General features: G+C 28.5%; 10 protein-coding genes across 13 annotated transcripts in view; 6 read left to right on the top strand and 4 right to left on the bottom strand.

Annotated features, from left to right (window-relative positions):
* LOC100202228 (aspartyl aminopeptidase) overlaps nucleotides 1-513 on the bottom strand; it is a 1,502-nt gene extending 989 nt beyond the window's left edge. Inside the window, exon 1 of the mRNA XM_065811501.1 lies at nucleotides 1-513. This exon is cut by the window's left edge and continues 989 nt beyond it. Coding sequence (XP_065667573.1) covers nucleotides 1-489 — 489 coding nt within the window. The 5' untranslated portion in view covers nucleotides 490-513.
* Nucleotides 1-1,170, bottom strand: part of LOC100214490 (COP9 signalosome complex subunit 5) — a 26,442-nt gene extending 25,272 nt beyond the window's left edge. The window contains exon 1 of the mRNA XM_065811521.1: nucleotides 1,119-1,170. The gene's annotated coding sequence lies outside the window, so the exon portion shown is untranslated. The remainder of the gene's footprint in view (nucleotides 1-1,118) is intronic.
* A 10,341-nt stretch (nucleotides 1,171-11,511) lies between these two features.
* On the top strand, nucleotides 11,512-14,546 carry LOC101241277 (basic helix-loop-helix transcription factor amos). Its single transcript, XM_065811492.1, has 2 exons — nucleotides 11,512-11,968; nucleotides 13,710-14,546. Exon 2 carries the CDS (start codon nucleotides 13,722-13,724, stop codon nucleotides 14,439-14,441), a length of 720 nt encoding a protein of 239 aa, XP_065667564.1. The 5' UTR covers nucleotides 11,512-11,968; nucleotides 13,710-13,721; the 3' UTR covers nucleotides 14,442-14,546.
* Nucleotides 14,547-26,901: 12,355 nt separating this feature from the next.
* LOC136087942 (uncharacterized) lies at nucleotides 26,902-30,792 on the top strand. Its single transcript, XM_065811572.1, has 3 exons — nucleotides 26,902-27,278; nucleotides 28,235-28,445; nucleotides 29,875-30,792. The coding sequence occupies exons 1-3, from the start codon at nucleotides 26,902-26,904 to the stop codon at nucleotides 30,790-30,792; spliced, it is 1,506 nt and encodes a 501-aa protein (XP_065667644.1).
* Nucleotides 30,793-34,370: 3,578 nt separating this feature from the next.
* LOC100197389 (amidophosphoribosyltransferase) lies at nucleotides 34,371-41,226 on the bottom strand. Its single transcript, XM_065811481.1, has 3 exons — nucleotides 40,932-41,226; nucleotides 35,236-36,340; nucleotides 34,371-35,022 (listed from the first exon to the last, which is right to left on the bottom strand). The coding sequence occupies exons 1-3, from the start codon at nucleotides 41,054-41,056 to the stop codon at nucleotides 34,771-34,773; spliced, it is 1,482 nt and encodes a 493-aa protein (XP_065667553.1). The 5' UTR covers nucleotides 41,057-41,226; the 3' UTR covers nucleotides 34,371-34,770.
* Nucleotides 41,227-54,665: 13,439 nt separating this feature from the next.
* On the top strand, nucleotides 54,666-55,610 carry LOC136087941 (uncharacterized). Its single transcript, XM_065811571.1, has one exon. It carries the CDS (start codon nucleotides 54,666-54,668, stop codon nucleotides 55,608-55,610), a length of 945 nt encoding a protein of 314 aa, XP_065667643.1.
* A 7,740-nt stretch (nucleotides 55,611-63,350) lies between these two features.
* LOC136089099 (uncharacterized) lies at nucleotides 63,351-64,362 on the top strand. Its single transcript, XM_065814825.1, has 2 exons — nucleotides 63,351-63,602; nucleotides 64,091-64,362. Exons 1-2 carry the CDS (start codon nucleotides 63,472-63,474, stop codon nucleotides 64,317-64,319), a joined length of 360 nt encoding a protein of 119 aa, XP_065670897.1. The 5' UTR covers nucleotides 63,351-63,471; the 3' UTR covers nucleotides 64,320-64,362.
* Nucleotides 64,363-78,941: 14,579 nt separating this feature from the next.
* On the bottom strand, nucleotides 78,942-109,147 carry LOC100208636 (acid-sensing ion channel 2). The gene is made up of 8 exons (XM_065811479.1): nucleotides 109,082-109,147; nucleotides 108,850-108,913; nucleotides 99,632-101,204; nucleotides 99,319-99,466; nucleotides 99,135-99,194; nucleotides 86,141-86,363; nucleotides 83,387-83,478; nucleotides 78,942-79,492 (listed from the first exon to the last, which is right to left on the bottom strand). Exons 3-8 carry the CDS (start codon nucleotides 101,195-101,197, stop codon nucleotides 79,302-79,304), a joined length of 2,280 nt encoding a protein of 759 aa, XP_065667551.1. The 5' UTR covers nucleotides 101,198-101,204; nucleotides 108,850-108,913; nucleotides 109,082-109,147; the 3' UTR covers nucleotides 78,942-79,301.
* A 19,896-nt stretch (nucleotides 109,148-129,043) lies between these two features.
* Nucleotides 129,044-129,730, top strand: LOC136087940 (V(D)J recombination-activating protein 1-like). The gene has a single exon (XM_065811570.1). It carries the CDS (start codon nucleotides 129,044-129,046, stop codon nucleotides 129,728-129,730), a length of 687 nt encoding a protein of 228 aa, XP_065667642.1.
* A 416-nt stretch (nucleotides 129,731-130,146) lies between these two features.
* Nucleotides 130,147-133,710, top strand: LOC136087865 (uncharacterized). Of its 4 annotated transcripts, none has more exons than XR_010642133.1 (9): nucleotides 130,147-130,455; nucleotides 130,548-131,126; nucleotides 131,220-131,457; nucleotides 131,563-131,638; nucleotides 131,764-131,969; nucleotides 132,435-132,538; nucleotides 132,652-132,769; nucleotides 132,999-133,194; nucleotides 133,302-133,710. XR_010642133.1 is itself a non-coding variant. In XM_065811476.1 (9 exons), the coding sequence occupies exons 7-9, from the start codon at nucleotides 132,761-132,763 to the stop codon at nucleotides 133,586-133,588; spliced, it is 498 nt and encodes a 165-aa protein (XP_065667548.1). In that variant the 5' UTR covers nucleotides 130,316-130,455; nucleotides 130,548-131,126; nucleotides 131,220-131,457; nucleotides 131,563-131,638; nucleotides 131,764-131,969; nucleotides 132,178-132,538; nucleotides 132,652-132,760; the 3' UTR covers nucleotides 133,589-133,710. The 4 variants fall into 4 exon arrangements, 3 of the variants coding, with proteins under 3 accessions (XP_065667548.1, XP_065667549.1, XP_065667550.1); XM_065811476.1 differs by having other exon boundaries at nucleotides 130,316-130,455; nucleotides 132,178-132,538; nucleotides 133,296-133,710; XM_065811477.1 differs by lacking the exons at nucleotides 130,147-130,455; nucleotides 130,548-131,126; nucleotides 131,220-131,457; nucleotides 131,563-131,638 and having other exon boundaries at nucleotides 131,829-131,969; nucleotides 133,296-133,710.
* Nucleotides 133,711-142,500: the final 8,790 nt, after the last annotated feature.

The raw sequence follows: 142,500 nt of genomic DNA, 5'->3' as shown, positions 1-142,500 counted from the left end.
AATACAAAGGTGAGGAATACGCAAAATAGGCTTTTTGATGTGAACAAGTTGATGATTGATACTTGCAGCTTTTGCTGAATCTTTAACCAAAACTCTCCCTGCTAATGTTAAATCTCGATCAAACCAAGTACTCCATATGCCACCCCCATAACACTGAACCCCAACTGATAAATAACCACTTTCTTCTTTCTTTGAATTTGGTTTAACAACAAAGCATGGGCTGTCAGTGTGAGCTCCAATAATAGAGAAACCATTGCCACCATTAAACTGATTTCCAACAGCAAATGCAATTACTGATGACTGATTGCGTGTTACAAAATATTTTCCACCTTTTTTAATCTTCCACTTATCTTTTTCAAAAATTTCTGAAAATCCAACTGATAAGAGTTTTTCCTTGCAGTTTTGGATTACATGATAAGGAGATGGTGAAGCATTTATAAAATCAATAAGAGCTTTTGCTGAAGCTAACACTTTATCTTGTTTTTGCATGTTTTGAACTAGAATCTCTAACGATGAAAATTTCATATATATATATATATATATATATATATATATATATATATATATATATATATATATATATATATATATATATATATATATTAGAATTACTATTATTAATTATCAATAATTATAATACTAATATAATTAGTAATATAATATACTATATAATATTAAAATAACATAAAGTATTTTATAACTTTATATCTTTTTACACCTTAAATTTTTTTAATATTTGATTTAAAAGTTATATAAATTCATACATACTGTTTATTATTTGTTTATATTAAAAACATAAAAATTTATACTATAACTATAACTTATTATATTACATTGTTTATTATTTTTTCTTAAGATTTAAATTCTTATTCTGAATTCTTAAGATTTAAAATTTTAATAAATTTATACGTATTGTTTATTATTTGTTTATAATACTAATATTATAATTACATTGAATATAATGATAATATTAGTATTATAAACAAATAATAAACAATACGTATAAATTTATCAAACTTTTATATTTCAGGAATCTATTAAAATTTTGAATTTTAAGAGTTAACAAACTAGAGGTATAAAAAAAGATAAAAGAATAGTAAAAAATTAATGTTAAATACATTATCGAAATGGATACTTGCAACGTTAATGCTTCTTAACGTTGTGCTATTTTCGTTAAGGCTAATTTCTCGCAAGTCCGCATATAATATAATGCGGGAGAAATATTTTTGTTTTATAAAATTTTTGTCCCGTATTGGGTTAGTTAAAGGTAGACGGGCAAAACCCGTCTACCTTTAACTAACCCAATGCGGGACAAAAACCGCATGATTTTTTCTTTTGTCATATCTTTTGTACAAAACAAACAATTTAACTTTTTTTGGCTCTTATAAATGCTCTATATGGTAAAAGTTCTTCCCAGAACTTAGAAGTATTTTGGTAGTTTTATTTTACTTTTTTTTTTTTAGTAAAGTTTCTCTCTATATTTTAGTATGGGACCTCAAAAACCACATGGCTCAAGTTGTTTACAACTTTTTTGAAACTAGTTTTAATTTTCACATAACTTTGATAAACTTGTTATATTAGATTTTACTTCATATAGTACTTTAATTACGAACTTATATTTTTGGGAAGTACCTAAGCTTAGGTATTTCTCTAAAATATAAGTTCCCTAAAATATAAGTTCCGAACCATGTGGTTTTTGTAGCGCCTTATAAGGCGCTACAAAAACCACATGGTTAGGACCCCAAAAACCACATGAGCTATTTTAGTTTTAAAAAAAGTCTAACTGAGGTTAAAAATCAAGATTTAGAGTAAGTTGTTAATATTTGTAACTAGCTTTTTGATTATAATGAATTTATAAAGAGGTTTTATTTTACACTTTTGCATCAGTGACACTTTTATTTTTCACTTTTGCATCAGCATTTTTTGGTGTTTGAGATTCCAGACATGAAGCAAATCGCTGTCTTGCTTAGTGGGTAGGGTTAGTTCAGTTTGTTGAATTTCGATAATATTTTATTTTAATGCATATAAATAAATATGAGTAACATTAACAAAGAATACGTAACACAAAACAAATGCATGACTAAATATTCCATGGTCCAATGCTGAAACACTTATAAAGAGAGAAGCAACATTAGAAAAAAACAAACAACTTGAAGTTGCTATTCAATAGTGAAAAGAAAATAATGCTTTAATTAAAACAAGAAAATTCCGACTAATTAAAGATTGTGAAACAATAAATCGTCGACTTTTAGGAAATATAGCTAGTGGTCTTGAAAGGCAGTATTGTACAATTATCTTGAAAAAACAAAAGATTTCAATTATTTCATAATAATTGGAATAAAAATCAGGCAATGCAAAGCATAAGCAAAGTAGAACTAACAAAACTTGTCTATGATGTTCTAAAAGTTGTACAATACACAAAAAAAGGTTGAAAGGTGGGAGAAAATTCACAGCATTATCAGCAAATTCAAAAATTGCTTTAACAAAAAACAAGTATTTTTGTTCCTTTTTTTTTAAAAAGGTAGTAAAAGACTTGGTAGTAAAAAAGATAAAATATGTTAAACTATAAAAAGATCGCCTGTAGTTAAAGAAGTTGTCGCTTTGTTAGAAAAGCTTTTTTGCTTTACTTTTTAATACTTGTTTTGTTTCGAACACAGATTAGGTAATTCGTTCTGGATGCGCTTTAAAGCAAATAATTCAAGCTTAACACTCAAGCAACAAGGAAATCAATAAATAGAACTCTCAATTGCACAAAAAAAGTGGCATGTTCCATCTTGGTATGAATAAATATTGTGTTTTTGATTACGTCATAATATGCACATGCCTCATCTAAAATTTAACACAGTGCCACACTTTATTATTAGTTTAGGTATTGTACTTTACACTCATTAAAAATAGTTCGAGAAAAACTATTTTTCATGGTTGTCTTTAGACGTTCTAGCAGAAGAATTAATTAAAGTCGGTATTATGACTGAAGCAGAACGAAAGGAGACAGGAGTTTGGTCCGAAAAAATTGATATATGGAGAATATCGAGTGAACACGGAAAAATCCGGTCAACTTTAAATTAAGATTTCTTTAAAACCATAAATGCTTTTTTTTTCAATTTTTTTATATGAAATGTGTTTACATCACAATTTGGGTTTCAACTTAATTTTAAGGGGCTTGATGGGCTGTTTGGCAAGAGATTGAATTTTATAGCGGGTTGATATCATCATTTTGCAGATTTTTTCTTTTTTCACCTTATTGGTGGCATTAATTCACTTTTTTTGGGAGTCCTTTTTTTTTTTTATTACTCAACCTGTCTTACAAAGAACTTCTTATACTATTGTCCAAAAATCTCCAATTTTGCGCTCTTTGGATAATTTAGAAGATTCGCATCTTTAGGAACAATTTCCACATTATTATCTTTTCACCACAGTAAAACTTTTTTAGAATAGTGAGAAGCAGCAAGATCTGGCTAAAAGAGACATCGGTATTTGTGTTTTTTTATAAATGGCAAAAGTCTTTATTAGAGGCATTCTTTGCTGTAGAGATTGGCACTCAAGGTCTTCTTAGTGATAAAACAAGAAGACTGAGTATCACAGCTAAAAATTGCTTGTCACACACAGTGGCGGGTTTTAGGTGGGGGGTGGGGGCATGGGGTAGCAGCCCCCCTCTTGGGACTTTTGTTCAGAAATATTCTTTTGTAAGTTGAATATTATACAGAAGTGTACTACTATACTGACAAATGAAATTGTCTATTATCCGTAATTATGCGTATATGAACTTGATTATTACACTAAAGTACACTAAAGTACAAAAAATTGAAAGAGAAAGTTACCTATAAATGAAAATACGCGGACCTTATTTTTTTTTAATACCGTTTTTATATTTTTTTAAAACCCACCCATGGCCACACAAGGAATTGGATGCAAATTTTTCTCGTCAAACATAATTAAATTGATCAACGACAGGTTTATTTTTGTTCTCCTTGTAAAACTGTTAACCATGAAGTTGTGAAAGGTCCCCCTTACAACCTGTTTTGCTGTCTTCAATTATGCACATACTTTTATCCGCTATTATTTTAATCAACTTCTTTGCGCGTCGAATTCCTAATATTTCACCATTTAAGCTTATCTGAGGTGTATTTTTCTTATGAAATGCTTTAATCTCAGCATTTTTAATTATTTCTTTTAATATAAGAACGCAAAGTCTTGAATTTTCTTGGTAGATCTTGCTGTGGCTGATTCGGATTTCTTGCTATTGAACTGAGAATCAACTTTAACTTTTTGGATTTATCGAAAGTTTTCTTTCTTCCACTTCCAGGTTTTCTTTTGAAAGCTTTGAGTAGTCTTAAACTTATTTAAAATATCTATGACTGTAGATTTTGGGATATTTGTACGTTTAGCAATCAAGCGATATGGTTTGTAATCAAAAGTTATCAACACAATTAGAGATAAGGAAGTAACACTTAATTAAAAAAAATAAAAAGCATTTGTGGGTTTAGAGATACCTCAATTTAAAGTTGACCGGATTTTTCCGTGTCCACCCGATATTCGATCACGACGAAACACCACAGTCCATCAATTTTAGTGTTGATGGTACTCGTTTTTGCTGCAAAAGGAGAAACATGCTGTAAAATGATAGGAGAGAAAAGTGAATGCGGCACCATACATCCTCAAGTATCATTTTCAGATAGCTAATTCCATATCACTTTTTTTTTCATAAACATTTATAATAGAGATTGAAAGGATGGCGTTGTATCATATTTTTTGTAATTATAGGAGACCTTTGAGCCTGTCAAGTTCTCTTTGGTGCTGTTGGAATAACTAATCAAATGGCTCCTCAGAAAACTGTGTCAGATATTCAGCTTCTTCTGATAACAACATGCAATCATGGTGTATCTGATCACAATTTGTTATTAGATATGTGTACAGAGTTTGATGAATATCTTACTGATAAAAAAATTAACGGCCAGTAGTTTAGCTTTCTGATGGGCATTGTTCACGCTTTAATTTCAATGCCTTACAGTTTTTACAATCAAAATCATACGTACGTACTTAACTTCGTCAGATACACTGGTGTGACACAGCTTTTATACCAACTCAACAAAAACTTTCATTATAAGTATTATGGTATGAAATAAAAGTTTTTTACTAATTTTAACTCACTTAATAAAGAAGCTTTTGGATGATCTTAGGACCTATTTGAAACAACCTAGCGCCAAAACAATCTATAGTCAAAGCTAATAGACATGTAGAAGTTACTTCCACATCATTAAACGTCAAAGATATATAACAGGACAAGTTTGCACGAGCTGCTTTATACTTTCAAAAGTGTTTCAACCAGTATAACAACCCTTGAGTTTATTTTTATTTATTTTACTTTACAAATTTTTTGAGCTTGTTTGAGGTTCTGACGACAATACATTGTCTAATGAAAGAATAAAGTTTTTTAGTTTTTTCTAAAAATGGTGAAAAGACATGGATAGAGCAAAATCAAAATTCGGCAAAATCAATTTATTCCGAAAGTGCCAAATAGGCAATACAAAATAATTGATATTCGTGTGACAAAAATGTTCTTTTAAATAATTAATATTTCATAAAAATGTATTCATTGATAGATTTTAGAGTAAAGAGATCTTTAAAGACGGAGCGGAGTAAGTTATTTTTTCATATATGATCAAAACATGAAACATTATATAAATTTTTCTAGTATATATTTAGAATTCTCATTTTAATAAAATAATGTTTTGAATGAAAGAAGCAGTCCACAAAGTTTATTAAACGGATTGCACGTTTCTAACGGTGTTAGAGCTGTTGCAACTAATTCTGTACTTTCCACAAGTGATGTTTTCATCAAGATAATCACCGGAAAATTTAGTTACAGAGTCTCTTTTCACTTCAATATAATCAATAAAGATTTGAGGTAATTTTTATGGCAAAAATCGCTTTTTAAAATACAAATGGAATAAGGTCCATTTTGTTTTACAATACCAATTGTCTCAGAACAAAACTAAAAAGATGGATACATTTGTAAAACGTTGTGAGTCTTTTTTAATGTTACTGAGGATATTTATTCTGGTGTGCTTTCGAATGCTTTACTGATAACCTGGTTTTTTGTGTGGGGTGTTAGCAATGAGAATTTCTTACGAATAGGTTAACAAATTGGAGATGCACCAGGTAATCCAACTGAGCGGTTTGTTTTATTTAGTTCTTTGAGCTATCCATGTGATACTTGGACCATGAACCTCATGAGTAGCATTTGATTGACCAATAACAATTAGTTCAGAATAACATTAGAAGGGTAAATACATTTGTAAAACTTTGTGTGACTTTTTTACTGTTGTAATTCATTTATAATCCAGTGTGCTCTCTGATCTTTTTCTGCTGATCTGGCCCTTGCTTGCAATAAGGACTTTTCACCAACAGGTCACAAATTGGAGATGTTCTAGTAATCCGACTGAACTACTAATGCCTATTAGATTAACCTGGGCAAATTATCTCAGATTAATACAAGAAGAACGGATACATATGTAAAACCTTCTTAGGCTTTTTACCCTTGCTGTGAATATTTTTTCCGCTATGTTCTCTAATGTTTTTCAGCTGATCTTGTAAATTAAAGTTCACCCAAATAAAGAACTCTTTCTAATTTACGTCGACCAATGAGACCAATGAGAGTTCCCGCTTCGTATATCTTTAATTTTGCAATACTCCCTTCCCCCCTCCTCCTCGATGATTATGTCGCATTATTTTCTTTTAAGGAAATAATTTTGGATTTTCTCTATCTTTTAAACTATATGCTCTTCAGACACCACATTGCTAATCAATCTGTTTACGCTTTTATTTTCAAATCAACTCATACTTTTTTTGACCAATAGCATATAATTAAGGCTAAACCTCAATAATATATTTTTATTGAGGTTTAACTTGAAGGGCAATTTTTTTTACATTGGTTAACCGTAACTTACTTCATGCAACACCTGTGTTCATTTATACGACTTACATGCGCTTATTTACTTTGCGCGAAATATCTTGTCTTCTTAGACTTATTCGTGTACAATATCAAATTATTGTAAGAATTTTACCTTAATTATCATTTAGTTTATGGTACTTTAGATATGCTTTGCATATTTGTTTTGCAGTATTATGCTTTGCATTAATGTTTGAATACTAAAAACTTAAATATAATGACAAATCTATAATTAACTTATATTCAAACCACATAACTGATTCGTGCAGATATGTTATAGTATTTAGATTAATGAAAAATTATTTATTTAAGATGGTTCTCTTAATATTACCTCTTGCGCAATATTCTTTGATAACTTTCTTAAGAGTTTCAATACAATATTCTTTGTTAACTTTCTTAAGAATGTTGAATCCTCGCAAGGGTCGATATTATATCCGTTTTTCAGACGAGTCTCTGATATATATATATATATATATATATATATATATATATATATATATATATATATATATATATATATATATATATATATGGCTGATAAATTTTTATACTCTGTTCTTTTAGTAGTTTAACACCTATTTTCCTTATTGTAATTTGTTTGATTGTTGTTTATTGATTTAATGGTATTTATTTTATCTAATAAACTTTGAAATTTTTTACTTATTTATTAGATTATTACATCACCCTACCAATAGACATGACAATGCTTTTTACATGTATGAAATTGTAAGTTATTTATTCCACTAGATATAGAACAATTACATCCAAAGATTATAAATTGATATAATTAAACGATTATAAACTTTCTAAAATTACTCCTGCAATTTATAAACTAAATTTCAGGGTTTAAATTGTCACTTTAAATATGACAAATAGTTGTTGAAACCTTATATATTTCATCAAAATTAAGTTTAAACTTAGTAAAAAACAAACATTATTACCAAGCAGTATTAATTAAATTAAATAAAAAACAAACTAAATTAAATATAAAACAAATAAAAACTGAAATGTAAAACCGAACTATATAGACTTAAACCAAGCTTAATAAAAACTAAATACAAAACTTGAGCTGCCGGAGCGCAATCGGAGCAGCCGTAGCGCAGTGGTTAGCACACTTGCCTCAGAAACTAAAGATCCACGGTTCAACGCCACCTCGGGGAAGCTAAGCAACATCGGTAAGGAAGGAGGCGTGAACTTCTTTTCAAATGCTCTTCCGCGGTGCTCTGTGATAAGACCGTAAGGACTTCTTCTTCGTAAGAACAAATAAACATCATCTCAAAACTAAAAAATAAAACTGAAAAAAGAATATACCAGTTAATGTTACCAATAAAAATTTTCAGTGTAATAAAGCTTTCAAAATCGTCAACTTTTAAAAAATATTGTAAATTTCGATTTATTTCTCACCTTAGTATAAAACTTATGTAGGCATATTAAATCCTCGTAAGCATATTAAATCCTCGTAAACATATTAAATCCTATTGAATAATATTAAACGCATTTAAACGCAAGCCACCCTAGAATTAAATTCTTTAATCGTGTTCCGTAAAAATTCCCAGCCACACTTTTATTACGACCCCCCCCCCCCCCTTCTCTTAAGTTTGTTAGGTTTGAAAAAATTCCCCCTCCCTTTCATCTACCCCATCCCCTCCTTCCCTTGTATTAAGCACTCAAGAGTAATTATCTTAATGTACCAATTTTTTCAAAAACTTATTACAAATAACTACATAATAAACATACATTAAATTACATCTGGTATTCAAAGTTGCTTAATTTATCTCAATTTTGATAAAGAATTTCACAGATTTTGCAGCAATTGTTAAAGACATAGTGGCACATATTTATATATATATTAGATAGAAAAAATTTTTTAATTACAGTTAACAGTACAATATCTGATTCATTAAATTCTATTCATTTAATGATGATTAAAACATTTCAATTTTTTTTTTATATTATTTTATAACTGTAAAATTGTAAAAATTGCAATAATATTTTTCAATATTATTAATGATATTACAATTAATGATAATTCTATTTCAATTAATGACAATTTTTAATAAATAAAAATAAATTTTATTACAATTAATAACAATTCTATTACAATTAATGATAGTTAAAACATTTCAATTCTTATGTTTATTGACAATTGACAAACTTTGTAAAAATTGCCAAATTTTGAAATACGTACATCTTGAGAATGATTTTTTGCATAATTTTTTTTTTTGCGACAACTAACTACAACAAGATACATCGTTGCTATTACCTTTAATGTTTAGAGTTTTTTTTTACTTAGCTTTTCAAACAGTTTCCAATTTATTTCAGAGAGAGAGGCGGTCTTTTTGGTAATCTCAATCGTAAATACTTCACTATAGACATCAATGATTGGAAGGTTTCTTTTTTACTGTAATCGCTTGATCATCTTAAATATATATTGCAATTCCTCCTCTCTTTTTTTTTCTTTCAGAAGACATTAGTTTAAAATTCAAAAGTTTAAACTTGTTTGAGATGATTTATTAGTGCGCCTTATTACTGGTAGAACACGGTGCTCTTGGTAGAACAACCTATTACTGGTAGAAAAATCATACTAAATAAGTAATTAAAATTTATATGATTGTCCTTTAGTTTTCCAAAAAAATTTACGTATGAAACACAAAAATACAAAAAAAAAAATTTATATTTTTGCGCTGTACAGTGAAAAAATTTTTTAAAGTTTCAAGTTCAGTTTTAGAAGTTGCATAATATTTTGAATCAAAACTCATTCCGTAAAACTTTTGCACTTTGTAAAAGTTATTAAAAAATGTTAGTAGTAGTTTTAAGGACATTAATTAGTTTTAAAATCTTTTGTTTCATCAGTCATTTTGTTCGTGTTCAATGGTTTTCAAAAAAATTAGGATTTAAAAGCCCCCACAATGGGAGAGTTGGTTTTAAACATTATTGCGGGTGATCCGTGAATAGTCGAGGCGGTGTGTTTTCACTTATCCGTTTTTCTACGGGGATGAGAAAGTACAAAATAAATACGTCAACACGCGTAACTGTTTATTTTATTTTAACGATGGGTATTTACAAAAAAAATTAATAACAAAAAAATACTTAACACGGATTAGTATTGCCGTATTAATATTCTTTTTTAATTTTTAAAAACGCACAAAGTTTAAAATTAAAAAATGGCAGCATAATAATTTTGTTTTGCTTAAATTTAATAACAGCTGTCAAAAAAACATTTTAAGAATATTGTTTTTTTCATTAATGAAAAATCGCCTAAATATGTTCCGGCTAAGGTACATTTTTTTTAGAAAACAGGTGTTAAAGATTATCTTTGCACATCTGCTTCCTTCTGGCAAAAAACAAAACAATTCCTTAATACATGGCAAAAATAAAAATAAACAGCAGGCCAGATTTTTATTTTGTCTATTTATGTTTTTTAATACGACCAAGTTGTAGCTAATAAATTATTCTAAACGTGAACGAAAGAGTATGCTGACATAATGTTTGGAAGAAGTCTTTAAAAACTTTTATCAGTATCTTTTTCTTTTATATTTTTCTTTTTAAATTTCAATTTATCATGTAGTTAAAAAACTTTTTTTAAAATTAATTATTATTCATAAAATTTACAATTTTCATTTAAACAGCTTAAAAAACATAACATATATTTATATATATATATATATATATATATATATATATATATATATATATATATATATATATATATATATATATATATATATATATATATATATATATATATATATATATATATATATATATATATCTGTGTGTGTGTTTTAAATATGAGTTGATCTTTTACCAGTAAAATCATATTAGTAAATTTTTGAGAATTGCTTAACATTCCAAAACTGTACTAAACTTATTTGTTTAAAGGTTTATATTATCAAAAGACAAAAATGTCGAGAAATTTACAACTTTAAATGTTAGCATTTTAGCTATTTATACTTTTATATTTTTCCTAATTAAGTATAAAAATAATTTTTACTGGTTTTATATTATATGCATACTGGTTTCATATTATATGCATACTAGTTTTATATTATATCCATAACAGTTTTTATTATATGCATGCAGTTTTATATTATATGCACATCGGTTTATACTATATGCATACCGGTTTATATTATATACATATGGTTTACATTATATGCATACTAGTTTTACCGATTTTATATTATATGCATTAAAACAGTTTTAATAAGTTTCTGAAGGCATTTTTATCTGGTAGATAATGTTAGAAGTTTACACCACAGCAGGTTAGAAAAACTTGGCATTAATTTATCTATAAGCTTTTAGTTTTATTTGTTGATAAATCAAAAGTAAATGAATCATAAAATAACTTAATTATACATACAATGGAATCAAAACTGATAACGAAAGTTTTATATAGATAAAAAAAACTGCAGCAGTTGTTTAAAAAAAGTGACCAAAATTTGCGATTAATAAAACGTCTTAAAGTTTCGCCTGCCTTAAAATTGTTAAGAGTTTAAGAATTAACCTAATTTTTTCAGAAACTTTATCTAAACTTATACTCAAATTATATTAGCAAAGACATATAAGAAAAAATATTTACACTTTAAAGTCAATAAAAAGGTTGAAAAAATTGTTTATATTTAAAAAGTTTTTCACATTGCAATTCGAAAGGTGGAACATGGTGATATAGTCTTAAAAAGATAGACTATTACATTTTTTTTTTAGTTATTAAGGTGCTCCAAGAAAACTTAATAATCTCATCACCGGAGCTTATTTAAACACACACGGAGCATATAATTAGGAAATTTACGCCTCCTTCCATATCGATGTCATTTAGTGGGTTTGAGCCGGCATCGAAACTTGAACCTCTTTGTTCTGAGCCAGAACTCTAACTACTGCAACATGGCTTAATAGTTGTCAACTTTGCAATAGAACTCAAAAAAATAGTTCCTGCCTCTGTGTATTTGCTTTTTTTTTCAAAACAAGGATGGTCTAAAAAAAGCATGGCACTAACTTGAGAAATATTTTAAAATTGTAAGTTGTTCATATTAATTAAAACTTTTTACAGAATTACAGCAAACGAAAGGTTTTACAAACCGTATGAAATTTACAAATTTTTAATAACTTGTGTTTTACTTTTAAATTGTTATAAAACTTCTAGCTGAAGTAATTAAACTCGTAATCATTGCAATAGAGTCAGGCAGAAGCAATTCTACAAATAAAATGAAGGGGGGGGGGGGGTGAATCTTAAAAAAGTACCGACTGGTTCCTTATATAAAAAAAAAGGTCCTCAAAACTAAAATTTATAACTGATAAGAAAAAAAACTTTCAGTGTAAACAGGTTTTAAAAATCGTCGACCTAGTAAATCTCGGTTTATTGAAAGTAAGATTTTGGTTTATTTCTCGCTAAAGTATAATCAGCATATTAAATCTTATTGAGATTATGATGAAACAACTGTTAGAAAATGCGCATTTGACCGCAAGCCACGCTAGAATTAAATAGTTTTATAAATGGTTTGTAAAGAATAGTAATTTGGATATATAAAGCATAAACTGTTAATAAAACCCCTTATTTACGACTTGAGAAAAATCCACCCCCCTTCCTTTTTATTAACCCCTCCCCACTCTTCCCCCCCCCCCCCCCCTTCCCTTCTCTATTATAGTTTGATTTCATATATATGCCTAAATTCCAACCGTTTTGAAAATAGATTTTTACGAATTGTTTTACTCTTTGTTCATCTAAATATGAATTCTAAATATTCTTTTAAACACGAATTTTGAACAAATATGATTTGAACACACAATACAAAGATAAAATCTGGAGTTAAATAACTTTTTGGCCTCGTACAGTTATTAATAGATATGCATCCTATGTGCGTGGTACAGGATACACATCCTACGTAAATGTTACAAGGTAAACATCTTGCGCATTTAATACAAAGTACATAGAATACGTTCATAGTTTAAACTATAAGATCTTCAAAACGTTTTTTAATATTGAAATCACTTTTTTATTTAAGAGGTTATTTCTTAAAAAAGGTTTGCGTAGCCGTTGTTTTCATTTTCTTTGAGTTCTTGTTAGGCATATATAAATATAATGAGGTGAAATTGTAAATGATCAAAGTATTTATATAATAAGTCAATATATTATTCCGTTTAATAATACTTTTACCATTATTTTAAATTTAATTTTAGACTTATTAGTGACTTTTAACCTAATAAGCACTCTTGTGTCCATATAACTTTGCATTGTTTCTTTGTTTCCAAGGCTCATTAGAATTCGTTATATTGTTTCTTTGTTGTCAAAGCTTGTTTTTTGTTTGTTACCAAAGCTTATTGGAACTTTGTATTGTTTCTTTGTTGTCAAAGCTTGTTTTTTTTTTGTTACCAAAGCTTATTGGAACTTTGTTTCTTTGTTACAAGAATTTATTGTTATACTTATTACTATACTGAATTATCTTTTTTTTATTATTATTATTTAATATTCACAAACTATTATATTTATTGTAAATATATAATGAAGCTAATTTTTTAACATTAAAATAAAATTACACCTACATTATAATCGAAGTCAGGCTTGAATTTGAGTACAATTAATATACAGATCCATAAATAAAGTTGGATTTCAACTAGCATAACGACTACCCGACAGCGACTTTACAATAGGTAACCTAACGACTAACTGACAGCAACTCACTAGAGTTAGTTTATACAATAGTAACAACTAAAAATAAAAAACTATGGGTTTTTTTTTGTCACTACAATTATTTTTTAGGTTAAATTATAAATGGGCTATAATTCAAATGACGAATGTGCTCCAAAAACTGTTTATAAAATTGAAACAGAGGAAATAGAAATTAAACAGGAGATAAGTAAAGAATACAAAAAGAGAAGAAAAGCAATAAACCGTGAAGATGCAGATTCAAATAACCGATCAAACGAAAATGTATCCCCTTTAGCGGACACTTCTATAAAAGAGAAAAAAATAACATTGAATGAAAAAAACGATTATCAGCGAAAACGTAGTAAACTTAATAATATTCTTTTTCGATTGGAAAAGAGAAAGAAAACAGAAAACACTCATGAAGAATTAAGAACAGAACTTAAGGAACTTGATGAAAAGCTTCATGACAAATCAAATCAAAATATATTTAAAAAAAGAAAGAATACAAATAAAAATAGTGAAAGTAAAGAGTATGAACAAAAGGTTTCACAAATACAACGCCGTCTTGTTGCAAACGCAAGGGAACGGTCACGCGTTCATGCTTTAAGTAATGCGTTTAATTTGCTAAGAACGTCCATACCTAGTTATTCACCGGAACAAAAACTTTCAAAACTAACGATTCTCAGAGTTGCTATAAACTATATTAGCGCACTTGAGGAAATTTTAAACGATAATCCTTCAATTCAAAATTTTGCTGGATTTGTTGATGAATGCACGTGTATATTGCAAACAGAGTATGGAAGGTCCAAGTTTTTAAACTATCAGGATAAATATAAGAATTAAAAATAATAATCATAAGTAAATTAAAAATAAAAATCATAAGTTTTGATCCAATAAGTAAAATCTTAAATAAATAACAAAATGTTTTAATGTATGAACTCGTAAAAATGTTTTTTTAACTTAATGAGTTTTCGCAAACAATAACTTTAGAATAACCGGAAATAATAACTTACGAGAATAACGCAGCGCAAAATTTTCAAAAACAGCACACGCATTTACTTGAAAAAATTGTTTTAAGCTTTGTGCGAATTTTTTAAAATTTATTTGACGTAAAATGTGCTGTTGATAATAAAGTACCTTTAATTTACTTTTGTTCGCACTTCCACCAGCAATATTATCATAATTAATATGACAAGAAAGAAATATGACGAAGACGCAAAGCTTAAGTAAAGTTAATGTTTAAAAAAAAAGCTTAAGTAACGTTAAAGTTTAAAAAAAAAACTTAAGTAAAGTTAAAGTTTAAAAAAAAAAGCTTAAGTAAAGTTAAAGTATGTTAATCGAAATTATCTTAATAAACTCTACTAATATTTTGTGTAAGTTTTCTAACGAGAGTTTTTCATTATAAATTTCTATTAAAATATATTTTACACGTTAAAAAGCTTGTAGAAATTACTTTTTGTATTTAAAAAAGGGAGTCCAGGAAACACGGGGTTAGTTTGAAACATTGAATTTTTGCACCATCTAACAACCTACAGCCGTATTCACTTCTCTCCGTTAAACCCTGCGATAAGCTATTGGCTGGTTAAAAGTAAAACGGCAGTTTTTAACGCCAGCGATAAAATGAACTAGTATTCTTATGTCTCCGTTTAGTTAATGGCAGGAGTAAATTTAGTCATTAGAAAGCTGGTAACGCCAAAATTTAATGCTGCTATACCCTACAGTTAAAACTGCAATCGGAGAAATTTTCTATAGTAAGTTCGAAAAATAAAAAATGATATCCAATCAAATCGAACGTATATATATATATATATATATATATATATATATATATATATATATATATATATATATATATATATATATATATATATATATATATATATATATATATATATATATATATATACGTGTCACATGATAGAGCCGAAAATATTCATCCTCGAAAATATCACCGAAATATTTCACAACCGAAAAATTTAGAACCGAAAAGTATACTTTCATTGCAGGATCGAATTACAAAATCCTTTCTTTTTTTATTTTAATCTAATTTAAATACTTTATTTCACGACTTTCGATCAAAAAGTCGATCGAAATTTTTTCGGTTCTAAAATTATTTATGACATTTCGATTGATAATTCGATCGAAATTTTTTCGGTTCTAAAAACAATTATGACGATCGAAAATTCGATTGAAATCAATTCGGTTCAAATTTTTTTCGTGATTATTTTCGGTTGTGTAATAAATTTCTCATATTCGGTTCTAAATTGAAACTTACGATTCGGTTGAATCATAGGACGCTATATATATATATATATATATATATATATATATATATATATATATATATATATATATATATATATATATATATATATATATATATATAATATATATATATATATATATATATATATATATATATATATATATATATATATATATATATATATATATATATATATATATATATATATATATATATATGTATATGGCTAAAATAGCAGCATGGTTTTTGCCTACCCACCTCTAATAATTATTTAAAAAAAGAGGGTCTTAAAAAGCTGAATTTTTTAGTGCTGCTTAAAAGAAACAATTTTGATATTTGGAATTTGTTTTTTGCACCCAAATCCATGTTTTCAAATTACATAACTAGACACTGTATACATAATTGCATCATATCATAATATAATACAATTATACATTGCAAAATTATGTAATTCAAAAATATGGGTTTGGATGGCAAAAGGCAAATTCGAAATATCAAAATTGTTTCTTTTGAGCAGCACTTGATTTAATTAACTAAAAAATTAATATTTTTAAGATCCTTTTTTTAAAAATAATTATTCATCTCATGCAATTATTCATACCATACAGAGACATCACTATATGATATATACCCAATCCTATATTACAGGAAAATACCCCGCCAACATTGACAGACGGATTCTTCTTAAACATATAACATAAAGTTGACCAACATAAAGTATATCTAAAAAAACTGTGTTTCTCAACACAGTTATTTTAGATATAGACTAACTTTATCAAATCTTTTACCATGACTTTTATTTTCATCGAACATGCCAATAAGACTGACAGGAAACTGACAATTTTTTAGAACAAAAATTACATTAGAATCTGATGGAACTACCTGAATTTAAGCAACAAATACTCGTTTATTTTGTTTATTATAATATTTCATTCTAGTGCTATGTCATAACCCAAGCTTGTGATCTAAATTTCTGAGTAACATAGTTACACAACCAATTTTCAATTTTAAACAATGAGGAGACATACCTGAAGAAGTTAAGCTGTTCAAAATCTGAATAGGTAAGTTATTCTTTCATTAAGGTCTTCAGTCGCAATTTGATCACCACTTAAATACGCTTTAACACTTTTTTGTTTCATTTCTTCATTGATTGATAATGGAGCTACATTAGTGGGTATTAAAATCAAAACTTAAAAAAATAATGGGGCAAATAAATGTTTTTTGAAGTTATTTTAAAATTTTTATCCACAGATAATATCAACTTTGTTTTGGGATTTTCACATATAAAATATTTTTTTTGTACTTCAATTTGGTTTTGCTTTTATTTTTAAATACTGTCTATCAATATTGTTTGTTATTTTATTTCTAACATTAACTAATTTTTTTAAATTATCCTTTAATAGGGTACAAACAATATAAATGTAATATGAAATTATTTCTGCATTATAAACAATTGACAAGCAAATGATTTTTTTTATTTTTCATAACTGTTTAAAGTTAAAAAATATATAATATTCATCATACTGTTGTTGTCTAATTTTACGCTTATACTTATGCCTAAAATTAGAAAGTCTATTGACTTTGTGAGTGAGACTTTGTGAGTGAGACCTTTTCACAAAGTCTATTGACTTTGTGAAGCCACAAGTAAATGATTAGATCTATTTACTTGTAGCAATTGACATAATAATATATTAATGCATAAAGAATATACGGAGAAAATAATGCAGAAAACAGTTATAAAAGTCAAAATATTTTTATAATAAATTACTTTTTGACATCTTTTCAATGTTTAATATAGGTTACAAACACGAATATTACAAAGTATGGCAATTTAAAACTTTTCCCTTGTTGAGTGAAATAGATAAGTATGAGCATTTTTAACAACATCTCGTGCAACTTGAAATATTCAAAAATTTCAAATTAACTTAAATTTTTACTAGCGCCATATAATTTAAGAGGAGCTAATTTATTTGGATTTGTTGAAAAATTTAAAGTATGTTCTTTGGAACCTGGCGAAATAAAAGTTTAACTTTTCGTATTTTTAAAGCTTTTTAAAATCGCGTATTTTACAATGATGTCCTTAACTACATCGAGAAGGAAACATTCCACTATTAATACTAGTACGTCAATGAGAAATATTTTAGAGAAAAAAAAAGTAAGAAGGAAGAAGTAAAAAATACGACTAATAAAATTAAAAAAAGAAAGAAGAACTTTAATCTATTATAGGCTGATCATGTACCATTATGTACAGAAAAAAAGAGAGTCAGAGGTAATACAGAACTTTTTTGTTTAACTTGTGAAGAAAAGTATAAAGATTCACCCTCAGAAGATTGGATCATGTGTCATAAATGCCGATCCTGGTTGCACAAAAGTGCACAATTAGTGAAAGCACGTCCCGGGGTTTTGTATGTGATTTTTTTTTCTATTAATTTTTTAAAATTTTAATAATTAAAAAATTAAATATTAATTTTAATTTGTGGGTTTCTGACTGAATAGTTAGACTAAATGATAAGCAATAAATATGATCAATTTTATATAACTGGTGTCTTTAATTCGCATTTATGCTTAGGTGTTCGCCAATACCCCACTCTCCCCTACAATCCCAATTAACTTGGAGGGAGGGGGGTAATATCAACTTTAAAAAACGCAAACTCTAACTAAAGAACTCTTTGAAATAAGAAATTAGCTCAAGAATCTATCTTCAAAACTTCGGCTTGCAAACTCTAATGATTGAAGTTTTTAAATCCCTTAACGGTTTAATTCCTGAATTTATGAAGGGCACATTTGTAAAGAAAAATTTACCATTTCAACTAAGATGTTGCAATAAATTGATGTTACCGCATAAAGGCTCATAAGGCTCTATATAAAACATTATTTAATCATAAAAGTTTAAAAATGTTTTATACAGAGCCACCTCGCTCAGGAATTCCCTTGATAATAAAACCATACACTCAAAAAGTCTCCAGGTGTTCAAAAATTTGTTTTATGATTAAATGGGGGAAAATGAAACAAAACTTGAATAAAAGTTGAAGGAAATGAACGAAAAACGAAAGTAAATAATCCGAACTTGCTTAACACACATTTAAAAAATAGGTTTTAGGTGAGAGTTCCCCAAATATTTTTATGGAAATATATTTATTTATCAGTGTCTCTTCAGGATGCTGTATCTAGAAGCTTAAAAATCAAAAGGTAGCCGTTTTTGAAAAAATTTCTTTTTTTCAAAAAAATTTCTAAGTGCTGTGAAATTTTTTTCTGAGGAGAGTAAAAAGATCAAACTCCTTTAAAAATACGTTCTAATACTTACCCAGCAAACATGGGGACGTACAAAATATGTACAATGAACGTTCAGACGCGTTCTAAACTGATTCTAGATTAGACGCTCAAAGACGTCCTTTCAGGACGTTCTAAAGACGTCGTAAAAAGACTTAAACAAGACTTTCCGTTTTAGTGCAGTTATACAAAATTGGTCTAGAAAATACGTCTTTTAAACATTCAAAAGACATTCTGAATGTCTTTTGAACGTTCAAAAGATATTTGTTATTTTAGGCGTATTTTAGCAATCGCAGAATTTGTAGGGTTTTGGGGACAAAAATTTAACATTCAGAAAACATAACAGAAACGGCAACCAGTGTGCCTTATTAATTAAAACAAATAAAACAAAAAAGTATAAGTAAAAAAAATTAAAAATTTTTTTTACTTATACTTTAAAAGTATACACAAGATTAAAACATATCTCAAATTACAGATCTAAAAAAATATCATAAAAACTGTTGTTGTGGCTTAGTTTTTCACGGTCACCGACGCTTTTTCTATCCAGAGCTCTTTTCAGGATATCTTCAACGCAATTTTCTGGTTCATTCTCGCCTTACATATGGGCATGATCTCTGCAAAATACAAAAAAATATATATATAAATAAAATTTATAGATTATAAAATAAAGAATATACCGTAAACTTTGAACGTTTTTGAGATATTTTTATATGCCCTTCCTTTATTATTGACAATAATCGAAATTTAATAAAATGCATATAGGGGCTACGGTTGGCGCTTACATAATTCAAATTCACAAAAATAATAAAATGAAAGGATTCGAAATAATTGAAATATAATATTTATTTAACTAGTCATTCAAAGTTACCCCGCAAATGGGGTAACTTTGAATATGTTTTGCTTTTACAGTAAAACTTACTCAAAAACATATTGTTTTGTTTTAAAATTCAATAAAAACAACAGCCTGGCTTAACATATATTTATTGTTATTAAAATAATATGATATTAATTTATAATGAAGACATAATTTGTTTTTTTCCTCTTAATGGATATATTTTAACTGGACCTGCATAAAAAGAGTCTTCATTGCAATGTCTTTTAAGTATAGGAGTATAAGACAACTCAGATGAAACGATAACAGTTTCACTTACAGAAGATGATGCATGCGGAACATCTTTAAATGTTGCCTGAAAATCCTCTAAAGAAATATTTTCCCAGGGTCAACAGTAATTTTTTTTTTCGCTTGGGCTTTTTTTCCACACCATCAACAAAACGCAATCTCTTAAGTACATTAACTACTGCTTCGCTAGTTTCGCTTCGTTAGTTTTAACAGTTTCAATATTTCTATCAGCATCTGGCAAACGATTGAAGACAATTTTCACATTTAATAGGTAAATACCACATTTTTTAAAACCAGCTACTAAATTGCTGCTTACCTCTTGACCTGATGAATATATATAAGTATATAAAGTTTTTAATAAAGAAGGAAATTGATCCTTTGTGATGGTCTGTGCTTTTTTGAAACCTGAGATTTTCCATTGATCCAGTATTTTCCTCCAATGAGGTAATGCACTTAATGTTGCATTTTAAGAGGTCCATAAAATGCAACATTAAGTGGTTTCAATAAATAGGTAGAGTTTGCTATTAAACAAACAAACACAATATTATTTTCTAAAGCTAACTTAAGTACCTTTTCACTAAAGCGACTGCTTAGGTTATCACCGATAAGAACTTTTGTATTTATTTTAGGTGCTCCCAGAAGTCCTTACGGTCTTATCACAGAGCACTGCGGGAGAGCATTTAACAGGAAGTTCACGCCTCCTTCCGTACCAATGTCGCTTGTTTGGCAAGAGCTGGCGTCGAACCTAGGACCTCTGGGTTCTGAGCCAGAACTCTAACCACTGCACCACGGCTGCTCAAGTTCCTGGAAAATCCTTTATAAATCTGACAAAAACGATCTCAAACCAATCAGAAAAGCAAACAAAATCAAACCATCCTGACTTACTTCGATTATATTGTACATTAGGTGGCCCACCTTCAGTTCATGTTGTCCATATATATTCAGCTTTATAAACAACATTATCAGGCACCATTTGACCAGTGGTTGAACCACAAAACATGATTAACGTAGCACTCTTACTACTGTTTTTAATATGTTCTAGATATTTCACCCATCTTTTGAAGATACACCGCTTAATTCCAGGACTATCTGATAAATTTGTTTCATCATAGTTAAAAACATTAAAAGAAGGAACTTCTATTAATGTTTTTAACTATGATGAAACTCTTCACCATACTTCATAGTTTTTAACTATCATGATAACTCTTCACCATACTTCAATGTAATTTTTAAATTATCAAAGAACTTTGTTATTTCAGAAGATGATAACGATGCACGACACTTTTTGATGTTCTGACTCATTCGCTGAGTGAGAGCAGCATTGTGACAATTTTCACAATGCTGCTCTCACACAACATTCTGAGCAAGGCCCCATTCTCTTCTAGAAAAGTTGTTGTAAAACTCAGGAACAATTCTGCCTTCAATATCCAAAATCGACTTTCCCAACACACAAAGATATGTTATATCAAAAGGAAAACCCCAAGCAGCAGCATGTTGTACAATTGCTAATTCTTGTATATTTGAAAAAACTGTGGGTTTTCCAGGTTTTTTTGGATTAAGTTTTTTAATCTTATTATACAAAGCGTGGCATTATACTATTATGTAATGCTAAATAAAAAGTTTAAAAATGAATAAATGCAGCACAATTTCAGAATGTTACACACAAATAATTACACACAAATAATATGACATATTTTTTATTTAACTTATATTATAAGATTGAAGATTTGTTAATATTAAAAAAAAAAAAACTACACACACATATAATATATATATATATATATATATATATATATATATATATATATATATATATATATATATATATATATATATATATATAATATATATATATATATATATATATATATATATATATATATATATATATATATATATATATATATATATATATATATATACTATAGCGTCATAAAGTAAATATACACCATTGAGTTTTGCATACATTTATTATTTTAAGCAATTAAAAACACTGTAAATTGTTGAAAACACAATTTTTATTTATCAGAATCATCAAAAACAACACTCTGTATCAAGAACATGCAGTTTGATCAATATTTAGTATGGTAACATCGCGCTTTAATAACATGTTTCATACGGTTTGGCATTGACTCAAACAGGCGAGTAATTGTAACATCATCAATATTGTTCCATGCATGTTGCAAAATTAACCAAAGACAATCCAAGTTAGATGGCCTCTTTCCTTCAATGTTCTTTGCCATAACGCTCCACAAATTTTCAATCGGATTCATGCCCGGGCTCTGAGCAGGCCAATCAAGTACTGCCACCTGATTACGCCGAAGAAAATCTGTGACAGTCTTGGCCTTGTGGCATGGTGCATTGTCATGCTGAAAGAAGAACGAGTTAAGTTGCCCAAACAGTGCACGAGCAGAAGGAAACATTGTGTTTTGTAGTACATCAATGTACTGGTGTTGGTTCATACTTCCAGTACATCGATAAAGGTGCCCAAGCCCATAGCCAGACATGCACCCCCAAATCATTAAAATCTTTCCTCCATGCTTGACAGTTGGCGCAATACAGTTTTTACGAATTTTTCACCAACTCTTCTTCGCACAATTACTCGTTTGGAACTAAGGAACAACTCGAAAGAACTTTCATCACTGAACAGGACATGTTTCCAATCATCTACTGTCAAGTCTTTGTGTGCTTTGGCAAATGCCAATCGTCGACGAACGTTTGTAGCTGAAAGCAGTGACTTCTTTGCAGCCACACATCCACGAAGACCTACTTTCAGAAGGCGCTGATGTACAGTTCGAGTTGCCAGAGTAACCCCATGTTCTTCAGAAATTTTTTGACCGAGTTGAGGGGCAGTGAGTCTACGATCCTGCAAGGACATTCGAACTAACACTCTGTCAGTGTGTGGAGTTGTTTTCTTTGGTCTTCCAGATCGCCTCTTATCAGCTGTTGAACCAGTTTCGATATGTTTATCTATTATTTTCTTAATACCCATTGGTGTTGCTTTAAGTTCTCTGGCTATTTTTCTTAAACTTGCACCTGTTTCTGCCAAGAACACTGCGCGAAGTCTTTCTTCTGTTGTCAGTCGACGATATTTGGGCATACCTTCAAATATAAAAATGAATAATTACACAAAATATATCAGACAAATGGCCAAATATGAATAATGAAAAACCAAAGACATTAATTAATCAGTATTAGCTTAAACTAACAAATTGTAACTAAAAATTCTCTAAAACCCAACATGCATCTCAACAATGGATAATAATAATTTATTAATGACTTGGCCTAAAGTCAAAACTGGTCAGAACCATTTTGAAAGTTTTTAGGACAATAAAAAAAAGTTATTTGTTAATTGTTATTAAAAATCTAATTATAATAACAATACTATAATATTGTAAAACAATTACTAACCTTGTCTTCAAAATTTGCACAATTAATAATACAAAGTTAACTCTTTAAAGTTTAATTTTTAGTACACAACATGAGTCACACTTGCTATTGTAAACAGGAAGTGCAAAGAATATTGATTAAGTAAATTCACAGAATGCAATAATTGCTTCTATTATGTTTCTAAAAATAAGAAATACCACATTAAACTATTATTTTTACGATTTGGGTAGGGTGTATACTTACTTTCTGCCGCAATAGTATATTGATAAATGTTGTATATTGCTGGAAATACAACTCTTGTCTGTTTAAGAGTGATCAATATCTTTTTGAAAAAAATAGATCAAATAATATTAAAATATTTTGAATGGGAAAATACATCTTTATAGACGGGTTGGAATTGTTTTGATTTGGTCCGTTAATCTACGTATGCGCAAATTCTTGGCAGTCAAAACAAATCATTTTTTGCTGGACTTCGTATGAAACTTCTGAAGATGTGGTCAAAATCTTTGTATTTTAGCATGTTAAACAGTAGTGATCAATTAGATTACAAGAAAAAATTAACATTAGCAAACAAGGAAACGTTACTGGACCCCTATTCAATCGATAAACCTTATTGGAGTTCAGATTTAACAAAAATCCCAGATATATCTTGGGGTGACGTTTATCAACTCTACAAGTGAATACACTCATGAAAAACTTAAAGCTTTTAAGTCTTTAAAGGCTTATAACTTTTTTGTGAGCGGACACGTTAATGATATTTATTACTATGAAGTTGCGAAGGATTGTGAATTCTGTTTTTTAAAAACAAAGGTACACAAATTTTATTTTTTTCAAATTTTTTTCATTAGAAATTTTTAAAAACGCTTTTTTTTTAACTAAATGTACAATAAATTATAAAAAAACAATGAGGATGTGTTGTTTAAATACATATTTCATCTTTTAAACTATTTTAGACTACACATAAAGGATTACTTTATTTATTTGTAGGTTCTTCCTAGCCAAAGACAAGGACAGAACCAAAATCTCTACAAAGTTTGGGTTGTTCTTCATAAAAAGAATGGATATGTTTTAACTGGCAATTGTAACTGCATGGCAGGGTAGGCATTGAATTAATTATTTAACACACACAGATATATATATATATATATATATATATATATATATATATATATATATATATATATATATATATATATATATATATATATATATATACATACATAAATATATATGCAAATATATATATTTATATTTTAAATATATAATTATATATAATATTTTATATATTTATAATATTTTATATGTATATATTATGTGCATATATGTATATGTATATATATGTGTAAATATATATACATATTAAAATAAAGAGAAAATAAAAGTGGATTTCCCACCGATCTCCAATATCATTCAAATCTAAACCCTTCTAATACTAATAAACGAAAAAGAAATATAATATGGTTTAATCCTCCTTTCAGTAAAAATGTGGTAACAAAAATTGGACACCTTTTCTTAAACTTAATTGACTTACATTTTCCATTACATCGTAAGCTCCACAAAATTTTCAACAGAAACACAATAAAAGTAAGTTACAGCTGCATGCCAAATATTCGATCTATTATTAATTCACACAACCAACAAATTTTGCGCAACAAACTCACCACTAATGATATAAATTGCAACTGCATTAAGAAAACAGCATGCCCGTTAAATAACGAATGTCTATCAAAAAACGTTGTATATAAAGCCACTTTATCATCACCTAACCCCAGTCTTACGGAAAAATCTTACATCGGTATCAGTGAAAACGCATTCAAGCTCAGATTTGCAAATCACTTTAAATCATTTAATGCAACCAGGTATAGAAATAATACAGAACTTTCCAAAGAAATCTGGAAACACAAAGACGCAGGTAACATGCCTATAATTAAGTGGAACATAATTAAAAAATGCCAATCTTGTAATTCATCTACAAAAAAGTGTAACCTTTGCATCAGTGAAAAATATTTTATTATGAATTTTGATAGTTGTTTACTACCTAATAAAAAAAGTGAATTGGTTTCTGCTTGTAGGCATAGGAAAAATTTTTTACTTTCTAACTTTGATTCTGGCGATAAGCAAATATCGGATCACGTACACTTGACGTCAGATGCCGTTGCAACGCTGAATTTGTATTTTTTATAACGGTTTTTATTTTATATTTGAATAATATGGCTGATGATTGCAGAATGGCATGAAACTTCAAGTTCCATTATAAAGTTGTACTTTCTCATTTAAAATATTTTAATATATATATATATATATATATATATATATATATATATATATATATATATATATATATATATATATATATATATATATATATATATATATATATATATACAGCGGTGGCCAAAAATTAAAGACCACTCATTTTTTAGTTGGTTTCCTAATCTTTAAATTAAAATTAAGAAGATTCTAATTGACATATTAAATATTTATTTTAATATCTTGTTAATTAAAACATAAGGATTAAAGTGGTATAATTTGTTTAATCTAATTCTAATTAAATAGCGTTTAAGTTATTAAAAAACTGATGAGTACTTATAAATCTTCCTTAAATAAATTGGACAAAATTTAACGACCACTTTCAAATCTTTAATTTGCATTTATTAAAAATAATAATCCATTATTTTTTTTAACTGTCCTAATTGCTTATTACCTTGGCTATAAAATAAAATATCGAAACCTGAGTTTCGATATTAAATAAGCATTTATTTTTTGAATTGCAATAAGGATATAAAAATATTGCAAAAATGCGTGCAAAGATCGAAGAAAAAGACAGATACGCGGCTCTTGTATTAAAAGAAGAAGGCTATAGCATCAGACAAATAGCAGAAAAGCTCTGAAGGTCTCACTCTTGTATTATTAACATAATTCAACGATACAAAGAGACCCGGTCAATTAATGATCGTCATAGGATTGGACGCAATAAAATTTCAAATGACCGTGATGTTCGCTCGTTAGTGAGATTAATGAAAGAAAACAGAAAAGCATCATCTACAGACTTGTCTACAAAATGGACACTGTCAAATGGTCTGAAAGCAAGCCCTAGAACTGTGCGAAGAGTCTTCCACAATTTAAATTATTTATGGCGTGCTGCTGCAAAAAAACCACGCTTAAATAAAAAACAAAAATTTGCCAGGAAAAAGTAGTGCAAACTACATAAAAATTGGTCAACAGATCAGTGGAGCCGTGTGGTCTTTAGTGATGAAATGAACGTTGAGGTAGACAACAGAAAAGGTCGCGTAATGTTGCGTAGACTTCCAAGCGAACGGTTCAATGAATCATGCATTTTGAAACGAACAAAACAAGGCAGTGGTTCAATAGGCATTTGGGCCTGTATGAGTGCCTGTGGAGTTGGCGTTTTTCATTTATTCGATGGTAGACTCAACAAAAAAAGGTACATCGAACTTTTGGAAAACTCGCTTATTCCTAGCATTGATTTATGGCAGTTGCAAGATGGACTTATTTTCCAGCAAGATAATGCGCCGTGTCATAAAGCGCATGTTGTTAGCGATTGGTTCAATTCTAATAAAATTCAAGTGCTTCAATGGCCTGCCAATAGTCCAGACTTGAATCCAATAGAGAAGTAATGGGCGTGGCTTGATCACAAGCTTGGTAAAGAACAACTTTACAATTTGGAAGATTTGAAATCTTCTATCTCTCATCATTTCAAAAATGTGCCTGATGAAGTAATCAAAACTTTAATGAATTCAATGCCAGAAAGAGTACAAGAGTGCTTGAAAACAAATGGAGGAACAACACGTTTCTAAATTATTTTTTTATTGCTTTTTGAAATATTTTTGAAACTGGTCTTAAAATTTTGACCAATTTTTTTTCCCATTTATATTTTTTACTAGTCAGTTTTTTATTTTTTTAACATTATTTTGTAAAAAAATTATAAATTCTTTTATAATAAATATAAAATACAATAAAAATTCTTTCTAAAAATGTTTTTCTTTTTTTGATACCTTTTTCCAAAATAAAATTATACTAAGGTTAAAAATAAATATTGAAAAAAAAAAGAGTGGTCTTTAATTTTTGGCCACCGCTGTATATATGTATATACATACATATGTGTACACTTACTTTATATATACATAAAATATCTATTTTTAAACTAAATATTATACTGTATACTAATTTATACATGATAAGAAGAATTTATACAAATGAGAATAAGTTTAAAATGGTTCCATGTTTCTGGCATTTTATGTTGTGGAGTTACTTTGAATGTTACTCATGTTATGCAAAAAAATGTATACAACATAATATTTTATACTATACCCATGGTTATTAAGTATAGCAGGCTAAGGAATTCATTTAGTTTTTACTTACCTAATAATTTTATAAACAAAAAATATTAAACTTAGACAACATGCTGCTACACGAGCTGAGGCAGTGTACAAAGTATTCTGGCTCAACTTTTTACGAAAAATTTCCGAAATATTTAAATGATTTTTAAAGCAACAATTTCAATTAATAAACAAAGTGAAACTTTAAATAATGAAAATATAAACTATTTTTGATATTTTTATGCTTCAGGTTTGAACAGTTTCATATAAATACTTGTCATAATTACAGCCAGAAAAAAAAAATTTATATTCAAAGTTACCCCGCTATTCAAAGTAACCGTAATAAGGTTTACGGCAACAAAGATTCATCCAAGTTTATCGTGAAATCGACAACAAATGTCTCGTTCACTATAACTTCTTCAAAAACCGCTCACCCATGGAACGCACTTCTCAGCGAAGTCGTCAGTGCTATCAGTGTTGACTGCTTCAATGAGTCAGTGTCGACTGATCAGCTACCATTATGAATACCACAGCGCATCATCTTCCGTGCGATCAAGCACGCTAACATTGCGCACTGTTCATGGGCTTACGGAATACGCCCGGTTCCGTCAAATTCAACTACAACTATTTTAAAAAAAAAAATAATAATTCTCACAGGAACAACGGTAAATATTCTGTTGTTATTTATGATAAATTAGTAGTTAAAGATTTTAAAAAATCACATAAGAATGCTTAAAGTATATTTATTTATTATATTTTTATGTCTTAAATAATATTCTTAGTTTTTATTGTTAAAATGACGGAAGCGATGTTAAACATGTTCTTAATTCTTCATCATCTTATTTTTCATTATTACATATAAACATCAGAAGCATAAATAAAAACTTAAAAATTTAAAATTGATGTTAAATAATATAAGTAACAAGTTTAGTATTATCTGTCTGACAGAAACTTGGTGTCATCGAGACGCGATAAATTCTAACTTTCAATTATCAGGGTATAAACCTATTCATCAACCGAGAGAAAACGGCAATGGCGGGGGCGTATCTATTTTCGTCCAAAACTCATTGGTTTTTAAACATGTTGAAAACCTCAAAGTAAATGACGCTGATTGTGAGTCATTAACTATTGAAATAATTAATAACACAAATAAAAATACATTTATAACTGCAATATATAGACCGCCAAACGGTAATTACAATCAATTTGAAAACCACTTAAACTATTTGCTACCAAAGCTTATTAAAAAAAATGTGTACTTATTAGGTGATTTTAATTTTAATTTATTGAATAATAAAGCTAATAACCAAGTCGTGAATTTTATAAATACACTTTTGCAATGCAGCGTTTTCCCCATGATTTTGCAATACAGCGTTTTTCCATGATAAGCCAACACGTGTGACTAAAACAACTGCATCTATTATCGATAATATTATTACTAATAATTACACAAGGACTAAAATCCAAAGTGGTATTTTTAAAACAGATTTAACTGATCACTTTCCAGTTTTTATGAAAATAAATTCTGCAACCCTTGAGAATAAAATAAAAACAAAAACGGTATACGTAAGGAAAATAAATAATGAATCAATCGCCACGTTTCGTGATCTCTTACATGAAGTAAACTGGGAACTTTTAACTGATTGCAATGACGTTAATGATGGCTACAATTTTTTTATTCACATGTTTACAAGACAATACGAAAAGGCCTTTCCAAAAATAAAAAAAGTTGTTAATTCTAAAAATTTGTTAAGTCCGTGGATGACGAGAGGACTCATTAAGTCGTCAAAAAGGAAACAAAAACTTTACCAAAAATTTTTAAAAAAAAAGAACTACAAAAATGAAATCAAATACAAAAAATATAAAAATTCTTTTGAAAAATTAAAAAAGCAATCCAAAAAAAATTACTACTCTTCGTTACTTAATAAAACATTTGGAAATGCAAGGAAAACATGGAATGTAATTAAAGAAATAACAGGAGTGGGAATTGTGAAAAGTGATAATCTTCCAAAAAGATTGCAAAGAGATGATAATAGAGGAGATGCTTTTGTTAATAAAGAAATTGCTGAAACATTTAATAGCTTTTTTATAAATATAGGAAAAAAGCTTGCCGGTGCAATTCCTGAGGGAAAAAAATCATTAAAATTTTTTTTGAAAAAATCTGATTCCTTCATGGAGGAGTCGGAGCTTTTAATTGATGAACTTCGACTAGCAATTAGTATGCTGAAAACAAATAAAAGTGCAGGTCTGGATGAAGTTAACCCTGATGTTGTAAACGCGGTCTCAGATATTATAGAGAAACCTCTTTTTAAAATTTTTAATCTTTCCCTAAAAAACGGCATTTTTCCTTACCAACTAAAATTAGCAAAAATAATTCCGATATACAAAGGCGGTGATGACTCAATAAAATCTAACTATAGACCAACTTCCATACTTTCTTGTTTTTCAAAAATACTAGAGCGTATTATGCACAACAGACTGTACAATTATCTTGAAAAAAACAACATTTTTTATCATAAACAGTTTGGATTTCGCAACAACCATTCCACGGAACATGCAGTAACTGATCTTGCCAACCAAATTTTAAATGATTTTGATAACGACGGTTACACACTCGGAATTTTTCTAGATCTATCAAAAGCATTTGATACTGTCAACCACAAGATTCTAATTTATAAACTACACAATTATGGAGTAGTTCACTCCAATTTAAAGTGGCTGCAATGTTATTTACAAAATCGTAAACAAGGAGTACCATATGACTTAACATGTTCCCCATTTGAATCAATAAATTGCGGAGTTCTCTAAGGATCAATACTTGGACCTCTGCTGTTTTTAATTTATATTAATGATATTTATTTGTCTTCAAAAATACTTAATTATATTGTTTTGCTGATGACACAAATGTTTTTTTTTCTGACTCAAATTTAAAAAATATTTTTTATATTGTAAATACAGAATTAATATATCTTAATGAGTGGTTTGAAGCAAATAAAAACTTTCATTAAATATTGAAAAAACGAAATATATTCTGTTTGCTAAGTCATCTAAATCCGAGAACCTTCCACTCAAATTACCTGAACTAACAATTAACAATATTAAAATAAAAAGAGTTTTTTCAATGAAAATACTAGGAATAATTTTCGATGAGAATTTAAATTGGAAAAGCCAAATAAAGCTAGTCGAGAACAAAGTTTCAAAGACCCTGGGGATTATGTATAAGACAAAACATCTTTTAAATAATTTATGTTTAAAAAATTTATACTTTTCATTTATACATAGTCATATTAACTATTGTAATATTGCCTGGGCAAACAATCATTTATCTTTCCTAAAAATTATTTATACAAAACAAAAGCAAGCAAGTAGATTAGTTTTGGGCGCAAGTAGATACGAAAGTGCTGAGCCGTTACTCAAGGAAATAAATGCTCTAAATGTATACAAACTAAATATATACCATAACTTGTTATTTATGTTTAAACTTCAAAATGAAATGATTCCAAAATATTTTTTTAAAAGTTTCACTCGAATGCATCATAAATATGAAACAAGACATTCAATGAGTAATTACTACATCCCACTAACATCACTCAAAAAATCTGAATTCTCGACTATATGCCGGGGACCACGCTTGTGGAATTCGGTTCTTGACGAAAATATGAAAAAAATAAAATCTATTGCTACATTTAAAAGAACTATAAAAAAACACTTTCTAAATTTAAACATTACGTATATTCTCTCATTTTTTAAAAAAAAAATCGAAATAATTTTGTATTTTTAATTTTTTATGTACTTTATTTAATTTTAATATTGTATTGAATATGTATATGCATATGAAGCGAATTAAATTTTTTTTTTTTGTTTATTGTCTTTAATATGTATACGAATATGTACATTTGTAATTTTTTATTTGTTATTTTATATTTTAACTTTATCTTAAATTTCTTCTTTTTTTAACTTTAAGTTCTTTTTTAACCTTCTAAAATTTCTAACCAATTTTTTTTTTTTTTTTTAAACTTATTAATTTCACTCTTTTATGTAATATTGGAAGATGTAAAATTTAATTGTATTTTTTTTTGTATTTCACAAAGGGGCTTGATGATAAGTCATTTTGACTTCTACTTGCCCCAGTCAGCTTGTAATTATATATATTTGTTTAAATTTATAGATAACATTGTAAAATGTGTAAAATGACGAAATAAATAAATAGAAGTAAAATAGTACAATACTTTTAATGATTTAATCAATTCGAAAACACTAATAAATCTAATAAGCAAATTACCAGTATTTAGATATGTCTAGATTTCATGCTCAAGTTTTTTTTTTACAAATTTTTTTTTTTACAAATTTTTTTTTTTACAAATTTTTTTTTTTACAAATTTTTTTTTTTTTTTTTTTTGTTATTTCACCTCCCCAAGGCCCAAAGGCCACTACAGATGAGGAGGCTACTTAATTGTGGTTATAACCCTCTCTCAACTCTATAACTCCGAAACACGAACCTTGACGAACAAGGCCGCTGCGCGGAGAAACAAGTTGAGCGCGGTACTACCAGGGACGTGGTGGGGATCGAACTCGGAACCTCTCGCTTATGAAGCGAGCGCACTACCACTACACCGCTACCGCATTTTAATTTATCTTAAAACTTATCTTAAAACATTCAAAGTGACTTTATCCTGAATTTTTTTTAAAAGCATTAAATACTTTAGTAGAAAGATTTGTACATGCATTCATTTCAGAACATTGATGTTGAATTCCTCTCCCAATTATATTTGCACATAAGCAAATATTACATATTCAAGTCGAACTTATTAATTTCTTTGTTTTCTTCATATACGGAAATCTGGATCTAGCCATTGAACAAACTATGCATGTTTCACAATTTCTAGAGCTTACATATCTAGATAATTGGGCAAATTAAAATTAATTTAGGATGAAAGGCCAAAAACCAGTGATTTTTATACGTAATTTATGAATGTCCTCTTGGAGAATCACAGTTGATTTGAATTACAAACGTTTAAAAAAAGTATTTTAGTAGATGTTTTGGTCACTAAAACTAATTGATTGCTTTTTGGGGGCTTGTCGCAGTTGTCTAAAACAACGCACCCTTCTATAAAGAAGCAAAATAGATCAAATGAGGGCAAGGTTTATGGCGATAAGGGTCAGATTTAATGTCACGGCTCGTCCGAATAGGATGTTAAAACAAAAAAAAAGTTGTTCTAACTTGATAATTAACCCGAAACCTTTATTTTATCTGCGAAATAGAGTACGTTGCATCAGACATACTTAGGAATCGTCCATAAAGTATGTACGCTAGGAGGGGAAGAGGGAGTTTGTGAATGGCGTATATAAGATGAGGGGCAGTGGATCAACTATAAATGTAAGGAGACATTGAATTAGAAATAATATCTTAAAATGTTCGGTAGGTAGGTTAAAAGCGTAGCTACTTTTCGGGAGGTGGAGGGTACTCAAAAAAGTGTTTGACAAAATGCGGGAAGGGTGGAAGTAAAAGGGAGGTCCAAATAAAAATGTACGCACTTTATGGACGACCCCATATTAGAGATGTATTAACTTATGTTCAGACCTAATAGTGATAAAAGCAAAAAAATAAATTATTTTACGCTACTTTGGCAACGGCCTTAAGTTTTTTATATTCATGAATTGACTACTTAAATGAAATACGCAACTAATTTTATTTTATTGATAATACAACTAAGGAGAGCATCGAGTTTGTATTTCCTGATTTCTAAGTGTGTATAGTTTGTTAAAGAAATGTTTCAAGCTTTATAAACATATTTTCTTGTACTCCGTGAGAACACGATAAAATTATTTGGGCCAAAACATATTTACTTAAATATTTCAGCTTTGCGATTCTTAAACTTTTACTAATCAATAAATATTTAGACGATTTTTTTTACTTTTTGAACATCTTGTCAGTTTGATTTTAATAAGCCTTTATATTCAACAAATCCTAATTCTTATTACATATTTCCATGATTTCAAAATACGTTGAGTTGGAATCATGAAATTATGATTTCTTGAATAACATATTTTCCCCCGCCATTATTCTTTTATTAAAAACTCATTTCAAGATTTCTCCGATATCAATTCAATTTCCCTGATTCCAACCGTGATGCATATCTTTTAGTATTAATGTTAGTATTAAAATAAATCAAATACTTTTTTTTTCTTTTTGGGTTTGTAGATTACGACCATTATAAAACACTAGGAACTGCCGGACATTAAAACTAAGAACTTGTGTAGGAATGTATTAAAAATTATATTACAATACGCAACGAACATTCAACCTGGAAAAGACTTAAAAAACGTCACTTTCGTCTGATTTGCAACTGGGAAGATGGCAAATTCTTTAAAATAAATTACGATTATTTATTCAAATAATCGTATAATAATATATAATAAATCTGTCAAATAATATACAATAAATCTATATGATCACACAAGCTTCGTTACTATAAAAATTTTTACATTATAAGATTTTAAGTAATACATATGAAATTAATGTTTCTAAATTTTGTTGTAAAAAATATATTATAGAATTAATCAGAAGTTAAAAAATCTGCGTATTTACAATTTTTGTTATTACCTAATTGTTGATACGTCAACTGCGAAATATATACATCAACTTCGTTGATATTATAATTTTGGTACTAATTGAAATGAGTTTCATAAAAATTCGTACCTAAAAATTTAACTAACAATTCTATTGAAGTTATTGGGAGACTTAATAAATTTCAACCAAATGACTTTCCTATTATAGTTAACTGTCTACCATTGCAGTTGGACTGGATACTTGCCTGTTAAACACGACATACAGTGACCATCCTGTTTAGAAGAACTATTTTTTTTTACAGCACGTGTCAGACCATCTAAAGAAAGATATACCAAACTATCTACACCCCAATACTTAGCCAATTCCAAGGAGTTATAATCGTTTGCAATCAATTCTTCTTTGGTAGGAATGTTAATACCCATAAAACAAGGATGCTTTAAAGGCGGAGATGCAATTCGTATATGTATCTAAAGAATCATTTTAAATAAGGTTATTTTTTTAATATATGTATTTTTTAGTATATATAATTATGTATTTAAAATGTAATGTAATAAATGTATAAAATGTAATAAAGATACGGTTAAACTATTTAAGATGTTTCTAAAAAAATCATAGTAAAATAACAATTTATAAACAAAAAATATAATTGAATATGAAATTAAAAAAGTTTAATTGATTACCTCTTTTGCGCCAGCATTTTTTAACATCTCGATAACGCGAGGCATTGTATTTCCACGAACTATAGAATCATCTATAAGTACAATACGATTTCCTTTAATGTTGCTATTTAGAGTCCCAAACTTAGTTGTTATACCAAGTTTCCTGTCTGCAGAACTAGGTTGAATAAATGTCCTACCGATGTATCTATTTTTTATAAAAACGTCTTCATATGGTATTCCAGATTTCTCAGAGAATCCTCTTGCAGCTGGACCTGCAGAATCTGGAATAGTACTAACTACATCTGTTTCTACGGCACTTTCAAGTGCAAGTTGACGACCACACTCTTTGCGCACGGTATAGACTTCCTGTCCTTCGAAAAACGAATCAGGGCGTGCAAAATAAACATACTCAAATATACAAAATGCTGAATGAGAATCTTCTCTGTTTCTACCGACTATTCCTAAGGACTGAATTCCATCAGGACATATGCGAATAATTTCACCAGGGTTTACATCACGAATAAGGGCTGCACCTATAGAAGTAAATGCACAAGACTCGGATGAAACAATGTACATTGATAACTGTCTGCATACTTTCTTACTTTCACCACATTCAATACTGGTATTTTTAGACAATTCTCCAATACATAGAGGCCTGTTACCAAACGGATCTCTAAAAGCAAATATTTCATTTCCGGAAGTCAACATAACACAAGAAAAAGAACATTCAGCGATCTGCATTAGATTGGTAATTCTTGAGACCCAGTCTACACCGTTTTGTTCACCCTGGGGTGGTTCTTGAACTAAAAGCTGTGTTATAAGCTCACTATCTGATTCTGTAGATAAACCTATTCCTTGTTTTAACAAAGATTTTCGAATTTTACCTGCATTCACTAGTTCACCATTATGCGCCACAGCTATTTTGCCATAGTTAGTGTGAACAACGAATGGCTGACAATTCAACACCAATGACTTTCCTGTTGTAGAATAACGATTATGACCAATGCCTATGTACCCTTTTTCATTTGGTGTTACATCAGCATAAACATTATCTACCAAACCCATTCCTTTCTTTACACTGAATTCTTTTCCATCACTTAATACCATACCAGAACTCTCCTGACCTCTTTAAAGGAAAAAAGATATAAAACAATTGGTTAAAAATTTACCATACAATTCTATAATATTAAATCATAGTTTATATTTTATCTGCAAAAATTTATAATAAAACAACTGATTATTTTCAGTTACAAAAATTATTAGAACTGTCTAGTATACTTGTCATTGGATTAACTTTAATTTCAAAACAATGCAATATCTCTTTGTTATATTCTTACTTATATACTACAAGAGTTATATTCTAATCAAACTAAAGTTGATAACATATGGCTGAAACAATGTCATACTTTGATATATTTAATTTGGCCCTTGGTAAAATAATAATTTTTTATTATTTCAAAAGATCAGTAATATTTCAAGCTAAATAAGAACTATAATTTCTTATTTTAACATCTTTTTAAGGGGTATATTAACAATAGAGATATGAAAAATAAACTGATAATTCAGGTAAAAACTAAAGCAAAATAAACATAAAAAAATATATCAACAACGCTGCAATAGATACCACAATTAAACTTTGCCAAAAAATTTAGATAGCAGAATATTCAAAACTGTAAAACGTTTTTTAGACATAAACTTTATTCTGGGGAATTTACAAACCAGTTCAACAAGCATATTGTTTAAATTTGTGGAACACCAGTACTAATGTTTACTAATGTCTTTCTAATAACATAAGTATTTAAAAAGGTTAAATGAACTTTGTGCATAGTAATCACTTAACAACTAATTTAGTGCATTATATGTCTAACTAAGATCAGACAATAATGAAAAATAATTCCATTTTGAAAACCTTTTTGAGTTTGAGTAAAATTTTAAAGTTTGGCATAGTTTTGCTAAAGAATACTAACAAATTTCAGCCAATCCCCCCAGTAAAAACTTCAGCATATTTTAAAGACTGTTTGTATATATACAAAGTCCTTTCAGAAAATTTAATGTGTAAAAATTTTGTTGCATTGAGCTTATTTAAAATCATAATCATAAAATAAAAACTAAGAAAGATATTGAATTAATTTTTGATTCATTTACAAGAAAAATACTGCGTACTAAAACATAAATTACTATATAAAAATGTTATTGAACATAAGTTTAAAAAAATTAATCAAAACAAGTCTATACTAGTATTCAAAATGATTTTTTGCAAGCTACTTATCTTTTTTGCAAGCTACACATCTTTTTTGAATCTATTTAATTTCGATAATCAAATTTCGGTTGGAACTATTTTCTATGTGATATCTAGTTCCTACTTTAGTCCATTTAAGTCCAAGTAGATTAAATTGGATTCAAACCTAGTAATTAAGCTGGTCAGTTAAATCTACTGTTTTCTTTCATACTTGCTTTAAATATACGAGTTGTAGTGACAGGCGCCATATCTTACTGAAACTGCAACCATTCATTTTGATCAGCCATCATGTTTACCATTCAGTTTTCTAGCGCCTCTATCTAGATGTGTTGGTTGATTCAGACTACCTAATTCTATCCTTAAACCAATTTTAACTTTCCTAACTAAAACGTTTTAAACTGTATTTGAAGAAAGACGTTTTTCACTGTTTTCGTTGTGTCTGTAAGCACTACAGACATTCAATTTATGTTTTGTAGACTTTTTTAACCATTTGAATCTTGCATATGTTAAATACCAAAAACTATTTTAAAAAATTGATGCAGTTCTTAGAAATTTTTAATATTCAAGCTGTTTCTGTTGCTGTTCATACACCAATCTTTCATGGCTATTATTTGCCATTTTGTTGCTTTACTTGCTGCATTTCGTCCCATTTCTACATATTTGAATATTTGAATCTTATCAAAAAATACAAAAAATATTTTAAAAGCAATGTAATATGAACTTGTTATTGATATGTCGATAGTATACATATAATAGTATTTATTTTAAATATTACAAGTTTATTAAAATAGTATAAATAGTAATCTTAGTTTTGTGGTTTTCTATCAGAATATAATAATTTTTATTATTTTACATGGTTTACATATTAGTTTATTATTTTTTGTCATTTTTATTAAAAAATTATTTGTTTATATTTTATGCTATACATTTATCTTATTATATATATATATATATATATATATATATATATATATATATATATATATATATATATATATATATAATTTTATTTTAAATTTGTTACATTATTTGGTATTGAATTCGCATCTCTCACTTTCTGTATTATTTCTTCAAAAATATTAGTGCTTTAAAAATTTGTGTGAAGTTAGGGTTTTGGCTGTTTGTAGTAAAGCCCTTTTTTACTGCAGTATGGAGTATGTATATGACGGGATAAACTAGGTATTGGTGCTGAGCCTCTTCGAGCCTCTTGCTCAGTCTAGTTCAAGCACGGCAAATTAACTGCATCAAATATAACAAAAAATAAATAGAATATTTAAAAAGCAATGTAATATGAACTTGTTATTGATACGTTGATAGTAGAGAATAAGTTTTCCTGGCCTAAAAAACTCAAGTCTAAACCAAATATGGTTACTTTTTCTATGTTTAAAAAATATTAACTAATTACTTTACTGCACTTATTTTGTAGAAAGCATTGTATATATGTATGCATGTATTTATATATATATATATATATATATATATATATATATATATATATATATAAATATATATATATATATATATATATATAAACACACACATATATAATAAGGTGATTCAAAAAACAACATTTTTTGAAAATATCTGCTGGCACCTCCTAAATGTATTCTATATAATAATACTAGATTTAAAAATTTTTTGAATAAAAAATATTTTTAGGGGTTGCTGTTGGCCTTTGAACATTATAAGGGTCCCAAGTATTATCAAAAAAATGTTCTTTAAAAGTATGTCATGTTGGGTCTCAAATGAAGCAAAATTATATAAAAATTAAAAAAAAAATGAAATATTATATAATTAAATTATTAATTTATATTTTAGCAAACAAAAAATGGAACTTTTTAACTAAAAATGAAAAATAGGGAATTTAGCAAAAAATTTTAATGATACATTTTTTTCTTGATGTTTTTATTTTATAAATTGATGACTATTTTTAAATTTTTTTTATAATTTCACTTCATTTGAGACTTAACATGACATTTGCAGCCTTGTTGGAAGCAAAGATGTTTAAAATAAAAAAATAAAAAAAAATACTTTTAAAACACTTTTTCTTAATGAGTAAAATGGTCTTAATTACTTTTCTTCAAACATAGACCAAATATTTATCGTTTTTAGGCATTTTTTTATGCTGAAAAACAATAAAAACATAAAAATTTATAAAATAATCAAAAACCTAAATCCAGCTAAGTAGTCATGACAATGGAGCAAAGAAGACTGGACTCAGGACATTCAATTACAATCAAAATATGGTGCACCCATATTTTGATTGTAATTGAATGTCAAACATGAAGAAATAAAGGAATTATTATTTTATTTATCTAAATTCCAAGAACACGTAAAATAAAAATTCAAGCTGCCAAATTTAAAATGAAAAATGGAAAAGCAAAAAATTCTTCAGGTGGATTTTGCAATGGCATATGTTTGTGCATATCAAAAGTAAAAAGTGCATTGCGGAGTAGAAATTCTGATCAATTGTTTAAAAGTGCTGCTTTCAACAACAATAATTGCAATACATCTCTGTTTACACACAAGTGATAGAGGGGAAGATAATACTTACTGCTTTATTGAGAAATTATATGGAATGCTTTTGTCTGAAAACTGTGATATAATTACAGTTTTCAGTTACTATTACAGTCCAATACAATCGCAATACATTTATAGTTTGAAATTACTCAAACAGATATCTTTGCAATACTAAACAAAACTATGGAAATAGTTTGCAACTTCCCATGGAAAGCGGTGGTGGAGAAAGAGAAAATCGCTTGACTGAATGTAATGTATGAGCAAGACTAAAAAGTCAGTATAAAAATTGATTTTTTCAATATTTTGAAACCTTTGATGACATCTACTACTATTCTTCACAATAGCAATAATAAAATCAATAAAAAAGTAAAGACAAAGAAAAACCTTGGTTAGAAGTCAAAAAACAGGAATATAGAAGCTTGTCATTTTTAACAACTAGCAAATCAAGTTGATATGATTTAAAAGATGTATATACTAATGAGGTACAAGCTCTATAAATAATACCTCTAACTTTGAAAAAGGATATTGATATTTGATGCCTTGTGCAGAGTGACAATACAATGTAACCTGGTAAAATAAAGCTAATAAAGTTGAAACTTTAAAAAAAATGTATAAAATAAAAGTGTTACTCATTTCAATCAGAATTTAAGTAAATAAAATAAGATTTGAATAAAAAACTCTTTTAAAGCTAATAGTTGAAGAACTGTAGAGCGTCATATATGTAAAAATAAACACATGTAACACAAAAGTTTATAATTTATTTCTATGAAGTTGGTAAAGTTATGAAAAATTGATAAATTATTATATAAACGTTAACATCATGTCAGCAACATAAAACCTATATGAACCATGAAAATTGGCATTAATTTCAACTTTGCATAAATGTAAAAATAATTTCTTTTTTAAAATATTATTTTATAGCATTTCATAAATCGAATTTAAAATATCTAGCTGTAACCTGTGTTGTAAAGCAATTAAACCAAGATAAATCGTTTGAAAAACATTGGTTTCGTTCAAAGACTCTCGAGAAACAGAACAACCAAAAACTGCACAAGAATCTTTCAAAACATCCTCATTACCCATGTTCAGGTAAAATGTTAGAAGTCACTCATGATCAGGTTTAATTACAGAAGTTTTTCGTTTATTTTATGTCACTAAACCAAAATATAACTCCAAGCGTGGAGTGCAAGAAGTCAAGTTCGACTTGAACTTTACATTGTAACCAATAGCGGCAGAGTAATTTTTTAAAACCCATACTCTGCCGCTATTGGTTACAATTAAAATTCAAGTCGAACTTGACTCAAGTTCGCTTCTTGCATTCCACCCATCAGTAATAGTTTTGCAAGACGGAAAGTATACTAGTTACTCCGGTTATGTCCGAAAAATGTCCTGCCACGGAGAAAACTGTCCGCGGAGTAAGTTATCCGGTCGGACACTTTCCTCCGGAGTAGAACGTCCTAGTTTGTCCTATCCGTCCGACACACAACTGCATAAACAACAATGATATGCTTGTTTGATTAGATAAGGTATACTTTGCGGGGTTTAAGAAATAGTACAACAGACATATTATAGTAGAGCAAATAAATATAAATAAATGTAAAATAAATGTAAATAAATAATGGTACAAAACAGCAGATATTATCTAACTACAGTAAAATCTGAAACCTGAAAATAAAACTAATCCTACCTTTATTGAGTTGAATTCAATTTTTCCTTAACTGTTGGCGAATGATTAATAAAGTAAACTTAAATTTATGGAAGTTTACTAAATTAAAACCATATTTCAACAGTAGGCAAACTAAAATAAAATAATTGCAAATTTAAAACCAATGAAATAAAGGAATAAAAAAGAATCATTTTTTATAATATAATCATTTAATGATAAAATAAAAATAAATCAAAAACTTCAAGTCTTTGAAACCTTACAACAAAAAACTTCTGCAAACTCCAAGCATAAATAAATAAAGCTCCTAGCATAAATAAAATTATAGATAAAATAAGTATAAGTATAAAGAAGAAGAATAACAATAACTCTTTGAACTAATCCTACTCTTTAAGCTAGTACTACTTTTCAAGCTAATGCTACATTTTAAGCTAATACTACTCTTTAAGCTAATACTACTATTTAGCTTAAATTTCTAGCTTATTTATCATAAACTATCTACAACTTGTAAAATCAAACAATTATCTTACTTGTAGTACAATGAAGATGATTACTTGATTTTAAATCTGATATAAAACTTTATGACACTCACAACTGAAAATGTAACTCGCACACATACATATATAAAAGATACAAAAACAAAACAAAAAAAAGAATAACATCATAATACTATTATGATATAATTCATGTCTTTATCAAAATACTATAATATTACAATTACTATTATTAGTAGTAACTATATATTAGAATTTTATATAATCAAAATTATTAATAGATATTTTATTATAGAATTAAAAAGTATTTGCAAATGTGGTTCTTAAATTGATTTACTTGTTGACTTGATGATTTCTTGGGTTAGTACATTCCAGTTATTTACAACTCTATTAGTGAAAATTTTTTGTCTGATTGTGTTATCCTTACGCATTTTTAATTTATAACCTCTTGCTCGACGATTAGTATCAAAATATTCAATTCGGTAAGGCAAATTTATTTCGTCAATTTGTTTTACTAATTTGAACATTTGGATTAAATTACCTTGCCTTATTGATAAAATATATAATAAATTTTGTAAACTATATATATATATATATATATATATATATATATATATATATATATATATATATATATATATATATATATATAATTTAAATTGCTAGTTAAAATGAGCACTGTGATATCACACTAAAATAGCCTGCTGCCAAGGGCTTTAGTAATACATCGACTGACAAGTAGCCTGACTTGCAGCAGAGTGCTGGTACATAGACTGAGAGTTTGGGATGGGGCAGCAGTTTTTTCTTTCATTATTCTTTGTTTTTTATTTCTTTTTCGGAAAAATCATATTTATGATTTATGAAAAATCTGAATATTCATGATTAATGTAACAAAAATACGGTAACAATTTGTTGCATAAATATGCTTTAGTGTATATATATATATTGTAATTCCGGAAAGTTCTAGAACATTTAATGGCGTTAGAGATTTAATAGCTTTAATAGTTTTTACCAATAATAATTGTAAATATGTTTTTGCGGTGATTTATGACGGTGTTTTGAAGGATATTTTAGGAAAAGCATAGAGTATATATGTTGAGGAAAAATTTGTAATGGACCCGATTTTAATGGACCCGATTGATATAATGTTACCCAGAGTGAGAGCTGCTTTGAACTGTGCAAATGTGATTGACAGTGACGCTGTTGGCGCTGTATCTAGACGCCATGCTACAAAAACCGCGTTAGCGTGTTACAACTGCAAAGGTTTGAATCACATTGCAAAGAATTGTTTGCTTGCGAAGAACTTGTCATCGAAGACTGTTAGATGTTTTAAATGTGGTGAGGAAGGACACATTGCATCGAAATGCTGGAAGCTACAGGGAAACGATTGCAGGAGCGAGGAATCTGCACTACCTCGCTCCTGAACAACGGTGGAATGAGCGCATTATCTGTTATTCGTTTAAAAGTTAACGGTATGGTTGCGACAGCTTTAGTGGACACAGGATGTTCGAAGACAATTTTGAATAAAAAATTCCTGCCCAAAAGTCAATGTAGGTACTCAAACTCTCAAAAGGTAGTAACGTTTGAAGGAAAAGTTCATCAGTGCACTGGGTCAGCGGTCGTGATTCTTGAGGTTGATGGCATTAAAGCACGTGATGAAGTTATTTTAGTGGACTTCAAACCGTTTGGAGTTGATATGATGCTCGGAATGAGTTCCATTAAATTACTAGGAGGAGTATCCATTTCTCCTTTGGGAAAAACGAAGTTCGGATTGAGTTACTGTGGAACATTGGCTTTGAACAAGGACAAAGTTAAGAAAATCGAAATAAAAAAGAAAGATCACGAAGCAGTTTTTAATGGTGTTGAATGGAGAGTCAAATGGAAATGGAGAGATGGAGAAAGCCCCGACCGATTGCGCAATAAAGTGGCACAGTACGGAATTCCACAACACGCTAGAGCAGACTATGAAAACGAACTACAGGATTGGATTGATCGGAAGTGGCTGTTAGAGTATGACGAAAATGAATTGGGGCCGCCCAAAGGGCAGATTCCTTTAATGGCTGTCATTCAGAGAAACAAAGACCACAAAATCCGACCTGTTCTGGACTGGAGAGAAGCTAACAATTTCATTGAGACATACACGAGAGATGCAGATGTGTGTGTCGAAAAGCTTAGAGAATGGAGAAGAATGGGTAACAAACCAGCAATTATTGATTTACGCAAGATAATTATTGATTATCTTCAACTAAAAACTGATAAATCTCTTTGGCCCTTCCAAACAGTGGTGTTTCGAAATAAAAGGTATTGTTTGACACGACTTGGTCACGCCAATGATCATGAAATCCGTTGTGAGTGCCGTCATTGATCAAGACGAATTAGTGAAGAGTGGAACGTCCGCTTATGTTGACGACATTTTCATAAACGAAAGTGTGGTGAGTCTTGATTATGTCAAGAGGCATTTTTTTAAATATGGTTTAGAAAGTAAAGAAGGTGAGCAGATAGGTAATGATGGAGTTCGTGTGTTAGGATTGTGTGTGCGCAAGGTTGGTAACAAACTGATGTGGTCCAGAGGGAATCGAGTTGATGCTTTCTCGCAAAAGTTAACCAGGAGAGTTGTGTTTTCAATCTGTGGACAGTTGGTAGGACCTGTGTGTGGTTAGCTGCGAGTGATTTGTAGTCTCTTGAAGAGGAAAGCTGTCAGTCTGACGAAGGATTGGGACGATGAAATTTGTGATGAGAACGTTAAGTGGGTGCTTAAAGAAGTATTTGCTGAGGTGGAACGTTGCGAGCCTGCTTGTGGTGATTAGGCTGTGTGTGGTGATGAGGGAAAAGTGTGGGTTGATGCCAGTTCTTTAGCGATTGGTGCTCTTATTCAAGTTGGGGAAACTACTGTAGAGGATGCAACATGGCTGCGAAAAGAAACGTCTGATATTCATATAAACATGGCAGAATTAGACGCTGTGATACGTGGAATGAATATGGCTCTGATGTGGAAGCTGAAGAAAGTGACTGTTTTTACCGATTCCGTGACAGTATTCCACTGGGTTTCTGACGCCCTTACAGGAAAATCAAGGTTGAGATCAAAAGCAACGGGTGAAATGCTGATTCGAAGAAGACTGAGCGTGTTGCAACAGCTAATTGAAGAATACAATGTTAGCGTTGAGGTAAAACTCATTCCTTCTAAAGATAATTTGGCTGACGCATTAACAAGAGTTCGCAGCAGATGGCTCAACAAACTGACCGTGCCATAGTGTCGGAATAGTTGTATGGGAATCGTAGCTACGAAGGCTGAATCTATTTCCGATATACACCAAAGAACTGGACATTTTGGAGTGAATCGAACGTTAAACTTTGTTCGAAAAGCAATTCCGACTGCTACTGAAAACGATGTTCGAAATGTGATAAAAAGTTGCGAACCATGTCAGTCAATAGATCCAGCGCCAATGCGGTGGGAAAAAGGGAAATTGGATGTTGAAGGAAACTGGGAGAGATTGGCCATGGACATCACGCATTATGGCACTGACAAGTTTTTGAGTCTTGATTGCGGACCTTCAAAATACGCGTTGTGGCGACAATTATCAAGCTCATACGGAAGTCTTGCCATAGTCCGAATACTCCGTCTTATTTTTTGTGAACGTGGAGCACCGTCTGAAATATTGACTGACAATGAGCCGACATTTAAAACTAAAGAGATAAGGAGTTTCTTTGATAGTTGGGGAGTACAAATTAGATTTGGAGCCGGTTATTATCCTGAAGGAAATGGAATTGTAGAAAGAAACCACCGTACGATCAAGAGAATAGCAGAACGATCGAAAATGTCGATACCGGAAGCACTATATTGGTACAAGTCCGATGGACAAAATATACAGTTATACCATTGGTGTGAAAGGATTGGAAAAAGAAAATTTTCCTGCGCAAAATGTCAAGAACAAGAGGTTTCGAATCGGCGATAAAGTCTGGCTGAAACCACCAAATGCGAGGTGCTATACAAAGTGGCAACCAGCTACGATAGCGTCGAAAAAAATCGTAGAAGTGAACGGCATTCCTCGTCATGTGAAACACGTTAGACCTCGAAATGATACTCAGTCTTGTATTACCGCTGATGTGGAAATAGAGATGAATACTGAAACTGGTCTAGAGAACGCTAAAAATCAAGGAGAGCAAGTTAAAGATGAGACGAACGAGGAAAATGTCGAAACTGAAGATAGACCCCAAGAAATCGACATGCTTTTGCGACGGAGTGGTCGGGAACGGCGCATGCCTTCGAAATACTTTGATTGCTGTTTGGATGATCCGTAAGAATCAAGGAGGAGTGTAATTCCGGAAAGTTCTAGAACATTTAATGACGTTAGAGATTTAATAGCTTTAATAGTTTTTACCAATAATAATTGTAAATATGTTTTTGCGGTGATTTATGACGGTGTTTTGAAGGATATTTTAGGAAAAGCGTAGAGTATATATATTGAGGAAAAATTTATAAATAGCAGAGTTTTAGTTAGGAGAAAAGATTATCGTTTATTGATTTAAATTATCTGTTTATTGGTTTGTTGATTACGAGAAAAAACTACATATATATATATATATATATATATATATATATATATATATATATATATATATATATATATATGTATATATATATATATATATATGTATATATATATATATATATGTTCTATTTATTGATGACGCTATATATATATATATATATATATATATATATATATATATATATATATATATATATATATATATATATATATATATATATATATATATATATATATATATATATATATATATATATATATATATATATATACACACACATATATATATACACACATATAAAATATACATTATTATAATGTATATTTTATATATTATAAATGCATTATAAATTCTCTCTCTCTCTCTATTTATATATATATATATATATATATATATGTATATAATATATATGTAAAAAAAATATATAAATATATGTAAAAAAAAATATAAATATATGTAAAAAAAACTTAGTATATGAAATATATAATGATTATATATTTCATATGCTAAGTTTTTATTTTATTCTGATTCACTCCCAACAAGGCTGCAAGCAACCACTATTAAGTTAGGAGTTACTGGAAAAAATAATAGAGTTATAGAGCAAGGAAACGGTTGACTTAAATTGAAGGTTGTATGAGTCAAGAAAACATGAAAACGGAGAGAGTTACAAAGGGTTGAAGTGCGGGGAAAAAAACAACATATTTACTTAATTACTAATTACTAGTTTGTTTTATTTTAATGCAGTATATCACTGTTGAAAGGAGCTATCACTCTAGCCCCATCTTAAACTAATTAAATTAGTTATTAAAATATTGTTATTACTGTAGTAAATATTATTATTACTGTAGTAAATATTATTTTTAAATAATAAAATTAACTAAATTCAGGAATTAATAATAATAACACTCTTACGCTAAAAGTAACTTTAATTAAGCAAAATAAAACCTCTTTTTCTCTAAAATGTCTCTAAGTACTTTCTAAATTTGTCTGACGTAAAAACGTCCGCAATCTTTTTAAAGCTATATATATATATATATATATATATATATATATATATATATATATATATATATATATATATATATATATATATATATATATATATATATATATATATATATATATATATATATATATATATATATATATATATATATATATATATATATATATATATATATATATATATATATATATATATATATATATATATACAATAAAGAAAAATTATTGCACATAAAGAACTAAACAGACAGGGGCTTAAAGAAAATGAAGATGAAAACACGTCATCGTATTCTTTACACGGAGCTCCCATATAAAGTTTTGACAAAATATAGTAACTATTAAAAATATTAATAAGTATAAAAGAACTGCGTTGATAATTAAATAACGATAACATAACGCCCAGAACACTGTAATAAACAAGGGCATAGAATAGCAGCAATTTTTTTATTGACACAATGTTACATTTATTTTATTTTATTCTTTAAAGAAGAACAATAGTCATCTGTTATCAATACCAAACACACCTATGATTTTATCTATAAAGACTTTTTTGTTGCAGTTTTTTTTGTCTTTGTGTACACTTAACATGCACAAATCAGAGTGGCGGTAATATGAAATTGTTGACCTTCGCCATATTTTGACCCGACGCTATGCGCTAAACGATCGTTCCACCGTTCATGTTGTTGCTGATAAAGTTAACAAAACTAATAAGGCATACCTGTCACTTAAATAAAACTGTGTGAAAAGAAATAAATTGATAAAATCTTGGCTACTTTTGTACTCTTGCGTGTTCCAAAAATCAAACTAACTCGAGACTTCAGTTTAAAAATTATCTATGTTGTATACTTTATTAATCGAACAATTTTTTCTTTAAAGTGTTGGCAATTCAGTTTGCAGAACTTAGCGGATGAAGAAATACTAAGTTAAATTGTGCACTACTAGCTTGACAGAATTGACTCTCCAATGAGTTGATTAGAGAGAATCTAAGTAATTGAATGTAAATTTTGTCCATTTTGTCTCACATAGAAGAGGAATATTTGGAACAGAAGATCTCCTTTTTAGGCATTAACTACAAGATTGAGTCTATGTGAGGCAGATTATTAAAGAGAAAGACAAATGTTTTGCAATTTTGAATGATACATTCAGATATTGTGGCGGCGTCCTTAACTTTAAGCAGTGAAAATCCAAGAAATTCTTCACAAATCATAGCCTTCTCACTAGTGGTATCAACAAAATGCACTCCCAGCAATTACTGTTCAGTTTCTGAAATATCTGATGTTTCATCGACTATGATTAAGAATCCAACAGCAATGTTGGGAGCTTTTTTTTCTTCTCTCAGAGATTTTTTAGACAAGTTGATTAAATTATTCTGCGTTTGGTGCAACTGTATCAAAATAGTTTTCAAAAATAAAGTCTCTTCTTTCAATTCTTTACTCATATTTCCTTTATTACTATATTTCTCACTTAATGCCAAGTCATTTGTTCCGCAAAATAGTTGAACTAATAGGATACAGTTTCTTGCTGCTTTCTTCATCAACTTTTTTTACTGAATTATTTATCTGACAAATAAATGTAGAAGTAAACCCATCTGTCATCTGGAGTTTGTCCTGCTGAAAGATTTATTATTTGAATTGTTCTTGCTCTCGCATTTTGAACAAAATGTCTCTTGTCAAAATGGTATACCCAAGTCTGCGCTCCTATTTCAGAAATATAAAATTCCTTTTTTTATCTCCTCAAGTTTACTATTATCAATTTTAACATTCCATGGGTCAACATTTGTTGAGGATGGTAATGTAAGACCTAGTCGCCAAAAAAGCGCCTCACAGTGTAGTGTAGTAAACATAAAATCTGTAAATACAGCGCATATGAGGGTCTGTAGAAGAAAAAATAAGTATTGATATTCCACAATTACCGTAGCTAATGATACTGCAAAATTTAAAACATTTATATAGGTTATACACCTTTGTAAATAAATTATTTGCGTTTTATTTAATATTTATCAGAAATCTCAGTTAAATTTTTCACAAACAGAATAAAAGAAAGTTTTAATTGACACCCAATAGGATTTTTCCAGTTAACGCCTCAACCTCAAATGCCATTTTCATGACTTTTTATATTTTATTGATATTATATTATTATTTCCAGCCTTAAATTACAAAGTATATTAGGGCTTCAAAATTCAAAATACAAAGAACTTTGTATTCTTTATACTTTTCTCAATTACAACTTTTATCTTCTCAATTACATCTTACGATTTCTTATTTACAACTTTCATGTTCTAAATTACATCTTACGTTTCTCAATTACAACTTTCATCTTCTAAATTACATCTTACGTTTATTAATTACAACTTTCAAGTTCTCAATTACATAATGAAAAGGTGTAATGTTAGATGGTTCTACTCAAGCCTGAGGTGGATGCATTACTTTTGGATATAAATAAGCAAGAAAAATATTTCTGTATACAACGAGAAGTGAAAATTTTGTGTTAACAAATATCACGGAAGTTTCTAGATAAGCAATTGTAATCTTTTGTTGGAGTGGATGGTTTGTTAGTTTGCTAAAGGTCTTAACATACTTAAAGTTTGGATTAAAATTTGGAGTTAGGTAATAATGCCTGCAACCACCAAGATATAAACCATCTGACTCTGCCACAGGTATGTTAGTTAAACTTGCATAACCATTATACTTACCTGGTTAACCGTTTATATTAATTTTAAAATGATCAAATAATCCCACCTATCACGTGCAGTTGTATCGACAGACATTTTATAATTTAATGCTTTATATAATTTTATAACTTTATAATTTTATAAGACATTTTATAATTTAACGTTTTTTATAATTTAACATTTTATAATTCAACGTCGTTTATTTCTAACACTTCCTTTCTTTTACTTGTTATATCTATCAATGATTCGGATGATTATGGCTCCAGCAGCTATGAAAATGATCCATACATTTTCTGCAACAAATCTAACACTTAAAATATATAAAAAATCCCTAATTTTACCTATAATGGGGATCGCGTCTGCAGCTTTTGAAGCTAACCACTTTAAAGAGTTTGCAAGATGATCAAGTTTTTGCAAGATGATCAAGTTTAATTTTTTTTCGATTCATCACCATTAGTCTTTCCTTTATCACCTCCTTTATCATAACTCTTGCCTTTGCCATCTCTTTTTTCATTGGTGTTGTCTTTTTCTGAAGTTCTACTGGATCTACCATTTGAATAAATAACAACACCAATAGCTGTTATTACATTAGCTCTTTCAAAATTAACTTGAGCTGCACGCTTTTTACTCTGTTCTTCAGCTAAAAGATTGTTTGCGTTTTAAGTTAAGTTCTATTTTTGGTAAAGCATTGCAAACCTTAGCTATCATTTTATCTAAAGTAGTAATAACTTGCATACTTTTTTCTTTAAAAAACTTTTTAATAGGTGTTTTAATCGAATCAACAAGCTCTTTTACTGAGTTAAGATCTGCGTCAGATATCTCTGGATTTTTAAAAGCCCTATTATTCCCAAATCTTTAAATTATCATCATTCAAAGCTTTGATTTTGTTCCATGGTTTTTTGTTAACTGAACTCTGTAAGGTTTATTCTGAGATTTACCATCAAATATAAGACCGTCATCAAAATAGTGAAACTAGCCCCTAATCCTTTTTCTACCTATTTTAAACCCCTTTTTCTTTCCCAATAATTTCTAGTCATTTATAAAAAACATCAAGTGTTTTTAATATTTCAAATTTTTTTTCTAGATTATCATCTTAAACAGTAATATTTTCTTTATTAAAGCCATCATTTTTTTCTAAAGTTTCTAATTTTCTTCTGAGGAATGGATTTTTTTCTCCGGATTCCCAAGGAATTTCATGAACTCCTATTTCCACTTCTGGAAAAGCTTCGCCTGAATCAATATCAATAAATAATGTCTCAGCTCCAAGGGTTGATTACACCTGAGTCAACAACTTCTGCCATCTTGTGAATTGCAATATATTAGATTGTGATATCACTTCTAATATAATGAATTCATCTCTTCAATCAAGCTAAGGTACTTTGTTAGACGCTCATCGCAACTTTACTCTGGTGTATGTTGTCCGAGGTGAAAGACAAATCATCACCGTCAGTTTAAATTCAGCAACATTATCAAATCCATCACGCCAATCATTTCTCATAAGGTTTCCTTATTATTATTAAATTCACAACAATAATGCAAGTTCAAGAAATTCAAATTACTTTTAATTATGGAAATTATTCGAGTGTTCGATATTTGTTCTTACCCTCACCAGTAATAGTTCTTTCAGACCAACTAATGCAAGGTATTGCCAACCAGGGTGACCCAGGTAGTTTAACTCTTTTGAGATCTGAACTTAGTACAACAGGAGCTAATGCAGCAATATCACTTGCGTTTAGACTAGACCCAGTCCCTGCTGGTTCAAAGTATTGCACGACTCTTAATTTTGAAATGTTCTAGTTTTCTCTGACCAAAGTCAAGTTATTATTTCAACTGATCCTTCAGCTGCTCTCAACTAATGCAAGACAACCAGAAAAATCAAACTCAATGAATATCATCAGAAATGATGTTCTAATTAATGAACGGCCTAATAAACTTTATTCAAACGGAATGTAACTTTATCACCAGAAGAATCTAACCAATATATTAAATAGTGAAGATGGTTTTTAAGCTGTGATACCTAATGGTTTTTATTTATGTACCCAACAATTTCTAGCACTCGACTTCAGAAGCTACTCCAATCAACACTCCAATCAAGTGAATTAGGTCTAAAGCTTAATAATAATAATAATAATAATAATAATAATAATAATAATAATAATAATAATAATAATAATAACAATAATAATAATAACAATAATAATAATAATACAAGGTTTCAGCAATGGTTTTATAAAAAAAAAACGGAATGCAGTATTAAGTTGCATTATAACAGCCTTCAAAATAATTGTTTCTAAAATAATCATTGTCTATCTTGCTTTTAAATTTATTTATAGTCTCTTGATTTACTGTTTGTGAACTTGGTTTACACTAATTGTTTACAATTCTGTTGGTAAAAAAAGGTAAACACGATTTTATGATCTGCTTTGTTATGGAGTGCTGATTTCTTAAATGCAGTTGGTTAGTATTTAAAGGGTTTAAGCAATTGATAGTTTTGAATGTCTTGTGGTTTTGATATTGATAGATTAGGTCACCCCTTGCTCGTCGTATTTCTAAAAACATAATTCCTAACTTTTTTAGCCGGTCTTCATAGCTGTCATTTCTTAACTCATTAATAATTTTTGTCGCTCTTTTTTGTATGCTAACTACAGTTTAAAAAACGGTTTGCTTATAAGTTACAGTTGCAATATGTTCCTTCTATTTAAGTTCTCTTGTGAACAATACACCTAAGTCTTTTTTCTTTTCAGTTCTTTCCATTAATGTTTATTTAGTTAGTAGCTGTAATTCTAGTTATTTTGACCAAAATTCATTACATTTTTCCTCGTTGAAAGTCATTGACCATGTTTTATCCCATTCACATATTTTATTAAATTATTATTATTATAATGTTGATAGCTGGTAGAGCCGTAATAGGAACAATTTTATTATTTTTTATTTTTATTTTTGGTACCAAAACTTATTTTGGTTCCAAAAATTGCGATTATTACGGAAATAACTCAGCCGGCTTAGCTACTTGTTTACAACATATATAAAGAAATAACGAAGCTTGAAAAAGTGATCTTTGATTTCATTTTTATTAGAAAAAAACTTGAAAATTCTTTACTTTTCATTTATACATAGTCATCTTACATACGCTAACATTGGGGAAGCACCCACAAGACAAAATTAATGTCTCTTTATCAACGGTAACAACATACTTCAAGAGTAATATATCATAAAAACAAACTTACACACGCTAAACCTCTATTGAAAGAAATGAAAGCGCTGAACATTTATCAAGTTAATATCTATGCTAATATACTATTTATGCTAAAATACAAAATGAGATTAGTTCCTTCACGATTCTCAAAAAAACTTCTTTCATTCAATTAACAATAAGTTTAATACAAGAGCAACTGGTAACTTTATCGTACCCTGGAAAAAAATAAAAAACTTTCAATTCTCTATCTTTTATCGCAGCCCCTATTTGTATAACAAATTAATTCAGAAATACATCTTTTTTTTACGGTTTTTTATATTTTTGATTTTGTACTTCATGGCTGATGATTGCCGATAGGCATGAAACTTTAAGTTCCATTAAAAGTTGTTTTTTCTAAAATTTAAGTATAAAACGCTCTGTTTTTGAAAAAATATATATTTTCTTGAATATTGAGCACTCTACAACGATCAAGAGTTTAGTGTTTTTAACACTAAATCATACAACAACAATATATATATATATATATATATATATATATATATATATATATATATATATATATATATATATATATATATATATATATATATATATATATATATATATATATATATATATATATATGTATATATATAAAACATTAAAAAAAAATATATATATATATATATATAACCTAAATATATATATATATATATATATATATATATATATATATATATATATATATATATATATATATATATATATATATATATATATATATATATATATACATACATAACCTAGCCACTAGGATGCACACACCAGTGTATTTTAGTGCCGGTCCCAAGCCCGGATAAATAGGGAGGGTTGCGTCAGGAAGGGCATTTGATGTAAAAACTGCGCCAAATAAAATGATGCGGATCAACAATAGGAATTTCATACCGGATTGGTCGGAACCCGGGTTAACAACGACAGCCTCTGGTGCTTTTGCCCAACAGGGCGTTAGTGGAAATTGGGCTACTGTTGGGACAAGGAGGAGGAGAAAAGGGGGGAAAAGAGCTCTGAAGCTGAAAAAGAGGGGGATGAGCAGGAAGGTGGAGGTTAAATTTGGTACGTTGAATGTGGGCTCTATGACCGGTAAAGGGAGAGAGCTAGCTGATGAGATGGAGAGGAGGAAGTTAGACATACTGAGTGTACAGGAGACCAGGTGGAAGGGCAGCAAGGCCAGCAGTATTGGTGGTGGCTTCAAACTCTTCCATCATGGTGTCGACAGGAAGAGAAATGGAGTAGGGGTAATTCTGAAAGAGGAGTTTAGTAAGAGTGTAGTGGAGGTAAAGAGAGTAAGTGACAGAGTGATCTGTGCAAAATTAGAGATTAATGGGGTGGTGATGAATGCCATCAGTGCTTATGCTCCTCAGCTAGGGTGTGATACGGAGGAGAAAGAAGAATTCTGGAGAGAGTTAGATGAAGTTATCCTGCAGGTTCCTATAGAAGAGAGAATAATTCTTGGAGCAGATTTTAATGGACATGTTAGTGAAGGGAACAGTGGTGATGAGGAGGTGATGGATAGGTATGGAGTTAAAGAAAGGAATACAGAAGGACAGATGGTGGTAGATTTTGCTATAAAGATAAAGATGGCTGTAGTCAACACTTATTTTAAGAAAAAGGAAGAACACAGGGTGACGTATAAGAGTGGGGGAAGAGGCACACAGGTGGACTATATCCTCTGTAGGAGAAGAAACCTGAAAGAGATTAGTGATTGCAAGGTGGTACCAGGAGAGAGTGTAGCTAAACAGCATAGGATGGTGATATGTAGGATAGTTTTTGAGGTGAAGAAGAAGAAGAGAGTGAGAGCAGAACCTAAGATAAGGTGGTGGAAGTTAAAGGATGAAGACTGTTGTGTAAAGTTCAGGAATGAGCTGAGACAGGCACTGGGTGGTGGTGTTCTGGATACCTGGAATGAGACGTCAAATACAGTGAGGGATGTGGCAAGGAAGATACTTGGTGTAACATCAGGACAGAAGAAGATAGACAAGGAGACGTGGTGGTGGAATGAGGAAGTTCATGAAAGTTAAAGAGGAAAGCGGTTGGTTAAAAAGAATTGGCACTTTCAGCAAGATGAAGAAAGTAGACAGAAGTACAAGGAGATGTGTGGCAAGACAAAAAGAGCAGTGACAAAAGCTAAAGAAAAGGCATATAGTAATCTGTATGAGAAATTGAACACTAAGGAAGAGAAAAAAGATCTGTTCAGATTGGCCAGACAGAGAAACCGTGATGGGCAGGATGTGCAGCAGGTTAGGATGATTAAGGATAAAGATGGAAATGTGTTGTCTAGTGAGGAGAGTGTCTTGGGAAGGTGGAAGGAGTAATTTGAGTAACTGATGAATCAAGAGAATGATAGTGAAGGAAAGTTAGAAGAGACATAGGTTGTGAATCAGGAGGTTTCCCAGGTGAGCAAGGAGGAAGTAAGGGCTGCAATTCGGAGAATGAAGTGTGTTGGACCGGATTGATATTCCAGTTGGACCGGATGATATTCCAGTTGGACCGGATGATATTCCAGTGGAGGCATGGAAATGTTTGGGAAAGATAGCAGTAGAGTTTTTGACAGAGTTATTTAACAGAATCTTGGACGGTCAGAAGATGCCTGAGGAGTGGAGACATAGCATAATGGTGCCAATTTTCAAGAATAAGGGCGACATTCAGAGCTGTAGTAATTACAGGGAAATCAAGTTGATCAGTCACAGCCTGAAAATCTGGAAAAGAGTAGTGGAAGCTTGGCTTAGAGGAAAAGTAGAGATCTGTGAGCAGCAGTATGGTTTCATGCCAGCTAAGAGCACCACAGATGCTATGTTTGCTCTGAGAGTGTTAATGGAGAAGTATAGGGAAGAACAGAAGGAGTTACATTGTGTGTTTTTGGACTTAGAGAAAGCTTATAATAGAGTTCCGAGACAGGAGCTGTGGTATTGTATGAGGAGGTCATGAGTAGCGGAAAGGTATGTGAGGGTGGTGCAGGATATGTATGAGAACAGTGTGACAGCAGTGAGGTGTGCAGTAGGAATTACAGACAGACATATAAAAATCATCAAAAAAATAATTAAAAAAAAAAAATACACACATAAATCATAATACAACTAAAAAAAACAAAACAAAATCTTATTACAATAATATTTAAAATATTTGTGCATAAGAATCGCAACGTTTATGTGTATCTTGCGTATTACCCCAAGGTTTTTGATAATAAGACTTATTTAGTCTTCTACGAGTTCAATATAACAGTATAATCTATGTTAACAAGTCTCTCATAATATATTCAGCTAATGCTTTCTAAATTTAAAATTATATTATTTTTTTTTTTTTTATTTTTTCCATTTATTTAACTGAGTGTTACTGGATAACGAATAGCTGTTACTGGATAAGTAGATACTGTGGTGTTCTTGTTATGTATGTTGGTGCTAAACTCGATTGAGGTCGTTTCTCTCAAGTTTCATATTAATCCATTCCTCTATGGAATGGCCGCTTGATAGTACTTAACCATGGAAAGAAAGGTTTTTTTGGTGGGTGTCAAAATATTTTCATAAGGGGTGTCAAAATTTTTTTTGTTTTGTGGGTGTAAAAAGGTTTTTATATAAGAGGGGTGTAAAAAGCTCTCCGAGGGGAGGTGTAAAGTGGTGCTAAAAAGTTTTTTTGACTGCATAGGGTAGACCATAGTAGAGGACATCTTGGGGTGAGTTCAAACCCCCTTTTACATCTACTACACTGCTCTCATACAACAAATTGCACAAAAATAGTTGTTCTCTTCTTGCTTTATTTTAAAAATTTTAATAAATTTTTTAGTTGATGCAGAAAAGAACGGAATCCACTTAACATTAAAGCTCCCAGAAAAGTGGTCTTTTAAGTTAAAATCTGAAATAATCTGTAGTGGTTAGCAGTTAGCAGCAATTATGAAAGATTATGACATCATAATTATGACATCATAGTTAATTCTCTTACAAAGCAAATTGAAAGTTCTCAATACAACGTTAACAATTCAAATATTAGTAGTTTCTTTAATTAAACGGGTTTTTTGAGAATGCGATATCAATAAATGCAGTAAATTCTGATGAAAAAATGATTGATAAAACTTCTCCAAAGCTTTTGATAAAGTGCCACATCGATGGTAATATTTATGTTATCGAGATATGGATTAAATTCTAAATTGGATTAAGTCTACAAGTAGGAGACAAAGGGTACTTATGGCTCATGATGTGCTCAAGAATAGAAGGCATAATGGAAAACGAAAATGAAAATTGGAGTGTCAGTGAATCCAAGGTGCAGAAGCTCTTTGAAGATATACTTGGTTTAAAATATACAAAAATTGAGAGGGCTCACAGTACTGAACTTAGAAGCAGACATAAAATTCGACCAATAGTTGTCAAACTACTAAATTATAAAGACAAAGTAGACATTTTAAAACAGGCGAAAAATTCAAAAGGGAAAAATATTTATATAAATGAAGACTACAGCGCTGAAACCACAATTATAAAAAAACAGCTTCGAGAATAACTAAAAAAAAAACGAGAAGGCGGAAAATACGCAGTAATATTATGATAAACTAATCATTCGCGACTGGTACGATAAACTAATCATTCGCGACTCCCAAAAAAAATTTTTGTTTTTATTTTATTTTTATTGCTTAAATTCTTATTTTAAAATGGGAACAAACTTATTATCTAATTTTAATGCTAAGAATAACACATACAATGATAACGACATAAATAAAAGTAAAGCTTTTGTAATAAACAAAAATATAAGTATAGAAAACAACCGTGAATCAAATATTAGTTTTTATAAAGATGGGAAAGGGATGGAAAATATAAGCACTTATTATTACAGTTCAAACGTTTCAACACTAACTGCTAACATAGATTCACAACACTAACTGCTAACATAGATGATAATGCACTACCCATCCTGCATCTTAAAATAAGGAGTATACAAAAAAAAAATTGATAAACTTAAGGAATTTTTATTTAGCGTCAAAATAAATTTTCAAATTATATGCCTAACAGAAACACGGTGCCGGAATAAAGAAATTGAAAATAACTCTAACTTTTAAATTAATAATTATAAAGTTATTCTTCAAATAAGAGGATCTGAAAAAGCAGGAGGAGGAGTGTGCATTTTCATACACAATTCTTTAGATTTTAAAATTCGTACTGAATTGTGCTTAATAACAAAAGATTATGAGGTGTTAACCATTGAGGTATTAAACAACACCAGCAAAAACAATTTTGCACGTCATATATAGGCCACCTTCAGGTAATATAAAACCATTTAACAAACACTTAAAATGTTAATTACAAAAAATGATATTTGTGGCAAACTAATTTATTTTGTGGGCGATCTCAATTTAGACTTGCTCGATTATGAAAAAATGAAAGCGTCAGAAATTTTACCAACATTATATTTCAAAATGGTTTCATTCCAACAATTAACAAACCAACACGCATAACAAAAAATAGTGCTACATTAATTGATCAAATCATATTTAACAAGTTCAAATACATGAAAGTTAAGACTGGAATATTTGTCACTGACATTTCACACCACTTTCCAGTGTTTATAATTTCAGAAAAAGACATCAATAAAATATTAGGAAAAATTAAAAAGCGAATAATTAATAATTCATCCATTAATACTTTTATCAATCTGTTATCCACAACAAATTGTAAAACTATTTTAAAAATGCAGATGAAGCTTTATGTTTTCATAGCATATTTTAAAGCCACTATAATGAAGCTTTCCCATTTATTAGTAAATTTATGAAAATCAAATCCCAGCAAAATCCTTGGATAACAACGGAAATAATAAAGTCATCAAAAAAAACAAAAAAAAAGCGCTTATACAAAAAGTTTATTAAAAAAAGAACTTATGAAAACGAAAAAAATATAAAAAATACAAACGGCTTTTCTAAACAGTAATAAAGTATTCAAAAAGGCAGTATTATACTAATCAGTTACTTAACTGCAAAAATGATGCACAAAAAATTTGGCGCATAATAAAGGAGGTGATAGGTAAAAAAATCATAAGCACTAATGGGTTTCCCAGAAAACTCATTATAAATAATCGTGAAATTACTAACGATTCTTTAATCGCTAATTCTTTCAATCATGTAGACCCAAGTTTGGTCTCAAAAATAAAAAGTAGTAAAACTAGCTTTGAATCATACTTAAGCTCAAATAATAATCTTATGGAAAATAATAAGTTATATGAGAAAGAACTACTTGATGCTGTAAATTTATTAAAATCAAATAAAGGTAATGGAGTTGATGATGTAAGTAGCAATATAATAATTAAATCAATATTTTATTTAAAAACTCCGCTTTTGCACCTTTTTAGTCTTTCTTCAGAACAAGGAACCTTTCCTGAGAAACTAAAAGTTGCAAGGGTGATACCAGTTCTAAAATCTGGAGATGCAACTTGTATCGCAAATTATAGACCTACATCAATACTACCATGCTTCTCAAAAATATTAGAACATATTATGTATAAAAGACTGTACTATTTCTTAGATATTAATAACATTCTTTATAATAAACAATTTGGATTCAAAAAAGGTCACTCAACTGATCAGGCAATTTTTCATCTTGTTCATGATATTCTTAAATCTTTTGAAGAAAACAAATATACTTTAGGCGTTTTATTGATCTCAGCAAGGCTTTTGACACTGTAAATCATTATATTTTATTAACCAAATTAAAAAACTACAGTATTAAACACTCGAACCTTAAATAGTTTAAAAGCAATATATTTTTCATAATTACGGAAAAAATATCAACATGAATATATCTTGTGGAGTACCACAAGAATCTATATTAGGACCGCTCTTTTTTCTAGTATATATCAGCGATCTATTTTTAAATTTTTACAAATATTTAATTGAAATTTATAATTTTTATTTGTATTTTTAATATATTTAAGCAGGGGACCATCAAATATAATTTGGATACTTTAGGTTGATAGGCCAGAAGTCCTTTTGGCTTCGGGCGCACCTTCTGACCCAATATAAAGATAATTACTTAGTATCTTTATATCTAAATGAATGCAATTTAGTATCAAAAAAAAGAAAGGTTTTAGCGATAAACGCTGAAAAGGGTGCAAGAGGGTATTATTCGGAAGCTCTACACCTCTCGCACCTTGGGTAGGGTGTGTTAGAACTTAAATATTATTTTTTTGTAATAATAAATAGTATTTATATAAAAACACAAATTTTTCTTAAAAAAATTAAACTCAACTATATACAAAAATTAAAATACAAAAGGATTATATACAAGTATCAACTTAAAAAATATATACATACACACTATCCATAAACCTATCAATAAGTGTATATAGATTCAGCTAAGTGAATCTATATAAACTTATTAACAAGTATATTTATAGTTGTTAATAAATACATTCCTGAACCCTCTGCCATCCCTTCTGCCACCAGGAGGTTTGAATTTAAAATAAGGCAGGTCTTTACCTCCATTCTGGACCCATATGCGGAAGGCTCTTTTTGATTTAGGCCTAGGGTGGCTTTGGCGCCAAACCAAGAAATCACTCCTAGACAAGCCTATATTTAAAAAAAAAAGACTAAATGAGTGTTCAAAAAATTAAAATGAAAAACAAAAAATAAAACACAGTAAAAAACTTACCAAGGAGGTTTTTATTTTCACTCTGGGTGCCAGATGGCAGTGATTACGTGGAGAAAGCTGGTAAATTTAATTTTTAAACTTTTAATATAAAATAATTTCAATAAAAATGATAAAAAATAGTGTTTATTTAGTAAAAAACCATTTAAAAAAACAAATTTACAACATAATTATGATATATCTACCAAGTTCCTCCCATTTGCGTCTCTTACCTCCTTTAGTGTTTCTGTAATAGAAAGTGAGAAATACCTTTTATATTGTCGCTTCAAGATATCTTGCACAGCATCAAGACAAGCAGAAGTCATTTTTTTAAGCTGGTTATCAATGAAGCTTATACGAGTTTTAGTGGTTAGCAATGGAGCATAAAATGATTTTTTAATGTTAAGAATGCAAGAATATTCCCAAAAAATATGTTCTTCTGCAAAACTGATCAGCTGGATTAGATTTCCAATTTGTAATTATTAGCAAAACTTTTTCCACTAACTGAATACCAGAAACATGATCAAAAGTTGCATCCTCAGCTAAAGCATAAAACTTTTTCATTCAAGACTCAGTAAGGAATTTTCCAAACAATGCAAGCACGCACATTTCTTTTATGGCAGTTTTATTACAAAATGCCCCTCTTAAAATTGCTAACAAACTTTTACATTTTACTGTTCTAACAGTGAGGAAATGTTTAAACTCACTAAAATGCTTCATAAAAATGAAACAAGTATGAAAACGAATATAAAGCCAATTTTCACGATATCTTGAAATACTTCGTAGATCACCTTTGATGTCTATAAACCTTATTTTGTTCATTAAAATAATTTCAACTGCCATACAATCATTTCTGAATAATTACCAATTCTCACTCTCAAGAGACTGTAATGCTGAGCGACATGAAATGCAATTGTGTAAAAAAGTTCAAATGTGTTCAAATGGCACTTCAGCTCATTCAAATTCTTGCCCCAGGTTGAACAAACTTTGCTTATAATAAGATGGTTGACTACAACTCTGTCTGACATTGTGTTAGATATATTTTCAATAATCGAGTTACGACATTCATCAAAGCTACTTTGGCAAAAATCTGAATAAAGAAATGCCATATAATCAATTGAAGTGCATATATGACTTTCATAATCGAATGCTGTTCCTCCTGGTAACTGATCTAGAGCAATAACAAGACATTTATCTTTTGATGTTAAGTTAATGCTATTAATTTAGACACTTTCTTGTGTTGTAGCATCAAAATCAAGAGTAAGATTATTATTATCCATAGCCCACTTTGCTGCTTGCAAATCTAAAATACTGCCAAGTCTTGAGCCTTTTGCAGAACAGTACTTTGATGAGGAATATTATTAAAAGTAACACCCATATAATGCCCTATTTTGCTCATAGGATATGGAATGTTACCTGTTGGTATATTACACAACATATTATAAATTATTACTCTGATTTGTAATGAATGTTTTTTCATCTTCTGGCTTAATTACTCTTCTTTTCTCCTAAATCTAGAGCAAATCATTCTTCAAACTAGCAATTACCCCGTTACTTGTCAAAACAGCAGCACTATGCTTAGTTTTGAGTTGCCTTAACTTATGCTTTTCATTTAATTTCAAAGCTTTTTTTTCAGCTTTAAAGTGATGAATCTGCTCACTGTAATTTTATTTTTGTGTGTTTTTTCAGATCTGGTATTTCTGCCCTTAAAGCTTTAATTATTTTTTCTTTTTGCTTAACATACTGTCTTAGAACACATAATTGATTTAGTATGCTGTTTAATTCAGCTTTTAGTAGTGCTATATTGTTCCGACGTTCTTTGTAAGAGTTAGAAAATCGAGAAGATAAGTAAGATTGTTTTATAGGGCCTAATTTCTCTCTAAATATATGTTTAGTTTCATTTGCTATAACCTGCAGATATAAAAAAAACACGTCCTCAGCCCTGTTAAAATTTGTAGCCCAATACGATAATATATTTATGAGACTCCTAATCTGATTTTTACATGTTTCTATCTTAAAATGTTTAGTGACTTGTTGAGATGTTTTGAGAAACGAATCACTATTTTTTGTAAATAATAAAAAACTGTCCATTTCTACAAACTGTATTACTCTCTGTATTAGAGTCAATGCCTATTTGCGACAATTCAAAATACACGATTCTCTGATTTGAGTTTAAGCGCTGCGCACGCATGTCAAATGACATGCGCAAACCTAGCGGAGGTAAACAAACATTTATTTATATAATTTGACTTGAGTTACTGCGAGAAGGTCAAAAAAATTATAAATGTCTACTCATTGTGCTGTTGAAGATTGTAAAAATGGTCAATATAGACTTATTAAATGGAGACAGGAAATTTGTAAAGTTCACGGGACAAGAAGAGAAGAAGAAAACTGTAATTGCACAGAATCTTTTAGGTATAGATTAACTAGACTACCTCTTTCATAATAATAGTGTTATATAACACTATAATTATAGTGTATTACATACATATTATATGGATATTATGTAAACTATTAGTATTAATAGCGTTATAATACACTATATAGTGTTATATAGTATAATGCGTAATAATAGTGTTATAATACACTATAATTATAGTGTATTATAATACACTATAATTATAGTGTATTGTAACACTATTATTGTTATTGCATTATATTATTTAACACTATATAGTGTATTATAACACTATTAATACTAATAATTTACATTATATATATATATGTATATATATATATATATATATATATTATATATATATATATATATATATATATATATATATATACATACATACATATTATATAGATATATATATACACATATTATATAGATATATATACACACATATTATATAGATATTATGTAAATTATTAGTACTAATAACAACTTATTTTTATAGTCTTCAGTCTTTTCCTGAAAGAATAAAAAATCCTGAAAAAATAAAACTTTGGAAACTTCTTATAAATAGAGAGAAGGATAAAAAGCTCCGGAGTCCAGGTTCTAAGTCAAGAGTATACTCTAATCATTTTGTCAGTGGTTATTGGGACTATCCTACACTAGACTTGGGTTATGATAGTACAAAAAGAATTTCAAATTTAGTCGCACAAGATTCACCCTGTTGGATGTAAAAGAAAAGTAGCATGTAAAAGAAAACTAGTTGAAAATGTTAATATTAAGCATTAGTGTATAAGTAAATATAAGTTTGTTTAAAAAAGTTTATTTATCAGCTTTCTTTTCATCTTGTCTTTATACTAGAATAATGGAAATAAAACCTAATATATATATATATATATATATATATATATATATATATATATATATATATATATATATATATATATATATATATATATATACATATACATATATATATATATATATATATATATATATATATATATATATATATATATATATATATATATATATATATATATATATATATATATATATATATATATATATATATGAAATTTGACAGGTAGTAACAAAAAAGATTTTTAAAGTTGAGAGAACATATATTCGATATACAAAAAAACAAATAAATTTTTAAGAACAATAAATTCATAATAAATAAAATTTTAACTCAAAGAAATCCATGCAAAATTAAAGTTCCATAATTCTAGTATTCAAAAAATATATATATTCATACATATTTCTAAAAAATAACAGAGCAAAACAAGTTCATATCATGCAACTTTTCAAAAAACTTGTAAAAACGTGTCACAGAATTTGGCCGAAAAACGGTAGTGGGACGTCAGAGCGAAAAGTTTAAAAGCGAAAGAACGTAAGAGCGAAAAGTTTAAAAGCGAAAACTGGGAAATCGAGTATCGTGATAATTCAGCAAGTAATCTATAATATAACATACGCCAAGTAATCTATAATATAACATTAAAATAATAACAAAATCACAATAAACTATCTCAATAATAACATTAAAATAATAACTATAACTTATAACTATAACTTATAGTTACAGTTAGAGTTTATTAGATTAAATAAATAAAAAAATAATTCTAAACTATATTGTATATAGTTTAGAATTATTTTTTTATTTATTTAATCTAATAAACTGTAACTGTAACTATAAGTTATAGTTACAGTTAGAGTTTATTAGATTAAATAATAAATAAATAATTCTAAACTATATACAATATAGTTTAGAATTATTTTTTTATTTATTCAATCATTATTTTAATTATTAATTTATTTATTTATTTAATTTAATTTATTTATTTATTTAATCATTTTTTTATTTATTTAATATTATTAATATCTACAAATATTCCTATTTATGTAAATTAAGACAAACTTTTATCAATTTATGTTTATCAAGTTGATCACTTATGCTTATGCTTATGATTTGTTATAAGAAATAATGTTCTCTTTATAAAATTATTTTTAAACTAATGTATGCACTGACTATTTTAGTCCTAAAGTTAATATTTTATCTTGCTATTTGATATATTTGCGGATTGGTTGGGTTACATACAGTGGAGAAAATAGAATTAGCTTCACCATGTACTGATCCAATGTTTTGTAAATCTGTAAGCAAGTTTGTGCGGTGCATCTTTTGTATCCACACACATATAAATATTGTTACAAACAACAACTTTTTAGATTATAATATAGCATAATTAAATTGCAGTACATTTGATAAAGCCATAAAGTGTATAATACTTGATATTTGCGGTAACAAATAGAATTAGACTCATTAATAATTATTTTCAGCATACTTGTATATTTTGATCTGGTAATACACATTTGTGACTTATTTTTTTATTATTATTTGTAAATTAAACAAAGACTGAAACCAGTGCTCATAAAGTTTTAATATTTGGTTTTTAATACCATAATTTGAAATGGAACATGGTAAGCGTAAAACGAATGAAGAACTAGCAGTAATTAAAGCATACAAAGATACAGGCTTATATGATTGAAAAATTGCAAAGAAAATTAAAAGATCTCCAAAAGTGGTAAATAATTGCTTCAAGATTTGCATTAAAATTATGGAGCTTATAAGGAAAGTGGTGGCAAATGTAAAATTGATAGTCATACTAAACAAGTTATTGTATGTCGTGCTGCTGCTCAGCACATGACTGCATTTAAAATTTGTTTTTTTTCTTTGCTGGAAAACTCCCACTGGCATGGATTTCAACAAGTATCAATTTACAGGACTACATTGACTTATTAGAAATAAGTTTGCTTGAACATGGTGAGGAATTGATGGATGAAAATTTTACTTTTCAGCAAGATAATGCTGCTATCCATAATTCAAAATTTACAAAAGCTTGATTTAGAGAAAAAAATATTCACACAATGGAATGGTCCGCATGTAGTCCAGATCTTAACCTAATTGAAAATCTATGGGGAATGCTTTCTAAAAAGGTTTATAAAAATGGTAAGCAATTCATCAAATATTTTCTGTATTTTCTTGTATATAACATAAATGAGGCTAATTCTATTTTCTCCACAAATTGAATATTTTTAATTTTTTTTCCATTTGTAATTAATTAAACATACTAATTTATAAACAAAGTAGTTGTAGTATAAGATAATGAGAAATAAAGTAGACTTAATAATTGTTTCACTTTCATTTTTGTTAAATTAAAATAAAAAGTAAAGGTGAGGCTAATTCTATTTTCTCCGCTGTATTGTTCTTTACTGATTTCTTACAAAAATATTGTAGATGTATGTTTTTGAAGTTCTATGTTTTTTTTAAGGGTAGTTTTTGGGTATATGTTGATAGATTTTAATGTTCTTAAGTAAATCTGCTTTATTTTGCGTTTAATTTTGAGATTCTTTGCACTCAGTAATAATGCGCTTTGAATATGCAATATGGTTTTTTGAGTCTTTTAATTAGGTGAATGAGCTAAAGCACTGTCATTATTGGTCTGTGTTTATTTCTACATTTAAGCCAATTTTTATGTAAAGAATAAGAGGTTAAAAAACTAGTTGATATTTTAATTCATATGATGTTTAATAAATTATACTTGTTCAGAACAGTCAAAACTTGTGTCAAAACTTATTATATTGTATTAAAGTTTCTAAACTTATGAACCTTTTTTTAAGTTAGCTTTATACAAAAAAATTAATAGAACATAGAAAGAAAAAAAAAGTGTTTACAATAAACAACCCTTGAAGTATAAATGCCAAATTGGTAGTGTGCAAAGACCTTTTGCTTATAACAATTGTGCTGAAATTCAGCCTTTGAATATATTGTCAACTTATGATATGTTTTTAAATTTATAAGCATACATCAATGAAAACATCTCTATAAGTATCTATAAATATCTTATCTCTATAAATCTTAAATCCATCCTTGTATGGAACACTTTCGCCATATCTTGGCACACCTATCTAAAATGGTCCCAACCTCAATTTTGAGGACCAAAAAAACGACTTATTAGACATTAATCTGCAAGGTCTCTTGTATCACCAGATGTAAAAATTAAAATCTAATCTCTATAGCCTAAGGAAAAAAACACATTTAAAGTTTTATAGCTCTTTGCGCTACTGATTGCACTTGGAGCTCCGTTGTATCTATTTTGTTTGTTTTTTTCACTTTTGGGTTATGGAGTTTTTAAAAAATATCAAAAACTCTTTACATATATGTGTTGGCTATAACCTGACAAAAAATCAGCTCTTTAACACTTGTGGTTTGTGTAGAGGGACCTAAAGTATAGAGTATAGCACTAAAACCTCTTCAAAAAGAGACAACGGATGCTTAACGTTTTTATTATAATCTTATTATTGACTATGGAAGTTTCAAAATTTAATAGAATGAAGCCTTGGCATGAATCTTTTAGGCAAAAAAAATAGGAGCAAGATATCTTTTATCTGTGAAAAGAAATAGCTCTTAAAGTAGAAACCTCGCTTTTGAAAAAGCGGCCAAAATGTAGAAGTTTTTTGTGGTTTTTATGTCTTTTAAAGATTCAAAGTTACATTAAATAACTAATCTAGTAACAATATGAGGTGACTAGTGGATATGGGATTCTATGGTTGTTAGACATCACATCTGTGTGTACTTTGTCTGCAAAAAGAGTGCTTTTTTTGACCTTGTTTGTACAAAAGTAGGAGCAAAAAACACATAGAGAAATTTTTTTCTAGTTGTTCTGAATTTAAAACGCATAAAAAAAAGAAGAAAATCTCATATAATCTTAATCTCCCATTGAAAAAACACATACACACAGACATGAAATGATTTCCTTTAAAAAAAATTACTTTATGGTGTTGTTGTGATATTTATTACTTTTTCTTCAAATTGCTGTTAATATTTTTTTATTTAGTACTTGCAAAATAAGCTATATACTTTTGAAAAATTTTTTATAATCCTAATAAATATAGTTTTTAATATTAAATTTCAGACAAGAATATTTCTTATCAACAAATTTTGTCTCAAGTATTTCTAGAATGAAATTCTAGAAATCATTGTTTAACTGTTTAAAAAAAAAAGGTTTATTTAAATAATCCAATTCAAATATGCTTGCTGTTATAGTCAATAACACAATTCAGTAACTGGCTTTCATAACTAGGGTGATCAGGGTTTCTTTTGTACCTTGCCCATTTAACACTGAAGATTGAATGCAAGATTTCTGTTGATTGCTTACTAAAAATGCCCAATGCCGAACCCTTTAGAGCAATAAATTCAGGAACATGGTAGAACACTGCTTTGGGCTTTTGGAGTGACTGAAACTGAGAGTTGAAGATATGAGTTCTTAAAGTCTTTGATATGTTGAACATATGCAGTATTTAATGTCCTTCCAAAACAGGAGCTAACAACACTCTTAAAATGTTGGAATGTTTTTACAAAACCAAGCATGTGTTCTGCTTTTTCGCTTTCAACAATTCTTTGCAAAACATCTATGTTCTTCAAAAGCTTATGACAATCATTTCCAACAAACTCTCCACCATGATAAGGTTGCAATTTCAATTTGAGAAGTAATGGCCAATCTTTGCCCTTAGGCTATGGCCTAAGGGCAAGATATGTCTTTAGCATTGATTTGTAAAGATAATTTACAATTCCAAGGAGAAGATGAAGTTCCATTAACTCAATAACTTGTTTGACATCTTCTTGGTCAAACAATGGATTATAAACAACATTATGAAAACCTTTTGCGCACATTTTTCCATTCCCTTTCTCAATGAATGCTTTGTATTGCATCTTAATGGATCTGAAGTTTCTTGGAGTTCCTTGTTCTTTGAGGTCATCAGATTTAACATCACATCAACAGCAAGGGTGTTTGCTTGAGTGAGACTGAATGCCACAAATGATATTGGCTAACTTCATGTCACATGCAATAATGAAAGGCACATCAATTTCATCATCAAATTTTTTTGACATTTTCAGAACTTTCTGAAATATTTTCAGCAACAGCAACAAGTAGCTGACGCTTGGCACTTGTTTCTTTCCCATGTTTTACGGTCAGTAAGCTTTTGTCATTTGAGGCTGAAGTTTTTGTGACATTTCGACATCCAACATTGGAGATAACACTCAAGCTGAACTTTAGAAAAGATCCTCCACCATCAATATCTAGTTTGATGAAAGGCGATGAAGTGATTGCTCTAACACTGAGAATTGAGTTATAAAATCTTCAGTTTTTGTTGATGGCTTTGTAAGTGAGATTTTAGAAACTTTGAATAAACCTTCAACTTTTCGACCAGCCATTGTAAAATTTTCCATAAACTTTGTTTCAACAATTTTTGAATTTGTAGTCTTGTTTAATGTTACAGCCAGTTCTTGCATCTTTTTATTTGAAAGACCAGTATTGATTTGAACTTGAACCATGTCTAAAGTAGTTAGAGAAGTTCTTGATATGCACTGAGCTCTGGAGGTACCTGGAGTAATAGTTAATGCTTTACCACTTTCTCTAATTGTGCCCTGTGGAGAGGATACCTTTTGAGTTATTACAGAGGACGCAAATTTTTCTTGAAAAGTTCTTGAATCAGTTGCTATCATTTTCTTTAAGTTTTCATACTTGGTGGTTTGTGAACAGACATGTGTTATTCCTCTTTTGACTACACTGAGACAGTTTGAGCATAGTTTATCAAAGCTACTTTATGTTTCTTTCAAATCTTGATTGGTTAAAAAAGTGAGCTTTGTAGAATGTCCTTTTAGTTTGCCAACTTGGCAAGTTAAACAATTACAAGAATCCAATCTTCTGGTCTTTGGTCTAATATTCACTTTGTTATAGTCATGAGGCTTGGGAAGAGGCAAGTTTCTATCACCCTTGCCATGCTTTTGTACCATCGCTTTGCAGGAATTGCATATGCCCAATGGAACTCTATCATCCTTAAAGTCAATAGAATTTCCAGAAAAAATATATAGTATCTTTTCCTTGATGAATTGTGACAGAATTTGTTTTTCAAAATGTGACAGACATATCCAATTGATATGTCTGTCACATTTTGAAAAACAAAAAAACCATACAGATTGCCGACAATCATAATGAGTTTAAAATGGTTAAAAAATGGTTAAAAATGGTAATGGTTAAAAAACTGATCTTTGAAAAATAATTTCAGTACAAGCTTGTGTTGATAAAAAATCTTTTTAGTTGTTTAGGTTTTAATTACTTTGAAGTTGCGGCTTTTGTAATTACTTAAAAGTAATTACTTTGAAGTTGTGGCTTTTGATTTTTAAATAGTAGAAACAAACTTGGTCAGAGCAATAAAAGATAGGAGGTCTAGGAGATACTTCAAAACAAAAAAAAGCACAACAAGGAAATGCATTTTTGATTTATATAAAAAAAACTTGATTCTAACATTAACACTGAAATTATTTTATAAATTACCAACTAATTTTGAATTTACAATTCAAACATAATTTTTACAATATGAAAATAGTTGTTATTATATCCAATTTTTGTTCAATAATGTTTAGAAAAAACAACAAAGCAAACCTGTGGGTTTAACTACTAAAACAAAAAGAGGTTTTTATGCGTTTTAAATTCAGAACAACTAGAAAAAAATTTCTCTATGTGTTTTTTGCTCCTACTTTTGTACAAACAAGGTCAAAAAAAGCACTCTTTTTGCAGACAAAGTACACACAGATGTGATGTCTAACAACCATAGAATCCCATATCCACTAGTCACCTCATATTGTTACTAGATTAGTTATTTAATGTAACTTTGAATCTTTAAAAGACATAAAAACCACAAAAAACTTCTACATTTTGGCCGCTTTTTCAAAAGCGAGGTTTCTACTTTAAGAGCTATTTCTTTTCACAGATAAAAGATATCTTGCTCCTATTTTTTTTTGCCTATAAGATACATGCCAAGGCTTCATTCTATTAAATTTTGAAACTTCCATAGTCAATAATAAGATTATAATAAAAACGTTAAGCATCCGTTGTCTCTTTTTGAAGAGGTTTTAGTGCTATACTCTATACTTTAGGTCCCTGTACACAAACCACAAGTGTTAAAGAGCTGATTTTTTGTCAGGTTATAGCCAACACATATATGTAAAGAGTTTTTGATATTTTTTAAAAACTCCATAACCCAAAAGTGAAAAAAAAACAAAATAGATACAACGGAGCTCCAAGTACAATCAGTTGCGCAAAGAGCTATAAAACTTTAAATGTGTTTTTTTCCTTAGGCAATAGAGATTAGATTTTAACTTTTACATCTGGTGATACACGAGACCTTGCAGATTAATGTCCAATAGGTCGTTTTTTTGGTCCTCAAAATTGAGGTTGGGACCATTTTTGGATAGGTGTGTTGGGCAGATTTTCTAGTGATGCCCTTTCTCTTTTAGACAAGGTGCAAAAATGAACTGTTTTTGCACCTTGACCTGCTCTTGTAGTAAACAAGGAACTGCTCTTGCAGCCAACTTCCAACCATTATAACATTATCGCAATGTTGCTTCTCTTTCTATTTTTTATAAATACTACTATGGACACTGCTCTAAAGAGCTAGCGTCTCTTGTGCCATCTACTAAAATTCATTCTTGTGTTACTCATCATTCAATAAAGTCTAATTGTTTTACTATGACTGTTCCTAAGTGCTCCCAAAATTCTTATTCGTCTAGTTTTTTTGCTAAACTTTTTTTTTCACTTGCTTTATCTTGTTTTCCTGATTCATATAATTCACAATCTATTATTTTTTCTGTTATTCGTTATCTTGCTCTATAATTTTCATCTTTTCTGTAGTTGCTTGCAGCCTTGTTGGAAATATAAAGATGTTAAAAAAAAAACATTTCTAATGTTAGCCTTTTAGTATGCATTTTACACTATTTTTTTGTAAAAAAATTCTTTTTTTAGTAATAAAATAAATTAGCAATGCAATAAACTAAGTAAATGATTTAAAGTTTCCAAAGAAGTAAACTAAAATTAGATTCATCTATAGCCTGCAGTAACTGATGTTTTAAAAATTATTTTATCTAGGTCAAAAACATAAAACAGTATACTGAACATCAAACAAATAAGATAATAAAGGCTATTACCAACCAATCTGTAGAAAAAATAATTAAATATTTATGCTAAGTAATGCAAATGAAGAAATAAAAACTTTTTTTACTTAGGTCACAAACAATTCATAACATAACTATTAACAATAACAAATCATTTAGTTACAGCATAAAAAGTAAATAAGTTTTTCACCAGTCAATCATCACAATTGAAACTTGTTAAACTAATTAGCCAAACACATTTTATAAGCTTTTTCCTTTAAGCAGAATCTTTTTCACAATTAATGACTGAATTTTAATTTTACATGCAAACAATCCAAAAAACTTTATGTAGAATAATTTTTGGATTTTTGACATGCTTTTATACGACGATAAAACGCATAATGCAGAACTGCCTTCAAAAAATCTTTTAGGCATCAACCAAGAAGAATCCACCCAGTTATTAATTAAATCATATCCTTGAAGTGTTCTAAAAAATAAAAACAATCACAATGCAAAATAAGAAAGTAGTCAAAAATAAATAATCTTACACTACCTCCTGTAAAATGAATTATAAATAATTTTGACACAAAAATATTGCTGAAATTGAACACGTGGGAAAAAAAGACACTGTGCAGCTTTCTGTTTAAGGAACAAATCAAATCAAAACAACATAATAAAAAAATAGTAGCCAACCAAAATATCTAAAAGGTACAGCAACATATTTCAAGTGTAGCAACAAAGATAACGCCATACATAACGGTCACAATATAAGTCTCTATATTATAGAGACTCATATTGTGATTTTTGACTTATAGATTATAAGTCAAAAATCAGACTTTGTAAATACAACATATAAAAGTCATTTTTGACACAGGCTTTGAGCTATTATTCATTTTACTAAAGTGTATGTCTGATAACAACATTATTTTCAACACAAATATTAAAAAATTCACTTTATCTTGCAGATAATTCACCAGTAAATATAACTGGCCGATATGATGGCGCATAAAAGAGAACCACTTCTAACTAACTAAATTTTTTGTGAGGAGATACTAAAAACTTCACCTCTTATCATTGGTATCTCAACTTTTACACTTTGTTTTGGAGCAAAATTCTAAACAATTCAATTTCGCCTTACTGTATCTTCCATAAAGTATAAACTTCATGATTTTATTTCTGAAATTAACTCACTTCAATTGTAACACCTTTAAGATGACACAATTCAAAGAAAAAAATCCAGTCTTTATTAATAATTATTCCTCTCCTGAATGATGCTAATATTTAAATTAATCAAAGCCCCATGGAGAGTTCGATGCTTTTAATTGATTTCTCTAATTCTATAAAAATACCTAGCCTTTGTCACCTTTGAAAATTAGCAATTTTAATATAAATAGTCAATTGTGTTTTCCTTTTTAAATATTAACTCATTTATATAAAAGTAATGTTACCAATGTTATTAAATTTTTTTTCTCGCTTGACCCATCCCATTCGCTTTAAACTTTTTCGCTTTTCCCGAACTTGTAAAATCCGTAAATCCGGATTTTACAAAGCCGAAAAACGGCTTTGTAAAATCCGGATTTACGCGTACCTAATATGTATAAAATAAATGGTTCAGTTCGGTGTCCTTAAAGCGAAACTTTTAAGAGCGAAAATTTTAGAAGCGAAGGTCCGGAAAATGAAAAAGAAATGTAAATTATAAAAAACATTTTAACTATTTTTTTATAATTTACATGTTGTCTAATTTTATTCACCTTCTTTAGTTAAATATTTTTATTTAGAATCTGCTTCACCAAACTCATCATTTACACTCCACCTCTGATGAAACCTCACAAGCATTAAAAAGATATATACCTACACATCAAAAGACATGTTTGAATAACCTTGATGCTAAAGATGCGATTAATAAACAACTTTGTGCAATGCGTCAATACAGTTATGGTGATCCTGTCGATCCGTATTTAAAGGATAATTGGGATAAATGTCATAAATGCTGTAGATGGTGGTATAAAACATGTGCTGCTATATGTGGTGTTTATGCTAAAAAAAGTATTTACTTGTGATGACTGTATGAAACACTAAATCTTTAAAAAAAATCATATATTGATAAACTGTTTTTAACTTTCTTAAATAAATGTCTTTTTATAAAGTTTTCTTTGAATTTTGCATTTTATTTTTTTTAATGTTTAACTATTGAAGTTATGTAAAATATTATTTTATGAACTACTTATGAGCTTATAAACATGAATTCTTATTTAAACAGAATTTAGAAATAATCATCGAAATCATAGAAATTAGTAATCATTTCATTTACAATTTTACTTTGGAAGCACATTTTTCTAATAAGGTTTCTGTTTTGAGTGATATATTCATAATTTACTAAAATAGGTGGTTCAAAAATGATTAATTTTTGCAATTGCGACGCCCTTAATTAAATGTCAATTAGGTGTAACAAATTCCATTTAAGAGACGATTACTTTGTACAATGCAGATTTATAGCTGTTTATAATATTTTAATTATATTAATGGGTTTTCAACGAACGTCTTAATTTTCTTAAGTATGCTGAGTTTACCATATCATTGTGCCGAAAATACCATACTAGGTCACTAATTTCGTCATTTTTGAGTATTTTGTAAAACAAATTTTACATAAAACTTTGTAAGTTTGAAACCATTTTTTAACTATTATTTAACATATATATCTGCAGGGCATCGATATGCATGATTTTTTAACGTTATTAAAGCAACCATTGTCTATAAACAACAAAACAGCTTAATAGGCCGAAATTACCCTACTTTACCCTATATCTAATGAAAGCCGCTATATACCCTGCCAACCTTTATTTAATAAGTTAAATATACTAAATATCTACCAAATAAATATTTATCATCTTCTAATTTTTATGTCCAAAATTAATAAAAGTATTATTCCAAAACCTTTTAACCTCTTATTCAAAACTAATCAGAATAAATACTTAACTAGATATTCAAGTTACACCTATATACAACCCAAAAGTTATTTTGCGGCAACTGAGTTTTCAATTTCAATTAGAGGACATGGAATAAAAATTCACAACTGGACTTAAAACTCTTACAATGTTAAATGAGTTTAAGGCTAAACTTTGACAGTTATTACTAAAAAATGATCTATCAAAAAACTATTTCTGAAAATGCAAAATATCCTTATGATTGATCTATCAATTAAATGAAAAGTATATTAATTTTAGAACGCTTCAGTTAAATTCACTTGGTAACTTTTCAAATTTATTTATGGTTTTGTTGTTTGTTATTCTTGCGTTGTAATTCTTTTTATTTTTTGATCGTTAGACTTTGGTTTTGTGATCTGAAGTTTAATATTAAAAAAAAAAACAATAATAATAAAAATTATTTCATGATTTTATAATATTAAAAATTAAATTTTTCCGTGCTTTTAAGAGAATATGTTTAAGTAAATAGCGCTTCTTGTTATTTTTTAATAATAATGTTTTATTTATTTCTTCACCGATTTTACGTTTGTTTATTTTATATTGTTATATAAGTCTTTTTCTCGCCTACGCTAGAAAATAAGAAGAAATCAAGAAGATCTAATACAAATGTGTAACTTGAAACATGACATAGTTGCGTGGAAACCACCTCTTACAAGAAATATTAGAGAAAAGATTGTAAGAGAGATTATTAAAAACTAACATATTCGTCGTACTTTTTTAAAATAGAGAATTCTAAAGGAGTGGAAAATCTATTAACATTAAAACAGCAAAGTCATTTGCCGAGTTTAAGATGTTACTGGATCAACTAAGCACGGGTAGCTATAGCGCACCATGTAGTGCTAGTTGCGTATTTATATTTTATAAATTTGAATTTATAAAAAATTTGGGAATTTTTATATGCATATATAATATATATTACTATTACTTATTGCATATGTTTGTATGAAATGTTAAACGGATTACGTCTGATGATAATGTTTTTGTCTTAGTTATATTGGTGCCGTACCAAGCAATGCTTGCATAATTATTAAAGGAATCAATAAATGAGAAATATATATGTTTTAAGCATGAGTAAACCAATATTTTTAGAAATTTTTATTTTTAATCTTATCATTTTAAATTACTATCTTAAGCTTATGTGATCCTTCCAAGATATGTTTTCATAAAAAATTACACCAATGAACTTGGTTGAACATTCTCTTTTTAAGATGTGATCACCAATAAAATATTTTGGAAGTGTTAGAATAATTTCATCTTTTTTATGAAGGCGATAAAAAAAAGTATACTTAATTTTAGTTAAGTTAATATACAGTTTATTTAAGTTTAACCATTTAGTTAGCTTTAGTATTTCAATGTTGACCGTTTTAAACGAAGTATTTATATCACTAAGGAAATAAAATAAATGTTTATCATCAGCAAATAAGTATCTAAAATATTATAATATTAAAAATCTGAAATATTAGAAGCGTTCCTTAAATCATTAACATATATTAAAAACAAAAGTTTGTCTAAATATAGATTTTTGAGAAACACCTTAAGTAATTGTCGTATTGTTAGTTTTTTCTAGTAGACAATTAACTTTTAAATCAAGCTATATTAGTTTTTTTGATCCCGTAATTTCCAAATTTTGTTGATAAAGTACTATGATCAACTGTGTCAAACAACCTGCTAAGGTAAAAACACACAAAACACCTAAAGCATACTTGTTTTTGTCAAAACAAGTGCATAAATAAGATGAAGATCTGCATGATTAGAAGAATGATTTGTTAAAAACCAGGGTGAGACCTGTTGCAAGGATACGCCCCTGAAAAGTGGCAAAAACAATGAAAAAACTTATAGAAGCAACATTATAAAAGTATAAAGAAAAAGTATTTCTACACAATCGCTAAATTCTTTAACTTCTAATTTGTAGTAATTACTCCCAAAAACATGTCGTTTTCCCGATGTACCACATTTGGTCAAATAGTTTTTTCGTGAGAAGTGCTATTTTTAAAGATTTTATTCAAACTTTTCAAAACTTTTTACCTAATCATTGTAATTTTGCAGTTTTATTAATATTGTTCTTGAAAGAGACTAAGCTTGGTCTTTCTGCTTTAATTTGTCTTACGTGCGTTTCCGTTATATTACAACTTCCTTTAAATTATGTCTATTTTCCTAAGTGTTTTATTTGTTTGGCTTTATGCCAATTTTTCGTTTCGCTTTCTGACAACTTTTCTTGTCGAAGATCATTTCTTCTTCATAAATCTTCGAGCTGCTTCAGTTGGTTTTTTTCCGTTTCTCTGCTATCTGATTGGGATATAATTTGAAGACGTTTTTGTCTTGCTTGAAGACGTCTACCCTAATAATGCACTTATTTTTACGTATTTATAATTATTCACTATGTATATTTTATGTTATATAATTATATATTTAATGTATTTTATGTTATATAATTATATTTAATGTATTTTATGTTATATAATTATATATTTAATGTATTTTATGTTATATAATTATATTTAATGTATATTTTATGTTATATAATTATATATTTAATGTATTTGTTCTTTTACTGCTTCTTATTTATTACTTCTTATGGAAAAAAGTTGAAGTACGGACTCCACACAACTGAATATTAAAAATGGAACACATGATAAATTTAAGTAGCAAACATAAAAACCAAGTATTGATTAATAAAAAAAATGTTAATATACTAGTAAATTCCATCCGTGGACTATTAGTGGTAGCCACTTTTAGCGACTACCACTAATAGTCCACTAAGTAACCAATAATCAAAACTACAGTGGATATAATCAAAACTACAGCTCAAATAGGAAAGGCTACTGAAATTCAACTGTAGAATGTTTGCTGAGTAGCTCTTTTTCTTCTTTTTTCTTGAGATTTTGTTTAAACGTCCAACACCGAGCAACGTTTTTACTTAAAATATCATTCAAGACTTTGAGGTTTTCATAGGTTTAAAAATTAAGCTAAAGTTAGGCCTCCATAATATATCGCAATTATATTATATTAAGTAATATAACATACTTATGCATAATTTTAATAACCACGTTACATTTTAAGTTAATTTTTAAACACTGCTTGTACTTCACAGTAAGACCGATGCAAATTATTGTAGACTACAAGCAATCTTTTAAAATTTAAAAAAGGAAAGCACCAAAGCTTTGGTGTTTTCCCTTCAAACAATCTAATTGTTTAACTTGCAGATCAGATAATTTATTGAAATATTTTTTATTGTTTAAACCGACGGAAGTTTCTTGTAAAGCACCTTAACTTCACTAAGTAAAGTTACACCAACTAATGCAAAATGCGGCTCAACAATTCTAACAATATGACTTAAATAGTAACAAAAGTTTAATTTAACGCAAAAATGATTAACTGAATCGTTTCTTTATTTTCTTTTCTATTTAAATAAGTATATAAAGATATACAAATTTGATTCAAAATGAATAGAATTAATGTTGGTGAAACACTTTCAAGATATTTCTATTATCAATCATAAGATATTAGGTTTCGCAGTAACATTTCAAACATTATCGTATTTCTTAGTTTTTTCTTTATTGCTATTTATTTTGTTTGCAAAAATATCTGGAGTTTTCCGAAGATCATATAGTCTCAACATTTGATGATAGAGCAACACAAATATATACAAATTTGATTCAAAATGTGTAGAACTGATGTCGATGAATCATTCTTGAGATTTCTATTATCAATCATATGTTATTTGGCTTAGCTGTAATATTTCAGACATTTTCGCATTTCTTAGTTTTTTCTTTATTGCGATTTCTTTTGCTTGCAAAAATATCTGGAATTTTCCGAAGGTTGTAGAGTCTTAACATTTGATGATAGAGCAACACAATAAATAAATCAATAAATTCCACAAAAGTTAGCAAACTAGCACCCAACATCAATCCAAACTCTCCACCCATGTTACCTAAAATTTATAACAATAATATTTATACATTTAACTAAAGTTGTAATGTTATATATATATATTTTTTAAATGTGTTATTTGATTTTTATGTGTTATATGTTTTTTTATGAGTTAAATGTTTTTTTATATGCGTTAAAATTAACTAAAATACACACGCAAAAATAAATTTGTATTAAAACAATTATCTTTCAACATGCAATAACCATAGATCATCCAGGTCATATTTTAAAAATCCGGAAAACTGTTTGGTTAAAATGTCCGTAAAAAATCCGGAATACGTTTCTACTTATTTTCCTTTTAATTTTGCTTTTAGCTGAGTTTATCTGATTTTTTTTCAAACTTTTCATATTTTTTTATGAGTTATGACTGAAAAAGCTTTAAAAACAAATATATTACAAAAGTATATACCTAAACCTGTATGTGTGGAAAATATTTTAGATATCCGGAGAAACTAAAAGTTGAAAAAAACATCCGGAATTCTGGAAATATCCGGAAAAAGATAATCCCTGAATAAGCATTGATAGTCAGAAAAACCTAAATCTAAAGCCTTTAATTAGAAACCTCAATAACTTCAGTTGTTGAAACCTTAACAAAGTTGTTGAAACCACAACAACTTTAGTTGTTGAGGTTTAAACAGCAGCTGCTTAAACAGAATTTAAAACCGGGAGAACACCCAAGAAACAGAGTGACCACTCAAGAAACAATGTAACCAAAATTTTCAAAATTTAAAAATATTTTGAGAACAAAATATTTGATTTCAAGAACAATTTTTTTTATAAATATCAACAAACACATTACAAACTAAAACAATTCATTAACTCAGAATTATGAACCAGAAGCTCTAACTATAGTTGCAACATAGCTGCAAAAAATATATAGTTGCAATATGACTGCAACATAACTATAGTTGCAACATGACTGCAAAAATATCTATAGTTGCAAAATGACTGCAACATAACTATAGTTGCAACATGGCCGACTGGAGATTATAAATCACATCTTGACTGAGATTACGAATATGCTGAAATCAACAAAAATCTAAAAACAAAAACAAAAAATTATAAAAAATAAAAGTTGCAATGTTAATTTAGAAAGGTCATGTGCAAAGCAACTTTTGAGTTATTTTTTATTTTTCTATGCTAATTCTCAGCTAATTCAGTAATTCAATTCAGTTATTTAATTAAGCCAAAAATAATTGAAACTTTTATATCAAAGTTAATTAAAATAAAAACGGTATTAATTGAATTTCAAGTGATTTTCCTTATCATTTAGATCAAATTCGGTAAGTTTGGAACAAGACTCGATAGCTTCATGTTTAATGAATATTATAAGAATTCTCTTAACCAACTGCAAATGATCGCTTTCATGTGCAACTTTGTAGTGTCTTTGATAGAGTTTCAAAAATTGTTTAAACATGCCAGGTAGCTATAGAAACCAGAGTATCTCAATAACTAATCATTTTTATAATCGATAAAAAAATACTGATTAACCTTTTTCCTACATTTTAGTCTTCAACACGTCTGGTTGTGCAAAACAAAAAAAGGAATACAGAGCTTTCAGAGATACTAATAAAGTCACTTCTTTATAAGATCCAAACGCTAGCACCAGTTATGATTTGTTGAATCATTTTAATAAAAGGATAAGTGGTCTAAATATTAGCAGGATTCTTCAGGTTCTATGAATGGATCCATAAGTGTAAACTTATTACAACTTTCTTCTTTTTTCATAACTTTTTAGCACTTAGATTTAATTGGATATAATTGATTTAATTGGATATAATTGATTTAATTGGATATAATTGATTTAATTGGATATAGTTGATTTAATTGGATATAATTGATTTAATTGGATATAATTGATTTAATTGGATATAATTGATTTAATTGGATATAATTGATTTAATTGGATATAATTGATTTAATTGGATTTAATTGATTTAATTGGATATAACTCATTTAATTGGTATAATTGATTTAATTGGATATAATTGATTTAATTGGATATAATTTGATAATAGTTCATGCTTGAAAGTTCAGTTAATTCCCATAATTGAAAGTTCAGTCACTTTATGGAAAAGTTTGCAGTTTTTTCAATAAACTTTGGTATTATCTTTCCTTTTACGATCTTTGTTTAGCTATTCTTCATTAATATTTTTTTCTGTATTTTAATTATTCTAATTTTAAAAACACAACAAAAAATTATAAAATAAATAATAGATAAGACATTGGTTATTAATTATAGATTATTAAATGAATAATTTATAGATTATTTATTGACTCCAAAAGAATTTAAAAAAATAAGCTCAATGATGGATATCATCAACAAAAAAAATCTAATTTTAAAATGAGTGGCTATCTGATTTCTAAAAAATATTTTCTAACTATTCTTTCCATGACATTAGAAAAACTTGAAAATAGGAATTTTTCAGGGTTTTCTAGGTTTAGTAAGAACCCTGCAAAAAGAGGTTAAAAGGTGAACTCTAATGTTGAAGGATTTTCCAGGTAAAGAATTCTAAACTCAATATGAACAGTAGATAACACTGGGCAAAACAAAGGACATGGTTTAAAAATCAATGTTACATATATGTATTTAATTTAATTTTTGTTGAAAGCCAAATAAATTTTGTGTTTATTAAAATATATATATATGGAAACAATTATTGTTTCATAAAACATGTTTGGAAGATCGTTAAAACATGTTTGGAAGATCATAAAACATGTTTGAAAGATCGTTAAAACATGTTTGGAAGATCATAAAACATGTTTGGAAGATCATAAAACATGTTTGGAAGATCATAAAACATGTTTGGAAGATCATAAAACATGTTTGGAAGATCATAAAACATGTTTGGAAGATCATAAAACATGTTTGGAAGATCATAAAACATGTTTGGAAGATCATAAAACATATTTGGAAGATCATAAAACATGTTTGGAAGATCATAAAACATGTTTGGAAGATCATAAAACATGTTTGGAAGATCATAAAACATGTTTGGAAGATCGTTAAAACATGTTTGAATGATCATAAAACATGTTTGGAAGATCATAAAACATGTTTGGAAGATATCGTTGCAAAAGAGGTAGAGCAAAAAATAATAAAGTTGCTTTGAAACTGAATTGTTTCAAATTAGTACTTTTAAACAAAAAAGTAAAAGAATGACAACCTACACTTTGGTTTAAACTATTGTAAAATATACTAAAAAATGTTAATGTAAATAGTTAGAACATATTTTTATTTTTTAATTGTAAAAATGTGATCTGTAAAAAAAAAAATATCTAGTAACTAAAAAATGGGCTATGGGCAATTTTTGACGAACATCCCATTCCCCTTTTCCCATTTACCATCTTTTTTATTGAACTCTAATTTTTGATTTACTCTAATAAATGGTTAAAGTAAATTATTTAAACTCCAAGTTTCAATAATTTTAAACTTGACCATTTATAAAAAAAAAATACATAATTATGTTTTTAATTGTTATTGTATTGGCAGAAAAATTGGTTGACTGAAGCTATGAAAAATGACAATACTATAATATTGTTGTTCTTTAATCATAACAAGTATGTAATAATTTTCACAAAATATATATAAAAACCCACAGATATTGCATAACATCATTATTTAAAGAACACAGAAAACTCGAAAAAGATCTTTTCATCAAAATAAAGCTTTATTTTACTTATGATATTACATACGTTATACAAAACGTAGTTAAAATTTAAACATTTTTATAATTATATTGACTTCATATTTCGTGACAAGGTGAGAATGGATCTATCATCTTTAATATCTGCTTCATAGCACGGTAGGAATGGGGAAATATTTCATATTTTGACCAAAATATCAGTAATTTTATCATATATGTAAATATACAAACAAAAAAGTATAACGTACCGAGAAATTGAAAAAAATCATTTGTAGCTTCTTGTTCATTATAATCTATTCGAGTGTCACCAAAAAAGAGTATGACACTTATAATGTTGTTCCTAAAAATTAAGTTATTAAAATGTCTTTTCAAAATGTAAGATTTATTATATATATATATATATATATATATATATATATATATATATATATATATATATATATATATATATATACATATATATATGTATATATATATATGTATATACATATATATATATATATATATATATATATATATATATATATATATATATATATATATATATATATATATATATATATATAATATATATATATATAACATTGTAAAAAAAGGTCACCCGCAATTACGAATCGTTATTTAGTCTTATTTAGTCATGTAGTCAATTATTTAGTCTTGTTACCGCTGCTACTAATACGTGTGACTTTGCTGAAAATCATTTAAAACTTGTATAGACTAGAAGTGTTAAGAACTTTAAAACAATTCGGAAAGTTCCAGAATATTTTAGACGAATTTAGAACATTCTGGAACAATTTAGAACATTCTGGAACAATTAAGAATTTTCTAGAACAATTTAGAATATTCTAAAACAATTTAGAGCATTCTGGAACAATTTAGAATATTCTAGAACAATTTAGACTGTATATATAGCTGCTTATCTAATTTTATAGTTATTCCAGAAGCAACACATGGCGACGTACAAGCCTAGCGATAGTAGCATTTAGAAGTACAAAGATATGTGGAGCAAAAATCTGGTAAAATTCGAAGACTCATAAAAGAAGAAGAATGGTCTATTTGAAAGAATATTCACTGGAAGAAAAGTACAAAATGCTTCTCCAAAAGCAAATTATCGAATGCTACCATTTCCCTGGACCAAAAATCAAAGGAAGAAAGGAGCGAATAGCGGAAATTTCCGAAGAAGTCGCCAAATTGTGGAAGAATAAACTTAATTTTCCTCATGTATCTGATCAAGTTATACAAGCAAAGCTTGTTAAATACTGAAATGTTATGACGAATGTGTCAAACGTGGAAGCTACGAACCCCTTGATGAAATTTTTGATATTACTAAAGTGGATAGAATATGGTTATCTTCTGAGGACAAGCAATTGCACCATTTCCAAGTGGAAAGCAAAGGAGCAGTAGAATACTCTACAGGCTAAGCAGCCAGTAAAGAAACAATCCATCTCTCTAAAAGACAAAAACTTTCTAATAGGTCATCCAACTCATCATCTTACTATCCTGGTTTAGTGATTCTGACTCTGAGGCTGACGACAGTGAATATGAAAACGATGACGAAGAAGAAGATGAGACTACTACACCAAGCAGAAAACATCATAAAAGAAAAATTGCAATCAACTTGGTAACCTACACAAGAGTATCAACAAGCAAAGCTGCTAACATATGCAAGAAATTGGCTCGTGAAGGCATTGACATCCCAATTCCATTTTAATCAGCTATTTACAAGTCAGCAATTAAAGAGGCAATCAAGCTGAAAAAAGAAATGATTGAAAAGTTGCGTATGGAAAGTAGGTCCTTACACTTTGATGGCAAGCACATCAACGGAATCACAAAGAAACGCATCAATAAACCTCAGTTATCAGTCAACACCATGTATTAGATAAAATCCTCCGTTTGGTGATGGATGAACAACTTGTTCATCCGTCACCAAACGGAGGATTCTATCTAATTCATGGTGTTGATAGATAAAATAGAATTATATTATTATATTATCATGTATAATATCGTATACTTGAGTGCTCTATAGATAAACTAGAGCTATATAGTGTATATGTTACCCGCAGTACCTTCACCTGGTACTGCGGGTAACATATACATATATGCGGGTAATATATATATATATATATATATATATATATATATATATATATATATATATATATATATATATATATATATATATATATATATATATATATATATATGTATATATATATATATACGAATCTTTTTTTTTACCAACTTGGGACAAAAAAAAAATTTTTTCCCGACTAAGATCTATAAAAAAAAAATAGGTTCTTGTTTGCTGACGTTTTCCGATTGCCAACAATAGATCTAACTTTGCCGACTCTGATGTTCAATATGTCTACTATTAAGTTTAATAGGAGGGCTAGATACTCCCTACGCCCTTCCCCCTATGGATGACTCTGCTCATTTACATACGTACAAACATATACATGCAAACGCATACACATAAACACACACATATACGTACACATACTTAGATACATACACACACTGTAAACATACTTAGATATTAGAGATACTAAAGGTTTGAAAAAAAAAGTGACAAAGTTTCGTAAGAACTGTATTGTTATCGTGAACTGCTATTTTGCAATTTTAAGATAGTTGCAGTATGGAGTTCAGATATTTTAACGGATTGTCTGTAATCTAATAATATTAAGTAATTGCTGCTTAATAATAGTTCTATATCAATATAATAATATAAAATACATAAAAGTAGTAATTGTTCAATATAGCTTATAAATAAATATTTAGCACAGAAAATGTAAATTATTTCAACTATTATGTTAATGCAATAATTAACACGTTTCAAACACGATTAATACGTGTTTTTGTACGTGTTAAACACGTCTTATGCATACTGGGATATAACAAATTGCGTCCAACTGGCGTAATTGTATAAAGGATATCTTACATAAGCCTGTTCCTGCTGGGAATGGTTAGAAATACAAAATAATAATAATAAAAATTATAAATACTCAATATATGCATCAAGTTCCTTTGGTGTTAAGCTTTTAGCTAGTTTTGATAAATGAGCTTCTGAAGGTAAGTTTTTATTAAACTGCAACTTGTCTAAACGGCTGAGCGATAAACCTATTGGAGGGTTGTGAAGATATCTTGCTTCTGATAATTCGTAAGAGTATGTGCGTTCTTCGCAGTCCAATGGACATTCTTTACGCATGGTGAATTCAGAAAAAGATTCTAAAACATTAGAAATGTTTATAATATATTGTATATACTACATTTTATGCTATTCAATTCATTTAACAATAAATTGAAAAAAGCAGTGGTTCACTTAAGCCTTTTAACATGTTATTGAAAAGAGCATTTCTTATGATAGTCAATCCACAAGATTTTTTTTTTGACATTTTAAATATGATTAACATGGTTGTATAGAGCTAAGAAAGACGTGGATCCAAAGTTATTTTTTGTGCTGAAAAAACAGACTATTTCTTGACAAAACGCCCTCTACTTAAGTATGAAAAATCGGTTGTAAAATGGCACCAAGATGAAACTAAAAAAGCTTGAAATATCGCAAACATCAAAACAAAAAGAAATAAGCATAATATACATAATTTCTGCTTCAAAATTCTAAGTATCATATTTCAAGAAAACATAAATGCTTGATTTGAATAGGGAAAAGGCAATACTTGCTTTTTGAAAGGGAACTTTTTTATAAAAAGTCTTTTTTTTTGTTTGTTTAAATAAATCGACCTTAAAGTTTTTAAACGCTCAGAACTAAAAAATTATGTATAAAAGTTAAAAAGGTTCCCCCATTCCATTAGATTCTTCTTTTTTTAATTAAAAATTAATTGGAAATTTAATTACGAATTTGTATTTTGGTACTTTGGAATCTTTATCTTCAAAATCTTCTTTTAAAAAAATTCCCAAGGCAAAATTTTTTATCATTAGTGATCTGAAAGGCGAAGTTGACTTCGGCTTCCACTTCGGTGCCAAACTTGAAATAACAATTCGGCTTTCAGTTAAATTCGTTAATACTTGCAAAATTTCATTTAAATTCATTTAAGTTAAAAAGTTATTTTTTAATTTTTATTTAAAAATAACTTTTTCGAATTTTAATAATAGTTATTTTTTTATTCATTTTTTTTTCTTTCAGGAAAACAATTCTCATTAATGCTGCATTTTTAAATATTAATTTTTTTTTTTTCGAAATTTGTTGTTTTTTGTAAACGTATATTTTTTGTTTTAATAAATTAAAAATCACTTTGCTTTCCTAAATAATTAAATTTTCATTTAGTAGATTGTTTACTGCCGTTTCTTTCTCCAAAAAGTTACATTTGTGATTAACTCAGTTATTTTGTAAAAAAACTAAAATCAAAAATGGAAGTCTCTAGAAATTTAATCTGGAAACGTTTTCTCAAGAACACCCCAGTAAACTTTAAATCAACTTGTAAGATTTGCGGAGATATACATGTCAACAGTGACGGTTCCAGGAATTTTTGGTGAGGGGAGGGGGATATTGAAATATTTTTGTATTTTGTACCACATGTACTCTTTCACATGAAAATTAAGCACAAAGAGATTAATAAACAGTTTGAGAAGAAAAAGAGAGTTGCTGCAGAAGAACTTGTTAGTGCAATGAAAAGATTTCAAAACTTGTGTTGGTCTTTCCATTCAACCATCAATTACAAAATTCATTTTACAAAAAAAAGCTTATGCGGGCAATGATACATAACAAGTCAGATTTGACTACAATCCAACAGCTAAGCTTTGCAGAATCAACACTCTATTCAATATTGGCTTTACTACAGGTTTTGTTGATTTCATCAAGTCGATTGACTCTAAGCTTATCATAAAAGAAGCAACCAACTATTACAGAAAGCTGTAATCTGCCAGAACATTATAAAAAAGTTTATGTGTACGCAGAAGCAACGATGCTTTCAGTACATTAACATTACTTTTCACAAGAATTTAAACTTAATTCATTCCTTGATGAAATGGAACCATTCAAGGATGAAAGACACACTAGAAAAATAACTTCCATTCAGTTAGATGCCCTGATTGACACCCTTAATCTGCTTTTAAAGGAACAAATGCACAGATAATTGTAATTATAATAATAACACTTTGTTTAACTTCGTAAATACTTTTTTATAAACCTAATGCTTTTGTTTAAGTTCGTATTTTACATTTTGTCACCAAGCAACTTTACAAAAAAGAAAATTTGATTTATGTTTCAATTTTGTGTAACATTTGTTTAAACTTTTTATGAATCATCATCTTTCTTTTTAAGCTTGTATTTTGTTTATGGTCATTTAAAGTTTAGACGAACAAAACATTTTTTTTATCATTTTGTTTAATTTTATAAATAACAATAACAAGTAATAATACTAACATACGTGCCTAATTTTTCAGATGGTGCTTTAACTACAGAGATGCAATGTCATCTTAGAAATTGAAAAAAGCTTGCAGGTGCAAATAGAAGTTATATATGCTGATCACACTTTGCACTTGATAGTGACAAAAAGCATTGCTAACGTGAAACTGATCAAAGAGTCTGTCTCAGAAGCACACTTTCATGTACCAAATTCAAAAAAGTTTGAGCTGACTTAAAAATCACCTACAAGAACGTTATTTTATCTTGTAAAATTAGATGGAACAGTCAGTGTTTGAGTGTGAAATCCTTGACATCCGGGAAGGTTTTGAAATGTTAGTCCGAAAAGGACACCTGTTTATAGACAAAGTATTATCTCACATTCAGTTGCAGATCTCAAAGAAGATTATGCCTGTTTTTCAAAAATTCCATGATTTTTCTTTCAACATTTCTGCTGACAAAACACCCATAGTCCATCAAATGGTCCTAGGCATCTTCAATTTGTACAAGTAATTTTTTATCTTAAATTTTAAATCACAATAACTGGTTAGTTTTATATTTTCATTAACCTGAAATTAGATATATTCTACATTCAAAACTAAAATAACTTTTCATTCACATTTGTTTTTGCTATTTTTTATTTTTATGAAATAGGCTACATATGTGTTTACTTATTTACTGTTCTTTATGCTTATAGCTATGTCAATATCAGACTCGCTGTTCAAAAGAATGATGAATATATAAGATAGCTAACAAGAGATTTGGATGAGCAAATTACAAAATACTATAATAAATATGGCATGGAGAACATCACCTATGCGATTGCTCCAATTTTAGGCCCAGTCTTTCGAGACAAACTCCTTAAAACAAAGCATGACAGGTATAAGAAGACCAAAACATGCATTCAAAATGAACATTATTGAGACTCATCTGCTGAAGAAATAGACTCACCTTTACTTCTGGAGCAAGCATCTACTAATATTCTAGGTTCTGTCGGATTGACTTTTTCTCCCAAACTACACTTCACTACAGATGATCTTAGTTTCAAATCGAAATCACTTAACACTTCTGACATTCAAGCAGAACTAGAAAAATATTTTTTATCTCCATCGGTAGCAAAGAATCTTACAGTGGTTGAAGAGCATGGCACCAAAATATCCAAAGCTGGCATCCGTTGCCAGAAAAATGTATCTCATTCCAGCTTTATCAGCTTCTTCAAAAAGAGTCTTTCTTGCAGCTAGGTAAGGTGGACCTGAACCAATCTTAACAGCAACAATGTAGAAAAGCTTGTCTACATTACACTAAATTGTAAAATAAATTATAGAAAAAAGTTTAAGGCTTTAACTCGTAATACTTTCTGCAAATTGCTAAAATTCAATATACATTCCATGTGCATTCTTTAAATATTACTAAATGCACGTTAATTTGGCTAATGTATTATAAATTAGTTACAATTCAACATAAAAGCCCCAATTTTTTTTTAATTAAATATTTTTTAAAATCCAAATTCGTTATTAATTAAATTCGGGGTACAGATATAGCCTAAATTTGTCTTCCAGTTAAATTCAGTGTATGCATACAATTTAAATTTATCTTTCAGTTAAATTTGGGTCTTAAAATGTTGGCTTCGCTGGTCATTAAGTGGTCTTAAGACATAAATAGTATATAAGTGAAGCCATATAAAACTTAGTACTTCCTATACATGGTTGGAAAGAAGTTGAGTTGAAGTTTAGAGCATAATTTTTAATGCAAAAAAATAATGCAAAAAATTTGAGAACTATTAAATTTGATGGAAAAAACCTTAAGGTTCTAGCTTAACCATAAAAAAAGATTAGGAGAGTAAAGTTCATGAAAATTACGTGTTTTTTGTCGAACGTCAAATGTTTTTCGTTGCACTCCGGAATCGCTTCTTATGAATTCTTAAAAAAATATATTTCTAATTTTTTTAGTTGTTTCCAATAGGCAAAATTTGAAAGTTATAAATATGTCTCTTAAAATATCTAGAATCTCATGTCTGATATGATACAATAAATTAATTAAAAAACAAGCCAGTATAAGATTCTTAATAATTTTTTTTGATGAGAATTTATCCTCGCTTTCTAAAATAAGATAAATTCAAACTAAGCTCACCAATATAATTGGTATTATGTACCGAGTTCGTTTGTATATCAATAAACAAAGTCTCAAACTAATATATTTTGGACTAATCAGTGTCGACGACACCGGGGTAAGGGGCCCAGGGGGCCACTTGCATCCCCTCCCACACTTTTTTTCTAGAGGACCTTTTATTTAAAAAAAAATTCGTGATATGGAGAACTTTTTTTAGAAATTTACAATGGTGCCCTAACCCCCTCCCCCCTCACTTCGAAACCCGTGCGGTCGGCCTTGCTAATTCATAGCTTAATCAGCTATGCAAATATTTCATGGGCAAGTACGCAACCATCAAAACTTAAAAAAATTTATTACTTTCAAAACATGCGTGCAGAATCATTTACTCTAAAAATAGGCGTGAACACACTAAACCTAAAATAAAAGATATGAAAAAGATGGATATTTTTTAAAAACTAAAGCTTAGTCTGCAGTTTTAATCATTTTCTCTTTACTTTTTAGAAAAAGTAAATCTCCCAAACCGAGGCCTGGATTTTTTTTAATGTTTTAAATGACATTACCAGATATTTTGGAAACTCTAAATTTATGTAAATAAATTATGTATATAAAGTTATTATATATTCACTTTTTTTTTACCCAATCTATTTATGATATTATGTATTAAACGATATCTTACTTTATCTTTTATATATTTTTATATAAAGTTTATTAAACTTATATAAAGTTTTATATAATCATTCTTACTTTTACCCAATCTATTCATGATATTATGTATTAAACGATATCTGTTTATATATTTTTTGTAAACATTCATTCAATTTTTCTTTTATACTATATATTCTTGAAACAACTTTGTAAAAATTATAAATTGTAACATGGCAATAAGGCAAATCAATGCCTTCTTCTTGCTCCGGCCATTATCTGAATTGTAAATTTATGGAAACTGTTATATTTATTAAACGGCAAAATATAATGTTCAAGAAAAAAAAAAAGTAAATAAATAATAAAAAAATGTTTGTTAATGCTTATGTCAAATAAAAAGGTTTAGCAAAAAATTGCAATGAATGGACCCCAGGAACAAAAACAACTCTAAGAGTTCGCCTCCTCCCCAAAATGGGATAATAGGAAGTCGATAAATTTTATTTTTAGCAATCTTTTAACATTCTTTAAATGTTCAATGTTATGACCATCTATAATTTCCGCCCTCCCAAAAATGTAAGGGTCGTAAATTTCACATGTTCAACCTTCAAACACTAAAAGATAATTATATAAAATATAAAACATGTCAATCAATTTTAGTATATGTGCTAAAAAAACAAATTTGATCAAGCCATTGCCTTCATACTCGATGTAAAAGAGCGATCATTTAGGGTATATCTGTCCCGGGCTCCAAGCAGAACAACTTTTTACAAAACAATTTCAAAAGTGTAATATTTGAAACATCAAATCCTTCCTAATCTTCTCTACGTTACTGTTCCCAAAATACATTAATGAATCACTGTAGTATTGTGTATCTTTACACAGCTTTATGGTGTCCTATATATACCAAAGTTAGTTGCATCAGCCATTTGATCAGTATCAACAAGTTCAACGCCATCACCAATTCAATTTTTATAATGGTTTATAACGTTTACTTTTAACAAAGTGGCAACGAAAAATTAGTACTGGTTGAATGTACGGTCAGTAAAAGTATCATTTTTATAGTAAAAGTACGCTTCTACAAAACAAGTTATTATTTTACTCAGAACAGTCCAAATCGAAGTTCCCTACTTTGTAATATTTTTTAATTTCTTAATTAGTTTTTTCTATCAAGTCATGTTTTAAAAAATTGCTGAAGTGTTAGGCTCTTCTTGTCGGAGGCCAATAACAACAGCTTAGTAGAACATTTTTATCGATTTTTAACTAAGTATTGATTACGGAAAAAAATGAAAAAATCTAAACTAACAAATTTTGTTGATTGTTTATTGAAAAATGTTGGACAGGCAACTTAAACGCTATCTACCCTCAAATATCTAAAAATCCTGGTTTACTTTTTAAAGCTAGACTATTCCTTTCACAAAAAAACCTAACTCTTCTTTATTTTTCTTTTATGCACAGTATCTTATAAATGCTAATATAACTTGGACAAACACATACAACAAAAATATTCTTCTTGAATAATACATCATAAAAACAAACTTACACATGTTAAACCCCTATTAAAAAAAAGTTCTAAACATTAAACTGATATCTTTGCTAATACTATTGGTGCTAAAATATACAATGGTATTAGCTCCTACTCAATTTACAAAAAACCTTTTTTAATATCAAAAAGTTTAACACTCAAGCAACTGGTAACTTTATCGTACCCCCAAAAAATATATAAAATTCTCAAATCTCTATTTTTTATCGTATCCCCTATTTATGTGAAAAAATTATTTCCGAAATACACATTAAGTACTCTTCAAAACAAAATAATTTCTTTTAAATTGAACCTTAAAAACCTTGTTCTTAATATATATAATTACATAGAAATGTTCTAGTTCTCATGGTAAATCAAAACTTATACTTATAATATAATAATCAGCAAACCAACGTGAAAAATGTCAGATTTTTATATGTTTAAAAATTAAAATACAGAAAATCTTATTCTAAACACATGAACACATGCACTCACAGAAATTGTAATATAATTAGAAAAAAAAAATACTGTAACTTTAAGGAAGCCTCAGGGTCAAATATCAACAAAAGGAAAACCAAAAGTTTGGAGTCGGGTGAATTTAACTGCATTTGAATAAAACTTTTAAATTTAAAACGCAAATTTTCTAACTTTATTTGTTATTAGGCATATATGCTGATAAAAACAAACAATGCTTTTAATGGTTAGAATCTTAAAGTCAAGAGATCTGAGATTCGACTCCTATATTCACGATATTTTTGAAGAAAACGGCTGTGATAAGACCATTGTTTTTTTTTGGAGCAGTTAAATAACCAAAAAAAAAATTTTTATTGGAACTTTTTTAAAAAATTAAATAAAAGCTATGTTTTATAAGAAAGGCACACAGTGCGGCATAGTTTGTAATGCCCCAGATTAGATTATTTGTGATGCCCCCAGATAAATCCGAACTGTACTGCCTGAGTCTTTGCGTATCACCTGAGGTGATGAAGAAGATATAATTTTGTCTACCATACTACGCATATCTGAATAAACAAAACTGCGATCTACTGCATTGACGAAAAACAAGTATTTGTAAGAAGAAACAATAAGTGTCGATAGCTTATGCAAAGGATGAATGATACATTTTTTAATCAACCTGGACGGAAAAGCCTTCAAATTACGCATACTGCCACTGACTGAACCATTGATCTTACAGACTGACCGTAAACAAAATAGTATTATGTTATGTATTGTAGACTTATTTTATGTGTTTTAGTTATGATAATTATGTATTGTAATTATACATAATTGTACATATAGTATAAATATATATATATATATATATATATATATATATATATATATATATATATATATATATATATATATATATATATATAAATTCAAAAATAGTCAGAACAGTGAAACAATTAGAAAATCCAGTAAATTTTTTTTCTCAAAATGTTTTTATTAAAAACAATATAATTACAAAAAAAATACTAACACAAAATATCTTTTTATATATTAAAACTATTAGTGCAAAAAGTTTTAATATATAAAAAAATATTTCGTGTTAGTCTTTTTTTTGGTGATTACATTGTTTTTAATAAAAACATTTTGAGGAAAAAGATTTACTGGATTTTCTATTTCTTTCACTGCTCTGACTATTTTTGAATTTATATATATATATATATATATATATATATATATATATATATATATATATATATATATATATATATATATATATATATATATATATATATATATATTTATACTATATGTACAATTATGTATAATTACAATACATAATTATCATAACTAAAACACATAAAATAAGTCTACAATACATAACATAATACTATTTTGTTTACGGTCAGTCTGTAAGATCAATGGTTCAGTCAGTGGCAGTATGCGTAATTTGATGGCAGCTTTTCTGTCCAGGTTAATTAAAAAATGTATTATTCATCCTTTACATAAGCTATCGACACTTATTGTTCCTTCTTACAAATACTTGTTTTTCGTCAATGCAGTAGATCGCAGTTTTGTTTATTCAGATATGCGTAGTATGGTAGACAAAATTATATCTTCTTCATCGCCTCCGGTGATACGCAAAGACTCAGGCAATACAGATATAGACAGCTTTAGTAAATGCAGTCATTCAGATAAACTGCCTCCTTCAATAAAGAATTAGAGTTGACCCTGAATTGTATGATTTACAGGCAGACTTTAAAACAGCTGCTACTCCATTGTCTAAGGCTGGCAGTAATGACATAAGATTTGAACTTGACAAATACTTGCGTTAATTAAATGTTAAAAAAAATGAGACAAAGAGCAAAAATGTTCTCTAAAACTCTCTGCAACTAATAAAGTTTTTGGGCTGAAATTTTCAGAGTATATTAATAAAAAGACAAATAACAATCTGAACCTGTAATCAAAGTTGAATTTATTTCTACTCTTAGTTATAATGCATCTAGGACAACATTCACAATTATTTGCTCAAAATTGATCTAAAAAAAAGGTTCTACTAGATTAAAATGTTTGACTGAAATTCAAATTGTAGTTATACCCATTCTTAAACTTTTTGGAAAATTTCAATGCGATTTGTCAACAACATCTTAAAAATTATAAAAAACACAAAAGTAAATTTTTCAAGTTTTAAAAAAATGCCAATAAATATGAAAATAAAAAAATGTAGTTATTAAAAAAATAAATTATTTTATAATTGGTTATACTAGCCCTCAGGCTAAATATATTTGTTTTATCAAATTAGCTCCGTTGCTATACAAGTTATCTTAAAATAAACAACCATTGTAACCCAAAATAATTGAAAAGTTTACATTTTTGAACTTAGACGTTTTTTTTTGGTTTCCTCGTAAAAGTTTTGTTAATATTTAACTAAAATCAAAAAATCAAAAAAATTAAAGTTTTTCATTTATTTTAATCGTGGAGAATTTTTTTTTTTTCTGCATTTTCTTTTCAGTATATTACAATTGTCTTGTCGATTTTTTCATTTTTTTTTTCAAAATTTATATTTTCTTTAACCATTGTAAAACACATCTGAAAATACATTACTGAATAGATATTGAATAGATATTGAATAGTCTATCTTTTTTTTTTTTATGTTATTTTCATGAAAAAGATTTTTATTGTCAATGATGAATATGTGTAGTAACTTTTTTAGGTAAGTAGGTTAGTTTTGAAGGTCATACTTTTGAAGTCCCTTACGTGTATGTAAATACATTACATCATATGTGCATTTAGAAACATTTATGTGAACACAAGGAAACACATAGACATATACACATAAAACGTATACATATTGCATACATACATACGTACATACATAAATACATAAATACATACATACATACATACATACATGCATACATACATACATACATACATACATACATACATACATACATACATACATACATACATACATACATACATACATACATACATACATTCATACATACATACATACATACATACATACATACATACATACATACATACATACATACATACATACATACATACATACATACATACATACATACATTCATACATACATACATACATACATACATACATACATACATACATACATACATACATACATACATACATACATACATACATACATACATACATACATACATACATACAAACAAACATACATACATACATACATACATACATACATACATACATACATACATACATACATACATACATACATACATACATACATACATACATACATACATACATACATACATACATACATACATACATACATACATACATACATACATACATACATACATACATACATACATACATACATACATACATACATACAAAAGAAGAAAGCTTAAAATAAAAATAAAAAAAAAACAAAGATTTTTCATCAATTGAAAGTATAATATTTTTAAGTTTTTGTTTAAAGGAGGGACAACTATATTTCTTAAAAGTATCAAAATTTTTTAAAATGATTTTATTCCACAGAAAAGCTTCTCGAAACGAAATGCAAAACTTTCCAAAATTTGTATGGTAAGCAGGTTATCGAATAGCTTTATTATTTCTAAAGATTTGTTCTTTTCTTTTAAAGTAAATAAATTTTGAAAGGGTTCAGGAGATAAGCCGTTTTTACATTGATATATAAAACAAAGAACATAGAAAGTATTCAGTTCGTATATATTAAAAAATTCATGTTAATTAGAAGAGGCTTGGCATGAGTAAAATGATCCCTAAAATTAAAAGGCGTGCAACATGTTTTTGTTGACGATATAGAGGTTCAAGCTTACTTTTATTTGTACTACCTCATGCATTATTTGCATAGTTTAGATGGCAATGGATAAATGAATGATACATTTGAGTTAAGGTGTATTTAGGATGTTTCTTGTTTTATATAATATTTCAATACTTTTAGATATTTTATTGCCCAAATTTTTTATGTGCATTTTTCATGAGAGATTTTCATGAGAAACGCCTAAAAATTTGGTAAAGGTTACTTTTTTTATTTGGGTTTTGTCAATAAAAAGAAAATGTCATTTGGCAGTAAATGTTTTTGAAAATTAGATTGGAAGAAAATTCATAGGGTTTTATCAATACTGAAAGAATTGTTTATTTGTCTTAAACCAATCACAGATTTTAATTAATTCATTGTTCATGTTTTTAAATAGATAATTTATGCTATTGTAAGATAAAAACAGATTAGTGTTATCTGCAAAAGTAATGGTCATTAAGTTTGAAGCTTTATAGAGATCATTGATGCAAATAAGAAATAGTAAGGGTCCTAATATTGATCCCAGGGGTACTCCACATGTTATATCAAGAAAATTTTATTCCAATTTGAACCAACAAAGACAAATTGGTATAACCTTTGCTATTTTTAATTGATTCGGAAAAATTTCTTGTCTGATAAAACATAAAAGTATTCTAAAAAGAACATTTTTTAAGACATCATATGAATTAATAACATGTTCCCATTGATGTCATCGTGGCCAACGGTTATGTTAGGTTTGAGTATTTTAAAAGCACATTCAAATTCATCAAAAGTTAGCTCAAAGGAGTTAAAATTTGATGTTAGGGAAAAAAAAAATATTTTACAAATTATCAGTTAATTAAACTTTTTTGGCTAAGTTTAGGCCAACAAATACAAAATATTTATTTAGCTCTTTTCTTGATTAATCAAGAACTCTTCGTTTATATTAATGGTTTTTGGCAAAGATACTTTTGTTTTGTTACAGCCTGTAATTTCTCGAATGATTTGTGCGTTGAGAATTTAGTTAATATTTTTCTTGCAAATTAGCATAATATTTACTATTTTAAGATATATTTTATACTTTTTATTATATTTTTGTGAATGAAACTAATCAAACTAATAAAAAAGAAATTGGGTCAATACCAAAATGAACCTAACCGAACCCGAACTTTAGTTGTTAACAAACTGAACCAAACCCAAACTGCGCTTAGGACCGAACCGAACAAAATTCGAACATTAGATTTAACCGAACCGAACCAGACCCGAGCTTTAAAAAAGGGTTAAATTCCCATCTCTATTTGTAAAGTTTTAAAACAATGCCATTGGATAGTTTTTTTTAAAAGTGAAATGTGATTGGTTAACTTTAAATTATGATAACTACGGTATTTAATTGAAAATTATGCTATTATTGTTCCTTGAAAATGTTGAATACGTTATAAATATTTCTTGAAAAGAAATAGTTATAATATATTTTATACTTCGTTTTATTTATAAAAATGTTTTTTACTTCTTTCTTATTCGAGCCATATTATAACTCTTGGTTTCACTAGTCTCCAGTTGGAGAGCAAAAAAAGATAAAAGTATTTATTGCAAAAAATACAGTTCTATTGGCTAGATAGATTAAACCTCTGAATAAAAACTTTTTTTTAATAAAAAGGTTTTGTTGGGTGTGAGTAACAAACTCTGTAAAGGTAACTTAAGGAGTATAAAATAATAAGCTCGACCAAGCGTCATTAATCTACCTTGATGATGACGTATTTATAATGACCCAGTGGGTCAATATAATAATAAAGACGCAAAAAGTATATATATATATATATATATATATATATATATATATATATATATATATATATATATATATATATATATATATATATATATATATACACTTTTTGCGTCCGTGCGCACTGGGTCATAATAAAAAAACTTAACTTTCAGTTTTAATTTCTAACGTACCAATAAACTGTAATAAAATATAGTCTACTCGCACGTGCATGTAAATAGAATCACTTGTTTTTTAAAAAAAAGGTAAGGAATTAAGTTATTTGGAATATAACAGGCGCAGTAGAGTTGCAACAGCACAAACAAATTAGCTACTAAATTATTTAATACCTTTTGCAGGATACATACACGAGTAAAGTTCTTGCAATGAGCAAAATGGAAGCCCGTTTTCTAAAAAAGGTAGAGTAAGAAAATATTTAGTTTTTACAATATTTTTAACATTATTTTTAACATAACTTGTAAATAAAAGTAAGCAATAGTTAGAAAGTACATAAGTAAGCAATAGTAGCATCACCTGGCATAAAAACATCTCTGCACCCGCATAAATCGCCCGTAAAATCTGTCAATGTTTCAAGAAGACAAAACCTTTGGCTGTATATAGCATAATATTTCAACTTTTTTTGTCCACATTCGGTTGAGTAAGGCGGAGGAAGACTTTGAGACTAAATTAAAAAACGAACGAAGAAAGTTGTACACATATCTTTAATATTATTATTTATTTAAATTTACTTTATTAAACCAGCTCGATATTTAAAAAATTTTAAACTTAGTTTATTCCCGATTTAACGTATGTTTTAAAGCCAGGAGGAAAAAGAAATTTAAAAAACCTGAGTTATTCCTAGTTTGATGTATGTTTTAAATCCAGGAGAAATGAAAAATCCATCAACAAGCTGTGGAGGAAAAACTTGATCATGAATTACTATTCTCATTCCAGAAAGTTGATAATTTTTAATAACTTCATTTGTTTGTAAATCAAATACAAGCTCATAACCATGCGAAATTCCTACATCACTAACTTTTAAAAGTTTATGTCCCTTTGCTCCAGAGTTAAGTGTATAACATCGTTCTCCTTTGTAATTGAAATAAGAAGTAAAGTTTACAGCTCCACAATTATTCGGATCAACGAGCGGATGACTTGTATCTTGCATGATCCAATCACAATACTTTAATAGTGATTCTATTGTTAATGAACTGTTTTTAAGTGTTTTAACTAATTCATCGCCCGGTATATTGTATTCAGGGATACTTTGATTATTATCTAGTGGTAATCTTCCTTCTTTATACATTGTATTTAATTGATTAGTATAAACCTGGGAAGCTATATAACTGTTTGTTGCACATACGCTTACAGCTGGAAAGAGCAATTCATCCACGTATTCTACTGTTGACAAAGTACTAAACGGATAATCAAAGTATTCTTTAATTCCATATCGGAGTTTGAAAATAAAATAAATTGCACCAAGGATCATTAAAACAGCCCATATTAGTCTTCTTCCTAAAAATGTATCCATACAAACATAACAAAAACCATGAAGGGTTGAGCTTTCAATATATCTTTTAAAAATTTGTTTCACAGTCAATCTTTCTTGAACAATTTTTCGCATTCTTTCTTTCAGGCGTATTCTCATTTTAGAAGCTTCTTTAAACTTTGTTGTTGCTGTTTTAGCCGCAGTAACTGCGGTAACAACCTTTAATAGTTTTGGTGTTGTAGTAGGCGGTTTGTCATTTGAAGGTATTACCTTTTTCGTAAATTCGTCTGATGGCTTCACAATTAAGCTAGTGCGTTCTTTAATTGTTCCCCATTTATCTGCTTGTTTTGGTATTGTGTTACTACGCTTCATTAAAATTCCAGGTTTTACGGCAGGAGGTTCCATAATTCCTTTTACTGGAGAATTGTCTTTTTTGTATGTTGAAATATCGGTAATTGTGTTAAGAGTCGAGTTCAGGTCGTATGTAGAATCCATCACTGGTTTTGTATTTTCAGATTTTAACAGAAGTTGCTCGGCATTTTTTTTCGTTAAAGCTGCCCATTTAGCACTTCCGATTAAGTTTGACGAATGTTTTGATTTTTCAATTTTACAATTTTCTGACGAGAATCTTCTATCAAATGTTTTGTTGTTATTACTTATAGAGGGAAAAGAGACTTCATTTGAATCGACTTCTTCATTTATAATTTGAAAATAACTTGCCTGATCCTTCAGCATTGACCATCTTTTGTTAATTTTTTTTGATTTATATTCATCTTCAAAAAATGCACAATTTTTTTTCTTTGAACAATTATCTTCTTTTGAATCTTCTATTAATGGTTTATGTTCGTTTTGAGAAATTTCTTCATCGAAATGTTGAAAGTTGTTTGGTCTTTCAAAGTTTGGAAACATATTTCTTGAACTCATATTATAGCTAATATATATATATATATATATATATATATATATATATATATATATATATATATATATATATATATATATATATATATATATATATATAATAATTTGATAACATTTTAACAACAACAAAAAAGTAACGAGATGTTAAAAATATCTTTTAAATTGAGATTTTGTTTGTTAATATTTTTAATTATTGCATCTGTATAAAACTTTCTTTAAAAAAAATTACTTTTTTGTTGCTGATTCTACATTTAAGTGAAAATAATTCCATATCTGATGCCATGGTTTTAAAATTAACTTTCTGACGTTTTATATTTAATCTTTGAGAAATCAATTTGTATCAAACATTTATGCAAAACAATTTTTATGAAAGTTATATGGTATAGCTTAAACATAATATATTGAATAAGCGATAAACATTTAATTTTCTTCTAGACAAGATAACGTATCATTAGCCTTGCAATAGTTCTATTTAATTTATTTAATCATATATAATTATATAATTAAATTAAAGTTTGTATGAAAATTAAGAACTTTCTTTTTGTTCTTTCAGACCGTCGTATACTTATAATTCAGATATTTTTTTCTTTTTCATTGTGAAAATAATTTAACTCTTTTGTTGTTTTGCTGAATAAAAAATTAAATGTATCAAATAAAAAAACCAAAATAAAGTTCCATATTAAACCTAGTTTATCAAAACAGAAAACAAAAAAAACACAAAAAAAAAGAAAAGCGGTATTTCTTTGAGCCATCTATGATCGCTTACTAATGAATTATAAGTTTCGAAAAAAAAAATTACAAGAGACGTTTAAATATATTCATACCATTTTTTTTAACTGCTTACGTAATTTAGAAATTTACGTTATACGCTTAAAACGCGGGTTTCGATAATTACATTTATGTCGCGCAAGAGTTGAGTGTTTTTGTTGTGCAACAGTTGTTGCTAAAATTTATTTGTTACTGAAATGTCTTAGCTTCTGAAATATATTCGCTTCTATTTCTAAAAAAATATTTTACACTTTTTAATTTCGTTGAGCAACAGTTAAATAGTGTGAAGTACGCAAGATTATCTTTCCGTATTTAAAATACTTGTTGTCCAACTATTAAACAGAATTTATGCATCCGTTGGAAACTTGCCTCTGTTGCATTATTTAAAAAATTTTGTGTTATTTTTAAAAAACTTTTTAATTCGGTAAACTTTTATAACTGATTAAGTGAAAATTTTCTAGTCGTCAAGCTGTTATCAAAGTAACATTAAAAATAGTTTTTGTCTAATTATTTTACGGCATTTCTAAATCTGTTGGAAACTTGCTTTTGTTGCATCACTTAGAAAATGTTTAATGAGTTGTTCTCGCAAAACTTTTCGGTGAACATTTGAAATTTTGATTTACGCAAAAATATTTTAGTCGTCAAGCTGTTATAAAAGTCGAGTTGCTATTAATTGAAAACCAGGTTATTCGGATAAACGGTTAACTTGTTCAATAAACATTTACAAAACTTCCGAAGTTAGAAATACTTTTTAAACTTTTTTTTAATGATTAAAAAAAAAATACATAGCAAGGTGAGATAAACAAGCATTTTTTTAAAGGTTTTTTTGTACTCAAAATAAAAAAAAATAAAAAAGACAAGATTTTTTTAATTATTACATGGGGCTTTCTTAGTCAGCAACTTGACATCATAATTATATTATAAAGATCTCATATTACGAGATCTATGATATCATAACATGATATGCTTATGAGATAAGTTTGATATCAAAATGAAATCAATTATTTCAAATTGAGTTGAAGTTTGAAATCATAACATAAGCAACCTATGATATCAAAAAATATCTCATCCTGCACTCAGAATGTGACAAATTACTCTGAGAAGTTCATATATATTAAGTACATTACAATTATAATGTACTAATAATTTATGTAATAATTTATGTAATAACTTGCTAATAATATGTTTACTTTGCATATTAAAATAACACGAGGATATAAAAGTTCGAGAGCAAAAATAAATGATATTTTATATATTAAATTATATCTATCATGATGACGTGAGTATAACCCCTGGTGACAAAAATTTGTCACAATCTTTGAAAAGCTAAAACTTATTGAATTTTTAGTTATCTAGTCTCACTTTTTTTAGCTACGTGTATGAAAACAATTGGGAAGCTGAAAATGAAGATCAGCTGCAAAAAACAATCCATTCTTGCTTAAGAAATTTGAAAGAAGATTGATAAAAATCTTTTACTTGCCATGTTTACAAAAAAGTTGACGCAGTGCTTCGTAATTGCAAGAAAGCATTATTACAGTTCCGATAGTAAAAAACTAATATATTGCTTTATATTTTGACTAATTTTTTGTTCATTAAATTTTTTGTTGTACAATTACTGCTGGGTTTATATTGTGCCAAAATTTTGTCACCAGAGATTAGTATGTATTTTTCTTATTAATAATGTGAATGAAAAAAACACAAAATTGAATAATTTTTTAATGAATATTTGAACAAAAAATATTCTCATAACACATTCATAAAATTTTCAATATGCATAAAATTAAAATAAACCATAACTAATAATAAATATTTTATACAAATATGCTCAAAAACTTTTCATTTACATTTAAATAAACTTTCATAATAAGGTTCTGAAAAATATAAAAATTTAGCTTTATATACTAACTATAATATTCGTTTTTTATGCTAACTATTTAGGCTTTATAATATATAACCTTTATGTTATATACACAATAGCTTCAATAAAATATTATATATATTATACTATTTCAGTTTTTTTTTAAATTAAAAAAATATTATGATGCAAACGTAAATAAATTTTGCAACAGATTATCTTTTACGTATGTCTAAAGCATTAAAATACAATTACCTTGTTAACAAGCCTTGCTACAATGTCATAGTATTTTAATGCTTTTCGTTAAAAGTTAATAAATCTTCTTTTATATGCGTTTGTATAATTTATAACTAATGAAAATATAATTACTAATTAAACAATTGCTTCATAATTTATGCTATGTAAACACTTTGCTGTTAAAGCTGTAGTTTCAACTTTCGTTTGTAGTTTGTACTGTCAAACTTTATTAACATGTCTGTTTATAACAAAATAATTTATAATTTAAAATAATTTATAAATAGTTTATAACAAAATATTCAAAATATTTGAAATAATAAATGGTTGAAATAATATCTCAAAATTATTTCAGTATCCGTTGAAAAAATAATATTCTTTAACTTGTTTTTAAAAGCAGAAAAAGAGATGAATCTAAATTAGGCTGAATAATTTTATTCCAGAGATAAGGTACTCGATAATCTATACAAAATTGATTAAACTTTGTTTGACAAAAGGATTCTTTTAAATAGTTTTTATTTCGCAAACTATATTTATTCTTTTCTTTAAAGGTAAATAAACCTTTAAAAACATGTAATAAAGGGTTGTTCATACAACAAAACGTAAAACATAAAGTATTATACAAGTTAAGTTCAAAAACGTTTAATACATTCATATCTTTGAATAAAGGTATTTAAAAAACGATTTAAAAAATATATTATTTGCATTGCATGTTTCTGATGGCGGTAAAGACATTGTAATATACTTTTACCTGTACTTTTTGTGTTTGGCATGCTGGTCTTCTCCATAAGCTTTCTTCTTATGGTGTATCCGGCAACATCTTTAAGATCATTGAATCTTTCCTTTCCAATCGTAGCATAAAAGTTGTCCTCGATGGACAACACTCTTCTTCTTATTCTGTAACTTCAGGGGTTCCTCAAGGTTCTATCCTTGGCCCTATACTTTTTTTAATTTACATTAACGATCTTCCAGATATTCTCACATCTAAGGTGGCATTGTTTGCTGATGATATTACCATTTATTCTTGTCGTGATAAGAAACCAACACCTTCTGATTGCTTGGAGGGGGCATTTGAGCTTGAAAAGGATCTCACTTCTGCTACAGCATGGGGCTCACAGTGGCTGGTGAACTTTAATTCAGATAAAACTCAATTTTTTTCAGCCAATCGTTATCGCAATAATTTAGATCTTCCTATGTTTAAGAACGGTGATGTACTCGATGAGTCACCTACTCTTCATCTTCTTGGATTAACTCTTACTTCCAATCTTTCTTGGAAACCATATATCAAATCGGTTTCAAAATTAGCATCTGCTAAGGTTGCATCTCTTTATCGAGCTCGCCACTTTCTTACTCTGGATTCTATTCTCTATCTCTATAAATCCCAAATCCGGCCTTGTATGGAATACTGTTGCCATATCTGGGGCGGATCTTCTAATGATGCCCTTTCTCTTTTAGACAAGGTGCAAAAACGCATTGTAAACATAGTTGGACCTGCTCTTGCAGCCAACCTCCAACCATTATCACATCGTCGTAATGTTGCTTCTCTTTCTCTTTTCAACAAATACAATAATGGGCACTGCTCTAAAGAGCTAGCGTCTCTTGTGCCATCTACTAAAATTCATTCTCGTGTTACTCGTCATTCAATTAAGTGTCATCCTTTTTCTGTGACTGTTCCTAAGTGCTCCAAAAACGCTTATTCGTCTAGTTTTTTTCCTCGAACATCAGTTCTTTGGAATTCGCTTCCTTCATCTTGCTTTCCTGATTCATATATAATTTGCAATCTTTTAAATCGTCTGTCAATCGTTATCTTGCTCTACAATCTTCATCTTTTCTCTTACAGTAACTTCCAACTTTAATTAGTGGCTGCTTGCAGCCTTGTTGGAAGCGAAGATGTTTAAAAAAAAAAAAATAAATAAACTTCCCCAGGCAATATTTGCATAGTTTATATAGCTATGAATAAATGAGTAGTATAGTTGTTTTAAATTATCTTTATTTAAATAATTTCTGGCCTTATAGAGGATTCCAATAATTTTTGCAACTTTTGTTGATATATAATCAATATGAGTTTTCCATGTCATATTTTCGTCAAGATAAATACCTAGGAATTATAAAACGGAATCTTTTTTTATTTCTTATTCATCAATATAAAGTTTAGGTAAATCGTTAGGCAAAAAACGTTTTTTGTTGAGGAGTGGAAAAGGATCCACTCTGTTTTGTCAATATATAAGGTTAGTTTGTTGCATTTAAATCAAGTAGAAATTTTTATAAGTTTTTTATTCATATTTAAAAAAAGTTTGTTAATGTCTTTGTTTGATAAAAATAAATTGGTGTCGTCTGCAAACATGATGCTCATAAGGTTCGAGGCTTTATTTAGATCGTTGATTTATACTAAAAAGAAAAGTGGACCAAGGATAGAACCCTGTGGAACACCACATTTTATTTCAATTAATGTTTTATCTTGAAAATCAATAGGATGCAATTCTTCTCCGAGGTAGACGAATTGCTTTCTATTTGACAAGTAGCTTTTATACAATTTACTCAATTTACCAGTTATTCCGTAGAACTCAAGTTTTTTAAGTAAGATATCATGATTGACTGTATCAAAAGCATTTGATAAATCGACAAAAACACCAAGTCTAATTTGTGATGTACTTGGGATGAAGACTTTGTGCGGACTGGTTAGGTGCATTCCTAGAGCTGTTTAATATCTAAAAATCAATTTTTGACTGAAAATCGCAACTAAAAACTGATAGTTGAAAATTACAAACTTAAGAAGACAATTTTTGACTAAAAATAAAACTAACTTTCATATTTAGTCAAAAAATGAGATCAATATGATGTAATTACGATATAGATAGTTTTAAATGGTTCGTTATCAAGTAATAATCTCATTGTGATCTTGTGGCGATGTCATAAACACAATTAATCTCATTGTGATCTTGTGGCGATGTCATAAACACAATTAATCTCATTGTGATCTTGTGGTGATGTCATAAACACAATTCATTTTTGAACAGGTAGCAAAAACAAAACATCAGTTAAGTAAAAAAATACCTGACAATTAGAACTAATTTTTGGGATGTAACGATTCGTTATTAACAAAACTTATCATTAAAAGATCAAATTTTAAGTCACTTTTTGTTGAAACAATACTACTATGTTTAAATAAAAAAAATGTTTGTTATTTTTTCAATTTTATTAACTCAAACCTTTGAACGATAAAAATTCAAATTTTTTAAATTTAAATTACAGAAAAATATTTAGTATTTTTAAAATATTAAAATTTTTTACTATGTTTTGTTTTTATTCAAAAAGTAACTGTTATTTTAGGACATTAAACTTTGAAATTTCAATGAAAAACACTGGGTAATTTGAGCATGCTCATTAGAGCTATGACTTTTTTTCAACCCCATGCTCTTGTACTGTAGTTTGATGAACTTTTACCTAAAAAGCACGAAATGAACTATTATTTGCATATATTTTGAAAAAAGTTCACTCTGATATTGAAAAATTGGTTTTGACATAAGTACTATTATGTAATACGTAGTAGTACTTATGTCAAAATTGAACAACTATGTACTTACACTACGTATTAAATAGTGGAACTTATGTCAAAATCGAACCAAAATTAAACCAAAATTTTGTGTAATTACTCATATTACATAATTACTCATATTACATAAAAATGGCATTTTTAAATAAAGTCAAAACTAAATGTTTCTATGCATTGTTTTTCAAACAAAAAATGTATTGGGTTTTTAGCTAACATTTTTTCGTTATGAAAAAATCAATTTTATTATTTTAGAACCAAAGTTTCGCGCCACAGATTTATTCATGCGTGATGATATTATTTTATCAAAGCAAAAAATTCAACAGCGTTTTAATTAGATGATAGCCGCTAATTAATGCATATAAATTTACGCTAATTTTACTGATTCCTGTTATCATAACATAAAGTTGATTCAAAAAATTTAAAGCAACTTTAACTTCACTGCTTACATCTAAGAAATTTTTAAGTATGCTCATGTTACCAAGGTGCTCATATTACCTTATCTACGCTGACTATGGTTGTGACATCGGAATAAGATTATAATAAGATAATCACTTGATAACAAACTATGAGAAACTCTTGATATTACAATAACATTACATTGATCTAAATTTTTGATCAAAAAAATGTAAATAATATTTTTAGTTAAAAATAAGGATTAATTTGATTTAATTTCTTAATTAGCCTATTAAGATTTTCATTTTATTAAGTGTAAAATAATGTAATAACGTAACACTCCTTTTTTTTGTTTTTGACACTATCTATAAAATTCATTTGCGACACTATTCCTTTTTTTTGTTTTTTTTTTGACACTATTCATTAAATTCATTTGCGACACTATTCCTTTTTTTTTTGTTTTTGACACTATTCATTAAATTAATTTGCGACACTATTCCTTTTTTGTTTTGTTTTCGACACTATTCATTAAATTAATTTGCGACACTGTTCCTTTTTTTTTTTTTTGACACTATGCATTAAATTTATTTGTGACACTATTCCTTTATTTGTGCAACATTAGGCCTTTTTAATATATTCGACATTATTCCGAAGCTCATTTTTCTACACTATTTCTGTCAACCATTTTTACGATGTTATTTCTATTGCAGATATAAGTTATGAAATGCAGATATAATATACTTTATAAAATGCAGCTATAATTTATAAAAATAATAGTATAAGTAACTTTAAATGACGTTTTTAAAAATATATATTAAATTAAATAAAATTTATTTAAATAAAATTTATTACCTTTAAAAATGTCTTTCTTGTTGTTTTTCGTTTGACGTTTGTTTGCTCTTTGTTTCGTGGACAACTTTAATGTAAAAATATAATAGTTAATAAGATTTTTAAAAGTAGATAAAACATAAATAAAAGTAAGTTAGTTATAATAGTATTAGTTATGATAAAAAACAATTAATTTATCTATTATTAATAACTTAGATTCTTACTTTTAAATATTTCATATAAAAAAAATACTTACAAATTATACGGACTTGAAAAAATTAATTTTTTGCGCACTTAGATTTTTACATTAAACAGTTTGCACAAACCTTTTTATTTTATTATATCATTTTTATAGCATTTTTTATATCAATCGATAAGAGCTGCTACAGATTTTTTTTACATTTTTGAGGTAACTTTGGGACATGAAACGAACTCCGAATATATATGCTCATATTTTTGTAATATGAGGAGAGAAAAAAATGCAAAAATAAAATAATTGGGGCGAAAGAAAGAAAACATCTTGTATGTAAGAGCAATGTAACGAGAAAATTATGTTTTTAGTATTGTAAACTAAATTTATATTTATAGACAGATTTCAAGTTTTAATTAAAAACCTTCAAGTGTTCAAAAGTTGTGACCAAAGTAAAATGATCATGCCTTAAATATGGCTATATCTTTGTTTTATTTATTTAAAATATTTATGCAGGATAGTAAAACTACCGATAAATTAAACTCATATGTTATCAATGTTTGTTTTGTGAAAAGTATTTCAAAAGTTTATTTAAAATGTTAAACAAAATAATCAGTTAAAAGTTTTTCATATATCCTGAAATTTTTTGATTGTCAAGTCGTTACTGAAAGTTCATCGTATAAAAAGACACCGGTAATATAAAATGACTTCTTCGCATACGCCAACTTGCGAAGAAAATTGGCATAAAAATACCATAAGACATTGTGTTGAAATGCCGTACCGTGTGGAAAATGTCTATTGGAACGCGGGTTCAGCATTTTCTTAAATACGAACACTTTTCGTTGTAATGTTAATTAGACTATTTACTTTTAGTCTCTTGGAAGTTTTTCTGTATAAGATCTGATATGCTTATGAACAGTTTATCTAGTCAGCCAGCATGTGGTAGTTTGCTATAAACAGTTTAATTTTGTCAATGTTTTGAAACATAAAGTTTTTACAAATGATTGTGATTTTATATATTTTTTAGTGATCATTTTCTTTGTCAATTAGAATTACTTCTTATAAAACAGGAATATCAGATAATTGGAACAGGAAACAGATAATTTGAAGTGCCAATTACTTAAAAAAGTAGTTTAGAAATGTGTGAATTAGTGCTCACTGATAAGGTTTCTTTTTTGTGATAATTTTTATTTTTCATACGTTAACCAACTAGCAATTTGGGGTATTGCTAAATATTAACTATGTAGTACACGCAAACTTAAAACTAAAACCATAAAAATTTTATTTATACATTTTTTTTAATGACTTATTTCGTCAGTAAATATGCATTTAACAACTTTCTCTGTTATAATTTCCATGCATTTATAAACATAATATACTTAAATTTTTTTGCCAAAAAAGGAAGAATATTCTTTTTTTTATTAAAAACAGTATTTCGGGAACAAAATGGTCTTACCAAATTTTGATTTTTCTACCAAACTCCTTTTTGGTTCATTAAAACATAATCTTTTGCAGAAAAGTTTATTCTTATTTCACAACAGACTAAGCCCCGGCAGTAGCGAACATTCATACAACTTTGGTTACAAAACTTTAACGAATAACTATTCACTATTCGTTATTCGTTTTATAAAAACACTATTCCCCCGTGCTTACAACAGATATTATATTTTTATGGAAAATTGACCATGAATTGTAAATGGCTTCATGGTAAGATCCATGCATTTATAAACATAATATACTTAAATGTATATAGGTTTATAAATAAAAAATACAGGGTAATGCGGAAACGTAAATTAAATTAAGCGGAAATATAAACTAAAAAAATGCGGAAATGTAAATCAAAACAAAAAAAGTGGAAGACTAAACATTTATAGTCTAGCTTGTTTTTCAATAAGTTTTCACGTGAAATAAAAATAAATTATTAAAATGAATCAAATTATTAGGAAATAAATTATTAAAATGATTAAAAAGATTAAAATGAATAAATAAAAAACAAAATTATAAACATTATGATGTCACAATGATTATAGAATAAAACTATTAGTATTATAATGTAATTATCATTTTTTTTTTTATTATGTTTTCAAAATGGGGTCAATTATATATAGTTTGATTATTATTATTAATTTTATTTTCAGAAACACACAAAAAATATTGGCGTCAGTATAGGACATTTTAAAAATCTTGCAATGGGGAGGGGGGGGCAGAATTTGAAGTTACGCCACTGTGGAAAGCTTTTTTAGGTGAAGTTGGAAAATTGCTTTTCAAAGTAATTTGTTTTTTAAAAATAATAGTATTTTAGAAGAACTTTAAGAACTTTAATTTCCATGAATAACTGTTTGGCCTATGCCTATCTATTAACGTTGCATACTTTTCGAGAAGTTTGGTTTTGTTTACATATATTATCTAGATTATTACAGCATGTTTATATTATCCATAAACTAAAGTCTAATAAGGCTGTTCAAATTTTTTTTCATTTTAAACTCAATCATATCAGAATACGCTTTTTTTAAAAAGACAAATGTTTTATTTCCCGGAGTTTGTATGTTTGTTTGATTTTTTATTTCTCGGACTCAGCAAACTTTTTTAAATATTATTTGCCGTTAAAAAATAGTTACAATTTATTTTACGATTTTTGCATTAGCAACAATCGGACTTCTAGAAGATCACGAGGATCTTACCATGAAGCCATTTACAATTCATGGTCAATTTTCCATAAAAATATAATATCTGTTGTAAGCACGGGGGAATAGTGTTTTTATAAAACGAATAACGAATAGTGAATAGTTATTCGTTAAAGTTTTGTAACCAAAGTTGTATGAATGTTCGCTACTGCCGGGGCTTAGTCTGTTGTGAAATAAGAATAAACTTTTCTGCAAAAGATTATGTTTTAATGAACCAAAAAGGAGTTTGGTAGAAAAATCAAAATTTGGTAAGACCATTTTGTTCCCGAAATACTGTTTTTAATAAAAAAAAGAATATTCTTCCTTTTTTGGCAAAAAAATTTAAGTATATTATGTTTATAAATGCATGGAAATTATAACAGAGAAAGTTGTTAAATGCATATTTACTGACGACATAAGTCATGGGGAAACAAGATTATTAGTAATGAAATGATTTGTTTTTAAGTTTCAAACATTAAAGATTTTGTAATAAATTTGTTGAAATTTTTTGTTTAAATGAAAAAGATAAGAGAAAAAAAATGTTTCCGAATGTTAATAAAGAACTCATTTTTTCTGGTAAAATCTTTTTTCAAATTTGTTTTAATTTCTTTAAAAACGTAGTGTTTGTGTTTAAGTGCTTCATTCCAGTTAGTTCGTTTACCATATATACATCGTGTCACTTAGATGATCCACGGCATGTCTTTAAAAAGCTGATATTTCTTAAATATTGGTTGATTCAGTTCAAAAATGATTATAAAGTGAGAGTTAGCTCTATTTATTCCTATACCTATGCAGCTCTCTGTAAACAGGAAATAAATCAGATTATGTCAAAGTCTGCTATTGAAATCTCTAAGGAATCCTGAAAAAGCATATCAGACAACCTTTACAGGCTATTAGCTTTGTGCATTTAATTTCTGCATCAATTGAGAAGACTGAAATCACTTCAATAATCTTCATCATAAGCATGACCTTTTCTCAGCAAAGTCTTCATGTACTGTTTTTTCCAAGTATTCATCATTTTGAACGACATTCTTTTAGTAAAGCTTTAGCATTAAAACCTGTGAATTCAGCAATCCGACAAAAATCTTGAACAGGTAACCCTTTTTCTGAAATTTCCTAAAGTCTTCTACGATCAAACCAGGCAGTGCCTCCGATAAACTGGTCATTTCATGAAAACTGCTAAGTGATGCTTGAAATTACTTTGATCTTTTAAACCTTCAACTCAAAAAATGTTTGTGAATTTGAAGGCCTTGTATCTTCACCTATTTTTTCTAGATATGATTTTTTTTCCAATACGTTACCTCAAGATCACTTTGAAGCATCAGCTCGTTTACTTTGTTCATAAATAGTTTCGTATTGTTGTAAATTTTGTCAAACTATGTGGCTTGCATTTGTTTTTTGGCTGTCTGTATCACTTTCTAAGTACTTAAATAATCAATGGTCTTAGTCTCCAATTACTCTGAAGCAGATCCCAGAATACTGAACACTCGAAGCAGCAGAAAGTCAATTAGATGAGACACGATACTATTTTTGATGAGACTTTACGATATTTATCAAGGAGAAGATTAGTATCGAACGCTCCTTAGGAATTAAAGCTTGGAGAGTCTTCGATATGGTGTAACACTGACATAAAATCGATTATTGCATTTACTGCAATAATATTTTCAACAATGTCCATTGCAACAAGATTTAAAACATGTGCATTGCCAGATGTGCACTGAGCTGGGAGCAGCATCAAAAGATTCTTCCATAATATTTTCTACTTTCAATCCATTGCTTTTGAAAACAGATTTCAATAGTTGGTACGGTGAAAATCATGATGAATCCAAGAAATTTTTTTAGCGCAGAAAGACGCTCATTTACTTTCTCTTCAATAACCTAGCGTAAAGTAATAAATATCGTTTACTGTTGTTTTTGACAATATACTTCTCAGGTTTCTACGCCCTTTTATTTTTTAACTTTCTATCGTTTCAAGGTTTTTTTTTTAGACGCCTTTACAGCGTTCTTTAAATTCACAGCCAAAGGTGCATCAAACTGAGTCAGTAGTATAATAGTTTTATAAAGGTTTTCATACTCAGGGGACCTATCTTCTGAACTATCGTAAAAATTGTTTTCCCAAAAAGTTTTTTAACAGTATTTGTTTAGATATAAAAATATTATTCCGTACTTGCTGTTTCATGGTAGCAATCATATTTCCTTTTATTAATGACCTAATATCATTTTTTATTACAATAAAAAGTGCCAATGTTTGGCACTTTTTATTGTAATAAAAATTAAAGATTACATTTTTTCAACATGAAATTGCAAATCGAGATTACTATAGTATCGATATGCAACGTATACAGGGGTGTCTTTAGTACCTCGTGGATCCTGAACTACAATGTGTCGTTGGCTCTTAGCTTCCTGATTTTTATTATGAAACGCATTGCTTGCAGTAGACCTTTTTTTTGAATACACTTAAGAAAATTGATATAAGACTTAAACTCCTAATATTAAACATTATTAAACATTATTATACATTATTAAACATTATTATACATTATTAAACATTATTAAACATTAAACATTTTATATATTATTAAACATTATTAAACATTATTATACATTATTATTCATTATTAAACATTATTAAACATTATTAAACATTATTAGTAATAATTATTATTTGTACAATTTTTGATTTGTTTCTTAAATATTAAAACTAGTTTATATTTAAAACTTTAGAAAGTTTTAATTAAGTAAATATAGTTTTTTCAATTGATGCTCCAAAAAACTCTTTTACACAAAATTTCATTTTCAATTTTTTGTTTTGTGGCTCCTGGGAAAAAGTCCCTCTTGGCCATGAGTAAAGACGACGATAAATATATCAAAGGTTTTGAAACAATATCTGATTTGTATTTATAGAAAATTTCAATTAATCTAAAAGTTACTTTTATACGTGTTTATTTTTGATTCCCACGAATCACAACGTTGTAAACGATTTCGAAGTGAAAGATTCCACAAACCACAATAAGACTTCTTACTTTGTTTTTTAAGAAGAAGTTAAACTATTTTTTGTCATCTAAAATATATTTTTAAAAATACCCTGTTTAGAAGTCATTTAGATAATAATTAATCAGATTTCATTTTTATCGTAATAGTTGATAATCTGACTAAACTATGAATCTCACCAGCTTTGATTTATTTATTTTTTTTAATTTTTTTTTTTTTTTGTATTACAATAGTTAACGAAATTTAGCTTGATCTCTAAATATTTCAAATTTTTTACAGCCAAGTTTGTTTTTGTTCAAAATTCAATCATCAGCTTTATTAGGCCACGTTTTTAAACCCCTAAGAAATTATTAATTTTTAGTTAAAACAAATAATTAACTTTGTTTAAAAATTTATTTCATTTCATTTTATTTCTCCGAAATATTTATATATAAAGTAAACTTTAATGTTCAATTAATCTTTCTTAAAATTGTATGTTATTTATATAATATAATATTAAAACAATAAATTACAACTTATTATTAAAAAATAACCCCTTAAATTACAATTTATTAATAAAAAATAACCTTAATTGTATTAATTTCATGCGTTATTAAAAAAAGTGTTTTTGCATGCACACGCTATCAAAGTCTAACGCTTAATAAAATCCGGTAAAGTGCTGTTTAAATAGTTTTTTAAAAATCAAGAAACTATAATGGCGCATGAAATGTAATGTAATAGCAAAAATTAACTCTTGGAGACCGATATCCATTTAAGCCAAGGGCCCACCGAGAAACTTCCCGGTTTCCCGCTGGGCCAGTCCAACAACAACATTAACAACAACACCAACAACACCAACAACAACAACAACAAGATATTTATTTTCCTCAAAGTTTACAATATAATTACAATAATATATTAATAATAATAATAATAATAATAAAAATAATAAGAATAAGAATATCTATAATATCATAAATAATAAAATCAAAAAATTATTATTAAAAATAAATATAAATAATTGATTGAGGAAGTAGTCACTCATGCAGAACCCTGATCAAAGAAGTGACACGAAGTAATTTTATTAATAATAATAATTTAAAAAATAATAATAACAATAATAACTTTATTCATTAATATAACAAAAGTAACAGCAAAAGTAATAGTATTTCTAATAATTGTAATAATAATATTATAAATAAAAACAGCAGTAATGAAAGTATTAAATATTAATGGCAAAAACAGTAAAGTTTCTATAAAAATAGTAAGAAAAAAAAGAAAACTAAAGAAGTTAACAATGATAAAAAATTAAAATAAAGTTGTTTTTAGAATTTGTTTAAATTTATTTTGTTTTAAATAAAGAAATGAAGATAGATTATTTTGAAGTTTTAACTTTTCAAACACATTCACAATGCACACAAGACTTCGACATGAAAATTCCATGAGAGGTTCGAATCTATAAAAAATACCAAGATATTTAACAACGTGTGTTGGATATAAACGTCTATTATTAATTTTAATTTTAGTTATATGATTGTTATATAAAATTTTTTGTCTTGAAGATGAAAAAAATATTAGTTCAGTTTTTTCCAAGTTCAGAGAAATTATGTTTGCATTTAGCCAACGAACTAAACCTTTTAGATCTAAGTTTTTATTCTTACACAAGGAATGATGAGACTTTTTATTATCCAAGATATTAGTATCATCAGCAAACAGATGGACTGATGAGAAGTGGACAGAGTTATTTAGATTATTAATATAAACCAATAACAATAAAGGGCCAAGAACAAAACCCTGAGGAACACCACAAACTATATGTTTGTTATTTGTTTTGTAACCATTAATGCTAACATACTGCTTTCGATTTGAAAGATAAGACTGAAACTAGTTACAAGCATTGTAACTGGTCTCAACACACCTGTCCGCACCTGGGTCGGATTGTTCAGAAGCTTTCTGAGAAAATTTTTTGTCGCAATTACTTAAGAAAAAAAGTAAAATGTTTTGCACACTTGATAATCTCCGAAAGAGAGTTTGTGTGTAAAAATGGATCAACTTTTTTGCGTAGCACAGTAATAGGGCAAATGGGGTTAATTATAGGGGCGGGGTGGGGTAATCTGAGCCTATTTTAACCTATTTCTGGCTTTAAATCTAAAAAAACAATGTATAGGTATCTGCTTTCTGACAAAAGCCTTTTTTCGAAGATGCATATATTGACCCACTTTACTCCATGTAATGGGGTAATGTTGGTCTACACAAAATTTAGATACTTCTGCTTTAAAATACTGCTGCTTATGAGAAATCATATTTTATGCAAGCACTTTTTTTAAAGTATATATACAAGGTTTAAATTTAAAGGTTTCAATTTAAAAAGTACTCTTGAGATATACATTAATATTAACATATACAGCATAGCAACAACTACATACATATACGGCATACCAACAAAATTAAAAACTCTGCCAATATATACTGCATAGCAACGAAATTAAAAACTCTGCATACATATACAGCATAGCAACAAAATTAAAAACTCTGATAACATATATTGCATAGCAACAAAATTAAAAACTCTGGAAAATGAAAATAAAAAACGGTAATTAAAAACAGAATTAATAATGTTTTAAAAATGTGTTACAAAAAAAACTCATGCTATTTTGATTACTTCTTAGATCATTCTGAGTATTTTTTGGATACTTTAGTAGAGGTAATAGCTTTGCACATTTTTTTAACTTGGTTTTTTACTCTCTAGGTTTTTGTTCCTCAAGTAATCGTTGTTAGAATTTTTTATTTGTAAGAAGTTCTTCGTATTATGCTTGTACTATCTTCCTTTTTTGTTTTTGTTGGTATATTATTGCTGCTGTTTCTGCAGATACATTAGAACACATTTGACCTTAAAACTTCTGGCCGAGAAGATCTTGGTTTTTTGTAATCTTGGAAGTTTAGAGCGTTCAAGTGATTGAGATTGTATTTACTTCTATTGAATTATATTTGTAATGGCTTAATGAAGAACAATCATTTATAATGACCTAATATATATAAATATATAGGTAAAAAAAAGGAAAATAAAAAGAAGTTAAAAGAAAAAAAAATTAATTACTTAATAGAAATTCAAGTAAAATACCAGTTTTTAAACAGATGGTCTTGCGTCCATCCACTTACTGTTGCCCCAAAAGCACATCCTGGTGGCTCATTTTCAATCCGTTTAGAATACAGATGAGCGTCTCTCTTAAAAACAACAAACGGTGGTACATATCTTCCATCTGCAGACACAGAGAACAGCACAGAGTACATAGTTTTACTAGAAAAAGAAGCGGTTTCATATGCATCTTTGCTTTTTGAATGTACAAATACTTTCTCTGTTAAGTGGAGACGCCAGTCTTATCAAGGTTGTATATTCTACTTGGTACAAGTTATTATTATGAATTACATCATATAAAATAGTAATAAATTTATCTACAACTTCATGAGTTAAACTTTTAGCTCTGGACAATGTCCAGAGCTAAAAGTTTAACTTATGAAGTTGTAGATAAAGAAATTATTCAATCTTTCCCAGAAATTCCAATTTTAAAAGGAGTTTTTATTCTTATCGTTGTGCAAAATCAGGCTACCAGATGACAAATGTGAAGAGAATCTAATAGAAGACCATATTTTTTTTCAATATAGCAATGAGCCGCGCTACTATCATAGTTTCATCATTATCACTCATCGCTTTTTTTCGTTTTTTACGTTTGTTTACATCAAATTCTTTTTTTTTTTTTCTTTGTGTCAATGTTTCTTTTGAAATATAACATCTTTAGCGGCATGATTTTCTTATAGCATACTAACATAATAGCTCTTTCCATACTATCAGCTTCTACTTGCGTTTTATTTTTTTAATGGTAACTTCTCGGCATTTTTCAAATACTTTTTAAGTAATATTTAGGATAAGTATGTTAAATTATGAAATATATGAGCACATAAATAGTTAGACCTGATGAAACTAATAGGTTTATAATGTTATTTACAACAACTTCAATAATAAAATGACATATCGTAATATTTTACATACATAAAGCAATATTACCCTACCTGATTTATATTAAATTTTAAACAAACCTCGTGCATTAGTGTCTTAAAGCTATACTATCCTGAAAATATAGTAATTAAGCTTTCAAATAAACCACTTTTTATATTCCTATGCCTTATTTGAATATATCATTTCTTAAGTTTAAAAACGAAGCAAAAAATGTCGTGTTTTCAGTGTTGATGTATCTAGCATTTTTGCTAAAGAAGTGCCGTTTTTAACAGCATAGCTGGATTATATTTTAAAATTGATTAGCTTAATATATTATAAAAAAGTGCTAAAAATTAAAACTTTTATACCTATAGCCATTATCAATATAACAGATAAATATGAATTAGACCCAGATTACCCCGTAGACTCACATTACCTCACCCTACACTATTAGTTATATATCTTTTTTTTCTATTGATTTTTCTAATAGGAGTTAGGGTAAGTTAGTGTACTTTTGGTCTCTAATTTAAGTTGGCCACTTTTACTTAACTTTTACTTAAACAAAACGTTTTAAGAAATATCATAATGCAAAAGCAGTTTAAGATAGAGTAGGAGAGAGTGGGGCACCATGTCATACTTTTAGTTTTTGCTTTGTAACAATTTTTTTTAATTCGTCTTTTTTTAGGCAAATGGTTTAATTTATAGAATAAAATTATAGCAACAAACTATTGAGAAAGGTAATAAGATCATTACCATCAACGAGAAACGAAATATTAGACATACCTTTGTTAAAGACGCTGTTGAAGATTTTCCAAAAGTGTCTAAAGCCTATCTTCTGAGATAAGACGCAAAATTAAGTGAACCGGAATATTACTATTTCTCGTTTTTTTCAAATAACATTCTTATTTTAAAACATAATAAAATAAATACAATACAACAATATAATATAATACAACATAATAAAATGAATTATTACTATTAGATTCAGAAATATAACTGTTTAATTTAGAAAAAAACTCCTATAAAATTAACGCGGTAGTGGTGTAGTGGTAGAGCGCTCGCTTCATAGGCAAGAGGTTCTGAATTCGATCTCTACCTTGTCCCTGGTAGTACCACGCTCAACTTGTTTCTCCGCGCAGCCGCCTTGATATATAAGATATCAGCGGTGGATTTATAAACATGACTAAGCATGAATTCTGAAATAAAATGATATACTGCCAATAGTTGTTAGCTTACAATACGATTTTATTTTATCAATAAGTAAAATTAATTTTGGATCCCATCATATTACAAAACGTAATTTGTACTAATTGTAATCATTAATGATTACTATTTATCTAACTATATTTTAAAATATGATGGGATCATTGTATGGAATCCAAATATCATATTGGCAGTACGATGTTTGGATTCTATACATTATACTTCAAAACAGTATTACTGCATCCAAAATTAATTTTAGTAATTTAATTCCAATATAATACCAATGCATTTGGTATAATATTGTCGTTAAATCAAATTTAAAGTACAATTATTTTTGAAGTTTTAGTTAAAATTTAGAATGATAAATTGGTCAATTTAAGAAGTCTGTTCGCACTTAGGGCAGAAAAGTCTTGGTGATATAAGAGAAAAAATAGTTGGTTAGATAAGCGTTTTGAGTTTTAAATGTTTGTTTAATAATAATTATACTGATGTTAAATTTATATTTATTTTTGTTTTTAACAAATATTTTTTTTAAATGGCTGCATGTAGTTTTGTTTTACTTGTTGTATATGTGGTATGCAGAAGTATTCTGTTCAAAAATATTGACAACATTTGTTTATCATGCATGAACATATTCCTGGTTTTTTCCCATTGCGTAATATTGATGGTTGTCCTGCCAAATATAAATCTGTAAAATGGTTTACGTCACCATATGCACAAAAGCATAGCTTCATTTTTAGCACACCTCAAATACTAACAAATGAACCAGATAATTTTATGAGTGAAACAATGGAAAACCATATTTTAGCAGATAATATTGGTGACACTTCTGCAGAGCTTTGTTGATTCTACCACTAACAACTGCAGTCAAGCAACAAGTTGTTTGAATTCTAATTTACGTGACAGATCTTTATCCTCCCTAGACAATCTACTCAGTCATTTGCAGAAACATTACACTATGTTTGTAGTTGCAATAGCAGAAAAACATTCAATTCCGTCTGTTGTTCAAATTGATTTAGCAAACGAAGTTCAATCTTTGTTAACATATTTTAATCATAGTTTTTGTGATCTAATAAAGCAGCAACTTGGGGAAAACCTTGTTAATAATAGTGATTTAGATCAACTTTTAAATAGTAATTTGCTTTTAGATAAAGTTTTATCTGTGGTCAATTCTAGCAAAAAGGTTATTTCATTTTGTAAGTCAAACTTAGGTCTTATTTTTCCAATTCAAATAAAATTACACTCGATGAATAAAAATCAAAAAAAAAAAGAATATGGTTTGAAAAAACCAAGTTGTAAAACCTTTCAATATGTGCCCATTTTGCCATTATTAAAACAGTTAGTCGAAAATGAGCTTATCTGGCATTCAATGAAACAAAAACTTGAAAAATATATGTCAATTAATAAAGACTTACTATATTCATCTTCAGATGATTTAAACTGTAAATAACATGTCATTTTTAAACACAAGAATGTATTAAGAATCAATTTAACAGTGATGAATTTGAGGTATGTAATCTGATTGAGGCTCATCGCTCAGTACATAAACTCTATGTGTTTTATTTCTTCTTGGGCAAAATCGAAGAACAATATATTTCACAACTACAAATTTATGTATTCTTGTTAAAGAAAAGTATATAAAGAAATATAAAACATCCAAGCAAGTTTTAATACCTTTAATTCAAGATTTGCTGAAATTGCAAAATGAGGGTATTTTAGTTACAGTTGATAATAAGCAGATTCTTTAGAGGGATTGCAACTATATCTGCTGATAATCTTTCCTCCCATGCACTAGCTGGTTTTCGCCGTGTTGTAAACTCTGGTCGTTTTTGTCGTCATTGTATGACTTCTTATATTGACAAAAATAAAATTTTGGCTTAATGTGTAACAAAAATTTGTACCAATGAAATGCATCATTATCATTTAGCTGCTATTTCTGGTCCAGGTCATATTTCTTCTAGTGTGTATGGTGCTGATAAACGCTGTCGTTTACTAGGTTTACCATATTTTAATGTTGTACAGTCCCATCAGACATCATGCATGATATGTTAGAAGGAACAATTTCACAATTAGTAAGTTTGATGTTATTAAAATTCAAAGCTCTGAAGATAATTACAATAGAACAGATGAATACAGAGCTTAACATTTTCGAAATCGGCAGAAATAACACGAAAAAAAAACCAGTACCATTTGTTATCCGTACTGGTGCGTCTATTAAATTTGTTGGTTCTGCATCACAGAAGTTTTGAATGTTTTGGTCACTACAATTTATGATTGGTAATCGCAAACCAATATCTAATATGTATTGATTACTGTATTTACAGCTGCGAAATATTGCTGTTCATGTATTTGCTCCAAAAATTTTAAAAACTGCTTTGTCTTATCTTCAATTTTTAGTGAAGCAGTTTTTGCAAAATTTTATTGAACTTTTTCCAGATAATTTAACATTTAAGTTTCATTTCATGCTCCATTATGCTCTTCTGATTAGTGAAAATGGACCACTTAGATATTTATGGCGCATGCGTTTTGAAGCTAAACATTTGTATTTCAAAAAGTTAGCTTCTTTCATTAGAAATTTTAAAAATTTAGGTTATTCTCATGCAAAGCGACATAAGCTGAGAGAGTGTTAGGAGATCGCATCTTCTGATTTTTTAAATGAAAAGTACGAAACATCTAATCTATGTTCAGTTACCTTTGATAGTTTAGCAACTTTTCTTTAGAAAAAGTTATTGTCTTTTTTTCCTAATGATATTATTGATAAAGAGGAAGTAGTTTGAAAGTGTAATGCCATCTCTATAAATAGAATCAAATTTCATGTGCATGATACAGTTATTTTAGCTTTACTTCATGAAGAAGAAATTCCTTTATTTTTTAAAATTTATGATATTATTCAATTTCGTCAACACTGGGTATATGGCTTTAAGTTGCTCATTTGTAACAAATATAATGAATATTTGCATGCATTCAGAGTTACAGAAAATGAACCTTGTCAATATGCTTGCCAGCAGAAATCTGTGATTATCAACTATATCGAGGTACATATACAATACAAGATAATGACTCTTATATTATTCTCAAATACTTGTGTTTTGAATAAATTTTTGCCAAAAGGCTTTTTGTTTTTTATTTTATCTGCTGTACTTACACAAACGTTTTACAAGCAACTGGGGAGCATTTAGCGTTTTAAATTAGAAATAATGACTTTTATGACTATTTACTTTAAAATCACGTTTTATTAAAAAAATTATGATTTTGATTTTTCAATATTATAGATGACTTTTAAAGTCAGATTATACACATTAAATAGCTTTGTGGACATTAATATATTTTTATTTTGAATAAACAATTATCCTAATATAATAAAATATATACACAAGTTATTCTTTGATTTTAATTTTTTCTCAGGAAATTATGGTAATTTTCCTGTTACCCGAAAAAATTACCATTATATGATTATACCAAATATGAAATATAAAAAATTTCCGGAAGAACCCTCTAGTAACCATGAGCGAGACTAGGTTTTTTCAAACCGAGACGAGACCGAAATGAGAAGTTAGTACTTCTCGTGAGACCGAGAGCAAGACGAGACGAGAAATTTAACAATTTTTGAAAACAAATTTATTAAAATCCAAGTAAAAAAAAAATGTAAACATGGTTTTGACAAATAGACACTGTCAAAATGACATTTGTCAAATGTAAACAACTTTTTCAAATATTAATTCAGAATTTTTTTGCCAAACTTTTCCAACAAGACAATGTTTTCTCTGATTAAGATGATTTGTTCTACTTTTTCTGGGTGTAAGTTGTGTCTGGATGATCGAACGACATTTCCACCTGAGCTAAAAACTCTCTCTGATTTAGTTAAACTTGCTGAAATAGCTAAAATTTGTCTTGCTAATGAAGAGAGTTCTGGCAATGTATTTGAATGCAATTTCCACCAATCAAGAATCGGAAAGTCTTTTTTGGCATCAGGGAGATATTCATACTGGCACATTTTGCTCAAAATAGGATTCAGTTCAGATGTTGGCTCTTTTGTTTCAAGTCTGACGTTTAACTTGCACTTCAGTTTTGAATTAGGGGACAAATCTGCTGAAAGGACTCTGGCAACAGTTTGGCACTCAACATTATCCTTAACCTATGAGGCTAACCATTCTTTTGTTGTTTGAAATTTTTTGAAGAGCTTCAAGTGAAGTCCCTTTAAAGCAGGATTTAAGTAGTTTGCTGCAGCACTCAATAAGTTTCCAGTGTGACAAAGAGGAAATCTTTTCTCAATGCAGCTTTTCAAGTTTTTTGCATACAAGACACCGTAGCCATTTTTTCCATCCGTCTCAATAAATTGATCAATTTTGTCATGGATTAAATAAAGAGAATCGGCGACAGTGTTAATTGTTGGAATAGACTCAGCCGACCACGTTTCTGTAGCTTCTTTAAGTGGTGCCAAAATTTCTACTGCTCCCTCGATTGATTTCCACTGTGATGCACTGATGGTCTTTGTAGAAAAAATATCTTCATTTGCACATAAGCTGATAATTGCACTCTTTAGATGTAGAACAGAAGCCATGCAATCCAGTTCACTATTCCATCTTGTATCAACAGATTGGCATAACTGTCTAAAATTGATTCCTTGAGCGTCTGATTCTGATTCAAGCAACTCAGCTGCAACTGTTGACTGGTGAGTTAAAGAAGCCAAATCTCTTCATGTTTGCAACGCATCATCCATTCCAGCAGTTATTCCAAATGAGTCTCGAACTGCACATTGCGAAATATGATTGTTGCACAAGTATTGGTCAAGGCGCTATGACAATTTGACTGCAAGTTTCATGTTTCTTGCCTGGTCGTTCACGCTGTACATTGACAAATCAGCAGGCAAATTTAGTTCTTCTAAGAAAGAATCGAGCTTTCCTTCAATTAAGATACCTGTGTGTCTGCTTGGGAACTGTTGGACATGGGGTGTTCAGTGATGTAGTCTCCAATTTTTGTCAATAGCATGAAAAGTCCAAGAGATGTAGCTGTCCTGAGCTCTAGAAGTCCAAAGGTCAGAAGTAAATGCAGCACTTTTTAGATTTGGCGTAATCTCCGTTATTATGCTCTTCATTCTAGCTTGAACTTCTCTTGACCAAATTGAAAGCTTTCTTGAATATGTTGTTCTGTGATGAAGGCTCAGTCTAGGGTTTGCAATGTCAAACAATTTCTTGAAACCTCTTCCTTCGACTGCTGAAAAGGATGCCAGATCAGTGCAAAAGTTATCCAGCATTGCAGAGTCAAATTGTTTTTGAATGGAATTGTCTTTGTCATATTTGAACTTTGTTTCAAGCATTTCTACCATGGTTCGTTGTTTCTTCTTAGGAGGAGGAAGAAAAGAGTCGTCAGTTTTTTCAGAATACTCAACGTAATCTTGGCTGTGTTTTTTTTCGTGGTGACGATGAAGTTCGCTTGTGTTTCCATCTTTTATTTTCACACCTTGCATTCAGCACCGTCACTTGTTTTTTGAAAATATCTCCAGATTTTGTTTTTTCTTGGTGACATTTTTGATCATTGAAATGAGGCAAGAATATTTCTTTTCAATATGAACAATATGTGTCAAGTTGAATTCCACTGGTAAACTAATGAAATTAAGTCGAAAGTGCACCATTTTATACAAAAAGTTTTTGTATTTAAAATCTAAATAAAAATATTTAAAATCTAATTAAAATTTTTTAATTAAATTTTTAAAAAAATCTAATTAAAAAATCTAATTAAAAATTTAATTTGTTTTTGTCAAAAACAAATTAAATTTTTAATTAGATTTATTAAAATCACGGAGTGAAAATATTAATTAATTAAAAAAACAAATTATTAAGCATTTTGTAAATTATAATAATTTTTAATTTGGAAAATAATATAATATTTAAGTCTCGTTCTACTTCTCGCGAGAATTTTCTATTTCTCGTTTCTCACGAGAAGTCCCATTTCTCACGAGAAACGAGAACGAGACGAGATCTTGCTCATGGTTACCCTCTAGTGTCATCACAACATTAAGTTTGTATAAAATTATTGAGTCCTATGGTATTATGTTATTGTTTTTCAATACTCAATCATAGTAAAGATATTAAACCCTAAAGCTTAAAATTCAATTATAGTTGGATATTTATAACAATGTTTAGCATTCATATTGATAACAATTTACTTTAAATGTAGAAGAAGAAATTGATGGAAAAGCATTGTTGAGTTTAACGGAAACAATGATTTCGAATTTGTGTGTAACATGCGAAAGCAAGTTATGCTGTTGGAAATACTAAAGAATCTTCAAGCACCAACTGCACAACAACTTAATCTAAAGTAAGTTTTGATATAGTTTAAATTCCTTAATACAATTAACAAATACCTTTGTGGTATAAAAATGTTGTGTTTATAAGTGTATCTGAGCTTGGTGTACCTAGTAGTGCATCAAAAGCATGTTACACTGGTGTTGGGAACATTTTAGTAAGATCCATTAGAACCATGACACCATGGCCAGTTTGGTATCAACTACTTATTTTGCCACCAGCAGTTATTGCAGCTTTTGAAGCAAAAGATCGTTACTTTCTGCAGTATAAGAGAAACAGTTGTAGGAACCAATTGATACAAAGTTTATATGATGAAATCATCAAACTTACATTGTAAGTGTGTTTTTCATTGAAATATAATGCAAAAATCTCTTTGTTTGTGTGTGTTGTGTTAATGTAGTTCCATATATATAATGTATATCCATACAGACGACAAATCACGTAAGCTCCTAATAAACTGTAAAAGTTTGTAAATGTTAACAATAAAACAATATCATGAGATTATGGTGTTACTGTTCAATTTTTATTTAAAGTTATCCATCCAGTACCCAATATTCAGATGTGCTTGTTACAATATGTAGCAAGTATCCATATTTGAATAACTTCCCATCAAGTAGTGGTAGTTCATCACAACAATTTTTACTATGTGTAAGTTGGTTAATGGCTAATGTAAATAAATAATGTTAAGTATATAATATAATTAGAATATATAAGACATATTAAGTGTAAATGTATATATACTATATTTCATATACATATATGCCTATTTATATACAGTATATATATATAAAATATTTATTTATATAATCTCAATGTATGTCAAATAAATATACTTATAATGGCAGCCTACGCTATTGGAAAGTCTAAAAATGGGATAAAATAATTTAAAAATTATGAAATAATTATTGAGGATGATTTAACTGTAGCGTAACATCATCAAGATATGTTAATGGAATATCGTAAACTTCGTCCAGACATGAATATGCTGATTGATCGCCAAAAACGTAGTTGGTTTATGCGAGCAAAGGATTTTGATGGTCGTCTTCATACAGTTGATCTAAAAGCTAAATACCCATGGCTCTGCTCTGCTCAATTGATAGGCTTTTAACCGTTATATATATATATATATATATATATATAATATATATATATATATATATATATATATATATATATATATATATATATATTTATATATATATATATATATATATATATATTTATATATATATATATATATATATATATATATATATATATTTTGTTTTAACTCAAAAATAATCTTTATAATAATGATATTAAAGCTTTATGGCGAAATGAAACAAAGGTTTGGAAAAGATCTCGATAAAGAGCTTCACCAATGGATGAAGGTATGGATGATAAAATCTTAAGCTTGGTAAAGTTAAAGACAAAAGACGATTTTATTTCTGAATTATATGCTGAAATAGAGCGTGAAATTGATGAAAGCACTAAGAGAAGTAATACATTTTGAGTACAAAAGCTTCTGCTTTTCAATAAACTGTAGCTAAATTATTTTTATGTTGTTGTTTTTTTTGAATTATATTTTATAATTATTTCTGTTTCTATGGTTCTGTTATTTTACTATTTTAGGTGCTACATTAAATGGAGCTATTCTTTTGTTGCCATGGTTATTCAAAGAGTCTGTTGAAACCTTTGTTACATTTGACGACACCCCAATACCGACGCATCAAAAGTTAACTGTAAAAATTTTGAATCATTTTTATCCTGTGATTTAAACTTCTTGGATGAAGTCAAATTAATTAGAAAAATTTAACAAATAATAAGTTGTAATAAAATAGATATTAAATATGACAATTTTTGGATAAAAAATTATCCAGGAATTTAATAATAATCTTTTATTAGGTTTAAATTTTGAAAAGTTATTTCAAAATTTGTGTACTGAACATCTATTTTGTCAGTCAAATGTCTTAAATCTGAAGTAGTTCTTCAAAAATAGTTCTTTAAAGAAGCTTTTCCATCAGTTCTTAAAAAAAGGTTCTCTTTAGGGTTCTTTGAAGAACTTCTTCGGAAAATTTTTCGGAACTCTCAAGAACTCTTAGGTTCTTCAAAAAACCGTTTTGGCTTCTTTAAAGAACCTTACCGTAAGGTTCTTCCGAAGAACCCGTACAAAGAGTTTTTTGAAGAACCTCTACAGGTGCTCACTCAGCACCATCGTCAAGAACCCTCTAAGGTTCTTCAAAGAACCATTCGGCTTTACAGTTTACGGTTTGTGATCCAAACAATATTTCTATCATAGTCTTACAAAAGTGTTCTCCACACGGTCGTTTAATCTTGATACCTAGCTGACATTTATAGTGCGCATGCGTCTCCGGAGATTTTTTGTTTTTCTCTCGATATTTACAATAATTTTGATTTGTACTTCCAGATACAGAAAATAGGAACACGTTTTTAAACTATTATATTTTGTTTTTCTTAGTATTGTAAAATTTTATTAGATAGAAAAATTACAAAATATTATAGATATATAAAAAAAAGTTTGATTCGATTGCTTATTACAAAACTTTCAAGAGCTGTAATAAAAAGTATTATTTTTTAAATTTTATGTTTTTTCTAAACTCTTCAACTTTTTTAATTCAATTTTTGAAAACAAAAACTAAACAGTTTCTGAGACTATCATTTAAATCCTTTTAGAAAACACCAATCTTATTAACCAGTCATTTTTTTAAGTTATCGAACAGTTGGATTAAAGAAGTACTGTATCCAATCTAAAAGTGTCTACTGTTGTTGCTACTAACCACATATCATGTCTTATGAAACTGTGCAGACTATGCGGAAACTATATTGGCAATGACCCAATTAACACAAAAAATATAAAGATTAGGCATTTTTTACTGAGCTAGAAGAAGACAGAATGGACACCCACCCACCTAAAATTTGCATGAAATGCTACACAAACTTGAGAAATATCGAACAGCAAGGAACAACCTCTAATTTCAGTTTAAGTCAATGGCCACAAACTTGTTTCATTGAAAGATGCATATGTTTTTTGAAAAAATCTGGTAGGAAGAAAAAAAAGCAGTGTGGAAGACCACCATTAAATGACAAAGTTGTTTGGACAAGAGAGTCAATTTTTAAAATAATGGAAAGTTTTTCTGGACTGTCTCATTTATGTCATGATTCTATTGATGTAGCTGATAATCCACACAAAGATTTATGTGTATGCAACATTTGTAAAAGATTGTTACATAAACCTGTATTACTTAATAATTGTCAACATTTGTTTTGTGCAACATGCATTTTTCCAAACATAATTGGAAAATTAGAAACAGAAACTAAATGCACAATATGTTGCTCTAATATAACTCTTGGTAGTATCATGAAAGCAACGTCAATGCAAACTATACTTGAGAATTTAGTTATAAAGTGTTGCAATAATACATGCAACGAAAAATTTACTGCAAAAAATATAAGCAATAAAGAAGAACATGAACAAACATGCAGAATTAGAAACAAATCACAATATAGTTCTCAATCGTCTAGCTCTTCATTGAAAGTTACAGACAGTGGCGGATCCAGCATTTTTTGGTCTTTGAGATAGCTAACTTCCAGACACGGAGCAAACTCCAAACATTTATATGTTTATACTTATGTCAAATAAGGATGCTTTGCAAAAAATTGCGATGATTGGAGGCTGGGAACAAAAAAACCCCAAATTTTGTGCCCCCCCTGCCCCAAACGTGAGAGCAACAAGTTGATGAAATATTTTTTGTACTGTTTTTAACTAGACTAATATTCATCGATAAATTTTAAATTTCATAGTAAAATATTTTAGCTTTCAAAAATTATGACCATATAAAGTTTAAACCCCCCTCAATTTGAGGGGGTTATAAATTTTATATGGTCATTATTTTTGAACGCTGAAAGATAATACTATGAAACTTAAAATTTATCGATGAATATAAGTCTAGTTGAGAACAGTACAAAAAATACTTCATCAACTTGTTGCTCTCACGTTTGGGGCAGGGGGGGCACAAAATTTGGGGTTTTTTTGTTCCCAGCCTCCAATCATCGCAATTTTTTGCAAAGCATCCTTATTTGACATAAGTATAAACATATAAATGTTTGGAGTTTGCTCCGTGTCTGGAAGTTAGCTATCTCAAAGACCAAAAAATGCTGGATCCGCCACTGGTTACAGAGATATATAAAATAAATGAAAATTGTGAAATTCCAAAAGAGTTAGACAATGCATTTGCTCACTTTGCAAAATTGAAAATGGCAAAAAACAAATCTTATTCCTTTGAACTCCCTTCAGGTGGTCTGCGGGTAAGCTATTTTTATTTTTAAATTAAAATATTCAATATAAAAAAATAATAGTTTAAAGAATAGTTTGTAGTTGAATAATTGGTATTTAATAGGCTATACAGTTTAAAGTGACTCCAAAGATCTATAAAACTTCAAATAGTATAAGCCAGAAAACTATTAGAAGGCGTCAAAATCAAATACAACAATCACTTATTGAAAATGCAGGACCAGCAAAAAAAGCAAAAATAAATCAAGCAGCACTTATGCTTAATTCTTTTAATGAAAATGATAAAACTAATATACTGAAAAAAGCAAACATCCCCCAAGTTCAGATGGGTCAGAGATATTGTATCGCTAAAGGCAGATTGTGGTTTACCTTGGGAAAAGATGAAACAAATGATTAGGTAAGTACTTTGAGACCCAAGGATGTTAATCTGCCCCTGCACACGCACATATATGTTTAGTTATCTTTATTTCAAATTTTTCCACACAAAAAATGTCAAACTACCATCACTTTCTAATCAGCAAAAAGTTTAAAAATATTGGTCAGGTGATGATTTGATTGTTGAAAACAAAGAATTTCTGTTTGAATTCAAAAATAAAAAAGGAACTTTTGAAATTAAAGATACTCCTACAGCATATATTAATGATTTACCATTGCATTTAATCAAGTTACTGGATGAATTAGAAAGGTAAGTTCAAGATATATTTAAGTTTTCTTTAAATAATTTGTATAAATTCTATCCGTTGTTTTTAAATAAACTATTTCTTTTTTATTATTCTAGATATAAACAACTAACATATGAAGATAAATCCTAGTGAAATACATGTAAAGATTGGTGGGGACCACGGAGGTGGTTCATTTAAAATGAGCTATCAGATTGCATATGTTTCTAAACCTAATTCAAAGAATAATACAACAGTTTTCAATATACTTGAGGCCAAAGAATATAGAGCAAACCTTAAAATTGGACTCTCAAGACACATAGATGAAATTAGACAGCTTCAAACAATGAAATGGAGGTTAACAATTAAATATTTCCAAAATTTATTTGCTCTTTGATTTATAAAAAAAATTGTTTGAAATTAAAAACATTTTAAATCAATTTGAATAAATTGTAATTTTAGGGAAAAGAGTTTGCGTGTGTTTATATTTGGTGATTATGTATTTCTGTGTGCATCTATGGCATCACTGGAGCAACTGGTCAGTCTTAAGTTTTGTATTGACTTAAGCTTGTATTCTAAATTAAATTGCAAAAATTATAAAAATTAAATAACTTATTTGTAATAAGAACATAAAAATTATGTAATAACTATTTTATTGAACAGGTCGTCATTGCTGCTTATTCTGTGAGATTACATCAAGTGAAATGCAATTGAATACTGAAAATCGGAATCGACAAATCAATTTAAGAACGCTTCAAACTTTGAAATCAGATTATGAACGATTTAAAAATGACGAAGGCAACATTAAAAATGAAAAGAAATTCAATAATATAATTGATGAGCCATCGTTTGATATACCAATTGAAAAGGTGTGTATAAATTGTTGCCGAACATATATATATATATATATATATATATATATATATATATATATATATATATATATATATATATATATATATATATATATATATATATATATATATATATATATATATATATATATATATATATATAAGTTATGGGATTGTTATATGTCATTTATATATATTGGGATTGTTATAAATCATTTTACAGATAGCAATACCAGCTCTCCACATCTCATTGGGAATATTTCTAAAATTCTTTGACAAATCCAGCTAGTTTGATATCAAGGAGATGATATTCAGCTTCTGAATGTCATCTCCTTGATATCAAACTAGCTGGATTTCTTGCAATAAATGATAAACGCCTTGACTCAAGTGAATTTGACAAATACGTTGAAAAGCAGGTAGAGATATGCCAGTTAAAATATGCCATTGATGATATAAATAACAAAATTCTTCTTATTCAAGATACAAGTGACATTGAAGTACTTCGTAACCCTGAAAATTCAGATTACTTGCAGTTAATGTACTCAGAGAGAATTGCACTGTTAAAATCAAAGAGAATAGAAAAGGTATCTATTAAATAGTACTAGAAATAATGATTTATTTTTAGAGCATTGTTTTTATTATTTTACAGAGTGTATTATCTGGATTTTTTGTACAATAATTATATTTAATTTTTAAGGCACAAATTGCAGAATGCTGTAAAGTTGAATTATTAGAAGGAATTGGGCCAATAAGTGCAACGTCAAACATATCATAGTTGCTCGTTCATTGGAAATCATGTTCATAAAATGTTAAAGGTACGATATGAAAATATAAATCTGTATTTTCATGAAATAAAATCTGTTAAAATTTCTTTTGTATGTTATGCAGGTTTTCACAATCTCTGCACTAAATTATCATTTCCAATCAACATTCCTAATCAAGTATATTGCAATGCATATACGTATTTATGCATATAAAGCATATGCATATAATAAAAACTTTTATTGTACAAATTTGTTAAATGATTTTTGTTTTATTTTTTAGGTTAATAACATAAAAAAATTATGTGACTCGATTCCCCAAGTAGTTTTCAATCATATAAAATATCAAGAACATCCAATTCATGTAGAGGCGATTAACATACAACGAAAATTCAATATTTTGTTTAACAACTATTCTAAGTGTCACAATGAAATGAACTCATGTCATTTATTCACCGAAGAAAAAATCAAGAGTTTTGGTAAGTTTATCGATTATTATAAGAAATATTTAATAAATATTGTTTAAAGACAAATTTTTCAATTATTTATTTACATTTACTAGTTAAGTTTTTTTTGGTAGAAACAGCAGTATGCGAATTAATAAAGTTTTTTCAATCAATAACTCCCAAAATGCATATATTAGAGAACCACATGGGAGTATTTTTGAGCATATGGGGAGTAAGTCTTGGATTATATGGGGAGCAAGGTGGTGAGAGTATTCATGCAGAATTTAATAATATCGAAAGAATATACTCGAGCATGTCTGATATACGAAAATTAGAAAGTTTAATGAGAGACCATTTCATAAGAAATAGCATAATGGCAACGTCATTAAAACCGCCCATCATCCCTCGAAGAAAGAAAACTGCATAATAAATTTTATATTTTATGTATAGTAAAATGATTTCACTTAGTAAAATTGTATAGTTTATGTCAAATATATATATTTAATATGTTTGTATAAAGTTACTTAAACATGTTGTCGAAATAAGTCAGCCATATTGTTTTACGATTAGTAAAAAAATATCGAAATATTATCCAACTTCTTAGCTGCACATCTTCATGTAAAAAAATGACTGGTAAAAATACTGTGTTAGATATTATAGCTTAACTTTTATTCTTTCCAATGATATATAATACTATATTTCAAAAATTGATCTTCGTAGGTTTTATTAAAGAATTAAAATGGTAGTAAATTCCGCGATGAAATCTCGGTCAACTTTACAGGCGAGTTAAAGCTTCAGGCGTGACATATTTTTGTTACTTTTGATTTTTTCCAATTACAAAAACGTAAGTTGATAATAAAAAAAAATTATTAGTAACATTTAATAATTTAGTATCCTATATATATGAAAGATTGAAAATACCTCCAAATTCTCCGTTTTCGAGGCTAGTGGAAAAATAGTTTTAAATGCACAATTTATTTTTACGTAATGCGCTTGCGTATAATAAATGTCCATTGCGAAACTACCGTGTCCAGTACGCTCATCAATTCTCTCTAATCTATTTAATAAGTGGTTAAACAAACTCTGATTTCCTGCCTCGTAGAAAATGACACTTGTAGTTCTAATTTTTTCAACTATTGTCCAATCAGTCTTCTCTTTGTTATTAGCTAGGTCTTTAATTCTTTGATAAACAAATGTCTCACATCTCTTGAGTCAAATAACTTACTGTTAGACAATCATAACGGTTTTCGATCTTTGCGCTCTACGACTGCTTAGCTAGCTGCTGTGACTGAAAGATTTTATTGTGCATTAGATGGAGGCAACGAGGGTAGGGCTATTGCTCTTGATATATCTAAAGTTTTCGATAAAGTTCGACAGTTTTGACTGGTCTTCTTGGTATGCTTGCTTTACATGGTGTATCTGGGAAATTTTTTGAGATTATCAAATCTTTTCTTTGAAACTGTTTTATTAAAGTCATCCTCGAAGGCCAACACTCTTCTTTATTCCCAGTGACTTCTGAGATATAAAGATATACACCTCAGTATTTTATCCTTAGCCCTGTTTTTTTTTTCTTATCTACATCAATGATCATACTAAAAACCTTACATTTAAAGTGACTCTATTTGCTGATGACTCAATTTTATACTCCTGTATCGACAAAAAGTCTTCTCTTTTCGATCGCTTAGAACAAGCAGTCGATCTTAAATCTGATATAACTTCTGTAACAGGTTGGTGGTTGTAGTGGCTTGTAAACTTTTTCTTCAACAAAACTCAATTAAATACTGTAATCAACTATGTCAATTCTGTAGACATTCCTATGTTAATGAAAGGCTACCCTCTCACTAAGACCTCTTCTTTACGTCTTCTTGGATTCTTGTTCACTACTGTCCTCTAATGGAATCCATATATACAACTAATTGATAAGTTAGCATCTGCTAAAATTGCTTCTCTTTATTGTGCTTGCCATTAACGGGTGATGTGGAAGTTATCGGACAAATCCTAATTTCATTATTTGAGCATAATAATTAGTTTTTGTGGTTTTATGCGTAGGCATAAACGTTCTATAAAATATAAACTTTATAATTTGAAACACAATTATTTAAAATGATGTTAAATGCAGCTGAACGAGAATCTTTTCGAAAGCGACTAAAAATGTTTTTTGTAAATAAACCTTTTATTAAAAAAAAAAAAAAAAATGGTAAATCATTTTGAAAAGGAAGGATTTGCTCGAAGTACAATATATGATAACCTAAAAAGACTTAAAACTGTTCAATCGTTTTCTGATAGAAAGCACCCTGGTCGTCCGACATCCTGGACTAGAGAAAAGAAAGCCGAATTAACGAGACTTGTCAACAATCGAAAAGGGGTCAGTCAGAGAAAAATAGGTATTAAAAAAAATGAATATTATATATAGAAAACGTGAAAAGACTCCAAAATACACTATAGAACAACAAATAAAGGCAAAGAAAAGAAGCAGGAAACTAGTTAACCAACTCTATAACACAAAATCGCTTCTAGTCATCGATGACGAAAAATACTTTTGTTTTGCAGGGGACAACATGCCTGGAAATTCTGGATGCTACACAAACAACAAAAAAGACATGCCCAGAAAGTGTTCGTTTTATAGGTAAAGAGAAATTTCCAAAAAAATTATTAATGTGGATAGCCATATCTGATCGTGGTATGTCCGAGCCATTGTTTCGCACTTCCAAGGCTGTAGCGATCAATTCATCAATCTATATTAATGAATGTTTAGAAAAACGACTTCTTCCATTTATTCACAAGTATCATGGAGACTTTAACTATTTATTTTGGCCAGATTTAGCAAGTTCTCATTATTCTAAAGATTCTCTAAATTGGATGGACCAATATGTCTATTACGTTGATAAAGAATCCAATTGCCAAAATGTGCCTCAAGCACGAACAATTGAAAATTTTTGGGGACATTTGGCACAGAAGGTTTACGAGGGAGATTGGCAAGCTTCAACAGAGCAAGTTTTGATTGATTGCATTAAACTAAAACTACAAGAAATTTATTTAAACTTTTTACAGTCGCATATGAAAGGCGTCAGAGAAAAATTGAGATCAATTGCAGATGGTGGTGTTTATTCATATAAAAAATAATATATTTTTATTAAAAGATAAATGCTTTATTTAAAAAAAATATAATAGTAGTTCGTTTTTTTATTTATAAATAAGTTATTGACGTTTTTATTTTCTCCGATAACTTCCGCATCACCCGTTATCTTACTTTTAATTCCATTCTCTAAAAATCTGCTATTCACCCCTGTATGGAATACTTTTACCGTATTTAGGCTGTTTCTGATTTATCCGCCCAACTTGAGTTCCCAATTGTTGTAAGGTTGCATCTCTTTTTTTTTCTTAAAACATTACCATGGTTAAAATACCTGAAAAAACGTATTAAAATTATATTATAAATCATTAAAAATGTTGATAAAAATTTTCCAAATTTAGTTAAAGTTATTTATGAAAATGGCAAGTACTTCACCAGGACAGAAACATTTGAAGTTTAAATACAAAAGCTAGCTAAACATTCAGTATTGACTATATCATCAATAGCACAGTGTTCATCAATTTCTTCAATACCAATGTCAAATACTTTAATTGAACAATATAGCAAAACACACATTTTAATTAAAGTTTGTTTAGAATACGCAATAAAAATATTTCTGCAACAAATTAATGACTCTGATAAACATATCCACAAATCTAAAAGAAATAATGTAAGGATTGAAGGCGAAGCTTTAACTTAAGCTGAAACAATAAAGAAAGTTTGAGCCTGGGATGAAAAACAAAATAAAAAGGTACTGTACTTTTTTTTTGTACCCTGTTTGCGTAGTCTATATTACGTTTTGCACCGTACAAAACGTGATATAGACTTTGCACACGATGCAAGCATACCAAGTAAACAACAAAAAGTATTTTAATGTAAAAAATTAACAAGCACATTTCCATGATTCCATGGTTCAATGCAAAAACAATTCGTATCGATTGTTGTTTAGCAACCAGATGTGCACTCCAAAATGATATCAACAAGGCACTGAGGTTTTTTGCACTAGAAATTTTAGATTTGGCGGTTTCAATATTAAGTAATTGATTTATTTTTTTTTATAATCAGTTTTTATACTCTAGTGTATTAAGGTGGTAAACCAGGTTTTTTTCAAAACCTGGTTTAACACCTTTTAAAAACATATATCCATCTTTTATCTTCTACATAATGTTTCACCATCAGTAGGTTCATCAGGAAGCTTCCTGATGAACCTACTGATGGTGAACATTATGTTGAAGATAAAAGATAGATAAGTGTTTTTACTAATTTATTATTGCTCTGTTCTTTAAGAACATTGAATATTTGTAGAATACACTGATATAATTTATATATTTATATATATATATATATATATATATATATATATATATATATATATATATATATATATATATATATATATATATATATATATATATTTTAATATGAATATATATATATATATATATATATATATATATATATATATATATATATATATATATTTTAATATGAATATATATATATATATATATATATTTTTTTTAATATGAATATATATATATATATATATATATAATTTTAATATGAATTTTTACATAAAATGATGTAAACATGATAAATAATGATAAATGATAATTAAAAACAAGTTTTGAACCAAAATGTCCTGAAAATAATAATATTCATAAATATACATAGAAGGATTCCTAAGAAAGCATTTTTTCATTTTATGTTAGCGTTGAATGCATCGTCTACAATAAAAGTCAGAATTATTGGCATCTTCTGCAGATAGTTGTGAGCATTTTAAGCAGCACCACTCATCACAGAGGTTTAACATAACGCTCAGATCGCGAACTTTAGGGTCATCCGCATTTACCCCCCACATGATGCATAAAATTGGTTCGTCTGCAGCATCACTCACTTTTTTTGCCTTTCCCCTTTCCTTTACCTGAAATGGAGACAGTTTCTGGCTTGGTTTTAACCTCGTTTTTTTCAGTGAGCTTAGCGATGCATTCTTCAGAGGAGAGATTTTCGTCATATTGCCTTTTTGTGGCCTTTCCTCTGATCTCTTCATTTTGCCGCTACCCTGGTTTTTCAAGAAGAGGTGTGAGTTTTGTACCATGACTAAAATTGCCTTATTTGGTTGAAGTTAAATATATATCTAATCCTAAATACAAATGTTATTACTACATAATTGAATAATATATATGAATAAATATATATCTAATCCTAAATACAAATGTTACATAATACTACATAATTTACATGTTGCTTAAGGTTATTTACAAGCAAAAGTTTAAATTTTGTAATTAAAAATTTCACCTTCTAGGAGGGAGAGAGGGTGGAATTTCCCAGAGTTACCATTCCATTTATGAAACGTTTATACAAATTCGATGTTTAGTTGACCTTAAATGCACTTGCAAAACGAAGTAAAAATACACATTAAACACACCCAAAAAATAAATTATGATTTTTTTTAAATATATTTATGAGCCTTTATTGATGAAACACAGTGTTAAATGAAAAAAAAATTTTCTACTACTTTACTATTTTCTACTAATTGCTCTGTTCTTTATAGAACATTGAGCACTCTATTTTGTAGAATACACTTTTAATTGTTAAATTGTTTAAATCTGGAACAGACTAATTGAAATCATCCCTAGTTAAAACTACCAACTTGGAAGTTTTAACTAGGGGTGAGCAAAACCGGATATCGGATTTGGTTCGTTAAAATCTGAGTCCGATTTCAGCTAACCGGAGTGGATATCCGGTTTTGCTCACCCCTAATCAGTCATAAAGTACAAAATTAAAAAATTTATTAAAAAAAAAAAAAGTTAGCCTAAAATAATTCAAAATCTAGATTTTGAAAATAGAATATAGTTTTTTGAATAGAAAAAGTTAATAAATAAAGTCAAATAATTTTAAAGATAATATAGAAACATTTAAAAAACCTACAAATCCATTAACTAAAAAGATCTTATCAATATTAAGTATGGCGGTAACACTCCAAGAAATAAAAAAAATGATGAAAGAAACGCTAGATGATTTTAAAAAGGAAACTGAAGTTATATTTAAAAACCAAGAAAAAACTGTAATTGCTATTGTTAGTGCAAACACAAAAATACTCAACGAAAGATTGGATAAATTTGAGCCAAATATCATTGCAAATGCAAATAAGATTTAAAAAATTGAAAAAGAGCTTGAAGAGATCAAAAAAAGTTTGAGGAGGCTGAATAAGTGCGAATTTCATAACTGCGAATCTGCATAAGTGCGAAGCAGTTGCAAAGACTGGCATAAGTGCGAACTGGAACAAGCGCGAACTGGCATAAGTGCGCCCTGAAAGAATTTGCAAACATTGGCATAAGTGCGAACTGGCATATGTGCGAATCAATTGCAAAAACTGGCATAAGTGCGAACTGGCACAAGCGCGAACTGGCATAAGTGCGCCGAAAGAATTTGCAAACATTGGCATAAGTGCGAACTGGCATAAGTGCGAATTGGCATAAGTGCGAACTTGCCAATTCGCCACTTATGCCAATTTGCACTTATGACAATGTTTGCAAATTCTTTCGGCGTACTTATGCTAATTCGCGCTTGTGCCAGTTCGCACTTATGCCAGTTTTTGCAATTGGTTCGCACTTATGCCAGTTCGCACTTATGCCAATGTTTGCAAATTCTTTTGGCGCACTTATGCCGGTTCGCGCTTGTACCAGTTCGCACTTATGCCAGTTTTTGCAATTGTTTCGCACTTATGCCAGTTCGCACTTATGCCAATGTTTGCAAATTCTTTTGGCACTCTTATGCCAGTTCGCGCTTGTGCTAGTTCGCACTTATGCCAGTTTTTGCAAGTGATTCGCACTTATGCCAGTTCGCGCTTGTGCCAGTTCGCACTTATGCCAGTTCGCACTTATGCCAGTCGCACTTATGCAGATTCGCAGTTATAAAATTCGCACTGATTCAGTCGCCCCGAAAGTTTAAACTTCAACGAACACGTAATTGATAAAAAGATTGAAAATAACAACAAACATTTATTTAACAAAATCGATAACAAACAATTAGAGAAAGAAAGAATTAATAATGAATTTTCAAACGAAAAAATCCGTAATCTCGAAGATAGATTGCGAAGAGGTAATTTAAGAATTGACGGTATATGTGAAGATGAAGTCGAATTTTGGGAAGCAACCGAAAAAACAGTTCATTCATTTTTTCTACAAAAACTGGGTTTAAAGAGCATTGAAATTGAACGTGCACATCGTACCGGGCGTAAAAAAAATTGAACGTGCACATCGTAAAAAAAGTTGGACGTCCGAGGGTAAAAGTTTTAAAACTTCAACAATACAAAGACAAAGCTAAAATTTTAAAAGAATCAACTCGTCTCAGAGGAACAAACATTTATGTAAATGAAGATTTTTTTTTTTTGCGAAACGGTTGCAATCAGAAGAAAATTGTTTGCGAAAATGAAAGAACGACGTTTAAATGGTGAGAATGTTTCAGTTCGATACGATAAAATTATTTCTTTTAAAAATAATATTTTTAAAAACGCTCTAAACAAATAATCGAATTACGCATTCTTAACTAGTAAATCAAAAAAAAATTCTTTATTCAAATCCATGCTTTATGCAAGCAGAATTCTATTGGGCCTAGAAATTCTTTTTTTGTTATCTTTTGTAGAAGGAAAAATTACTGTTACGTTTTTAAATTTTTTTTTTATTAATTCAGTGTTCTTATGGGGAAATACAAATTAAATTTTTGTTAACTTAATTAACTTTTTTTGGTCAAATTTTTCCATTTCCTTGAATTGTCATCAAAAATTTTCAAAAATTGATTTCAAATTTTGTGGCACACAAACATATATATATAGAAAGTAACCTTATATAAAGCATGGAAGAAAAAGAATCCTTAAGAACCTAATTTTAACAACCATGGCTTTATTGAATGATTTTGAATCCATTACTTTTAATTTTTTCGAAGGAAACCGCTTTTCCTCTGATGAAAACATAGATCCAGATAATAATTTTTTTTGCCATACATTCACGGATTGTTCTTATTTTTATCCTAAAGAATTAGGTTTTCTTTTTCAGAATGCAAATAAAAAAGTTCAAATTGAATTAGAATTCTCCACCTCAATATAAGAAGTTTAAATCGAAATTTTGAAAAACTTTCAGATTTTTTAGAAGAAACAAAAAATCTTTTTAATATCATTTGTTTAACTGAAACATGGGTTACATTAAACGATTTTGACAATAATTTTAATATTCCTCATTTTAAAATTATCTCGCAAGAAAGAAAAACGAATAAACGAGGCGGAGGACTTCTAATTTATATTCATGAAAATATCTTTTATAATATGAGAAATCATTTAAGCGTCTCCGATGGCGATAGAGAAGTTTTAACAATTGAACTTTTACTTGAAAAAACAAAGAATATTATTCTAAGCTGTTGTTATTGACCACCTGAAGTTGTAAAAACCTAAGCATGTTTTTACAACGTATCGTGAAAACAAGTGACGCAGAAAAAAAAAGTTTTGTAATTGGGGACATAAATTGTTTTCTTTATAACAATGACCATAAGTTAAGAAATTTTATGACACAATTTTTGAAACAAAATCTATACCCTTGATTAATCGCCCTACTAGGGTAACAATAAACTCGGCTACCCTAATAAATAATATCATTACAACAGACATTTTTAATAAAGATATTCAAAAAGGTATCATAAAAACTGATATATCCGATCATTTTTCATATATTCCTGATTTTAAACTCAAATTTAGAAAAAAATATCAACCCCCTAATAGTTGTAGAAAACGTATTTTCAAACAAAAAAATCTTGAATTATTTAAAGATCAGCTATCTTTACCCCATTGGAATCATATTGATTTTAATGACAATGCAAATAACATTACGAAACATTTTATAAAACATTGTTTTCTGTTTACGCCGCTAATTCTCCAATTGTTGAAAAAATAATAAAAATTAACAAACGCTCAAAAAGTCCCTGGATTACGAAGGGAAAAAAATCGTCAAAAATTAAACAGAAGTTATATATTAAATATCTAAAAGCAAAAACACCTGTTAGCGAAAAAATATATAAAAACTACAATTATCTATTTGAAAAAATACGTAAAAGCCTAAAAAGAAATTACTACTCAGAACAAATTATTAAATGTAAAAACGACTTGAAACGCACATGGCAAATTATGAAAGAAATTACTGGAAAACAAGAATCATGCTTAGGTTTTCTGCCGCAGATGATTAAAGTTGATAACATAAGTTTATATGACCCAAGAG

This window comes from Hydra vulgaris, chromosome 12 (genome assembly GCF_038396675.1).
Source record: "Hydra vulgaris chromosome 12, alternate assembly HydraT2T_AEP".
In the NCBI taxonomy this organism is placed as follows: domain Eukaryota; kingdom Metazoa; phylum Cnidaria; class Hydrozoa; order Anthoathecata; family Hydridae; genus Hydra; species Hydra vulgaris.
Note: the sequence above shows the minus strand (reverse complement) of the source record. Positions and strands in the feature narration are given on the sequence as shown.

What these genes read in the sequence shown, in the direction of transcription:
- LOC136089099 (XM_065814825.1), top strand. Translation starts at nt 63,472, where the DNA reads ATGTCTACTCATTGTGCTGTTGAAGATTGTAAAAATGGTCAATATAGA. An exon ending in AATTGCACAGAATCTTTTAG is followed by an intron (nt 63,603 to 64,090) that starts GTATAGATTAAC and finishes TTATTTTTATAG; the next exon opens with TCTTCAGTCTTTTCCTGAAA.
- LOC100208636 (XM_065811479.1), bottom strand. Translation starts at nt 101,197, where the DNA reads ATGAGTTCAAGAAATATGTTTCCAAACTTTGAAAGACCAAACAACTTT. An exon ending in CAGAGATGTTTTTATGCCAG is followed by an intron (nt 99,195 to 99,318) that starts GTGATGCTACTA and finishes TACCTTTTTTAG; the next exon opens with AAAACGGGCTTCCATTTTGC. An exon ending in GAACTTGATGCATATATTGA is followed by an intron (nt 83,479 to 86,140) that starts GTATTTATAATT and finishes CTTAATTTTTAG; the next exon opens with GAACAACATTATAAGTGTCA.
- LOC136087865 (XM_065811476.1), top strand. An exon ending in AGAAAAAATCAAGAGTTTTG is followed by an intron (nt 133,195 to 133,295) that starts GTAAGTTTATCG and finishes TTTTTTTGGTAG; the next exon opens with AAACAGCAGTATGCGAATTA.
- LOC136087941 (XM_065811571.1), top strand. Translation starts at nt 54,666, where the DNA reads ATGACCGGTAAAGGGAGAGAGCTAGCTGATGAGATGGAGAGGAGGAAG.
- LOC136087940 (XM_065811570.1), top strand. Translation starts at nt 129,044, where the DNA reads ATGGACACCCACCCACCTAAAATTTGCATGAAATGCTACACAAACTTG.
- LOC136087942 (XM_065811572.1), top strand. Translation starts at nt 26,902, where the DNA reads ATGAACGTTGAGGTAGACAACAGAAAAGGTCGCGTAATGTTGCGTAGA. An exon ending in GACTTGAATCCAATAGAGAA is followed by an intron (nt 27,279 to 28,234) that starts GTAATGGGCGTG and finishes TTTATGCTTCAG; the next exon opens with GTTTGAACAGTTTCATATAA. An exon ending in ACGCACTTCTCAGCGAAGTC is followed by an intron (nt 28,446 to 29,874) that starts GTCAGTGCTATC and finishes AAATTAAAAAAG; the next exon opens with CAATCCAAAAAAAATTACTA.
- LOC100197389 (XM_065811481.1), bottom strand. Translation starts at nt 41,056, where the DNA reads ATGGGTAATGAGGATGTTTTGAAAGATTCTTGTGCAGTTTTTGGTTGT. An exon ending in TTAATTGCTTTACAACACAG is followed by an intron (nt 36,341 to 40,931) that starts GTTACAGCTAGA and finishes TTTCCTTTAAAG; the next exon opens with AGGTCAGGAGAGTTCTGGTA. An exon ending in AAAATGCTGGCGCAAAAGAG is followed by an intron (nt 35,023 to 35,235) that starts GTAATCAATTAA and finishes ATGATTCTTTAG; the next exon opens with ATACATATACGAATTGCATC.
- LOC101241277 (XM_065811492.1), top strand. Translation starts at nt 13,722, where the DNA reads ATGGGCTATAATTCAAATGACGAATGTGCTCCAAAAACTGTTTATAAA.